General features: G+C 36.9%; 1 protein-coding gene across 1 annotated transcript; it reads right to left on the reverse strand.

The window, feature by feature from the left end:
- Nucleotides 1–1764: 1764 nt before the first annotated feature.
- Nucleotides 1765–102165, reverse strand: SNX7 (sorting nexin 7). Its single transcript, XM_003260099.3, has 9 exons — nt 101918–102165; nt 76789–76971; nt 70666–70776; nt 70155–70319; nt 66410–66608; nt 63218–63417; nt 60219–60305; nt 23743–23895; nt 1765–2210 (listed from the first exon to the last, which is right to left on the reverse strand). The coding sequence occupies exons 1-9, from the start codon at nt 102161–102163 to the stop codon at nt 2133–2135; spliced, it is 1422 nt and encodes a 473-aa protein (XP_003260147.3). The 5' UTR covers nt 102164–102165; the 3' UTR covers nt 1765–2132.
- Between the last annotated feature and the right edge of the window lie 42014 nt (nt 102166–144179).

A 144179-nucleotide genomic window follows, 5' to 3' on the forward strand; every position in this document is an offset into this window, starting at 1 on the left:
ATTCATTTCATGATATACTGTGCAGTCACGTAAAGAGCAGAGCTATTTTTGACTTTGATGGCTTTCCAGAAGATATTGTTAAGTGAGGAAAGAGGCAAAATAGCATGTATAGGATGATGTCATTTTTAGATCAAAGATAAAAGCTACGTGTGTATAAGCATGTACAGTATATTATGAGAATGGAAAAGTGTAAGGAAGGGTACATGCTAGTTAACATGGGTTACCTGTGCGAATACGCATGGTATGTATTTGGGATAGCAGTCACATGGATGGAAAAGGAGGAGAGGGATGAGGAAAGGCATACAGTACACTAAAGCAGTGGGGTGGGGGTGGAAGGTATTGCACTTAAAAACAAAGCACATTTCATATTATCCCATTGAATCATTTAATGATGATTAACTATCATTTCTCTGCCAGGTTTTCTAAGTTTACTGTATCATTTAACAACCTGTGGGTTAGAGATTACTATCTCCATTACCTCCAGATGGGGAAACTGAGGTTCAGAAGGCTTAAAGAGCTTGCAAAACAATATTGTTGGGGCAATTTTGATAAACAGGGAGGACTCCCACCTAAAATCTGTTTTGGATGTCAACACTCATGATGCCACAAACACACCAAGAGGATATGACAAGGTTTATCGCTTACATCGTGAGGCTTTCGGGGCAGAGCCAGGCTGGCCTCTTGGACTGATTCAAAACTGGTTGGAGAAATTTGGAAAAGGAGACCAGCTAAGGTTTTTACGGTGGTTGGCAGGTAGATTCCCATCTGTAGGGAGGGGCTTGCATGGTTTGAACTTTATTCTGGTCAGTGCCAAAGGAGGGAGCACTTGGGCTCTCCAGGCAGCTTGCCCAGAAGATGTGGGGCAGAAGAGGAAGACAGAGGGAGTGGGACTTATAAGCTGTCAGCAGCCAAAGGTCAAAAAATGGAGGAAGATTTATTACAAATGGTTTAAAATTATATTTGCCAATATTTAAGAAAAGTGTTTAGCTTTATATTTATAGTTGTGTGTGTATAAGTGAATCTCTTGTCTTTGTTAAAACAATTTCAATGTCTAGTTTTGTGACACTTAGTTTTTAATACCCAAAATATAAAGTCGTATGTGTAAGACAGCATGCATGACCAAATTCCTCAAATTTTACATGGTCCTGAGAAATATCTATTTCCAAAAATCAGCAAAAATTAAATAATCAACACATTTAGCTTTTGTATATGGTTATAAAATTAATAGAAAAAATCTGTATGATCAATATTACTAGAAGGTAAGCTCTGAAAGTATCTTTTTCATCACTACAGAACATAAGCACCTACAACTGTGCCTTGCATGGGGTAGACAATAAATGAATGGGAAAATGAACTTGATAAACACTGTATATCTTAACAATTAAAAGCTAGGTATGAGTTGTAAAGAATATGCACAAATTTTACAAAGCCCAGATATATCTACTAGTGGGAATATAATTATATAAGGATTTCTAACTAATAACTCAAATAATACTTTAAATCTTGGATGGAAACTTTTTAATTGTGGAAAACAATTACTTAACTTTTAACAAATCAATTTTCGAACAGTTATGAATTTTAATAATGCCAAATAATTTTTGGATATTACTTTGAATTCCTAATATTAAACTGAATAGTATTTCAGAGGAAATGATAATGAAATAAAAATGAATGTGCAGTATACTTAACACATGCTGAACTCATTTTAGAATGTTTAAGAGGCTTGAGCTACTAGGAGGAAAAAAATACACTGCAGCCAGCCACTTCATACTAAACGTTTTATTAAAACAGTCCTTACAATATATTTAAAATGGCATGTTCCACAGTCAAATATTTAAGAAAAAAAACTATATGCAATTATTGGCACACAAATTTAAGAACATAATTAAAACCAAGCCAGATCTCTCTCTGTATTTATATATCTATATACATATAGATATATATCCATACAGATAGATCTATCTTCAAATTCATGTCAGTGACCTGGAATACCTGAGATTTCAAGTTGTTGGTTTTCCAGATGGGTACAAAATATTTTTCATCCACTTTATAAGGACAGGGCATATCCAGAAAGAATAACTTTGGTTAATAAATGCTGTCTCCCAAAGATCAAACAGAAGTCCTCAGTGGGATTAAGGTTTATCTTCAGAGGCTTCTTCCAAGTGGAGGTTGGTCTGTGATGTAAGGAATGATTCCCACGTAGCAAGGCACTGAATAATGGAAACACACCATGAGGCAATCAACAATAGTTTACTTTCAGTGTTAAAGGATTAATAAATTCTAACACATCTGTTCCTTCTTCAATCTGCTCTATTCTTCTCTCCCATCAGCTTGTCAGAATCCTTGTCATTTTCTACATATTTTAATTCTTAATGAGGGATGCTACTGCTAAGTAAGGGGAAAACATATTAAAGGTTAAAAAGATTAGCAAGGATTAGTTTGCTGAAATAATCTACTATTACCCCACATCAAGAGAAAAATAAAAGCTCCACGTTATAGAGGAAAAGATGGACCCAGCTGGAGCTGAAGAGTGATGATACAAATACTTCAGTTCGATGTGAATCCCATTACGTCAACTGTGAGTTTCAGAAAGTTGATTAACCTTTATTAGAGTTTCTTCAGCTATAAATTAGGTTAACAATAGTACTTACCACTAGCACAACTGTGGGAATTAAATGTATATAATCTGTATAAATCTCTATGCAGAATGCCTTTTTATGCAGAATGCCTATCTGAAGGCGTTGGGAACACATAAACACATAAAATGTGGCCTATTTGATTTTGCCTGGGGATGATCCTCTTAATAGACTAGTCTCAAGCATCTGTATGAAGTTTATCTACAGCATAATTTTAATAGTCTGTACACATTTAGGATTCTTCTAAATCATACCTACTCTAATGTATATTCAACCTGAGCTGTAATGAATTTGGAAAGAAATTATGTTTCTTTTTTTTCAAACGTGGATAGACTGCCATAGACGTGTATGTTTCTACATAATACGCTCCAAAGCTGGACTGATTAACACTGGTCCACCTGGCTCAACTACCTCCACGTCACTTCTTCTGTCTCTAATCCTTTCACAGCTTTAAAGTGTCCATATCGGACAACCGGTGCTAATAACAGACTAGAGATTTCTCAAACACTGTAAAAACTCAAACGTTTAAAGCTCTCAAATTATAAGTGTGTTGCATTTCAAAAAGTATGTATGTATATAATTATGTATGTGTTTATGTGTGTGTATGTATGCACAAACACTTTTTTTCAAACTGAAGATTTAGAATATGGGAAATACTATGTCAAATCAGATTTTCACAAAGATTACATACTATGATTTAATTCAGAGATGGGCTAATAACTTAGGAAGCTAATAATAAAGCTAAAAGATTTGTATAATTACAAGAGAACAGTAAAACACTGAAAGACCTAATTGTCAAATAAAAATGATACTGGGTAAAATTTACCCAATAAATTACTGGGTTAAATAGTGGGTATTTATTTTGTCATATATTTTGAAGGACAGGCTTGGGGTAATGTAGGCCTCATTAGAATAATCAAGTTTATCAAGACTGTAAGGGATACTTTTTGCTTTAAATAGCTTTAGAAGGTACTGAAAGCCAAGTACAATCCAAGAAGCACAGTCACTGTAATGAATTGATTCTGGGATTTGCTTTTATCCTCCAGTAAGTTACTAACTTTATGATATTGTAGCTCCTCAGATATATAATATTAATAGCCTCCCTCATAGGGATGGAGAAATAACAACATAAAACAGGAAGAGGAGGGGAGGGGAGGGGAGTAGAGGAGTCAGGGTCAGGCAGTTACTACAGGAGCCAACTAGTAAGAGTGGCCTCCTCTTAGACGGTACAGGAGAAGAATTTAGATATCTTTAAGTGTATCCAAATGTCTATACTCATGAAAAGGCATAAAAGATGAATACTTCACATTTGGTATATTTTTCAAATTTTGGACTGTAAGTAATTTATAATTGTCCAAACTATGCATGATTTGGGGGGCATGGAGGGTAGACATACAAAAATCTCTTCACTCAACAAATATTTTGAAGTTCTTACTATATGCCAAGCACTGTGATGATGCTAGCACACAGCCCACAAACTAACAGAAATTATGATTTAGCATGAAACCCAAGTGAGCAAATATAATCAAGTATAGGGTCTGTGATGTTACAGGACATGATGGGAGTAACAGTAATAGGATCTAAATCAGATTGGAGTGTCCTAATGTTTCCTAGTGGAAGTAATCACTGAATGCAGACTAAAAGATGAGCAAAAGGTAGATCCCATAAATCTCTGCATGTTTGTGAAAGGTCAATGTGAGGAAATATAGTGTAGTGATCAAGAACTCAGGCTCAGGACTTCTGTTGCTGACCCAGAGGGTGTAACAGGGACTGGAAAGGCTCTTTTGCCTAAATCAGTCAATCAATCAATCAATCAGGTAGATACTATATATATAAAGCAATGGTTTTCAACACCCTGAAAATCAGGCAACAAAGGATAGTGGTCCCTGGGCGGGGGGGAGGAAATCCAGAGTAAGCTCCATGATTACCCCAGTGTTATGGGCTGAAGCTCTAATTCTAGTACCTCAGAAAGTGACTATATTTGGAGATAAGGCCTTTAAAGAGGTAATTAAGGTAAAATAAGGTCACATGGGTGAGCCCTAATCCAATATGACTGATGTCCTTATAAGAAGAGGAAATCTGGACACAGAGAGGAAACCAGAAATGTGAGCAAGGAGGAAAAATCATCTGAGGACACAGCAGGAAGGTGGGCATCTGCAAGCCAAGGAGAGGGACCTTAGAAGAAAGCAGCCTGCTGACACCTTGATCTTAAGACTTCTAGCCTCTAGAATTGTGAGGGAACAAATTTCTGTTTTTTAAGCCACCTAGTCTTTGGAATTTTGTTATGGCATCTGTATTGGGCTGTTCTTGCATTGCTATAAATAAATACCTGAGACTGGGTAATTTATAAAGAAAAGGCTTAATTGCCTCACAGTTCTGCAGGCTGTATAGGAAGCTGGTGCCAGCATCTGCTCAGATTCTGGGGAGGCCTCAGGAAGTTTACAATCATGGCGGAAGGTGGGGTGGCAGCAGGCATGCATGCCACATGGCGAATACAGGAGTGGTGGAGGCGGTGCTACACACTTCTAAACAACCAGATCTCGTGTGAACTCAGAGCAAGGGCTCACTTATCACTAAGGGGATGGCCCAAGCCATACATAAGGGATCCACTGCTATGATCCAAACACCTTCCACCAGCCCCAACTCCAACACTGTGGATGACATTTCAACATGAGATTTGGGTGGGGACGAATATCTAAACTATATTAGCATCCCTCTAATATACCAGCTTATTGCCTTAAGAGAATTTCGAGGCCATGATGAAGGGAGACATTACCTGGCTGACACACTGAGTTAAAAGGATAGAGCTAAGAGTTAGAGAAAATGCAGCTAGAGTTCATAGACCAGAGTATCAGAGAAGAGAGTGGTGCATGGGAAGCTCTGGAGATATGCGGAGGGTGCCCCACACCAAGCTGAGTACTGACTGGCGCATGTACATGAGAAGACTACCAGAGACAGGGGAAAAAGCCATCGGGAAGCATTAAACAGTATCCAGCATTCTCATAGGGCCTACAATAGTACAGGATCCCATCAAGCAGACTGGAAAATCACTTAATTCATTATCTACAAAATTTATCACCAGCAGAACACACTACAAGAAATATTTAAAAAACAAAAAAAATCTCATCTGGCAGAAAAAGAGACCAGATAGAAATATGGATCTATAAACCAATGACATAGTAACTACATGAGTACATATGATACATACTTTTCTTATTATTTAAATGTATTTAAAATCTAATGAATTAAAAATAGCAAAATCTTACAGGGCTTATAATACATGTATAGGTAAAATGTATGACAAAAACAGCATAAAAGCCAGATGAAAGGGAATGAAAAAACACATTTGTAGGTTCTTACATATGCAGTATATACTACCTGAAGGTAGACTATGATAAATTGAAGACACATACAGTAACCTAAAAATAACCACTAAAATAATAAAAGTTATACCTAATACAAAAGAGTTATATCTAATACACCACAAAGAGATGTAAAACGAAATTATGTAAAATTGTCTATCAATTCAAAAGAATGCAAAAGCAGAAAATGGGAACAATGTACAGATAGGACAAATAAAAAACAGCAAGATAAAAGACTCAAATATATCAATAATCTACTCAAATGTCTATATGCTAAACACACCATTAAAAGATGCAGATTGCCAACTGAATAAAAAAACAAGACCTACCTATACTTTGTTTAAATTTCTTATAAATATTTTAAATATAAGGACAAATATAGTTAAAATTAAAAGGATTAAAAAATATATATATGGCCAGGCACGGTGGCTCATGCCTGTAATCCCAGCAGTTTGGGTGGTCGAGGTGGGAGGATCGCTTGAGCCCAGGAGTTTGAGATAAGTCTGGGCAATACAGTGAGATCCTGGGTTTATTTTTTTAATTAAAAAAAAAAATATATATATATGTTTTATTGTAACACATGTCAAAAGAAAAGCTAGCATGGCTACATTAGTATTAGAAATGTAGATCTCAGAGCAAAGATCATTATCAGAGATAAAGATGATCATTTCATAATGATAAAAGGGCCAATTCATCTAGAGGACGTAATTTAAAATGTTTACGCACATAAAAGAGTTTCATAAAAACTGACAGAAATACAAGGAGAAAGACAAATCTACAATTATAATTGATTTTGATACCCCTCTCAAGAACTGACAGAATGTGTGGACAGAAAATCAGCACTCATATAGAAGATCTGAACCACGCTATCAATCAAGTTGACCTAATTGAGATCTACAGGACAAAAGCAGAATACATATTTTCTTTCACATGCCCATAAAACATTTACCAATATAGATCACATTCTGGGCCATACAAGAAGTCTTGATAAATTTTAAAAGATTCAAGTCATATAAAGTATGTTCTCTGAACATAATGGAATTAAAATAGAAATCAGTAACAGAAAGATATCTTTAAAATCACCAAATATTTGAAATCTAAACAGGGCAATTATAAAAAGCCTCCAGTGTCAAAGGACAAATCAAAGGAGAAATTAGAAAGAGTTTTGAACTGAATGAATATGAAAACACAACACATCAAAAATTTTGGTATGCCATTAAAGTAGAACATAGAGATTTTTTAGCACTAAATGCCTACATATGAAAAGAGGAAAGATTTCAAATCAATGACTTTCGTCTCTACCTTGAAAACCAAAAAAAGAACAACTAAATGCAGAAGAAAAAAAACAAAAACAAAACAGAAAAGAGCAAAGTAGGACTCAATGAAAGAAAAAAAAATAAAGAAAAATCAATGAAACTGATGCTAGATCCTTGAGAAAATTAATAAAATTGTTAAACTTTTAGCCATGTTGATCATTAAAAAAAAGAGATGACATAAATTGCCAAGGGTCAGGAATGAGAGGGTTAATGTTAGTTCAGATTCTACTAAAGGAAAAAAGAAAATTATGAAGATCTTTATGTCTATACATTTGACAATGTAGATGAAATGGACCAATTCCTTGAAAGACATAAACTACCAAAATTCACCACAGAAGAAACCAATAACCCAAATGAATTTGAATTTGTAGTTAAATATCTTCATCCACATACACAAATTTCCAGGCCCAGAATTCTTCACTAGTGAATTACAGCAAACATTTAAGGAAGAAATCATACTAATTCCATATAATCTCTTCCAGAAAACTGAAGACATGGGGATGCTGTCCAAAATACCAGAGCCAAAGATATTCCAAGAAAAGAAAACTACAGACCATTATTCCTCCTAAACATAGATGCAAAAATTCTAAAGGAAATTTTGGTAAATCAAACACAGTAATTTCTATAAAGAATTACGCATCATAACCAAATGGAGTTTATCCCATGAATGCAAGATCGAATTAACATTCAAGTATTTATCAAATGACAATATTAAATGCAATATTATCTCAATAGAGAAAAAAATTTATCAAATTCCAATGTCCATTGCTTATTAAAAAAAATTTCTCAGCGAATTAGGAATAAAGAAGTTCCACAACCTGAGGAACAACATCTACAAAAAGCTACAATTAACATCATATGCAGATATGCAATAAATATTAGCTGTTATTAGTATTTTATTGATTTTCAATACCAAGAAAAAAAAGAAATTAAAACTCAGTTTCATAAACCACTCACAAATCTCCTTCACCAAATGTCAAGTATAAAAAAGAAGGAAATACAAAAATGCCAAAGTATATCTTTAAAAAATCTACCCACAATATTTATAAAACAGAAAACTATTAACTGGGTTGAGAGGGCTCACAGGAACAGCACCACACTTTATATTTAGAGAAAAGCCCTCAGTTTCCTTTGCAAACCATCTTTCTACTAGAGCTTTCTGGTTTGCTCTCTGCAAACCCATACACAATCTCATATCCAGTAGCCCTGCAGGGCAGCCCCAAAGCAATTACTACTTTCAGAATATATTATATATTTTTAATAACTGCAAAACTATCATTTAAATAAACTTCTGAACATTCTCCAGGTAAAATTCAAAATGAAATTCTAAATTCTGCTCTATTTAGAATTCCTGTCAAATAAGTGATTCAAATTGCACCAAAGATGGCATTAGTCCTCGAGTGAACAAACTCATATCATTTTCATATTCTGCATTAACGATACTAGTTTAATAAAGATCTAAGATATTCAGTAGTCGTCCATGCTAATTAGTGTGTTAATTAACATTTTCCTTTCTAAATTAAGTACTAAAAGGGACAGTAAGACATGGTAAGACAGACAAATTAGCTATTTCACGATTTCCTTATCTTCCACACCAGAGGCAGAAAAAGTATGTGTTTTGAAATACAGAACATTACAGAACAATTGACATAGGATAGCAACAGAAATAACATTAACAACTGCCATATAGATGATTGCTTTATATATCACCTTCTTTAAGCCTCACAATGACTACTGTGAATCCTATTTTACAGGTGAGAAAGCTGAGGCTCAAATGGTCTAAGTGTGTTTATATGATAAATCTCATAAATTGTATGCCAGTATTTATCCATTAACAAATGGATAGTCAATCTCCTGAACCATCACCAGGGTACATTTAATAAGTCACTGGGCCAAGAGAATGAGATGCCTTTCTTTCACATAGTAGAAGGATGATTTTGGAAGGAGAAGTAGGTAAGAAACCCTGATTGCAGGGGCATCAGGCTGATCACATTTTAGGAAAGAGTATTTACAAAAGGTGAGGTTATGGAAATTAATTCCCTTTATATATCTTGGAAATTCTGTATATATTTCTAGGAACAGATCTATACTTTGAAGAAGACTGAATTAATACATGCCAGGAATATGGTAAGTGCTCAGTAAATGCAGATGACTCTATAGAGAAGGAATATATTGAACAACTGATGTTAAGATGCTGGCCATCAGAAAACTGCACTTTTCTATTTGAACACTAACCAACTGATATCTTGGTTTCTATTGCACTCCAAACATGTAAATATTAAGTTTTGCCCTAAGAACCCGATCCCCACTTACGTTGCTGACCAATATGGTTTTTTTCTAGGCCTGTAAAGCTGAGAATCTGACCTTGAACTATGCAGCTCCTGACGCTACCAGATCACTTTGGGATTCTTGATAGCTGATTTTTAATTAAATAAATGTAATTGCCTGTTTCCACCAATGTTTAATATTCACCTGTGTTATATGATATCCTGCACATATATCAAATTAATGTACACAAATCTTTATAAACAACAAAAAGATGATCTCTAAGGCTCCTTAAATTTCTTTGCTCTTGAGTATGAAACCTAAGGAAAAACTCAAGAAATGTATTGTTTATACCATATAGTTAGGTAATTTATTACAGTGAGTATTTACTGTCCTCAGGATTATAATTAGAGGATATAAAGAATCATTAATAAAACCAAACAAATCTCAAAACCTAGTGTGAGACTTGCTTATAAGTTAATATTTTTAAAAGATGTTTCTGTTATTTGGCTTTGCATCGTCATCAATTTTTTTCCACTTTTAAATCATTACAGTGAGAGAAGAAAGTTAGTATCTGTCAAAATCAGAGTACTAATAAAAAATATCCAGCATCACTGCTGGCCTGACATTGAATAGTTATGGTTAGCTCATTCTAGCTTTGGATTCTCATACTATCATGGGAGAACCAAGAACAACAGGAGTTCCACTTCCATTTGAATAAGATGTCATCATTTTCCATACATACTGTTTTATTTCATGCAATAATCTTCTGACGAAATCAGGTAATTTCATTTTACAGTTAAGAAAACTGACTCTCATAGTGCAGTACTGTGTTTTTTTCCAGTGCTCTACATGAAACCATGGTGAACAGCTCCTTCTCACTGCAGAAAAAATAAGCTGATAAATATGCTATACATGCAATTAGCCAGGATGTGGGGTGACCAGAAAAAAAGCTTATCACAAATCCTTGTTAATTGAGAATCCAGTACACGTTTCCCCCAGGTGGCTGCAGTTGTAGCCAAAGTCAAGTGCAATTTCTCTTTGAGGAGAGAACTCAGAGAAAGAGAGCCACCACAAGAAGGTGAGCCAGAGGTGGGGAAAACAGACCCAACAGGTAAACAAACCCTTTTTGTTTCTACACACAGGCTGAAAACCTTCTTAAACGCAGTACACACAGATGGAATACGTAGAAAATTAAGTTTTAATTCCAAAACGAACTTTCAGTTTTGAAAATAAATCTCTTGCTACTTCAGTAAAGGTGGTGACATTTTGCATTAGAAGGGGTAAATGTCTCTTCGGCTCTCATAAGTGGGTAGTAATCCCACAAGCAGATGTGATCAAGTTCTCTAAAGAGTAAATGGTGACAATAATGGTATTTCTACAGATATGATACAGCTCTCAATGGAAGCTTCCACATTTGAGGATCACTATTTTCTCAAGCTTGTGGGATATGAAGATGTTCTGTCCTACGATGTGATTTCAGGCAAATTTCTTTATTGCTCTGGGCCTGTTTACCTATTCATAGTAAGGGGTTTGAACTATGTGTGTCCATTAAGCTTCATCCCAGAACTAAAACTGAAGATTTCCAGAGGCTAACCGTGGCTGACAAGAAGTTGGCAAATGAAATCACATGTAATGTATAAATATGCCTCGCTCTGCTTTGCTTGACCCAGTGTGGAATACAGCAAACATAAAATTTTACTTCTCCTCCTAGCATTTGGTATTTATAAGATAACTGTCATTATAATTTCCAAAGATACGATTCATAAATGTATGAGAAATATTTTCAGTACCACTACAGCTGCTAGTACTACTAGTAGCCAACATTTACTGAATCCTTATTAGACACTGAGTTAACTGCTTTTCTTTCATTCATGCATCCATTCATTCCTTTAGCAGCTTTAAAACCTATTTTCTATGGTGGCAATTTTGGGCTCAAGTAAAATTAGTGGCTTAAGGCATATGCTGGTTAAGACTCCTGGAAATACCTGATGAGCATAAAATCTTATAAACTATTTTTAGTGACTCACTGGGAATGTTAAACTTTGCTTCAAAGACTTTTCTTTCATCTTTACGTATTTCTTTCCATACATACATATATGTATATGCATGTACATTTATATTTTAACACCTAAACAAATCTATGGCATTTTCAGCACTTCATCGATGAGGATACTGAGGCTCACTAAAATAAAAAAACGTCCTCAAGATCACTCAGCTGAAAGTCAGAAGTCATGCCTGTCCAAAGCCCATGCCCTTAGCCACCATGTGATGCCTACATAACAGGTGATATCTCCATAGGTAATGACACCACACTGTTGATAGAAACAGCTAATAGAAAATTTACTTTCATCCAAATTATTACATAAGTCAAAATAAAATATAATTATGTATTTCTGTGGTAATAAAGTAAAATAACTAGATATTTACCTAATAATAATAATGATACTTATTATTGTAGAATATGTAAAAGACACACCTTCCCATATATTTATTTTAAAACTGGAAATTCCCATATTAAGCCATTCACCTCTAATCAAAAAGCACCTTTTAGAGACAGTACCATGATAATTACATCTTTCTCAATAAGCTACCAATTGGATATATGACTGAGTTTCTTCTAAGTATTTTAACGTTGTCTCAAACGATCCTGGACACAGATGATATCACCTATATTTGGGAAACATTGAAGCTCAAATTCACAATCATTTCTATACTAGGCCAATAGCATCATGAAATTATTTATCATCTATAAAAATTGTTAGGTTATGCCTAAAATGAGGGCAATAGGGTGTGTAACATTTTAGTAACTTTTTAAATCTCCTAAACCTAAAATTGAAACACTAATTAAAACTTTCAGGAGCTACATATTTTCAAATTCTGAAATGTAATCAATCTGGAAATTAGAGTTGATATTGCCAGAGAAAAACAACTTCTATTATTTTGCAATAGCTCAAAATTATTCATTATATTTCATTTTTGGAAAAGTCTAAATTCAGCTTCTGAGAATCATCTGCCAAACTTATAATTTTAGAAACACCGATAACTTAAAAATAACAGGATTTGCACATTATTTTTCTAAAAATTACTTTTACATATCTCTCAAGAATGTAAGTGATAAGTGTGCACTTGTAATTATTGCAAATATTTAAATGATTCCAACACAGATAGTTAATGCAAAAGGACTCATTAGCTACAAACGCCATCTTGTGGTCCATTTTTTTATTATTCTGTAGCATTATTCTGTAGATGTCAAGATTGATAAAGACAGATGGAGCCCTAGATAAAATTTATTCCATTTCTCTCAATTTTATAAATGTGGAAATTGGGGTTCTGAAAGGTCTAATATATTGGAAATCTTTATAGGAGAAATTAACGTAAGAGCCAAAACTTAAATTCATATCCTTACAAACTCATACTTTTTCTATACCACAACATCATTGTTGTTTACTTATAGCTAAGCCAATTACATGAAGTTTATCCAGTTTAATGCTAGACACTTCAGACATCAAGCTTATCTGTTTTTGTGTAAGCATACGCTGAAAGTACAACAAACTATACAGATAAGCACATTTACCTTTGGATTATTAGAAAATTATTAAGGTGCAACTATGATGTTTAAGCACATTATTTCATAGCATGTTATATATGTGTTCCAGTTTTATTCTCCTAAAGACTTGTAAGGGGTGTATGTGAATGGGATGTGGGGTGGGGGAAGGGAAGAATACTTCTATTTGGCAGTTTAGCAAACTGGGTATATAGAGAAGACATGATTAGGACTTTATAATTAGCTAATGCAGGCATCATGGTACCCAACTTTAATTTTTTCCATTAGAAGACCCACCTTTCTTATTTTTGATAAAATGCAGTGTGTGTGTGTCTGTGTGTGTGTGTATGTGTATGTTTAAATCATTTCTTCCTTTTCTATACAGAAACTATATTGGGCCATAGTATGCAGTCTGTCATTTACAAAGCAAAATAAGCAGAATGTCCTTGATTCAGAAACTAGACATTTTTAGAAATTATTTCATTATTATGTGTAATCTCCTTCTATGCAAATCCCTGATTAACTACATAAAAACTTATGTAGCCCAAAGGATGGGAAGAAGCACAGACTATGCCGTGATATAACCGTCTATTTCATACCTAAGCTCACTTTATTTGCATAGATAATTGAGAACAAATCACATTACAGAATATAGGGGACTGATGAGAATATTTTTCAATTGAAGTTTTTAAGACTGCAGAAACCAGGCTGGGTGCAGTGGCCCACACCTATAATACACGCACTCTGGGAGGCCAAGGCAGGCAGATCACTTGAGGTCAGGAGTTTGAGACCAGCCTGGCCAACATGGTGAAACCTCGTCTCTACAAAAATATAAAAAATTGGCCAGGCCTGGTGGCAGGTGCCTGTAATCCAAGCTACTTGGGTACTCGGGAGGCTGAGGCAGGAGAATCGCTTGAACCTGGGAGGCAGAGGTTGCAGTGAGCTGAGATTGGAGCACTGCATTCCAGCCTGGGCGACAGAGCAAGACTCCATCTCAAAAAAAAAAGAAAAAAAAAAGTAAAAACCTGTAAAACAAAAATATTTAAGACTTATATGACACATAATAAAAGGTTCAAAACTAGATGGAAACATGAGCTATAGCTATGGATTTTGAAAATTTCAGAGCAGAAATCACACTTAATCAAACAACAAAATAAGTACATAATACTTACGAATTCTAAAAATGACAACTAGTTGATTCTAAAGTTTCCTTAGAAATAAATAAAAATAAAATCCTGCTGCATTTAAACTTAATTCTACCATTGATTGTGTTTTATATGCTTTATATGATGCTTCAATATTAAATTGACTATAAACTTTTAAATGAGAAAGGACATTATATTAAGTGTAAGAGATCAACAGACTTGTAAAAACCAGAAGGAACTTCAGAGCAATGCTTCTTAAACTACCTGTGGTGAAGAACAATTGTTTCGTTTTTTCTTCTTTCAGTCATCTAAGGACCATTAAATGGTCTTACTGGCCATGACAAGTCTGTAATTCATGCTACATGCAAATCACCACAAAAGCTGGACGATATTTGAATTTTTCCATAGAATTCAACAAGTCAAACAACCTAATCACCTACTTGGTTGTCTTGGCAATGTCTAATTGCTATCGAAGATTCCAATTGATTACTTTCAACTTCTAAATTGAATCTGTAATAACTTATGGAATGAATATCAGTCCACACTTAAAGTGGCATTAGAGATCAACACTATTACCCAAGATTTCCTAAACTATGTTCTGTAGAACACTCATCCTGCAAGAAGAAACACTGATCTAGTCAAGAAAATTATTATGTCTTCAGATTCACAACCATACAAGCACATAAAGTACTCTGAGAACTTCTTTAGTAAATAAACCTGCTTAACTACTTAATAATTACTTTTTTTTAAGTCAGAAGTGTCTTCTAATACAACAGGACCTTAATATGACTCACAAAACTTAACTTTTGAAAAAAATTAAGTTTTTTTAAATTAATTGAGGTCACCAAAACAAATACCCAGAAAATTAAATAAATTGACCTCTAAAAAGCATATTATCATTCTCCATGCTAAAGATTATCTTATTCAAAATAACTTTGGCTTGAATATAAAGATTCCTGCAGAAAGAAACTAGTTAGATTTTAGATTTACCTCCTGGAATGTGAAAGCACGACCTTACCAATAACATAGAAGATAATATTTACCTTCTTATTTGCTATGGTAGGGGAATATTCATCTATACATCAGTGAAAAGTTGCATCAAATTATGCAAACGTAAGTTCAAAGGCAGTTGGCTATAACAGAGCAGTGTTTTAAGCCATGCTGAATTAAAATCTACTCTGTCAAGACCTCATGGTTACCTAAGCTCGTTCAAGTGGTGTTAAAATGAACACTCTAATGAGCATTAGAAATCTTATATCTCTATCATGTGTTTTCCCTCTGTTTTCTAGAGAACATTTCAGACAATTACTCCATAGATGGCTTCTGTGAGCAAACAAATTCAGTATGTGAGAGGATAAAGAAGGGTGAGTAGGTTTCTTTCCTAAGAATTTCTTAGAAACTTAAAACATGCTAAGATGCATTGCCAACCTTCTCCAACAAAATGAAACAGTATAACCTAAATGGGAGTAATCTGGCTATCAAGTTGCTATCCTCAATCAGTGGAAGTAAAGGATTGTGGGATCATGTATACCACAAACACACAATAATTCGAGACCCAAAGAACTATGCCCAGGGACTTCCTCTAATAGTCAATTTTTAAAAAGTTATTTGTGAAATACCTTAAATGTAGATTTCCCTGAGTTTAGCTTACAATTCTTGCTTCTTCACTTATCCAAATTTCCTGGTAATAATGTGTCAAACTGAGACGGCAGTTTCTTGGAGTCTATATGGTGGCTTGCCTCCAAAGATGTCCTAGAATCACAGAAGGCTATTCCATTTCTGTATCTTTTGCTCTGATCATTTCTATGTTTGAAAAAAGAACTGATTGCTCAACAAAAAAGTGATATATTTGGTTAAAAGGACAAGGTTAATCATTAAATAATCAATAACAATGTTGGTCTCTCGAAACACAAGGAGAAAACTCTATTCAATGTGTTGCCATTTAATGGCATTAAAAAGATGAAAAGTTGTTGTTTTCCTTTTGATGATCATCCCTAAATAAATTAGATGATCCACAGAAAAGTAGCAATGATGCAACCTGAATTTCTTAATGCATTCAGGCTTCCAATGAGTACTTCCCAATGAATAAGACAGTAGGATAATGCAGGTACAAGGATGTAACGAATTGGAAAAGTTAACTGGTATAAAAATGGCTAGACTGAGTAAACTTCTAAGCTTCTTATCCTCTCAAGCTGGTGTGTTTGCTTTGCCAGAAATAGGGCCTACACGTAACTGGAGTCTATTCAATTTTAGGGTGTATAATATAGTTCTGAGATATTCTCCACATAGTTCCAAAGATATAGACTGCTCTTTTCTGAAGGCCTATTTTAGCACCATCAGGGCATCTGTCTCCTGAGGTCTAGGGTTTAGGTCAGGCTTTAGTAACTATTAGGAGGCATGACTGTAAAAAGAAATGCACCTTGTTATGGATTCAAAATTCCCTGTCCTGGATAACTCTGGATTATTTCAGCTCTAGTCAACTTCTTTGTTTCATAATAAGGAAAGAGAATTTAACTTTAAAGAATGTGCCTCTTGACAGAGATTCAGCCTAGGAGCCTTTTTTATGGCCAACATAAAAAAAAAAAAGATTCAATACAGACCATCTATTACACCTCTGTTCCAACAATTTAAAAGAAAACTCAAACACTACCTGCCATTTCTTAGGCTCAAAACTATGCTGAACAACTCTATCTGGGTAACTCTCCTACCATATCCATCCTTCTCTCTCTAAGACAGGCTATTGACAAAGGGTTGAGCAAGTATTAGGTGACTGTGCATGGTGTGCATCAGAAATTACAGAGGAGGTTACTTTGGAAACATTGTTCCAGTATTGTTGAAAACCTTCTCTGGGGGTAATTTTAGGCTTCACCTAGGAAAGTAACAGGGCCTGCATTTCTCCTGGGTAAGTAAAGGTCTGTCAATCTTCCTTCTATGAGTAAATTTAGAATTAAGAGCTTCAACTGGGGCTTTGTAAGTACTGCTCTCAGGTTGGTAAAGGGTGGGCTTTTGCACCACTCACTGAAAAACAGAAGACACCCAGCCATCTCTTTTTGCGGCAACGGATATTTTTGTTTTATTACCTCTTCAAATGTATTGGATTTTAGTTAACTTTTATTTGTATTTGCCTAATCCTTTCATCTTATACTTTCATTCTCCTTCATGGAGAAAACAGCAGTGAAATAGAAATGAGTTAGTTCTGTTTTCTTAGTTTACATTACACAGTTTCCACTAGGAATTCATTTTTATTAATTTTTTGATAACATATTAATTCCTAATTTTCTTGCTTCCAAAGATGCTCCTCATACCTACGCTCATTTGACTCTGGTGCTGTTTGGAAGCTCTTCACATTTTTTCCCCCAAAACTCTCTTCTTCCTGACATATGCTTTCACTGACATTGCCCATTTTTTTCTGTATTCCTCCTTGACTGTATCCTCCTCTATCATCTTTGTTTCCATGACCCATGGTCCACAGGTATAACTGTGTCAGATTCTTTACCTGCTTCATTCTTTTCACTTTTTAGAATTGTCCACTCCTCTCAAGCCATATTCTCATTTAGAGTGTATGATTTTGAGAAAGTATAACTAACTTTTCTCTAATTTTTTAAGCTACTTTACTAAATTCTAGGAAATATGACTGAGAATGGCCAAGTTTTCCTTCCTTTGCTTTCACCTCCCAGATTCTGAAAATAGTACTGTCTCCTGATGGAACTGTCATGTTAAGATAACAGTTCTCTGTTAAATCAGAATTAAGTCTAGGGAGACTATTCCCCTCGTTGCTCCTTTCAACTCACAGATGAGCACAAATCAATACTTTTCCTGACTTTCAGCTTTGAATAGAATGAAATTTCTGACAGGAATCTAAATGCCATCCATCCAAATCTTGCTTAGGTAGCAGTTTTATCATCATTATCAATATAGTTTAACCTCTTAAGGTCAGAATACTTGGAAACTGTCCTAATTTGGACCAGGATGTTTTCAAGTAAATATTTACAAAATCTACAAAATGTTCTGAAGTCTGTGGTGTAGTATTAAGTTTAAAACAAACAACCATGTCACTAGAATTTATTTCACCATTTTCCCGACACAACAAGAAATAAATCCCTAAATAAGTAAAACTACACTTGAAGAACCTTCTGGACACTCAGTGCTTATTCATACTTAGTTTTTAAAGGACTGCTGTGAGATCTATTTTTACAAAATTTCTGTAATTTTTAAATGAGCCATAAATAATTAGACTTGGATTTTAAGAAAACATTAGTAGTACTGTTCATCTGGCTAGACAGATACCCTTGCAACGATTTTTTTCTTTTCCTCAAAATCTTTCAGAAATTCTCCTTTGCTAGAATTGTTTTTCTGCTTGCTAGATGTCCATATAAATATATTTCTGTTATCTGCTAAGAATAGAACCTTTTATTCAGTCTATCCATTACGATCAAGCAAAAAAACTAATTTAAATACTTCACCATTAGAAAAAAATAACTTTAGGGCTGTATTAATCAAATAAATGAATAAATATTTTTATATATTATTTTTCCCTAATCAACTTTAGCCTCCTAACAGCAAGACTTAAGTGTGAATTTGGATCACCTCTCCCCATGCCACGCCACCCCTGTGTTTAGCACAGGGCTTTGATGATAACAGAATCTCACATAAATGAGTTTACATAAGGGAACTGACATTCCTAAATAAGACTGATAGAATAAGAAATGCAGTAATCATAGACCTGCTTATTTCTTGAAATTCTTACCAAGTAAGTTTTCAAAAAGCTAATATTTATAATTATTTTTAATCGTAATGATAGAAGAAAAAAACAAATGTTTAACTATTATTATCTAAGCTAATAAATATACATCAGTATGATGTATCATAAGAAAATCATGACACTATGTGGAAACATATGTAAAATAAATGAAAAATATGGAACTCAAAATACTATTCATTTTAATCACTGTGACACAAAATAAGTAAACGTGTTTTTATGCTGACACATTCCAAAGACCCATGCAGAAAATCTAACAATAATTTAATCTTAAAATAGCAAATTATTTTCTGTAATTATATTTAAATGAACCACTCGCTAGGAGAAAGGATTATATGGGTATTCTTTATCCTCGTCATACATTTGTGTACTGAGCTTTTGTTGCTGTAATTGTTTTCAGTGAGCCTGTATTAATTTTATAACCAGAAAAATAAGATAATAAAACAAGCATTTCTATATATTTACTAATAATTTTAAAATAAACTATTCAAAGGAATGAACTATATTATAAAATAAGCTATGCAAAGGAATAAACTATATTCCTTTATCATATTCACTTAACTACAAACTGCATAATTTGGCAAAAATTAACATTAGTAGAAACTTGGGCCAGCAAGACTGCAGAGAGAGGAGAGTGCTATCTCCAAGAGTTACAGAGAAGGTCATGTGAGATGCCACATGTGAGATACAGAGCAGGGCCGGATCATAGCAGGTACTCAGAAATGTTAATTTAGCAGGCACATATTAAGAATTTGCTATGTGCCATAGACACCTTTGAACATAGCTCCCTTTACTAGCCCTACCCTTATCATTGGGAATATTTGTGAATTCCCTACCCTTTCTTACTATCAGCCTTGTCCTTGATGTGTTAGAGACAAAGAAAACAAAGACATTAAATGACCAAAAGGACATCAGAGTTGTCTGTCACCTCCTTAATAACAAAGGTAATTTCACTGGACTGGGTAAATGGTTCCCCATTTTTTGTGCTCATCCTGCCAAAAGGTAATTGTTCTCTTTTATATTAATAGTTCTTGCCAAGTCCAGAGCTATTCTAAAGCAGCTCCTAAATAGCTGCACTTTCCTGCCAGAATTTCCAAATAAGCCCTCAAAGTCTAATTGTAAGAGGACATTGGATAGCCAAGTGAATTCAATGATATTAAAATAAAGCTTTGAGAAGAATGCACTCTTCCACTTCATAAGATCAGCCAGGAATCACTTGCTCTCAAGCCTTCATCATTAGCATCATCAGCATTGACAGCAACAAAGCAGATATTCTTTTGCACCTTCAAGAAAAAAGTTAGGAAACATCCATGCCCTGTATTTAGGGCATGGATGTTTTACTGTTTTAGAATCCCTTCACATTAGCAGGAAGTCATTTTCTTTCGTTATTTGGGTATCAATATACTTTGAAATCATTCACCCTGCTCAAATGGATTTTTAATTTTATTGTTTTGTTATTCATTTGTTTAAAAAGACTCAACACATTTATCCTTAATTATTGGTCATATAGAACAAAATGGGAACAACATCATTTTACCTAGTAAAAGTTTCAATTGAGACACCTGTTCTGGATTTAGAATCAACTCTCTCCCAATAAATTCATACATCTAAGTACAACATGACACTGATTATTACATGTTCTTAGATGTAATAGATGCCTCTAAGTATAACATGACACAATTATTGCACAATATGATAATAACCGGAGTTGGATACAGACCCATACTACATATTTATAATATAATTTCCCTCTGCCATTTTGATATTTAAGTTTTAATTTCTAAACAATCTGTGACCAGAACTTAATAGAGGTAAATCCAAAGGCAAATGTATATATACCCTATTTCATCCATCACACTAGGAACAGACCCTTTTGGGAATACTGATGAAAAAAGAAGTATTTCCATTAGAATGTGATGAAATTAAACAGGAAATGAATGACCTCTGGAACATTTCACTTCCCTGTATATCTGAGATTTTCTGATGTTAATAGTTAGTGACAGATTGTTGCTGTTTAGGCCTTAATCTTTCTGCTAAGAATCCTTGATCATTTAAGGGCTCCAACTTCTTGATTTTGTTTTACTGGACTGATGTGCCAAATCTCTTAAAAGTTTTTCACTCAGGAAAAATTCAACAAATAATTGGAGATATAACGATCTCTGGAAGTTATACAAAAGAGAAACAATGATCCCTCCAAATTGATACATTTAAGGTGGAGGACACTTGATATATTTTTGTAACATTTAGAAATGTAGTACACTTGGGGAAAGATTAAAAACATCACACACTGATAGAAACTGCTGTGAAAAACAAAATTTGCAATATGGCACAGCGATGCTCATTTAGCTGTTTCTAAGAAGGGAACGTTTTGTATAAACTGAATTCAATCAATGAGACTGAAAATAAATACGTTTTTATGTGAGAAGTACGGTCAAAACCCAAACATTTTAGTTGAAATTCTGTGGAATTGTTATGAACACTTTAAAAAAAAATCCAAATTCAGAAAAATTGGCAGATCTTAACATTTAAAGGAAAATATATTAAATGCATTTGTCATGTGATTTTTATACCCTAATATACTTAGGTTTTGTAATCATTTATAGAAAACTGCATGTTTTAATTTAAGGCATTTTCTTATAAATTATCTCAATTAAAATTTTGGTTGTATTGTTTTGTTATTCATCACAAGTTGACTGTCTTAACAATTCTGTAATGTAAGTGTAGACAAGTTCTACTATAAAGGAGAGGTAAGGTTAGTTCTGTGGATTTAAACAGTTAAATGGTAATAAAGCCTTATGTTGACGAATGTGCTTTATTAAAAAGAAATATTTTATGTCATTCAAAATCTGAGATTTATGGGAAATTCATTTTAGATACTTGAATTTACTCACGGTTGTTACCAGAATAAAAAATTAAGGAGAGACAGAAAATGATCTTTCCAGTTCTACCCAGTTAAAAAACAAAACAAAACAAAACCACGGATCTGTTCGATAATCTCTAGCTCACTAACGTGAAACTCCTAGGTCACTTCACATCTCTGCCTTTCCTGCCTCCTAACTAGTCTCATCATGTCCAGTGTTTCCTAACTCCGACCCATGTACAGTCAGAGCGATCTTTCCAAAAGGCAAGTCTGATCCGGTCAGTTTCCTCCTGAAAACTACTCAATGGCTCCCATTTCCCTTAAAGATAAAAGACTAAATTTATAAAGCACTGTTTAGCTTAATCTTTCAATTCAAAACTACCTTCACTCCTTCTTCCTCCAAAATAGAACCTCAGTTATCTGAACATGTTCTCTCTCCCTTCTACGCTTTTGTGCATGTGTTTTCTCTGCTCCAACTCCATTTCTCACACTCTTATCTGGCAACTCCTTATTCATCATTCAGGTCTCTGCATAAACATATCCTTATTTTTTCTAGATTAGGTTTTATGCCCCTGCAATGTCTTTATATACCGAACCTTATACCATTTTATTATGCTCTCTTTGTGATTGTTTCCTCCATTGGCTGTAACTATATGAGAAACGGATTGTGTTTGTCTTGCACACTGTGGTCTCTCCAGGGCCAGGCACAATGTCTGGTGATAGAAGGGGCTTAATTAACTCTTGGTGAATAAAAACATCAATATCAGTTAATCTTTCAAGATATATAATATTTCAGTTTAAAGTTCTTTTAAACTGATAAGCACTATATACTATAAATCACAGGGGTCTTCAACCCCTGGGCCACGGACTGGTACTGGTCATTGGCCTGTTAGGAACCCAGCCGCACAGCAGGAGGTGAGCAGCGGGTGGGCATTACTGCCTGAGCTCTACTCCCTATCAGATCAGAGGCAGCATTAGATTCTCACAGGGGTGCAAATGCTATTGTGAACTGAGCAATAAGGGATGCGCAGGGATCTAAGTTGCGTGCTCCTTGTGACAATTTAACTAATGTAAGGGGTCTAAGTTGTGTGCTCCTTACGACAATTTAACTAATGGCTGATGATCTGAGGCAGAGCAGTTTCATCCTGAAACTAACCCCGCCCCCCACCTAGGTTCATGGAAAACTTGTCTTCCATGAAACCTGTCCCTGGTACAAAAAAGGTTGGGGACCACTGCTGTAAGACATAATTTTTTTAATGTAATAATTTCATATATTTATTAATTCAGCCAGAGATAAGGTTAAAGATGTTATTTTAAAATATACTTTCTAGAAAAAGCATGTTTACAATAAAAAAAAACTTCTCTGAGGAAAAGTCAGTTGTAAAAAAAATGAAATACAATCATTTGAAAAACAAAATGAACTTAAAGATGTTGTTACTCTTTTGCTGATGGAATGGTGTGCTCCTTTGTTGATGGTTTCAGAATAGCTACAGAAGACAGGGCTAGCAAGGACATAGAGAACAGGCCCTGAAACGATTTTCTGCTCATTCAAATCTCTGCTCCTTTCCTTCCTTTGCAAACTCTTCATAAACGGAGAAGAGAGAGAAAAGAGGAGTAGTTAGGAAAATCATTAGAAAGCATTATCAAATGCTTTTAAAGAATTCAAATCCAAAACAACAAACTGAGGATAAACAAAACCAAATGGTAACTGACAACTTCATCGAAACTAAGCTACCAGAGAGGCATTAGAATGTCACACTTGTTCTTTAATACACTCTTTCAACATTGGACAGACCAAAAGTAAATGAGAATATAACTTTAAAATGAAGCAATATCAAATAACACTAATTACCTGTTCATAATAATGGATATTCTCCTCAGCCATATCTGTAAATGCTAACTTGATATCATTTTGCATATTTTGTTTCCATCTTTCCCAATCTGCTTTCAGGGCATTATTAGCGCATTCCACTTTATCTTCAAGTTTTCCAATCTCCTCTGGAAGCTGAATTAAGTCACAAAGAGAGATAAATTGATCTATGAATTCTTTCCATCAGGTGAATTCATCAAATTTAAGTTGAACAAAATACCAAAACAGCCTAAATATAACTCTTTTTTGTTTTTAATCACTAGTATTTACTCTGTGTACTAATTAAAGTAAAAAGAACATGGGGTTCAGTCAGGTTGAGTCAGGGTTGTTGAGTACAGTTCTATGGTTGGCCACCAATTAGCACCTGACCTTGGCTAAGTCTCTCAAATCCTGGGCTTCAGTTTCACTATTTATAGAACAAAGGCAACTGAACCAAAAATTAACTCCAAAGTCTTTTGTATTAAGACACTCCTTACAACTACCATTTCTGGTGATAATATTTATATTAAAAGATATGGTTTCTTTCACTTCAGATTCCCAGTTCTGGTCCTCATTTTTCAATGGTTTTTAGCTGAAGCCTCAACTAACTGAGAGGTTATAACATCTATACTCTGTAGTCCCACCTGGAGGCCCAGGGGATTAACCTGCAAACTCTACTCAGATAGCTAGTAACAGAGGCAAGTTTATGACTCAAGATGCCCAAATCCTAGACCATGAGCCACTGGACAGGCTTAGTGTAATATTTACCCTCTTCCCCACCTTATCAACCTTTGAGCATGTAATCCATTGATTCTTTTATATTTGGCATATTCATATATATATATTTTTATATTTATATTATAGCTATTCATATGTTCAGTATATATTTACTAAGTGTCTTGTCTGTAGCAGGCATTTGTCTAAGACCTGGAGATTCAGTAGTGAAGAAAATACACAAAAATCCCTGTTTTTACCACAGCTTATACTGTACTGGGGAGAGACAAACTACAAGCAAGGTAAATAAAAAATGCGAACCGTCAGCTGGTAATAAATGCTAAAGAGAAAAATGAAGCAGAACGGTAGACAGGGAATGTTAGGATGCTGCAATTTTAGATAAGGTGGCCAGAGAAAGCCTAAATAAGTATGACTTGAATAAATATCTGAAGTAGATGTGAGAATGAACCACGGGATTCTCAGTGGAAACACATTCCCAGCAGAGGAAACACCAAGGGCAATGACCTGGAGGTAGAAGTATGCCTAGGTGATTTAAGAACGGAAAGACCAGCACGGTTGCAACAAAAAGAGAAAAAAACGAGGGGGGGAAAGTCCTGGGAAATGAGGTTAGAGAAGCAGTGAGTGGCCAGATCATATTGAGCCATGTAGTCTATGGTAAAGGTTCTTGGATTTTATGGAGATTCAAAGCCAGGAAGATCTGAGCAAAAATGACATCATCTCTCTTATGTTTTAAAAGGGGCCTTATATGTTACCACCATTTCATGACAAAGTATTTGTAAGAGGCCATCTTTTAAAAAGAATTCCTATTTCAAGATGCTAAAATGTAAAAATGTCTTACAACCAATAAAATGTGTTACTTCTGATGCTTGTTTGAATTAGCTCCTTTTTAAATATGAAATTTCACTTCTGTTATTTCACAGCAGCCATGTGTGCTTTCATTTCTGAAATAATAGATATTTGGTATTACATAAATCTTGCATGACCAATGTAAGATGTATTTCAGTAGAAAGGCTGACTTTCATGTTTGTGCCTGTGTTTTATTTTTTCACTCTCCAGTTTGTAGGGTCAAACTATATCAGTGAGAACACTTTATGGGAATCTGTAGTCTTCTGGGTATTTTGCTAAATCTTAAAGAACATGTCTAATGGGATGTTATTGAATAACTAATAATGATAGGCTGTGGGTGTTTGGAAATAGGCACCCACAGCCATAATAAAATTGTTGAAAGGCCAAACTCAAACAGGATCTGGGTCTGCTAGGAGACCTCAGGGACGTTAGAGAGCCTCCTCTGGATTGTTGGATGGAATCCTGCCATTTGCAGAGCCAGGTGGGGATTATTAACAGAATGCCTCCATCTAGGATCAAGGGGTATGTACACCAATTGTAACCACACTGTTAACTCTCCTCTGCTTAGGCTTTGCAGTTTAAATTTCCATGCAATGGCATGGAATGCCAACAGAGTGGTTCTACCGAAATCGGCTTTCAGGAAACATAGTATCTAAATCACATAGTCTATCTTCCTCTTCTTCCTGATGGAGCTTATAATGGTGTCATTGCCATAAAGGATTTACTACAAAGAGTTTTTCCATGTCAATCTGTAAATCCCCCTCATTAAAGCCTTTGAAGTGGTGGTCTGGTTAGTTGGTGGCTCTGCTCTAACCAACAGCTACTGTGTTCCTAGAGAAGAACTTAAGAACTCACTCTCAGAACTTTGCCCTCACTGTCACCTACAGAAAGAAGGACTGTATGTAGCCTTATCAGTACAGCATTGGGATTAAGAGGACTGACAGTAGGTTAGCCTGGTCTCAGTTTAAGTCCCACTTCTTTTACAAGTTATGTGACATTGGGTAAGACTATCTGTTGAAGCCCTAGTATTTTTATCTGTAAAATAAAGGTAAAAATAATAACATGCATTTCATAGGGATTCTTATAAAAACTGTAGCATGAAACGATGACCATTAATTGACTTACACAGGGCCTGAAAATTTGCCTACTAAATGTTCTCACCACCATCATAACCATCATCATCAGTTGGTGAAACTGACATTAATTCACTGTCTTCTTCCAGTATTTTAGTCTCTGGTAATATGTCATTCTTCTACCAGTGTCTAGGTCTTAAGTCAATTTCTAGTGCTATTTCCTCAATCTATTTTCACCAGTGTAGAAAATGACACATATGCTTTAAATATGTATGATCAATTCTTGTCATTTTTTGGTGACTATATTGGAGTTTTCTTCTTTCTTTGATGAGTTATTCATAATTTTAGTTGGAAAAAAGGAAGGTAAAAAAATTAGGTATTTCCTCACAGTGAATCATCTTCCCATAATTTCAATTCTAAGAAACACTAACATAATAAGCACAAAACACCTAATTCAAATTAAGAATAATCTGCACTATATCTTTCCTAACAATTTACAAAAGCATAATATAATTAGATGTCCTTCCCCTTAGTTGACTTCAATTTTACTAAGTTATTTGGTACAAAGACTATGCATTCTGACTGTGCCATCCATCTAAGTTCTAATAGAACATATATACTCAACAAAAGTTAATCTGAGGGGGAGAATAGCCCACTGGCAGGCTAAAGAAGTCCTTCTGGTATTTTATTGCTCCTTCCAACACCATATGTCGGGTTTCAATAACTCTGACCATAGGAAATTCAATCCATATGCTGCAAAATAGCATGGAAAAGACTGGGCTATATAGGATTTAAGGCTTGGTATTCTTCTTCTTTTCACAAGTACTGACAGCAGTTTAGCCCTCTCGTTATTGGAAAAATTGAAGCAAGCAACCCTTGTTGCCAGCAAAATGTTGTAATGCCAAAATAAGTCATAATAAAAGACTGTGTAAGATAGTGAAAAAATGCTTTATATTTAATGGTAAGCCTAATAGGTAATTTCTAGCTTCAGTTATATTCAGCTAGAAATTAGCCACACAATTAAAGTCATTAATTCTAAAAGCTCAAACAAAACAATATGTTTCTACGATGGTGACTACATATCTATAGTAACAGTAACAGCAGTAATCATGACTATTTTTTGCATTCTGTCATGGGCTATATGCTTTCCATACATTATTTCACTTAATCTGCATAAGCATGTTACAAATTTGGTATTATCATCTTCCTATTACAAGCTGGGAAACTAGAAGAAGGAAGAGGCAGAGATTATATAGCTATTTGTGGCATATTAGGGATTCAATCTGATGTTTGCCAGTCAAGGCACATGCTCTATTCATACTGACTGAATAGCACCAGCCATTGATTGGACAAGCTTGTCCGTGGCTTTCAAGCTTAAACTGATATAGCTGTTATCTCAAGGATAATTTATTAGGTACAGATACACAAAAGTAAAGCAAAAACCAAAGGCTATAATAAAAAGTAGAATGGGATACATACCATAATGGAAGGAAAAATGTAGAAGTGGTATTTACAGATACAGAATGGAAGATTGATTCTGATTGTGGGGTAGGGGACATTTTGACTTTTAATTCACTAGGCAGTGACTGGGACAATGAAACACCTATCTGAGGGTATGATATGAACACAACCACAGAAATAGTATGCTGCAGAGTGTGACAGAAGAATGGAAAAGAGGCTGGTCTGGAGTTGGCAAGGAGAAGCATGGGAAATACAGCTGCAAATGCATATTAGAGACTGACCAGTAAAGGCTGGAAATGATATTGAGCATGAAAAGGATTTTGCAAGAGATGACAATCCACTGAAGGTTTTGATCAAGGCAGAGCTGTACTTCAGACAGACTGAGTCAGAGGTATGTGGAAATTGTTAAGAGAGAAACAAAGGAGGAGGAGAAGAAAGGAAACCAGTTCATCTGAAATGGGACTAAGGAATCAACCATAAAAAGCAATAGGGAGGATCTGGTTGGTTCTCACTCATTCATCCAGCAGCTTCCACTCAGCATCCATCTAGTCTGCGTTAGGAACGAAAATGGAGGGGGAAGAAATGGACCTTGCCCTCACAGACTCATGCTAATGGGGAGAAATAAATAAGTAATTAGGAAAAGGAAACTTGAAAGGCATTCATGCAAAGCAAACTGCAGACGTTAGTTTACAGAAGCATGTTTACCTTGGAGTTTCTGAAGAACTACAGATGGTTCTTTAAGGTTGATACCTAGAGTATGAGTAGATGAAGGGCTAAGGAAAAGGACAGAGAGGCAGGCAATGCCAGGTCCTAAAGGGATTTCTCCTGCAGGTTGTTCGTCTTTTCACAGAAGACAAGTGGAGGAGGCGCTGAAGGAGTTTAAGAAAGAGGACTAGAGAACAGTGGTAAAGATCAGACTCCTGATGCCACAGAAACTGAAAAGCAGCAACTGAAATGCTGGGAGGCAGAGTCAGGAGGGTCTAGCCCTGACCTAGATGGTGGGCACTGAGAGAAAAGTCTGCATTGCTGATAAGGTTAACTGGAAGAACAGGTACCGTAGGGTGTGATAGGAGATGACGGCCTGAAGGCTAACAGTGGTAATACATTCACTGTCCCAAATAGTATTGCAAAGTGAGGGACACTGTTATATAAACACTCAAAACATTCAGTTGCATACAGAGCAAAGAATTTTTGGAGGCTAGTAGGAATCAAGATTAAAGTTAAGCTTTGAAGCTACACTAATTTGGGTGGTTTGGGCAGACTGGGAGATAGTATGGATACACCGATTGACATACCAATTGCACCAAAGCAGACCTGACATTTTAAATAAAAAATTACAGGTATATGCCTAAGGAAATAAGTAAAACTGATGTGCAGCTCTGCTCTTTTGCGAGAGACCTCTCTCCATTATCAAGGTTTTTTATTTGATGTTTCAATGATGCTTAAACTGCTTTGGAGTCTGTTCATTTGGAAACTATTAAAACATTTGGTCCTCTAAAACGAATGACTAATCCTCCTCAAACACATAAATATACAAATCTGTTTTTATTTGTTGACCCTGACCTCTTTGATACCTCTTTGGATACAATCAATTATGGATGCTCCTGACTTACCTATGTGAAAGAAAACAAAAACTCCAATCTGAACCCCAATTCACTATGCCAAAAGAAAAAAATTAAGCTGAAAGCTGAGTCATGCAAGAAGCTGCCTTTCCTTTTGTTCCTAAGCAGATACCTACAGATAAAAAGATTTAATATCTCCACAGGTAGCTACTCTATGTTCACCTTATCTTATGTAAAGTGCCCATTCACTGAGGCTGAGAGGAATACATAATTGACTACTCCCCTACCTGCTCCTTTTCTCTTGCAACAAGTGGATAACACGCTCTCAGCCCACTTTTCCCCTTTAAATACTGAAGCCTTCAAAATCATTTTGGAGAAAGCTACAGGCCATAGACTGTTTCTGTGATTCCATGTTTATTTCCTCCATGCATGTCCCTAACCTCGACAAAATAAGCTAAACGGATTAAGACTCGTCTCAGATACCTTTTGGGCTACACCTACATCCCAATAAACCCACTGTTAGTTGAAAATATTGTAAGTCAAAAATGTATTTAATGCTGGCAACACAGCAGATGGTCTCCAAATTACAATCATTCAACTTAGGATTTTTTGACTTTAGGATAGTGAGAAAGCCAAACACATTCCATAGAAACTGTAACCCCATCTTAAAGTTGAATAACCCTAAATGGAACCATCAGAACTCAGGAACCATCAGAATTCAGGGACCACCTGCATTTTGAAGTGCTAAGCTTTCAGGGCTATCTGAAAACTGTAAATCATTTTACTGGTTATAAGTAATTCAAATGTCATTCACATTTAATTATATAAAAGCTTTAAGTTTGGTGTACCTATAGCAGAATCAAGTTAGCAAGAAATGCAAACAAATTCAGGAAACTTTGTAGAGTCATGTGCCACATAACAACATTTCAGCCAATGACAATCTGCATATATGACAGCGATTCCATAAGATAATCATATGGTATTTTTACTGTACTTTTTCTATGTCTAGATACAAAAATATTTACCACTGTGTTTCAGTGGACTGAAATAACATGCTGTACAGGTTTTTAGCTCGGGAACAACGGGCTACACCACAGAGCCTTGGTGTGCAGTCGAGTATGACATCTCAAGGTTGTGTAAGTATACTCTACAATATGCACACAATGATGAGAATGCCTAAAAACACATTTTTTTCAGAACATATCCCAATCATTTAATAACATATGACTGTATAGTAATTGAGTTATGGAAAGTTTGACATGAAAAATAACTGAAAATTTTTCTACTGAAGTCCACAGAGAAAGACGGCAACATGAGGGAATTCTGAAGCAGCTCATGTTCACCAAGACAACTACTTTGTGAGAATTATGAACTAAAACTATGAAGTTCACTCACTTAGTTAATATTCTTCCTGTCTACTATGGGCCAGTCACATGGTAGATGTTATGAGAGATACAATCTAATAAGCACATAGTTCCTCGAGGCACTTGAAGCTAAATAAAACAGTATTCTTATACTTTTTAAAAAATTTTTATTCTTATAAAAAACAGTATTCCTATACTTTGGAGTTTTCTTTTGTTCATTCTTAAAAAAAAAAAAAAAAAAAAAAAAAGAGGCAGGAATAAATTCTGAATTTTTTTTAGTTAAAACTATTTTTCCTGAGAGGGGAATATGTTACACAAGTAAATGTGTGCCATGGTGGTTTGCTGCACCTATCAACCCATCACCCAGGTATTTTTTTTTTTATTATTATACTTTAGGTTTTAGGGTACATGTGCACAATGTGCAGGTTTGTTACATATGTATCCATGTGCCATGTTGATTTCCTGCACCCATTAACTCGTCATTTAGCATTAGGTATATCTCCTAATGCTGTCCCTCCCCCCTCCCCCAACCCCACAACAGTCCCCAGAGTGTGATGTTCCCCTTCCTGTGTCCATGAGTTCTCATTGTTCAATTCCCACCTATAAGTGAGAACATGCGGTGTTTGGTTTTTTGTCCTTGCGATAGTTTACTGAGAATGATGGTTTCCAGTTTCATCCATGTCCCTACAAAGGACATGAACTCATCATTTTTTATGACTGCCTAGTATTCCATGGTGTATATGTGCCACATTTTCTTAATCCAGTCTATCGTTGTTGGACATTTGGGTTGGTTCCAACTCTTTGCTATTGTGAATAGTGCCGCAATAAACATACATGTGCATGTGTCTTTATAGCAGCATGATTTATAGTCCTTTGGGTATATACCCAGTAATGGGATGGCTGGGTCAAATGGTATTTCTAGTTCTAGATCCCTGAGGAATTGCCACACTGACTTCCACAATGGCTGAACTAGTTTACAGTCCCACCAACAGTGTAAAAGTGTTCCTATTTCTCCACATCCTCTCCAGCACCTGTTGTTTCCTGATTTTTTAATGATAGCCATTCTAACTGGTGTGAGATGATATCTCACTGTGGTTTTGATTTGCATTTCTCTGATGGCCAGTGATGATGAGCATGTCTTCATGTGTTTTTTAGAAAAAAACAAACAACCCCATCAAAAAGTGGGCAAAGGACATGAACAGACACTTCTCAAAAGAAGACAGTTATCACCCAGGTATTAAGCCTAGTATGCATTAGCTAGTTTTCCTGATGTTCTCCCTCCCCACCTCCCCTGCCAATAGGGCCCAGTGTGTGTTGTTCCACTCCCTGTGTCCACGTGTTCTCACTGTTCAGCTCCCATTTATAAGTGGGAACATGTGGTGTTTGGTTTTCTGTTCCTGTGTTAGTTTGCTGAGGATAATGGCTTCCAGCTCAATTTAACGGGAATAGCATTGAATCTATAAATTACTTTGGGTAGTATGGCCATTTTCACAATACTGATTCTTTCTACCCATGAGTATGGAATGTGTTTTGCATTTGTTTGTGTCCTCTGATTTCCTTCAGCAATGGTTTGTAATTCTCCTTAAAGAGGTCCTTCACTTCTTTTGTTAGCTGTATTCCTAGGTATTTTATTCTTTTTGTGAAACTGTGAATGGGAATTCATTCATGATTTGTCTCTCTGCTTGTCTACTGTCAGTGAACAGGAATGCTTGTGATTTCTGCACATTTATTTGTATCCTGAGACTTTGCTGAAGTTGTTTATCAGCTTAAGAAGCTTTTCAGCTGAGACAATGAGGTTTTCTAGATATAGGCTCCTGTCATCTGGAAACAGAGACAGTTTGATTTCCTCTCTTCCTATCTGAATATTCTTTATTTCCTTCTCTTGCCTGACTGCCCTGGCCAGAACTTCCAATACTAAGCTGAATAGGAGTGGTGAGAGACAGCATCCTTGTCTTGTGCTGGTTTTCAAGGGGACTGTTTCCAGATTTTGCCCATTCAGTATGATATGGCTGTGGGTTTGTCATAAACAGCTCCTATTATTTTGAGTTATGTTCCATTCATATCTAGTTTATTGAGAGTTTTTAACATGAAGGGATGTTGAATTTTATCAAAGGCCTTTTCCGCATCTATTGAGATAATCATGTGGTTTTTGTCTTTGGTTCTGTTCATGTGATAGATTACATTTATTGATTTGCATACATTGAACCAGCCTTGCATCCCAGGGATGACGCCTACTTGATCATGCTGGATAAGCTTTTTGATGTGCTGCTGGATTTGGTTTGCCAGTATGTTACTGAGGATTTTCACACTGATGTTCATCAGGGATACTGGTCTGAAGTTTTCTTTTTTTATTGTATTTCTGCCAGGTTTTGGTATCAGAGTGATGTTGGCCTCACAAAATGAGTTAGGGAGGAATCCCTCCTTTTCAGTTGTTTAGAATAGTTTCAGTAAAAATGGTAACAGCCTCTCTTTGTTCCCCTTGTAGAATTCAGCTGTAAATCTGTCTGATCCTGGGCTTTTTTGGTTGGTAGGCTATTTATTACTGCCTCAATTTCAGAACTTATTATCAGCCTATTCAAGGATTCAACTTCTTCCTGGTTCAGTCTTTAAAGTGTGTAGGTATCCAGGAATTTATCAGTTTCTTCTAGATTTCTTAGTTTATTTGCATAGACGTGTTTATAGTATTCTCTGATGGTTGTTTATGTTTCTGTGGGGTCAGTGATGATATCTCCTTCATCATTTTTTATTGTATCTATTTGATTCTTCTCTCTTTTCTTCGTTACTAATAGTCTATTAATTTAAAAAAAAAAAAACAGCTCCTGGATTCATTGATTTTTTGAAGGGTTTTTCATGTCTCTATCTCCTTAGTTCCACTCTGATCTTGGCTATTTCTTGTTTTCTGCTACCTCTGCAGTTTGTTTGCTCTTTCTTCTCTGGTTCTTTTAGTTGAGATGTTAGGTTTTTTTTTTTGTTTTTTTTTTTTTTTGAGATGGAGTCTCGCTCTGTCGCCCAGGCTGGAGTGCAGTGGCGCAATCTCGGCTCACTGCAAGCTCCACCTCCCAGGTTCACGCCATTCTCCTGCCTCAGCCTCCCGAGTAGCTGGGACTACAGGCGCCCGCCATCACACCCGACTAATTTTTTTTTTGTATTTTTAGTAGAGACGGGGTTTCACCGTGGTCTCGATCTCCTGACCTCGTGATCCGCCCGCCTCGGCCTCCCAAAGTGCTGGGATTACAAGCATGAGCCACCGCGCCTGGCCTAGAGATGTTAGGTTTTTGACTTGAGGTCTTTCTAGCTTTATGAAGTGGGCATTTAGTGCTATAAACTTCCCTCTTAACACTGCTTTAGCTATGTCCTAGAGATTCTGGTACAGTTTCTTTGTTCAAAGAACTTCTTGATTTCTGACTTAATTTCATTATTTATCCAGGAGTCATTCAGAAGCACGTTATTCAATTTCCATATAGTTGTGTGGTTTTGAGTGAGCTTCTTAGTCTTGAGTTCTAATTTGATTGTGCTGTGGTCTGAGAGACTGTTATGATTTCAGTTCTTTTGCATTTGTTGAGGGGTGTTTTACTTCCAATTATGTGATCGATTTTAGAGTTAAGTGCGACGTGGCACTAGAAGAATGCATATTCTGTCGTTTTGAGGTGGGGGATTCTGTATACATCTATCAGGTCCACTCGATCCCTAGCTGAGTTTAAGTACTGAATATCTTTGTTAATTTTCAGTCTTGATGATCTGTGTAATATTGAAAGTGGTATGTTAAAGTATCCTACTATTATTGTGTGGGAATCTAAGCCTTTTTGTAGGTCTCTAAGATCTTGTTTTATGAGTCTGGATGCTCCTGTATTGGGTGCATACGTATCTAGATTAGTTAGCTCTTCTTGCTGAATTGAACCCTTTACCATTATCTAATACCCTTCTTTGTCTTTTTTGATCTTTGTTGGTTTAAAGTCTGTTTTGTCAGAAACTACGATTGCAACCCCTGCTTGTTCCTGCTTTCCATTTGCTTGGTACATTTTCCTCCATCCCTTTATGTTAAGCCTACGTGTGTCTCTGCCTGTGAGATGAGTCTCTTGAATATAGCACACTAATGGATCTTGACTCTTTATCCAGCTTGACATTGTGTCTTTTAATTGGAGCATTTAGCCCATTTACATTTAAGGTCAATGCTGCTATGTGTGAATTTGATGCTGTAATCATGATGCTAGCTGGTTATTTTATAGACTTTAGTGCTTCCTTCAGTAGCTCTTGCAAGGCAGGCCTGGTGGTGATGAATTCCCTCAGCATTTGCTTGTCTGAAAAGGGTTTTATTTCTCCTTCGTTTATGAAGCTTAGTTTGGCCAGATATGAGATTCTGGGTTGGAAATTATTTTCTTTAAGAATGTTGAATATTGGCCACCAAACACTTCTGGCTTGCAGGGTTTCTGCTAAGAGGTCCATTGTTATTCTGATGGGCTTCATTTGTATGTGACCTGGGCTTTCTCTCTGGCTGCTTTTAACATTTTTTCCTTCATTTTGACCTTGGAGAATCTGAAGATTATGTGTCTTGGGATTGATCTTCTCATGCAGTATCTTACTGGGATTCTCTGGATTTCCTGAATTTGAATGTTGGCCAGTCCTGCTAGGTTAGAGAAGTTCTCCTGGATGATATTCTGAAGTTTCTTTTCCAACATGATTCCATTCTCCCCATCTTTTCCAGGTACCACAAACAGTCATAGGTTTAGTCTTTTTACATAATCTCATAGTTCTCGGAGGTTTTGTTCATTCCTTTTCATTCTTTTTGCTCTAATACTGTCTGCCTGTCTTATTTCAGCAAGATAGTCTTCAATCTCTGGAATTCTTTCCTCTGCTTGGTCTATTCGGTTATTGATACTATGGTTGCATTGTGAAATTCTCATGTTGCATTTTTCAGCTACATCAGGTCATTTATGTTCCTCTCTAAACTGGTTACTCTGTTTAACAGCTCCTGTAATGCCTGTAATGTTTTATCATGGTTCTTAGCTTCTTTGTAATGGGTTAGAACATGCTCCTTTAGCTCAGTGAAGTTCATTATTACCCACCTTCTGAAACCTCTACTTCAGTCAGTTCATCCGTCTCAGCCTCAGCCCAGTTCTGTGCCCTTGCTGGAGAGATGCTGTGATCATTTGGAGGAGAAGAGGCACTCTGGCTTTTTTAGTTTTCAGCGGGTTTTTTTGGTTGATTCTTTCTCATCTTCCTGAGTTTATCTACCTTTAATCTCTGAGGCTGCTGAGCTTTGGATGGGGTTTTTGTGGGGGTGGGGACACTTGTATTGATGCTATTGTTGCCGCTGTTTGTTTTTCTTTTAACAGTCGGGCCTCTCTTTTACAGGGCTGCTGTGGTTTGCGAAATAAATTTGGTAGAAAAGTAAACAATCATTTTTTAAAAACTTTGAGACAGAGTCTCGCTGTGTCACCTAGGCTGGAGTACAGTGGCGCAATCTCAGCTCGCTGCAAGCTCTGCCTCCCGGGTTCACGCCATTCTCCTGCCTTGGCTTGCCAAGTAGCTGGGACTACAGGTGCCCGCCACCATACCCAGCTAATTTTTTGTATTTTTAGTAGAGATGGGGTTTCACCATGTTAGCCAGGATGGTCTCGATCTTCTGACCTCACGATCCACCCGCCTCAGCCTCCCGAAGTGCTGGGATTACAGGCATGAGCCACCACACCCAGCCAAAAAAACTTTATTTTTAAGTGCCTATTATGTGCCAGGCATTGGCCTAGACACATGACCGAGGGCATAGGATGAATATGAGAGGGAAGGTCCTGCCTCTGGGAGCTCACAGTCTAGCAGGGACTGAAGATTCACATAGCACTGGGCATTCCCTGGCATTCTACCTTAACAGTCACCTTAGAGTTTCTCAATGAGCTTTCTTTTTAAAATAAAATAAGTACCCTCCAAACTAAATCTTAAGAAATCCAGACAATCTAGATCCAAAAAAATCCCCTTAAAAACGAAATATATCTCTATATTCAATGGATATTCCTTACTGGACTAAATATTCACTTGATGAAATTAAGGTACATACTAATATAGACAAGTAAACAATCAGACATAATCAAGCTCAGTTGAATGACGTCTTTATTTCCAGGACATTTTTACATGTCCAGTGCTCTGCTACACGTGGGGAGAAAGACATGTACCTGTTACGAAGAGGATGCAACACCTGCCTCAACAATAAGTTTCCTGTCTCCTAATAACAAATGCTTCTGGCTTTAGGTCAAGACAGATTATACTGGCCACTCAGGCAGCTCCACTTTGAAGAAATAACATTTCATCTTTCTCAGTTGCCTTAGGGTATTAACAACTTGGTGTTACCTGCTTCTCTTGCTCCTTTCTTACTGAACTTTAAAAATTTACAATCACACACATTTATCAGTCAGTGATTTGAAGTCTGGGCTCTGAAGTCCTATGGGTTCAAGCCCTAACTGTGTGAATGCAGACAAGGTCATTTCCTTCAGAGGGTGTAGTTTCCCCCTCTGTAAAATGCGGCATCCTGGTGTGATTATGAGAAGATTTTTATTAAGGTATCAGAACTGTCCTAAATGAATCTGCCCTCTCACTTATCCTGTGTTAAGGAATTGAGGACCTGTAAGAAAAGAAAACCACAGGAGAAACAAAGAGCTATGATATTAATAACTCAGTACGCTCCTCAATAGCCCTGACGAAGCCTGAGAGTGTTGGTGGGTGAACTGAACAATGAAATGTTTCAGGTCAAATAGTCTTCTATTATAGTAAGACCCTTCTCCAAATCAGATAGTTGAAGCCAAAGAGCCCAGAAATTACCTCTATTTTAGAAACTTAGGTTGCCACGCCACCTCAATAAATCATTCCTCTCAAATCCAAGAAATTTTAGTGTCTTGCAAATTACAGAATGTAAATACCCTAAGACAAAAATATGCAAATGGATGTTTTCCCCCTGACTCTGAAAGCACTTTAGAATATACTTCCTGGTAACTAAAAAAAGCTGTCTAGCAATCTAAGAAGAATAAAAGCCAAGACCATCCCTTTCGACTTCCAAACATCTTTTTAGGCCTTTAGTTTTTTATTAGAGATCAGTTTTTTTTAAGTATATTAACTCAGCCAACAACTATTTCTTCAGCACTTACTTCATGCCAAGTACCATACCAGGCACAGTGCCCCCTTGTGAAATGCTTTTCTTCCTTTCTCATTCGTTTTTGGAACACTTCTTTCATAGAGGCAAATCTTTGCCTAATCTCACAAAGTCCTTCCAATCCGGATATAGTCTCACGATGAGACCACTAAGGAATGCTTTAACATGTTTTTCTCAAATTGGGATTCCTATATCTACATCAACACTCAGCAATGGCCTAAGGATCGCCAAAGTCATGAATAAACATGGAATAATTTTCATAGATATTTTACAGAGATTAAACCATTTTTAAATTAACAAATATAAATATATCATGGAGTAGTGATATTCACACGAGATTTAAAACAGGAGATCTTAAAGAAATTTTGAGTTTGCATTGCCCATGGGGGGTACCTCTCAGACTTACTGAAGCATATATTCCAACTTTCCTATACCATAGAAAGTAAACTCTTTCGGTAAAAATGTTTGAACTGTACACCATATTAAAATATGTGTTAAAAGAAACTCTGCTTGACTGTTAAACTATACATTTAATAAATAATATACTTTAGCATGATGATTCTAGAGGACTTAATTTTCATAATCACTAACAGTTTTATCAAAGTATCAATTATAAAAATTATGGATTGAGAAATCAGCTTCCCTACAGTCTGTTTCTCTAGGAATAGCTGCCAGAATGGCAGAAGAAAATATCCAGTCAAAACCTTTTTAAATCACTGCAATTTATCATTGCTAAAAAGCAATCTAGGGAGAAATTTCACTTCTCTCTCTAAGAAAGAGCCACCCATGTTGACTATTCAATTAATAATCTTCCATCACTAATCCCTGATTTTGTAATCTAGAACTAAAGCAAATAAGCATCCTTTATCTTTATCCCATGATTGTCTCTATACATACAATAGTAAGGTCATATAATAGCACAATTAAAATTTAGAATCTTTCCAATATTATTACTAAGCCCCTAATGTCTAAACATCTTATGAGGTCTGCTCCTAATACATTATGAAAAGAGTTATTTCTTCATTAACAAATAATAGCATTCTCATACAAATTAATCTAGTATGTAAAAATTTATGAGGCTAGCATAACTTTGATACAAAAAGTGGCATTTCTGGCAGAAGCAACTATAATTACAAATCATTCTTATTCAGAAATGTGGATACAAAAGTCCTAAAAAAGAAAGTGAGCAAGCCAAACCCAGCAATGGCCAGAGTGGGTTTATCCCAGGGACCCAAGCATGGTTAACATGAGAAAATCTCTAGTGTAAGTTGCCACAAGAAAATAATAAAAAGTGCACAATTATCTGAGTAGACACAGAAAATCATTCTGAAAGTTTGATACTAACTTATGAATCAACCTCTCATCAAATAGGAGTATGAACTGCCCCAGCCTGATTAAAAATATATAGGATAAAAAAACTATAGCAAACATTATTACTTATGACAAAAATCTTAGAAGCATTTACTTTACAATCAGGAAAAATACAAGAATGTTCTATCACTAAGAACATTATAATGTTTTTTTGCCAGCTAACAATGAAAAAGGAAGTATGAAGTATAATTATTGAATAAATAAGATAAAACTGCCAATATTCACCCGTAATAGAATTTCTTTTTTTTTTGAGTCAAAGTCTTGCTCCCATCGCCCAGGCTGGAGTGCAGTCATGCAATCTCACTTCACTGCAACCTCTGCCTCCTGGGATCAATCAAGCAATTCTCCTGCCCCAGCCTCCCGAGTAGCTGGGACTACAGGCATGCACCACTGCGCCCAGCTACTTTTTTTTTGTATTTTTAGTAGGGATGGGGTTTTGCCATGTTGGCCAGGCTGCTATTGAACTCCTGACCTCAGGTGATCTGCCCACCTCGGCCTCCCAAAACAGGTGTGAGCCACCGCACCCGGCCTAGAATTTTCTATGTAGAAAACCCATCTATAAATTATTAAAATTAAAAATAACTTAAGTCATTAAATATAGAATAGATACGCAAAAGTGAATTACTTTTCTCTAATTCTGGCCAAAAAAAAGGCCATAAAATGTTTTAAAATACAAAATTTATGATAAATACAAGCCAAAAAAATAAGATACTTAGTAATAAATTTAACAAAAAGTGTACACGGCCTTTTTGGGGAAAAAAACGTTTAAAACTTTATTGAGAGATACTGAAGGAGTTTCAAATAGTGAAGTATCTAAAAAAAAAATCATCTAATCTCTTGCTGGTTATCTTTCATCTCAGCTTAAATAACAGTTACCAGATAATGCTTCCCAAAACATTTATGTACAAAGCAGGGTTGTTGTTCTTTTTGTTTTTTGTCTTTGTTTTTTGCTATTTCCTATCTCAGTCCATTCATTTCCTTAGCATTCATTAGATCTCGCAATTATTTTATTTATTTGTCTTGTACTTTTCTGTTGGGATGTAAGGTCTACCATGAGGGGTTTGGGGTCTATCCATCTTTTCATTGTTATCCCCAGTGTTTACACTAGGTGGGAATCTGGTAAATATCTGTAGATTGAATGAGTGATTTTAAGAAAGTGAAAAGTTAGTAATTAATCCAGGCTTATTTCTCCTCTGGCTTTATGAGTATTATTTCTTTACATAGATGTGTATCTATGTAAAGATATATCACCAACATTTTTGAGCAAAATAATAAAATTTGAGGATGATAGTTATTCTTACTTAAAAATATCATCAGTTTTCCTTTTTAAATGGCTTATCTATTATTTCCTTTTATGGAAAAAAATCAACCATTCAATCTATTTATTCAAATGCTAAAAATTTCTCTTCATAATCAGAAAAGCTGGGAAATTATCATTTTGAAAAGTTCTTGAAAATAATATACCTAAATAAAAGGATTAAGATTGCCACTCCATCAGAAGACAATAGAAAATTCTGAAATTCATTTCTAATCTGACAGCTACCTCTTCTTAACAAGTATTAATTAAATTGCAGGGGAAAGATAAGAGGGCTCTTAACAATAAAATTGTATTATTTTCTGATTCGTGAGAGAGGTGAGATGTGTCTGAAGAAATTAGATGCTTGATTATACAATGCTGCTTAAGCATACACGTGATTACTAAGTAGTACCTTTTTTACACACTTTACAATACATACTTTTCTTAAAAAGTGGAAACCTCTCTCACTGAAACCACTGCAGATTTTGTTATCCAAATGTAACTTGTTCAGTAAAACACAATGCATTTTCTAAAAATGACAAATTGAGTCATAAAACACCCACAAATGCAGTTAATGCATCACCTTTCAAGCCAGCACCTTCAACACCATTAACATCCCTCAAATAATGATTATAATTTTTTGTGACATTGCAGGAAACAGAAAGCCAATTATTTAAAGGGCCACATTTTAGGACAGGTAGAGATCTCCTCAGAATCTTCTATACAACAAAAGCCACTAAATATACATCAGAATATAAAGGATTCATTTCTTTCTAGGTGCTTCCGTCAGTCATTAATATATTTCTATTAAAAAGAAATGGTATGTCTCCTTAAAAATAAAACAAAAAAATTCACAGTCCTTCACCTCTTTAGATATAACCCCTGTACTTTTCTGCAAAATATAACCTAAGCCTAGAAAAGCAATATGTTCAATTACCACTAGGCTTTCCAAAGTTAAAAATTATTTCAAAGCCAAAAATCAAAATTTATTTATTTCACAGAACTTCACAGGCCAAACAATTTTCTGTTATTAAATATTTTTATTTTACTCACTACTTAACTAAACAATATCTCATATATTATCTCATTTAGTTCTCAATATACCCTGTAAGGTAAATATTATTTTTCCCAGTTTACTTACAAGAAAAAATAAGGCTTATTGAAGTATAAAAGTGACTTATTTTGAAACTTCAATCTAGAACCTAGGTTCTCTATAGCTTGTGATGCAAACCTTAACATACTACAAAACTCCAAAATTGGGTAGATGAGGTTTAAGGCATATACAAGACAGCTCACAGTACTACATAAAGGAACTTCCATTTATATTTAACTGGTATGCATTGTCTTTAATGTCTACTTACATGCACAGTTTATAACACGACTAAAACATGAGTATAGGCTGGGCGCGGTGGCTCACGCTTGTAATCCCAGCACTTTGGGAGGCCGAGGTGGGCGGATCACGAGGTCAGGAGATCGAGACCACGGTGAAACCCCATCTCTACTAAAAATACAAAAAAAAAAATTAGCCGGGCGTGGTGGCGGGCGCCTGTAGTCCCAGCTACTCAGAGAGGCTGAGGCAGGAGAATGGCGTGAACCCAGGAGGCGGAGCTTGCAGTGAGCCGAGATTGCGCCACTGCACTCCAGCCTGGGCGACAGAGCGAGACTCCGACTCAAAAACAAAAACAAAAAAAACGTGAGTATAGTACAGGTTAAGTATCCCTTATCCAAAATGCTTAGGATCAGAAGTGTTTCAGATTTTGGAATATCTGCACTACACCTACGGGTTCAGCATTCCTAATCTGAAAATCCAAAACCCAAAATGCTCCAAAGAGCATTCCTGTGAGCATCATGTCAGTACTCAAAAAGTACCAGATTTTGGAGCATTTTGGGTTTCAGAGAAATGCGTTGGGAATACTCAACTTGAGGTGCAAGTAAATAATCTGTAAATTAAAAATGAACATCTATTGGGAGGTGTGCTTAAAAAATATTTATTTGATGGAGTATGTGATCAAAAGAGTCTGGTGACTACCATATTATTTTTGCTCTAGTATGGTGTACACTATAGTTTTAATCAGGTGAATTCCCCTGATGTTTCCTTCAGACATTCATCTGTTTTCTGTCTGAATCTCTACCAAAGCTAAAACTTCCATGAGAAATGATCTCCCTTCTTTGATTCAATCAACCAAACTACCATATATAAAAAACAGCTCCTAATGCTGCAACATACTGTAAAACAAATCCAGCCAAATAGAACATTCTGTGATGATAGAAATATTCCATTCTGGGCCATCCAAAATGGTACCAATAGCCACATGTGACTACTGAAATTCAGCTATTGTGACTGAGAAACTGAATTTTTAGTTGTCTTTAATTTTAATTAATTCAAATGTAAGAGTAAATAGCACATGTGGCTAGTGGGTACCATGATGTATAGCATGGCTCTAGAAAGTTGTGATCATGTAACTAGAATAGTGTCATATGTATAGCTCAGGTAAAAAAATTAGGAGTTCACTCAAAAAAGTATCCTTTAATAAGGATAAAATTGCTTTCATGTGTTTTCCTAGAAACACTCTAATATTACTGAATATTTTCTCAATCACTTCATTTTGAAAAATGAGGTAATATTTTATAAGAAATATTAGCCTGAGGCAAATTCAATTAATGGTAGTTTTGGATATACATAGTAGTCTACTAACAGAGTTATTTTTTAAAGAAAGGAGGCAAAGATTAACAACAGAGTTATTTCTAGGAAATCTCTCATGATTCAGGTATTTGATTATTATTATATGTATTTTATAGTTTACTTTTAAAAGCTCTGTAAATAGACAAGCAAGAGGAACAAAGAGTGGGGGCAGACAAGTCCTGCCATTTATCAAACATATTACAAAACCTCCATTATTGACACAGTATGGTCTTGGAGCATTAACAGACCAAGTGAACATATAGAAAGTCTTAACATCATTGCATATGAAAACAAATTAAGTATATTTCAAAGGCAGCATCAAATCACTAGGGAAAACATGATTATTCAATAGATAACTTCAGTACAACTGGGACAGTTATTAAACTATATACAGTTGAATAATATATATAATATACATAGTTGAAATATATGCCGGGCACGGTGGCTCACGCCTGTAATCCCAGCACTTTGGGAGGCCGAGGCAGGTGGATCACGAGGTCAGGAGGTCGAGACCATCCTGGCTAACATGGTGAAACCCCGTCTCTACTAAAAATACAAAAAATTAGCCGGGCGAGGTGGCAGGCACCTGTAGTCCCAGCTATGCGGGAGGCTGAGGCAGGAGAATGGCATGAACCCTGGGGGGCGGAGTGTGCAGTGAGCCAAGATCGCGCCACCGCACTCCAGCCTGGGTGAAAGAGCGAGACTCCTTCTCAAAAAAAAAAAAGGAAAAAGAAAAAGAAATATATATATAATATATAGTTGATATATACCATTGAAAATATACATTATATATATAGTTGACTCAAAAACCTCCTATTTATAAGAATCAATTTCAAATGACTCAAATATTCTACTGTAAAAAAGGAAACTCAAAAATTAATGGAAGAAACCACAAGACATTTTTTTCTGTCACCTGAAGTAGAACACTTTCTAACTCATCCTTAAATGTGAAATCTTTAAGAAAAAGATAGATAAACCTGACTTTATAAAAACTAGAAACTTCTGCTAGTAAAAATCAGTACAAAAAATTACAATATAAATGAAAATTAAAGACTAATTTCCCGAATAAGAAGTTCCTATAAATCAGAAAGACAGAGATCAAGAATAGAGAAAATATAATGAACAAAAACCAGACACTGACAGATAAAAGCAATACAAATTTCACTTAAATATATAAAGCAATGCTTAACCCTACTCATCAGATGAGAAATGCAAATTATTTTTTATTATTATTATACTTTAAGTTTTAGGGTACATGTGCACAATGTGCAGGTTTGTTACATATGTATACATGTGCCATGTTGGTGTGTTGCACCCATTAACTCGTCATTTAGCATTAGGTATATCTCCTAATGCTATCCCTCCCCCCTCCCCCCACCCCACAACAGTCTCCGGAGTGTGATGTTCCCCTTCCTGTGTCCATGTGTTCTCATTGTTCAATTCCCACCTATGAGTGAGAACATGTGGTGTTTGGTTTTTTGTCCTTGCGATAGTTTACTGAGAATGATGATTTCCAGTTTCATCCATGTCCCTACAAAGGACATGAACTCATCATTTTTTATGACTGCCTAGTATTCCATGGTGTATGTGTGCCACATTTTCTTAATCCAGTCTATCATTGTTGGATCTTTGGGTTGGTTCCAAGTCTTTGCTCTTGTGAATAGCGCCACAATAAATATATGTGTGCATGTGTCTTTATAGCAGCATGATTTATAGTCCTTTGGGTATATACCCAGTAATGGGATGGCTGGGTCAAGTGGTATTTCTAGTTCTAGATCCCTGAGGAATCACCAAACTGACTTCCACAATGGTTGAACTAGTTTACAGTCCCACCAACAGTGTAAAAGTGTTCCTATTTCTCCACATCCTCTCCAGCACCTGTTGTTTCCTGACTTCTTAATGATTGCCATTCTAACTGGTGTGAGCTGGTATCTCATTGTGGTTTTGATTTGCATTTCTCTGATGGCCAGTGATGAGCATTTCTTCATGTGTTTTTTAGGCTGCATAAATGTCTTCTTTTGAGAAGTGTCTGTTCATGTCCTTCACCCACTTTTTGATGGAGTTGTTTTTTTCTTGTAAATTTGTTTGAGTTCATTGTAGATTCTGGATATTAGCCCTTTGTCAGATGAGTAGGTTGCAAAAATTTTCTCCCATTTTGTAGGTTGCCTGTTCACTATGATGGTAGTTTCTTTTGCTGTGCAGAAGCTCTTTAGTTTAATTAGATCCCATTTGTCAATTTTGGCTTTTGTTGCCATTGCTTTTGGTGTTTTAGACATGAAGTCCTTGCCCATCCCTATGTCCTGAATGGTAATGCCTAGGTTTTCTTCTAGGGTTTTTATGGTTTCAGGTCTAACATGTAAGTCTTTAATCCATCTTGAATTAATTTTTGTATAAGGTATAAGGAAGAGATCCAGTTTCAGCTTTCTACATATGGCTAACCAGTTTTCCCAGCACCATTTATTAAATAGGGAATCCTTTCCCCATTGCTTGTTTTTGTCAGGTTTGTCAAAGATCAGAAAGTTGTAGATATGTGGCGTTATTTCTGAGGACTCTGTTCTGTTCCATTGATCTATATCTCTGTTTTGGTACCAGTACCGTGCTGTTTTGGTTACTGTAGCCTTGTAGTATAGTTTGAAGTCAGGTAGTGTGATGCCTCCAGCTTTGTTCTTTTGGCTTAGGATTGACTTGGTGATGCGGACTCTTTTTTGGTTCCATATGAACTTTAAAGTAGTTTTTTCCAATTCTGTGAAGAAAGTCATTGGTAGCTTGATGGGGATGGCATTGAATCTATAAATTACCTAGGGCAGTATGGCCATTTTCACGATATTGATTCTTCCAACCCATGAGCATGGAATGTTCTTCCATTTGTTTGTATCCTCTTTTATTTCATTGAGCAGTGGTTTGTAGTTCTCCTTGAAGAGGTCCTTCACGTCCCTTGTAAGTTGCATTCCTAGGTATTTTACTCTCTTTGAAGCAATTGTGAATGGGAGTTCACTCATGATTTGGCTCTCTGTTTGTCTGTTATTGGTGTACAAGAATGCCTGTGATTTTTGTACATTGATTTTGTATCCTGAGACTTTGCTGAAGTTGCTTATCAGCTTAAGGAGATCTGGGGCTGAGACAATGGGGTTTTCTGGACATACAATCATGTCATCTGCAAACAGGGACAATTTGACTTCCTCTTCTCCTAATTGAATACCCTTTATTTCCTTCTCCTGCCTGATTGCCCTGGCCAGAACTTCCAGCACTATGTTGAATAGGAGTGGTGAGAGAGGGCATCCCTGTCTTGTGCCAGTTTTCAAAGGGAATGCTTCCAGTTTTTGCCCATTCAGTATGATATTGGCTGTGGGTTTGTCATAGATAGCTCTTATTATATTTTGAGATACGTCCCATCAATACCTAATTTATTGAGCGTTTTTAGCATGAACGTTGCTGAATTTTGTCAAAGGCCTTTTCTGCATCTATTGAGATAATTATGTGGTTTTTGTCTTTGGTTCTGTTTATATGCTGGATTATATTTATTGATTTGCGTATGTTGAACCAGCCTTGCATCCCAGGGATGAAGCCCATTTGATCATGGTGGATAAGCTTTTTGATGTGCTGCTGGATTCAGTTTGCCAGTATTTTATTGAGGATTTTTGCATCAATGTTCATCAAGGATATTGGTCTGAAATTCTCTTTTTTGGTTGTGTCTCTGCCTGGCTTTGGTATCAGGATGATGCTGGCCTCATAAAAGGAGTTAGGGAGGATTCCCTCTTTTTCTATTGATTGGAATAGTTGAAATGCAAAATTAAGCCTACAAGGGGATATCATTTTTCACTTTTGAGGTGGCAACAATTCTACAGTTTGATATCTCCCCTTAACAAGACTGGGGGTGGAAGGTACAGGAATAAGCCAGCTGGTGAGAATGTAAAGTAGCTTTTCTGTGGACAGCAGCTGGGTGGTAACAAGAACAGCAGCGGCAGAAGAGCTAATTCTTTTATCCCTTCCTATGGGCCAGGCAATATTCTAACCATCCTACATGGGTTAATACAGTTAGCACTATGAGCTAGGTACTATTATTATCCCTAATCCACGAAGTAAGAAACTGAGGCATGGAGAAGTTAGCTAATTTGCTCAAGATCACTCATCTAGTAAAGGGTTATCAAAACTAAATATCCTCCGATTTAGCAATTTCACTTCTAAGTATTCTAAAGATCTACTGGTATACTTACAAATAACATGTATAAAATTCTTCAGCAAAGCATTATTTACAGTCACAAAATATCAGAAATAAATATTTACCAGCAGGGGTCAGGTTAAATAAATTCTGCAAAGCCATACAACGGGATATCATGTAGCTGTAAAACACCAATAAATGGAATGATCTCCAAGATATCTTATTACATTAAAAAAGCAAAGTGCAGAAATCTTTAGAGTGTATTAACACATGCATTAAAAAGTCAGAATGTATAATGGTATTTATTGTATATCCTTAAAGAAAGTGGAAGGCTACAGAAGTAACTAACAATAGGACGTGCTTATATTAATAACATGGGTAGTGGGACTTGGGAGAATAGGATATTGGGATGAGCACACTTTTCACTGGGTGTGTTTTCTAAATTTATGAATTTTGAGCCATGTGAATATGTTATCTTTTCAAATAAATAATAATTTGGGGTTATTTTATAAGCAATGCACTAATTAGTTATGTTAGAGATGAAGACTATATATTTTATGGGATGAATGAAATGTTGAACTACCTAATGTTATATAAATGAGTAGTGGTGGTTGGGAAGTAATATTTGTAGGGACACATTACATCTGGATTCAGAAAATAAGGCATAAAAATGGAGACTCTGAGTTCCTTTTTCCTGACGTGTGTATATATTTCCTCTTCCAATAAAAGTGTCAGATGATAAAAGAAGTATTGAAAATGCATGTGAAAGTGGAAAAGGTGTTATTTGTATATTAATGTATTATTTAATATATACTAAAAATCACACATTCATGTGGGATCTTGACTCAAAGTTAATCTAAATATTGTAACTAAAAATTTGACATTGGACAAAAACTATGTTTTTTGGTGAGGGACCTTCTTCAGGAAGTGTGTTAGGGAAGCCTTACATTTGCACTTCTATGTGCAATAAGTAATTAGCACATCCGGTACTTCTCTCACCATCTGATCTATGTGCATGCCCCTTTCATTTCCTCATTTATGGAGTGCCCATTATATGTCTTGCATTTTCCTGGTACAAGGGTCTGCAACAGCTCTTTAAATGCATTAAGGTTTATTTTGAATGCATTTCACGGATATCTGTCTTTTTTTCTTACTAAGTTTACATTAAAAGCTTCTAAATAAGAAGGTCTCAGAAGCAACAAAATCTGCCTCCTGGTAAGGACACTATCTTTGTAATTTTGTGTATTTTGAAAATGCCTCTTACCCTCTCCCTACCGACACTGCTTATGAGAACCACTGACATACATTAAGGAAAGAAACTGTACCTCCTTAACTCATTTCATACCCTCTTTGTGACTGAGAGATAAACAAGGCAGGTCAATTTAACCTAAAATAAACACTATTAAGACTGCCAGTTCACTGTAATAAAATATTTCAAGTCACCAATGATGTTCTGGCAAAGAGAATTTATCACATGCGAACTCTGATTGGTATTAATTATTTGAAGCATGTTGGTAAGTATTTTCTGAGGATTGTTCTGGGATTAGATATAGCGGTTTCTGCAATGGGTAAAGCAGTAGTAGGCTATTTACAAGTATTGTCTTGGAATATAGTTTTCAAGTCCTGGAATATAGTTAATAGCACAATTTCTGAAGTTCTGCTTCAAAAATTCCTGCATGTGCAATGTTGTTCAAGTAATTCTATTTCTCTTTTCCTCAACTGTGACATTTATAAAACATACAAAACTTATAAAATGAGGAAAATAATAGTACCTACACCCCATTGTATTGTGTGAGACTTAATACACATAGAACATTTAGGACTCTGCCTGGCACGTCGTGCGTGCTTAAGAAATGTTAGCTATTACTATTATTATCATCAATTAGTTTTAGTATGACTTGTTCATCTAGTTAACACATAATTCTATATAATAATTCCTTGAAAGAAAAAAAGACTTTCAACTCTCTGAGATAATTATAACTCTATGTATTTCAAAGCATTTCCTAGTGGCAATTTACAATTTATTATGAAATCCAAGTATATTTTTTTAAAGAAGATAAAAGAAGAAAATACCAAACTTTTATTCCTTTTTGCTTTTAGTAGTAGATAATTGTTACTTGCCTTAAAATTTTCTCATCTTCCTATGTATTTCAAAGCATTTCCAAGTTGCAATTTATAATTTATTATGAAATCTAAGTATATTTTTTAAAGAGGATAAAAGAAGAAAACACCAAACTTTTATTCCTTTTTGCTTTGATTTTAGTAGCAGATAATTGTTACTTGCCTTAAAATTTTCTCATCTCCATGGACTTCAGACCCACCCGTTGGGAAAAAAAAATTGTAGTTATGATACAATGAGTCATTTAGACTTTCGAGTCTTATTATTTAAGAAATACATTTTGTAAGGCTGTAGCTGCCATAGATAGTGATTCCCTTGATGGAACTGAGTAAACTGAAAATCTTCTGGAAAGAATACACCATTCTAGGTTCCATGAAAAATATATGGGATCCATGGGAACAGATCAAAATATTAACATTTATAGGAATTTGGAAGAAGCTGATTCTAGCTCTTATAGATGACTTTGAGCAAAGGGTTCAAGACTTCAGTGGAGGAAGTAACTGCAGGTGTGGCAGAAATAGTAGAGAACTATAATTCGAAGTAGAGCCTCATGAGATGACTGAATTGCTACAATCTCATGACAGAATTTGAACAGATGAGAAGTTGCTTCCTTATGGATGAGCAAAGAAAGTGATTACTTGAGGCGGGATCTACTCCTGGTGAAGATGCTGTGAGTATTCTTAAAATGACAACAAAGAACTCAGAATACTATGAAAACTTAGTTGATACAGCAGTGGCAAGTTTTGAAAGGATTGGCTCCAATTTCAAAAGCAGTTCTGTGTGTAAAATGCTATCCAACAACATTGCATGCTACGGGAATTCACTGGTGAAAGGAAAATCAATCTCTGCAGCAAACTTCCTTGTTCTCATATTTTAAGAAATTGCCATAGCTACCCCAATCTTCATCAACCACCACGTGATCAGTCAGCAGCCATCAACATAAAGGAAAGACACTCTACCAGCAAAAAGATTACAGCTCTCTGAAGGCTCATATGATCATTAGCATTTTTAACAATGACATCTTTTTTAACTAAATTATGTACATTTTTTACACATAATGCTATTGCATATCTAATAGGCTACAGTATAGTGCAAACATAACTTTTATATCCACTAGGAAACCAAAAATTTCTTGTGACTTGCTTTATTGTGGCAGTCTGAAACTGAACACAGTATCTCCAAGGTATGCCTGTAATAAATCAAAATGCATTTAATTTATTGATATCCAAATGTGCTAGAGGAAAACTACTGGTTCTCTATTTGGTGAGAATACAATTTTTGATTTTTAGTACTAAACTATTTATACTTTAGGCCAGTCCTGTAACCCCAGCACTTTGGGAGGTCAAGGCAGGCGATCACTTGAGGTCAGTTCGAGATCCAGCCTGGCCAACATGGCGAAACCCTGTCTCTACTAAAAAAATACAAAAATTAGCTGGGCGTGGTGGGGTGTACCTGTAATCCCCACTACTTGGGAGGCGGAGGCAGGAGAATCACTTGAACCCAGGAGACAGAGGTTGCAGGGAGCCAAGATCGCACCACTGCCCTCCAGCCTGGGTGACAGAGCTAGATTCTGTCTCAAAATAATAACTAAATAATGTTTTATAACACCATGATGAATTATCTAACATTTTACATATTCATACTATAACTTACCAAAATTTTTACTAACACAAGTCCTAGATTTATAAACGTTAATTCATCTTCAAAAAAATTCTTTAAGCGTAATTTCTGCATAGTAATGGATAAAGAATAATGTCTGATTAAGGTCACAAGTTAAATAAAAGTGAATCAAAGCCTTCTCCTGGCTTCTAATTCCCAGTGTGTTACTGCTCTAAGCATTATGAAATATTTATTAAGTGCCCAGGCAGGGCCAGGAGTGAAAGAGATATGTAAGACAGATCCTTAGGACATATTTCTTATTAACAAAAAGTCTAAATTAAAAAGAAATTGAATCTGGTTTGAGTTTCTATATAGGAAAGCTATTTAAACTTTCTATCTATGGGAGGCAAACCCCATAAAACACACCACAAATCCAGAGGACACCATAAGTAGAATTTCTTAAAACCCTGAGAAGAAATGACTGGAATTTTAAACTACCCCTTTTACTTGTCCATCTGTTACTTTTTCGGTTGCAGTTAAGGCAACAGAAAAAAAAAAAAAATCTTCCTAGAGAAAGACACAGAGCTTAGTCTTTCTTTAGAAATTATCTGCAACATTGTTACACTGCCTCTCTTTTTCCACAGTCTTTGTCTTCTTCCTTCTTCTCCCCTTTCACCCTCACCCACCACAAACATACACAGGCCTTATTCATCAAGACTGTACATTTATATGTTCTACTTTCAAATTAGCAAACCTTAATATGCAGTTACTTCCCTAAGCAAATTTCATTGGTAAAATTTTGAAAATAGTACAGTATTTTTCACCTCACCCTCTAATATCTCTTGACAAGTTTTCTGGGTGATGGTTACATGACTCATTTCGTGTTCAGGTTTGTGTTCATAACAGACATGCTGCTGTTTATGAATTTCAAAAGAAATGACTAAAAACACACTTGGGCAGGGTGGGTCACAATATGTTGTAAGAAATGTGTGGTCTTTAAAATGATTAGGAATACTTTACCTCTAGTTCTTATTGTTTCTAATTTATTCCCTATTAGATTCCATATTCTATATAAGAGAGCTTCCACAATTGTACTCTACAAGTTTAAAGACAGAAAGTAAAGACATTAGTGCAATGAGAACATGAGAGTAAGGAAAAAAACAAGGTAAGGCCAAGGGTGAGTTTGACACACAAAGGACACACTTGCCAGACAGAAGTGGATCAGAACTGGGGCTCTCAATAGTCTAGTAACTACTGTAAAAAGTGAGATAAATGGGATAAGATCAGGTATAAAACCCAAGATGTGTATAAGCTGAAAATACACTAGCTACTCAGGAGAAATGAAACCATATTGCTGGTGCTGAGATGTAAATGAAAGCTTTTTCATGAGGTCTCAAAAAGAAAAATATAAAATAGTGCTGTTGATGTTTATCATAAATAGATTTATGGTTCTCCTTAAAATGTCCTTCTGATGCATCAATGGTACAACATCGAGTGAGTTGAGTTAAAATAATTCCACAGGAGTCCAAAGCACAACCTCTGAATAGTCTTCATAAATTCAGATACAATTTAAAGTATCTATGCAACTGCCTAGAGCGACCAGGTAGGGCAAATGGGAGTAGTCACTACACAGCTAAAGCTAATTGCTGCCTCGCTTTTTCTTTTTTCTTATTTTAACACTGTGGAGGTCTCACAAGCAGGACTGCAGTTAACACTTTCCAAACTTTGATCTAGAAGAACGAAACTAATATATACTTCAAAGAAAGTTCCTTTAATATTGTTTATAGAAATATTTACAATCTAAATCTGGTTAGGCACCGGGCTAAGGTTTCAATATGCTCATTTAACAACACTCTACGGAAGGTATTACCCACATCTCTCACAGTTGAGTAAACTAAAGTATGGAGAATGTTAAGTAACTTGGCCCAGAACTACAAAGGCAGGAAGTGGCCTCTGCCACAAAATGCTGTGCTTTAAATTACACACAACTCTGCAACTGGGATTAAGACCTTATATTAAAAACTTTACAGAGACTGCTCTGTTGGGAAGTGCCAGGGGCACAAAAATAAATGACAGAGAGAAAAATCCAATATGGTAAAATTCCAACTAGAGATCTCAGGCTCAACAGACTCCTATTCATAAGGTAGATATGGTGATTTTTGCAAATTAATCAAATATTCATTATTATCCTTTACAAGTTTATATAAATAGGAGAACACAGTTTTGCTTTTGTACCTACCACTCAAGCCAATGAAGCCTTGAATGAGACAGGGCTGCCCGAGAAGACATAGAGGGAGAGGAACTCTAGGCACTCCCTGGTACTTTCTTCTGGGAGGAGCTGGCTGCTGAGGGCCTTCTTGATTACGGCATCACTCATGCACCATTCCAAATTCCCGGCCAGCTGTGTGTGTGCAAACCCACTACCCTGCTGCACTGTCTGTGGCCAGCATGTATTAGTGTTTTACCCAGAATCCATCCTCTACTCTCCACGTTACGTTCTGCAAAGGCCCCAGTTTTTTCAGATATCTGTAACAGGGTGTGTGTTGTAGCTTTTAAGTAAATTCTGATGGCCACATTCCCACTCCATGTGACTGGTTTGATCCTGACTTTTCACAATTCTGACCAATAAGTTTTGAGGAAATGTCAGCCAGGTGCCTTTTAGGATAAACTGATGAAAGGAAATATGCAAGAAAAAAAGCCTCTTCTCATCCCACTGGACACTGTCATGTTCTTTACTGCTGTGTATGTGTGTGTATATGAATACATGTGTGGATGCATGTGTATCTGTGCATGACAGACAGACACATAGCTGTAAACAGACAAAAAGAAGCAGAGTAGAAAACAGATTATATTAGGAAATGAGGCATATAGAAAGGAATAATTTGTAAAAAGTTCAGGAGAGAAGTGAGCCAGAAAATACTTAAGAAAAGGAAGATGCAACCTTCACCCCTGATCACAAGCAAGGCTCACTATGTCAAAATTGTTTCTTTAAAGCTTCCTAGAATTAGAGAGAAGGCAATCTTGCTCTGTGCACCATTTATACACTACCAAGATCATCTGAAAATTAATAACCTCTATTTAAGGATGAGAGTAAAACACCAGCCAAAAATAGCATGTCATACTGAATAAGGACCAGCTTGAATAATCTGGTATCTGTTTGTATCTACTGAATGTGGCTGTGCAAAATTCCAGACTATGATGATCTTATGAAAATGCATTTCTTTGCTCACATAAATATACTGCTAAACAGCTATGGCATTATATCTAGATCCAACTTTCCAATTCTATGCACATATTGCTAAATGTCAAATGTATTCATATTCATTTATATTTGAATGCTGCTTTGAGTGGAAAACTATAAATCATCCATTCAGAAATAAAAATAAAATAGATATGCAGTATTATTTAGCACCACAGATGAACCTTATTTATTTTACAGTTAAGCAGTGAAGTGAATAAGCATTTTCAAACTGAAGCTCTGACTCTGAAAACTTATAACAAAATGGCAAAACCCACAAGTTTCTCCAAATATCTGAGTTTCCTCATAATCTCAGTTATCATTATACCTTTATCATCCCAGTCAAAAATGATGACTTTCATAGGATGGTATTTATTACATTGAGTATCTTCTTTACTGGTGCACATAATGCAACTCAATTACTCTTGAAATATTTTAATTATCATATATCAAATTGTTTTTTGAAATGCCTCATAAATGGAGAAATGGTTTAAAAAGTTGGATGACCCTAATCAGATCTGTTTAGTTAATCTTACTGGTGCAATGATCTATCACCAGACAAAGCTACATCAAATTCTTTTCCCTTCTCCTCATCAGCCAAAACTTCTGATTCTTCCATTATCACTAATCTCTTAATGTTGAAATATGCCAAGGCTCTAACCAGATTTCTTCCTTCTCTCTTTTCTCATACTTCAATGATCTTGACAAATCATATAGCTTTAAATACCATCTATTTGCTAATAATTTCCAAATATATATCTTCAGCTGAACCTATGAATTTTTACATGTAACTCCCTACTCAATAGCTCCATTGGGTGACTAATAGGCAAATCAAACTTTCCCTTTCCAAATCTGAGAAAATTATCTTCCCCATTAAACCTGTTGTTTCCAATGTCTCCTCATCTCAATTAATGCCAACTATTACCTTCCAGTTGCTCTGTCTAAAACCTCAGAATCATCCTTGCCTCTCCTTATTGGCTCACGATCCACAGCCCACCAAATAGCAAACAGCTCTTCCTATGAAATATACTCAGCTTCTGACCCCTTAACATCACTTCTGCTCTGGTCCAAGCTATTACGTCTCACTGGGAATATTTAAGAGCTACTCTCCAGCTCTGGCTTTCCTCCATCCCATGCACACACCACATGCACATCATCTTGTGCTTTCTCTAAGCACAATAATCATCTTGTAACTTAAATGTGATTATGTTACTCCTCTGTTCAACTATTTGCCTATCTCACTGAGACCAAAACCTTACAAAGCTCTATATGGTCTAACCCCTGGTTAGACCTGACTTCATTTCCCACAACTCTTCTACTTGCTCATTTCATTTCTGCAACACTGGTCTTCTTGCTTCTTCTGGAATGTACAAGCATACTTTCATTGTGCATGTACTGTCCCCTCTGTCTGAAAGGCTCTTCCCCCAGGTACACATATTACTTAAACATTACCGCCTTGGTGAATATTTACTGACCGCTAATCCTAAATTGCACTGCTCCTCAACACTCTGTCTCCTCCACACTTACCACTATATGACAATATATTATAAATTTTAATAATTTACTCTTTTTTTTTAACACACTAAAACATAAGCCTCATGAACACCTGGTTTCTTTCCCCAGTGCTGGGAACAGTGATGTTCATATGGTAAACAGTCAACTAACTGCTGGAAATATTTTGTTGAATACCTCTACCTTAAATATCATCTTATCATTATGTAAAGTTGCACACCTCCAAATTTCTTCTTCACTTTTTATTCTGTAGCTCAGTGTAGAGAGTCACGATCTGCCCTGCTGCAAGTTAGAAATGTTAGTTATTGACAACTGGAAACATTGGCTGCCCTTCATTCTTTAAGTGATGTGGATTCTACCCTCTGCCTACCTCTTTCTCATATTAACTCTTCTCTGCAACTCCACTGCCACCTCTTCAGTTCAGGTTCCCACTGGATCCATACTGAGCAAAGGATAAAGTACATATTTCTCAACCTGACAGATAAGGCCTCCTTTCCACCTGACTATAGTCCATCTTTAAGTCACATCCCCTCTTCCTTACTGTACCCTCCTCTCCACACACCAATCTGGTTTAATCAATTTAGCATGCTTTTTGAGCTTCTAAAGCTTTTCATAATATCCATTCTACCTGAAATATTCCTTGTGCTTTGCAATAAATAATTCCATAGTCATTTTATAGGACCAATCTCAAATTATTACCTCTATACTGTCATCAAAATGCAACAGCTAAAAGCTACTGAGTGCTTACTATGATCCAAGCAATTTATTTGCATTATATAATTTAATCCTTAAGCCTATTAGAAAGGTACGAATAATTTCCTCAACCTATACATGATAAAATGAGGCTGAAAGAAGTTAGAAAACTTGTCCTGGGTCACAAAACTAATAAACAGGTGAGCTAGGATTTGATCTCTGATTTATCAAATTCCAAAGCTTAGATGACAAAACTACATGAACAGCTGAACTGACCTTCAAATGAATATTCCGAATGTCTTTACTGACTTAGGTAATTTTGAAACCATTAATTTTATTGCTGTGAGATAAGAACTACAAACCACAAACTCTAAGAAGGAGCCACTTTGCAACTAACCATGTAATGTATCAAGGACTCACTGTCAGATATTATTTTAGTTTGCAGAAAAACACATACCTTTTGCGGGTGTAACTGTGCGATAAGAAAAAGTAACTGTAATGCCATTATTGTTCAAATGCAGGATTATAGGCAAGGTAAAAAGACCAGAGCCCTTGTATTTGCCTATCACAAAACCCACACAAAGGTCACCTGACATAGTCAAATGTCCGCTGGAATGTTACATAACTGCTATCTTTCTACCCAATAACTATAACTCCTCTAATCTTTGCCTTTCTTACTAGAGCTTCATTTCACTGACCTTTTCATTATCGGTTGCTTTGCTGGGTTTGCACGTAGCATCCCACCCAAAGGTGACTTTGATGGAGTCTCTGAAGGCTGCCCCAATGTCTCCATAGAAATGGCCCCAGGGTTGTCTCCAAAATGGCCCTGTCTGAGTTGCCATGGTAAACAACCAGGCAGATTGCTATATTCAGTTCTCTGCCAGGGTCGCCATGGTGACTGCAAAGGACGGCTCCTTAGAAGGACCTCACATGGGCACGTTGCCATGGTGACCCTATCCTGCATATTTCTAAGCAACTTCCTTTCAGTCTTTCTGTGACCAATCAAGGCCGGTTCATTTTTAGAGTAACTCTGGTAGATTCCTCCCGAAGATACCATCATAAGGCATAGGGATTTTAAAAGTGAAAAGGCCTATAAACAAATTAATTATTTGAAAATATAAACAGTTCCATTAACAAATCATTAACTCAGTCCCCATAAATTTTAGGAAAAATTTGTTTTGATGATAAACAAAAAAATACCTGCAATATCTCTGTTAAATGTGTCTGTTTTGAAACTTAATCAATCAAAAGTATCTTACAGAATATAATGCAGATAATTAAAGTTTCAAATTTTTTCAATCTTACAATGTAGCAGCTACGTGGGTATTAAACACTTTATAGTAGACATGACACACACACCCAAGTGAAATCATAAATATATACTGATCAAGTTATAACAAAATATCAAAAAAATCTTATACAGAAGAAGACAAAATATTTGCAAGCCCAGTGGAAAAATAATGTTGTTTTTTTTTTTAACTGAGTCGGGAAATCCCAGCCATATTTGGACCCAAGCTATTTTTTTCCTTGTGCTTTTGTGTTTGGAACAATCCCGATTAATCTTCTTTTCATTTTAAAACATGAATATAGGCCATTCTTAACATATGCTTGGTTTTTCAGCCATGCTATTATTCTCCTGAAACTTTAGAATATTCTACTGTTTCTAGTATTTCATCAAGAGCAAAATTTTGTCTAACCACTAATTTCGATATCCTTAGTTACTTAACACCTAAAAACAAATTCTAAAATTCAAAAGATGCAATTACAATTTCTATACACATGTGCAGCCTTTCACAGTCAACTCTAATTGACTCTTAACTCTCTATATATAGTTAAGAAATATGTGTATATGTACATATATGTATATATATACACACATATGTATATATATGTTTCTTAACTATATATATTGAGAGTGTTAGGGGTCAATTGTTTTTTATTAAATAGAAAAGGTTAATCTGGGATTCTCTCTAAATCATAAAGATGATTTTTCCCCTCAGCACTAGTTCCTCTAGTTCTACATTTTCTGTTATTCTCTCTACAGATTCCTTTCTCCTAATCTGTCCACAGCAGCCCACCACTCCCCACTCACATTACACTGGAGAGAATAGAATTTCAATTAATATACATAGTCAAGAAACGTGAGAATAATTCATAGTATAATAATTCTAAGTTGCATAGAGACATGCAAGTTAGACTTTGTAGACACAAGGACTCTTTGTATTTGTACTCATCTTTTCTGGTTTTCACAATATTAATTAAATAATGAAATAATTGCACAGTCTGATTTTGTAGAGACTTCATGCTTCAGGCCTTCAATATGCTTGCACAAATCAGAGTAGTCACTGTGGCTTCCACTCATTCCTTCACTACATATTTATTGAGTGACTACCATGTGCCAGGCAGTGCACAAGGGTCTGGGAACACTCCAGTGAACAAATAAAAAAAATCTGCCTTTAAGGAGTTTCAATTATGGAGAGGGAAAGAGAGAGAAAAATACGTAAAGAAAACTAATTAGGAAGTCATATGTTAGTAAGTGATTAAAGTTAGGGAGAAAATTAAAGCAGGGAGGGGGGATGCAGAGTCCTTGGCCAGGTCAGGGCTGAGGAGGCTGCGATACTACAGATTTACAGGGAAGTTTCAAGGACTCCCCCACTCACCTGATGTAAGTGCACTCAATATTGTACTCAGTAACAACCTAAATCCTTAAATTTAAAGCAAAATATAAAAAATATTTCATAATGCACTCAGCAGAAGTTCATTAGATTAAAAGTCCACTTTTCCCACTTCTATACCTGCTTTCTGATAGGCAGCACTGTCTGAGGCAGGCAAGAGACATCATCACCTCCAGTCCTATTCTGCATTTCAAGACCTATATATAAACTTAGGCAAATTACTCTACCTTTCAAGTGTCTTCTCACTTTTAAAATGAGAATAATTATTCCAACCTGATAGTATTACTCTGAAAATGCAAAGATACTAAAATATAAATATAAAAATACCATGGGTAAAACAATCTGTATCTAGAATTTGCTTTAGAATACTTCAGTAAAACTGTAAAAATGAGGAGAGACAATAAAAAAGTTGAGCTAAATGTTGAGAATTAATGAAGCCCAGTTATGAGTATATGAGAGCTCATTATATTATTAGATCTCATTTTGTTTGAAAATTTCCACAATAAAATATCTTCAGGGAAAGATTAAACTTGCAAACACAAAGATATTCCCTTTCATAAAGATTTTAACAATACTTAGAAAAAAGTATACAGGAACATTAATGTATATAAATATCTCAAAAAACTAGAAAAAAGTAGATTTACTTACTGAGTACTTACTAGCCTGGAATAAGGCTAGCATTGCCTTGCATACTTTCTTCCAACATATTATCTCCTTTTTACAAAACAATACTTTCCTAATAGTATGAGACATAAGTCAGAAAGGCAGAAAACCATCATTGTGAAGCTTGCAGACTCACATGGTATCCAATGTATAACAGATTTTAGAAAGAAATTTTATGATAATTTGCTGAATGCTTAGAAACAGTCACGTAAGGAAAATCATGTAAGGACATTGCTAATAAAAATTGTAGACAATGAATTCTGTATGATTGTATCAAGAAACTTAAAAACTTACCAGATCAGTATCTGCCTTTTTATACGTCAAAGCTTCAACTTTGGAATCCAGTTCTGCTTGTATTTGGTCTCTTCTTTTCATAACACCCTTTACATTAAAACACACAGATAAAATAGGCTGTACTTAGTTTTAATAATCTTTCCTATAGCAAAAATATATATTTCAGAATATAAATAGCATCTCTTCCCCAAGCCATCAGTCATTTGGGGATATAACACACTTAAAAAATTGTGTTTTGTTGTTGTTAATCTCTAAAAACTAAATTGAAAGCAAGTATTTAAGAGGGCTTTTTTCCTATAAATGTTTTATTAGTTTTCCTAACGCACATTTTACCCATTTAAGCATTGTACATATATACTACATTTGATGGAATACGCATGTACAATTCTTCAAAAATAGTAAAGAGCAAAACAAACAAAAAATAGTAGAAGCACTGGAGACATGCACTATGGCATAAACTAGTTACGGGTGGGATGTCACATGGACCATATCTACACTCTGTGGCAACCTTCTTACCTGACTCCAAAGGATCAGATAATGAAACAGGAAATTATGGTAGGAAATCAGAAAATTGAAGTATGCATTCATATCCTAAGCATTTTATTTTAGCTCAAAATATAAACTATTCATCAGTTAGCCAAGCTTTTGATGAGAGATCATAGCCTCCTCTTTGATAGGCATTTCATCTTGTTTTCTTGATTTCATGTTTCAGAGTTCTTAAACTTAAAGCACCCACATGAAGAAATTTGAGTGCAGAATTAATCTACATCTTTCATTTTTGCCGAACTTTTACAGTATCTTTAAGTGATTCACATTTCTTCCGAGACACGTAACTTAGACTTTATGGACACAAGGACTCCTTTTATTTGTACTCATCTTTTACTGGTTTTCACAATATTAAATAATGAAATTCTAATAAGAAGCACAAATGGCCTAAACAGGTTAAGGAAAAAATAAAACTAAGTTTGGACAAGCAAACAATTCAACCAGCTAGAGAAGTACAGGACATAAAAGAGAAGGGCCTTCTGGTGTTTTAAAGAAGAAGGAAAGAAACGACACAAATCAGTTACATGGAGGTCAAACAAGATGGCTCTACACTATTTAAATGATAACCAAAAAGCATTAAGGATTGAGAATCACCTAGTACAGTTTTGCACCTGGTGGACTGACTCTTAAGACATTCAAAGCAGGCCAGGCACAGTAGTTCACACCTATATTACATCTCAGCACTTTGGAAGAAAGAAGTGGGAGGACCACTTGAGCTCAGGAGTTCGAGGCTCTAGTGAGCTATGATTATGCCTCTACACTCCAGCCTGTGCAACAAAGTGAGACCACGTCTCTTAAAAAAAAAAAAAAAAAAAAAAAAAAATTCAAAGGAAGCTAACATTTTTCCTAGTTGCAAAGAAGTCCATAGAAAATTCAACTAATATCACAAATTCCTTCATATTTACCTCAATGTTTAAATGCCATCAATGTCAAGAAAGCCCTTCCTTTCTTTGACCAAAATGACTCACTCTCTAATTCAGTCCTATTTATTTAAGGTCCGTTTCAAAAAGGATGAAGCACTGGTTTTCATATGCACAAATACATTTTAAGTAAAAGGTTGCTTCAGAGGACAACTGGTGAAAATTGTATGAAATTAATCATTTTTATGGAAGGATTATTTTTCATTATTTTAGCTGAAATTGAAGAGAATGTTCCAATATCAAACAGAACAAGAAATGCAATACAAGTACTACTTATTATACCCTAGGTGTCTAAAAATTAATTCAATCAAACGAGGACCTATAAAATAATTCTAATTTTTCCATACCCTTAATACTGTAATACTTCAATTACATAATTTCCATCTTGATATAATATAGGAGAAAACACAGAACATACAAATCTGATCTTCTTGAAGATTTACACAAGGGGGTGACCCCAATAATGAAGTGAAACCAAAGGATGTAGCCAAGGAAATGGATAGAGAGAGGAAAGAGAATCATCAACAGTGAAACATCGAAGGCCTTTGGGAAGCAAGAAGCTCTGTTTACAGGACGACTCCAATAAAGTTAAGTACAGCCGAAGCCTGAAATGTCCGTACAATATTTAATGACTCTGTCAAAGGAAACCCAAACATGATCAACAGGAGAGAGGCAGATCTCATGCTGAAACACAAGTGAGCTTTTCAGACAAAAACAAGGAAAAGTTTTTAAAAAAGAAAAAAATTGAAAGAAATCCCTAGAAATCAAGGGTACATGTCCAAAGAAACCATGGTTCCAATTATAAAGAACAGAAAAAAGGAGCTATATCTGAATGCAAGCTGACTCCTTTCCCCATCACCACCCTAAAACACTGAGGGTGCCAATTTGCCTGTGCAAAGTATGGTAGGCACAGAAAAATACTGGATGAAAAATATTAGCTTTGCAGATAGCATTGCTAAATTCCAAATATCTGGAAACCTTAACTTGAATTGAGGAAGTAAAATGCAAAACTTTGATATACGAGGAATAAAAGCCTTTTCAAGTAGTGAAAGAAAAACATTTTAACTTGAAAGATTTCTTTTAAAAGCAACCAGAAGGCAGAACATCAAGATCCGACTCAAGTACTTTCTACATAATGGTACTAAATATATTGCTAAATCAAATGTACCTAGAGCAGGAGAGCAGTTCTTTCATGAAAAGAAATCCCCAAAGCACTAAAAAATTTTAAAGTAAAATTTCACAAGGTTTGGAAAAACTAATCATATTCCCTATGTAAATTTTGATTGAGGATGCTTCAAGTCTATGTATAATCTGATAAATTGTTGGTGTTGCTATTGAGTATTCCTGCTTTTTAACAACGGATTCTTTCCTTCATCTATTTAGGCACACAGTGAACAAATATTTATTGAACATCTACATGCAAAACAAAAAGGACAAAAAGATAGCGGTTTTAAAGAAAAGAAATATAGTTGCCTTTATAGAGCTTATAATCAGGTAAGGGACTGAGGTAAAATTAGAATTAGGTGTTCTTACCATTAACATTTCACTATAAAGCACGTACTCATGTACAACAGGAAGCAGGGCCTCTGAGAGTCCAGACATCCGCTTTTCAGTGGCCTTACAGCATCTGTCAATGCAGCTGGCAACATCCTTTAGAGTATCAACCAGATCCTCTTCTGACGCTGACCACAGAATATGAATTGGGCCATATTCTTTCATTTCATCAAAATATTCTAAAAAAAAAAAAAAGACTTAATAAGCTCTTCAATAAACAGAAGTTTTCAAAATACCTGTATCCTAGATAGTAAGAAAGGGTCTTATTTCTCTCACAGTGCACGTGATCTTACACAAGAACATAAGAAAACGGATACCATTCTTCATTAAATCAATCGGCCATCACAGTTTGCCCAGGTCCGTCTTTGAATGACTACTGTCCAAGTGTAACCAATAATAACATACCTTTTCATTGTCAAAAATGTCTTGGCTTGAAAAATAAATTACATGACCGTCATATCTATTATAGACTTCTGCCTACCACACAACTGTATCTGAGTGCCTCATAGGCAACATGCCCTGAAAAAAAACTTAGCATCTTCTTTCTCTCCTTCTTCTGACTACATATTCTACTTAGTGGTAATTACTATCCATAAATCTAAGCAAAAAATTGGGAGATTATCCTAGAATCATAACTTACACAGAGCCAGTCAATCACCCATTCCAAAACTTCTAGATCTTAAACTATCCATCTGCCTATGTACTTATCTTCACTTCCACCACCATCAGCATCCCTAATCTGTACTGCTTCAACGGTCTCCTAACTATTCTCCCTCTATCTTTATCACAGTATAGAAACATTGACTCTTTGTAGCTAAATTAGAATTAGTTAAATTAAACCTTTATCATTAGTCCTCTCCGTCTGCTTCTCCAGGTCCAATGTGAAATTCTCTGCCAAAGATTTTATCTCGAGCCAAATTGCTTGTTCATTCACGAATATCCCATGATTTCTCTTTACAAAAAACATTTCCACATGTCCCTCTGCCTTGTCCTCCATTCCTATCACCTGACAAACTACTTCGAATCCTTTAAATTCCAGTTCAAATAAATCTCCTCTGATTCTGTTCCAAAGGATTCATAGATGCTTTGGCCCTCAATGAGCTTATCATAATTTTATACTTCTATTAAAGCATTATCCCACTGCATTATAGATGTCCTATAACTCAAATGCTCTTGGCCACATACTCCTTAAAACAGGGACTGAGTCTTATTATTTTTCTATCTCAAACCCTTACATGTAATCAGTTCAATAAATATTTTCATATCAATGAAAGAAGGCATACATGAGTAACCAAAGACCATTCAGTGTTTGATACGCTATGTATTCAAAAATTTTTGATTTTAAAACGTGACTGTCTTTACAATTTTACATTTTTACTTTCACACCTAATTTTCAATGATGTATAGCTTTTTGTGGTAGAAAATTTATAAGCAGTGAGCATTTTTTGTTCACTATCCATATAAGTACAATTATCTATATTTAACCATTTTACAACTCATTAGGATTTGCTGATATCTGTCATATTTCTCTAAACTCTTAAACTATTAAAACTTTAAAAGTTTGTATTAAAAAGTTTAAAAATATGAAATTGAAAATCAATGGAGATACTAGTTGTTACCTAATGAACATTTAATCACCTCTATAGTCCTTCCAAACTCCACCTTCCTGATCCTAGGCCTGTCTTTATGTTAAATAATGACCATACTCAACTAATTTCTAGAGAAGAAAATTTTCCACTTTCTTTTCTCAATTGAGTCAATTGAGAAATCTCAAACTTCTCATCTTCTCAATATATGTCACTGTCAGTCATTAAACCTGAATAATATTTATGTTTACATGCAAAGCTGCCCTAAAATTCTAAACTGCGCTTACATACCACTCAAATCACATCTGTATGCAAACATTTAGTTAGCTGCACTGTAATTTGTCTGTTAATATACATATTTCCCAACTAGACTGTGAGCTTAACAGGTACCATCTTAATTACTCTTTGATACTCATTGATAGTTTATAAAGCTCTTAACTACCAATAGTTTCCAGAGATCTCTTTGAATTGCCATACCACCTAACTATGCATCCAGAATCTACTTAATAGAACTGGAATCACAGAACCTAGTTAAAATAATTCACTTATTTAGGTTAAAAAGACAAATAATAAATGTAAGGGCAAACCAAGGAGGTTTAAAACAAATTATTATACTACATTCAGCCACTACAGTAATCTCATCAGGGGTCAATGCAAGAAAAAAAGGTAAAAAAGGGGCAAAGTACATGCAGTTATAATTTTTTTCTATATCTCTTTTTAAAACCAATCAATTCTTAATAAAGCACATTTTCCTACACCATTCCAAATCTTATGTTCATTCGTTTTTTTTTTTCAATCACTGAATATATTTTAATTGAGTACTTATTATGTTTAAACACTGCCCGGATACTAGAAATAAAATATTTCCCAGCTTATCCTGATGGGCAGTATAGTTAAGTAGAGGCCAATTAACAAATAAGCCATCAACTTGGGAACTTTTGTTTGTCTTTATGTACTTCCTCATCTCTAATAACAAATTATATTAGGAAATTATTTGCTGACTCAGTTATCTATTTTTTAATGTAAGTAAATGCAATTAGAAAATTAGGGGAAAAAATCATCATGTGATTAGAATTAGAATTAGAAAAAATTCACCAACAATTCTGATTTATAAACTAGAAAGAAAAAGAAAATAGGAAAAGAGGCAGATTTCCCAATACGTAAATCTCTCTGCCATACTTTGACAGGTTTAATAGAGTATCTGTTCCCTCCAGAAAAAAATAATTACCAGAAAATGTGAAAACCCTATTTCCTGAAACATCACTTCTTTGATTCTGAGCTCTGTTCCATGTTGAATACAAACTTCATACAACCACATCCACAATTTTAAACTCGGGGCTTACTTTACCACTATTACCTATGAATGGGAAGTAGAGCAGCTAGTGATTCATAAAAGTGAAAATGGAGACTGGCCATAACTACCTTCGAAATCATTTAGGAATCAGAAATGTCCATAAGATGGCTAGGAATAAGCCACACTTTGAAGCTGACATTCTAACTGAATGTTGCTATACTACACCAACAAATGTGAAGATTCATCAGAAACTGAACAACTTTGAAATCACATTTCAGTAATTCTACTTACCCCTTTCTTCCTTATAAATTCTCTGAGATATTTTATCTATCAAATTTATTTTCTGGCTAAATAGTTCAATAAAGTTATTCATTTCCATGAACTCCTCTGGGCGGTTTTTAACTCCTCTCATTGAGGATGCAACAGCTCTGACTGTTTGCCCCATCCTGCTTAGCAAGCCAGGACCTTGCTTCTTGTGAGAAGAGAGTTCCTAGAAACAAAAAATAAAGTATTTCTAGTGAAACAAGTCTCAACATTTCAAGACTCAATACAAAAATAAACCTAATTAGGAGAATAAAATTAAGATAAAATGGTTTCATAGGCATCAATCTTTTTAATGTTAGCTTGAAGCAAATGAGCTTTATTAAGGTACAGTGTTTCCTCTAAGTGGCAGCCTCATCAATAATATTCCCTTTCACAGTACTCATGTAAAACAGGTATATAGTCTTTCCTCAGACCGTAAATCTTTAAAAGAACAGGGTTTAACAGACAGAATAGTGCTCAATGAGATACTAGAGAAGATAAGGATAATATGACATACCACCTATATTTTATAACAGGAATTTAATGGAAAATGATTGAGAGAAGATTTCTCAGGGCCTAAGTTATACTCCGAAAAATAAAATCGGAAAACTTCATTAATTCTTTAGATGTAATAGTAGCTAACATTTATTTAGAGCTTAATACATTCTGGGCACTATATTGACATTTTAATATACGTAATTCACCATAAATCTATGAGGTAGGTTTTATTATTTTCCTCATTTTACAGAAGAAAATAGAGGCACAAGAAAGTTAACTAACTTGCTCAAGATCCTAGAGCAGGCCGGGCGCGGTGACTCACGTCCATAATCCCAGCACTTTGGGAGGCCGAGGCAGGCGGATCACGAGGTCAGGAGATCGAGACCACCCTGGCTAACACAGTGAAACCCCGTCTCGACTAAAAATACAAAAAAATTAGCCTGGCGTGGTGGCGGGTGCCTATAGTCCCAGCTACTTGGGAGGCTGAGGCAGGAGAATGGCATGAACCCAGGAGGCAGAGCTTGCAGTGGGCTGAGATCATGCCACTGCACTCCAGCCTGAGCGACAGAGCGAGACTCTGTCTCAAAAAAAAAAAAAAAAAAAAAATCCCAGAGCAATTAAGTGGTAGAGCAAGAACTGGAATCCTGGAAGTCTGATTCCAGAGGCTTCATTATTAAGCACCAACTTGCTCTGCCCACTTAAAGTCATTAGGATAGTTTATAAATAGATACTACCTGAACATAGCACTTCAACCAAATGAAGTGGGTAAACTGTGACACCACCTTCACCGGCTGGCTGTCTACAGAGAAAACTTTTAATAAGATATGAAACTAGTTATTTCATACTTAACCTAGGAGGGACAACTATACACTTGCAAAATAGATAGAAAAAATCATATAAAAGAATATACTACACACAAACATATCCCTTGAGAAGTATGGCATAAGTTAAAAGAACAAATAAAAACAAAAAAGGACAAGGGATTCTAATAATGGTTGTGGCCCTTGTTGAAACACAAGCTTGGGATCAAATAAAATATTTGATCAAATAAAATACTGCTGACTACCTGATCTACAGATAAAAATATTATATATTAGTTACCCAAATATTAAATAACACATTGTCTATCTTCCTCCAGGTTTTCGTTCCTGAATATCTTACAGAAAATAATACATACAAAGTAAACTTGTTTATTTCCAATTCGGTGTGATTTTTTTTTTGTGCCAATAATAATAGATGCCATCCTTGACCAGGCAACACATCCATCCGAGAGTGCTACAGCCTCATTTGATAGAGTAAACATTATCAGAGACAGCTCACATCACAACTGGCAAGCTGTTACTGAAACTGTTGACTGTAGAGAATATTTCTAACAGCTTCTAAGGTTCTGAAGTCAGGCCACATATTCATTTCACATAAGTCACAAAGGGCTTCCATAGAGCAGGACTATCTGTCAAGATTGAAATGAACCACTTTTTAGCTTCTACCACTGGCAACAACTGAGAGATATAAAACTCAACATTTGCCAGTAACTGTTTAATATTGACCCTTTGTCCTGTCTGGTATCTTTCTTGCTGAGTAATAGCTTTACAGAATAAAAGAAAAAACAAGTAGAATGGATAAGGTTTCTGTATTAGAAACTGGAGACTCCCCCACTTAGATAATTAAAGGAAAAGTAAGGAGATCATATTATCTATCCGTCCATCCATCCATCCATCCATCCATCTGTCTCCATTCATCCATCTACCCATTTAATAAGGACTTTTATCCATCCATCTCCATTCATCCATCTACCCATTTAATAAGGACTTTTATCCTAACTTAAAAAGCCCTGACCCATTATTACTCAAAATAAAGTAGACCCTTGAACAACACAGGTGTGAGCTGAGCAGGTCCACACATGTGGACTTCTTTCAATAAATATATTGGAAAAATTTTTGGAGATTTGCGACAATTAAAAAAAACTCACAAACCACATAGTCCAGAAATGTAGAAAAAACTGAGAGAAAGGTATGTCATGAATGGACAAAATATATGCGGATACTAGCCTATCATTTACTACCCTAAAATGTATATAAATCTATTATAAAAAGTTAAAATTTATCAAAACGTATGCACATATTTTGACTCACATGCCACCATATGCAGTTGAGAGAAATGTAAACAAACATACAGATGCAGTATTAAATCAAAACTGCTTAAAATTAACTACAGTACACACTGTACTATTGTACTGTTTTTGTAGCCCTCCTGTTACTATTTGTGGCGAGCTCAAGTGTTGTGAATATCTGCTTCAAACTCCATGTGACGCTGATCATCTCCGAGTGAGTAGTTCATCTCTCCAGTAAATTGGGTATAGCAGTAAAAAGTGATCTCTTGTGGTTCCCATGTATTTTTTTTATTGTGTTCAGTGCAATGCTATAAACCTGAAATAATACCATGGGACCCATATGAAGTGCCACTAGTGATGCTAGAAATGTTCCCAAGAAGCAGAGAAAAGTCATGGCATTACCAAAAAAGTTGAATTGCATGCTAAGTACCATAGATTGAGGTCTGCCACTGTTATTGCCCTCCATTTCAGACCGACAATTCATCTTGTAAACAGACAACATAAACTTATGGTTATCGATAAATACAGTAGAATACTGGTAGTGTATTTTCTCTTCCTTGGGATTTTCTTAAATAACATTTTCTTTTCTCTAGGTTACCTTATTGCAAAAAATACAGTATATAATACACAAAAGATATAAATATGTGTTAACCAACAGTTTATGTTACAGTTAAGGCTTCCAATCAACAGGCTGCTACTAGTAGTTAAGTTTCTGGGGAATTAAAAGTTACACATGGATTTTCAATTTCATAAGAGGTTGGCTTCCCTAACCGCCATGTAGTTCAAGGGTCAACTATAGTGTCAATAAAAGAAATATATTTATAGCTGTTCAGTATTTGCTATTTATGCAAGAAGCACCCTGATATTAAAACATGAGAGAGAGAGAGAGAGAGAGTGTGTGTGTGTATATATACATATGAAGAAGATACAAGATTTCTGTAATATTTATATGTAGATTTGACACAGGGTTATACCTGAAGGATAACTCTCCAGTGTTTCTGAAAAATTCCATCTCAATTCAAGTACACCACTGCGTGATTTTTAATGGTAAACAAGAGGAAGAATACAATCTACTATAGATACAGACACCCAAAGATTATATGAGTATAAATAAAAATCATTTACCCAAGCTTGTGCGGTGAGAAAAATTTTGAAGTCTTCATTAAATGTTAAAGTTGGATGATCAGCGATTCGGTTCAAAAATTTATGTAAAGCCTTCCTGCGTGTCTCAATGAAGTCATCGTTAAAGCGTTCCACCATTCCTTTTACTATAAACTTTTCTGGCAATGGCTAAGGCAAAAAAAATTAAAAAGGTATTCAAGTATTATTAGCCACAGGTTTATAAGCAATTCTACGCTTTCCCTTTTTGAAAGTCTAGTTGAACATCTGATCATTTCTTATAAAAATAATTTTTAAAAATTCACAATGTTAGAACCAAAAATGAGAAATCACAACACATTATGAAGAGTTTTTTTTTAAAAAAGTGTACATCGATTGAAACATTTAGAAATAAATATTATTCCTAAGATAAATGAATTACAGTGAACCTAAGGTCTGAAATTGGGTTTTAGGCATTCAAAAAAACTCACTAGAAAACTGGTAGCTATTCTATGAAAAAAAAATTTTGCAAACTTACTGGAATAATCAGAGTGGGGTGTGCTTCTTCCAGTTTTCCCTTCAACCAAAGGAAATCTTGATACCGTCTCCTAACTTCAAATTCACTGGAGTCAAATTCCCCACGAGATGTCTGAAGAAAGTAGGAGAAAATAACAGCACATGCAATATAAGATAGAAGATATGTGCCTAATGCTATTTTAGACATTGTGAAGTAAATGGGTCTCAAAGAAAAATTAACAAATCCTAATTATTCAGTGTTTGTCAGCCTGTAATTTTTTTTTGTCATCTATTCATGTAGCAGATGAAACAAAGCAAACTTTCTGGTATTTCCAGAAAGAAAGCAAATATCATACTTAAATTTAAAATCCAAACTGAAAAATCTGTCTTACAACAACCATCTGCCTTCCACAAGATTTTAACTACTATTATCTTTGGCATGACTTTCTCGCTAACAAGCAAGCGTGTTCTGAATTTAGGTTTCAAATATATTTCTTTTCTCAAGATGATTAGAATTCAGAATTTGAGGAAAGTCCTATTTTTGCAATTTGGAAAATAACCTGAATGTAACTGAGAAAAATGTTTTCTTGGAATTTGCTCAAATGAATTGCTGTGCTAGGATTTGCTTTCGGTATATGAAAATTCTAACATTTTAGAGTGATTTTTACCACTGTTTTAAAAGAAGTAATTAATAGACATTTGATGTGAAAAGCAAATCTTCCTGTCATTTCTCAAAGAATTTTATTTTGGGTTATATGCCTAAACTCCTGAAAATTAAGCAAATACATTAAAATATCTGTTCTCAACAAACCAAAAATCCATGCCAACACATATGACAAGAAGAACATGGGTACAATATCAACCTCATTTCTATTGCCTGAGTCCCAAGCCAAAGACAAAAACATGAGTTACCTAATGCATACTCACCTCTCATAAGAAAACAGTCACTCACACCAATACCTTATTTAACTGAATTTTTGCATATTAAAAATTGCATGCAGTAATATTTAGGTTGAAATTTTCCTGCAGAAGTAAACATGGCATAACACATTGCATATATATTTCACACTCACCAGAAATATCAATCACCCACACAGATGTACACACAATTGTAAATTAAACAGTCCAAGTCATAAGATGCAATCTTCATTGTCATAAAATAAGGTCTATGAAAGCTATACTTTCCAAAGTTTATTCTCTTAAAATGAATGTTCAGAATATCATACAATGTATCTTTGTACAACATTCCCTTTATAATGGGAAAAAGTGGGAGCAAATGAAATGCAGAAATCTAAGAAACTAAATGTTCACAAAACACTACAAAATCTTAACTATTATGCAACATGGTACACGATACGGAAATGGTAAAAAGTGGAAAACTAAATGAAGTACCAGCACAGTTTAATAATATAGACTGGTTGGTGTGTGTATGTCCGTGGGCAAATAGATGCATGCACACATACATATGCACCCAAAACATGGTTTAGAATAACTCATTAAAAAATATTACTGAGCACCTCCTTGTACTGGGTACATATGTACAGGTCCACTACCAATTTCTAAGAATATAAATTGCCATAACGAACAATGAAGCACTTAAAAGAAAAAAACCAGCAGTTAAAATAAGATTGAGCTGTATATGTCAAGAATATCCAACATTTTAAGTAAGCATAAAACAATCTAGTATAAATTCCAGTAAGAAGATATAAAATCAAGTCAAATAATTGGTTCAGTCTATCCTCATCACTCTGTCACTGACTCAAAAGAATTCTCTAATGTAGTGCAACAGAAGAAGAAAACAGAGGATAAGTGCAAGTAACAAGAAGAATATGTTATTTCTTCCTACTGTAAGATTTCGTTCTTCTCTTGAAGGGTTGTAAGAGACACATATGTAGGAATATGATGAGGAAAACAGTCATTATCAGCGGGGTTTGGAACAAGACTAATTTCCCTACAGCAAGGATGAGAATCATTGTCCCTTCTAAAGTGGACAAATTTGATCATTATAAGATGCCACAGTGGCTCACGCCTGTAATCCCAGCATTTTGGGAGGCCGACACGGGCAGATCACAAGGTCAGGAGTTCGAGACCAGCCTGACCAACATGGTAAAACCCCGTCTTTACTAAAAATACAAAAATTAGCCAGACGTGGTGGCGTGCACCTGTAATCTCAGCTACTCAGGAGGCTGAGGCAGGAGAATCACTTGCACCTAGGAGGCGGAGGTTGCAGTGAGCCAAGATCACACCACTGTACTCTACCCTGGGTGACAGAGCAAGACTCTGTCTCGAAAAAAGAAAAAAAGAAAAAAGATGCACAAAAGCTTCCAAACTGTAGAAATAACTGGGTTTGATAACATATATCCAACTTAGAAATATCATGTATTTCATAAAATGCATTTGGAGTACAAATAATGCTTCTAACATAGAATACAGTTTTCTATGGAAGCAACATTGAAAATGCTGGCCAATTTTCCATGTTTGACCATAAAAGTTTGGGTACTTGAAGTTTAGTACTAATGAACTCATGTGATCTCTACCCCCAAATGCATTTATCCCAAAAATACCAACCTTCAGTCAAGTGTGAACAGTTATTCTAAACTCATTATTTAGAAACCTTTTTTTGAGGGAAAATGAAACCTAATAGTCAGTTCAGCCAATCAAGAATATAGCTTAACTCCTAACTATACAACGACAGGCATTTATAGGTTTGTTTTCAGAAAGAGGAAGTGGAAGCAAAGTACCTTGTTAAATCTCTTCATTCTTACTCTTATATGTACTAAGAGAACATACATCTCTAGATCTCCAAAAGGGAAAATACTTCTTTAGAACAGTCACTTAAAATATGCTAACCTAGACAACAAAGGGTAATTTCCCATAAAAAGAACAGATGCCACAAATGTGGTCTTCCCGATACAATCATTTACAGTTGGATCATTCTTAAGTATTCCTAAATAGGTGATTTTCCGTGTACATATGTATATATTCATTTATCCTTATAATCCTTAGTGTCCATGAATATAAATATTTATAAAACTAAGATTTTCCCAGGAAAGCCATCTTTCAACCTCCAAATTAGATGGTGTATCCCATGCTCATAATATCCAATATGTTTCCTTCAAAATATTTATAACTATAAAGAAATAACTTAGCATATGATATGGTTTGGCTGTGACCCCATCCAAATCTCATCTTGAATTATAATAATCCCCATGTGTCAAGGGTGTGGCCAGGTGAAGATAATTGAATCATAGGGGCAGTTCCCCCATACTGTTTTCATGGTAGTGAATAAGTCTCATGATATCTGATGGTTTTATAAATGGGGGTTTCCCTGCACAAGCTGTCTCTTGCCTGCTGCCGTGTAAGACATGTCTTGCTTCCCCCTTGCTTTCTGCCATGATTGTGAGCCCCCTACTCCAGCCATATGGAACTGTGAGTCAATTAAATGTCCCTCCTTTATAAATTACCCAGTACTGGGTATGTCTTTATTACCAACATAAGAACAAATTAACACAGTATAAAATTAATTATTTAATATCATCATATGCAAACACCCCTTCCTCAGAGTGAAAACACCAGGAAAGCAGAAAGTTCCTTTTGTCAGACCTATCCTGATCACTGATATATTCTTAATATATAAGCACAATACTTGGGACAAGCGGGGTACTCAATAAAAGCTTGTGGAATAAATAAGTAAATGATAATAAGAAAAGACTATTTGATAACATGATCTACCTGTACTATTTATATATTTGTATCTGTAATATATATTTCTGTATATATAGATATAGTCTATATACTATGAAATAGTAAAAGTAGTGAGAAGTAGAACAAAGGAAGTCAGTTTATAATAGTTAAACTGAAAGTTTACCACATCCATACCTAAATGCACAAAAATATAATAGAAAAAATGTATACTATGAAAGTAAACTGTTTGGATTTAAATCTCAGCTCAGCTAATTACAATGTTTTGTAACCTTTAACAAGCTACTAAGTTTCAGTGTCCTCATGCATGAAATGGGGGTAAATCATAGTATTTATGTTTGAGGATTACTGTGAGCCTAAATGAGTTAACATGTAGAAACTGGTTAGAATATTACCTGGCACAAAGCAGTCACTCAGTAAATGTTTGCTAGTTTATACACTTTAATATTATTATTACTAATACTATTACTACTTCTATAAGACCAGTCCATTTAAAGTATGTGTAAATAGGAAAACTCAGAAGAACAGTATGTCTATGATCAGAATGAAACTCATAAGGTGGCTTTAGAAAGAATGTCTTTCTGAGAGAATGTCTTTCTGAGAGACGCAAATGATGGAAAAATAATTCAGCTTCACAAATTATTTGCCAGAATGGATAATGACAATAGATAATTACAACAGTAGTAATAGAAGAAATTTGGCTCTACTCTAGCAGTATGACTGTATTAACATATTCAATTTTCATAAAGACCTTATGAGGTTAGTACTGTTATCCTATTTACAAACAAGAAAACTAATATAGAGAGGTTAATTAAATTGTCCAAGTCATATAGCAAGGAAGGAGAGAAATCAAGATTCAACTCCATGTTGTCTTGCTCTACCACATCTTGATATAGCTAAGATAATTCCTTCACTCATTCATCAACAAAGTAAATAGTTTACTTATTATGTCCTAAGATTTGTGTTTGGAATTATGGATAACTTAAAATATAGTTACCTTCCTTGAGAAACTCACAAACTCACTGGGAATAAATACAAATAAACGTCTATTCACATACAGGTAGATGGCAATTACTGAACACTTATTGTGTGCTAGACACTTTACTAAGTGGGGTGTGCATTGATTACTTATTCTACTGCAACCCTACAGAAGTGAGTTCTATTACCTGTTTTATCGATTTAAAAAAAACAGCTTAGTTGGATTAAATATACGCTTTTGATGTTTTGCTATATTGACTCTAATGTTTTACATTCCTTAAGAGTTCAATAGAACAGTATGAGAAAACAAAGAAAGAATAACTATTTCGGCCAGGGGACAGAAACAACTAGAGAAGCCTTCACAGGCATCTAACATTTTGAGTTGTATATTGAAAACTAAGCATGACTTCTTCTGTCTAAGAAGGGGACTGACACAGCAAACAGAAGGAAAACTATATGCAGTTATGAGAGCAAGAGATCTCCTAAATATTCAGAAAACAGAAGCAGCTCTACATGAGTGGAGAGCAAGGGTACTGAATGTGAGGTGTAACAAATAAGTCTTATATGGTAAGTGGGCACCAGACTGAGAAGCCTGTTTGTATGTCATACAAGAAAGTCTGCACTTTGCTCTGCCTGAAATAAGGGGCCAGGAAAGGATTTTAAGAATTCGAGTGAAGAAATAAGATATATATATATATTCAGGAAACATAACTAATAGCAGTGTGGCAGTTTCATTGGAAGAAGTGATTATAGGAACATAGTTCAGAACTTTTTCAGCTAAAAAAAGAGATGTACTTTTACATTTATTAAATAAAGTCTAGGGTGAGGCTTCATAAACAAAATATTATAAAGAGAATTATTTAAAAATGCTATTAAATAAAGGACTTAAAATAAAGATTATACTAGGTGGTTGCTTAATTGTGTCTGAGGTAAACTGTCTTTGTAGCGCTTTGCCCTACGATTAAAGAGATCTGTGTTCTAGATCTACTTTGCCCTTGAATTATTGCACACATAACAGTATCTCATACATGAGACAAAGTGGCCACCTGCCCCACTTTGAAAAACAAATGGTACCATATTTTATAATCTTCCAAAGAAATCTGAATACATAATATTGCAAACTGTTTAAACATTTTATTTTTTTATTAACAACTTGAGGCCCATCTTTTCCAAAGGTATTACTTAATACTTGTTTTAAACTAAAAACCTAGATATTCTTATTCTAAGACGTATAGCTGCTATAAAATAAGTGACTATTTCTCAAGTCAAGTTGAATTTCACTGACTTAATACAGAACAAGTGAAGGGCAGATAAGAAGCAATGTGTTAGCCAAAAGGTTTGAAAAAGTAAAAGTCAATTCAGCTAAGATCCTGGAATGTTGGGAATTATAATAAACAAGAGGTACTTACTTCCAAAGCTTCAAAAAAAGCAGCTATATTCAAGAAAATATTTATCCAATGTTTACCTTAGTAATGATCCTATACGTAATGAAAGTTTCTATTGTAGTAACGTGACTTTCAGGTTCATCAACTGTGATGAAGAGATCCTTTAAATCTGGTTCATCCTCAAACTTGATTTGGTTTATCATTGATAAAGGGGATGTTGGCATCATAGGGCTGAAGGAGTTCATGTCCATCAATGAGGCATCCTAAGAAATAAAACATTCAAAAATTAGTATCAACAGAAAAATTAAACTCTTCTATTTCTAGATGCTATCAATATTAATGAAATATATCAAGAACAAAAGGGATTATTGGACTTTTAGTTAAATGTGGTATATTGACCATGTATTTTTACCTGTTTCCTCTTGAAAATCCCACCCAAAAGATGACAGTAAAGAAAGAAACAAACAAATGAAAAGTATAAACCCTCAAGGATTGCTATGGTTTGAATGTTTCTGTTCCCTCCAAATGTCATGTTGAAACTTAATCCCCAATGCAATAATATTAAGAGGTGGAGCCTTTAAAGGTGAGTAAGTCATAAGGGTAGAGCCCTCATGAATGGTACTAGCCACCTTATAAGAGGGCTGTAGGGAACAACCTAGTGCCTCTCCTGCCCTTTCACCTTCTGCCATGTGGGGACACAACAAAAAGACACCATCTTGGAAGCCAAAACTGCCAGCATATTGATCTTGAACTTCCCAGCCTCCAGAACAGTGAGAAATCAATTTCTATTATTTATAAATTACCCAGTCTCAGATATTTTGTCACAGTAGCACTAACGGACTCAGGCAAGAATAAGAAGAAAAAAACTATAGTAAACGAAATGTGCCAACTACTTTTTGGAAACTGGAGATGTGATTGTCAAGTGGTAACTAAAATAGCAGTGCAGAGTAAACTGAAAAGTAATCTAGAAGAGAACAGTAAACCAGGAAGAAGCAAGGATATTTATGATGTAGAATGCCAGAAAGGTTCAAGAATTGGAGGCACCAAGAACCTCTGGACATAAAGGTTGTGGCAGAGCAAAAACCAGATGATTAGTTATTAAGAAGATCTAATAAAACAAAAAAGAGTTAGAACCTCAGATTCCCTCACCTACTCTAGGCAATCAGGTAACTTTCCCACCCACTTTGGCAGAACACTGGAAGTCTACTTTCTGAAAGGTCTGAACTCAAGGGCATCCAGCAGAATAGGGAAGAGGTCCTGTGAAAATACAGGTATCAAGTGAAGGTCCTGCATACCAGACCAAAAGGCATGCAACCCTGTTCACCTGGTCCCAAGAACGTTGGCAGGAAGGTACAACCCCCACCCCATCATAGTCCATTCAGTCTGTTATTAAAGAAAAATACAATAAACTAGGTAGCTTACAAACAACAGAAATTTATTTCTCACAGTTCTAAACTAGGAAGTCCAAGATCAAGATGTCAGCAGATTCAGCGTCTGGTGAGGGCCCACTTTACAGAACAGCTTCCTTTCACTATAATCTCACATGGTAAAAGGGAGGACGGTCTCTCTGGGGTCTTTTATAAGGGCGCCAACCCTAATCATGAGAGCTCCACCCTCATGACCTAATCACCTCCCAAAGGCTCCACCTCCTACTATCATCAGCTTGGCAGTAGCATTTCTATGTATGAATTCTGGGTGGACACAAATATTCATACCACAGCACCCACCATAGTTGGAAGTTTCCTCTCTTAGCTGATCTTGGAGAAAAACTGACAGTTGTAGTCCCCTAATGAATTAGCCAGGTCTCTGCATAACCACCCTACATCAAAGCCCCTACCATGCATGCAGAATGTCTACTCTGCTTTTTATTATTTTTTGTAGGAACTACCAAACATCTAAACATGAGGAAGGGCTCTGACGTGAAATAAAGTCACAAACAAACCAAATCAGAAGATTAGAGGAAGCAGATAGAACAGAGCATAAACACTTTTAAAAAACCATGAAATCACCAGAAAGATAAGAGAAAATATTAAATCCATGAATGAAAGCATGCTGTTTTTAAAAAGAAAATTCAGAGAACAGCAACAACACCAACCAAAAAAGACACTCATGAACATTAAAATATGATAGCAATATAAAAATGCAACAGAAGGTTTGAAAATCAGAGCTCAAGAACTGTCCTACTATGTGAACCAAAAGAACAAGAGATGGAAAATGAGAAGATTTTTTAAAATGAAAGGATCCAGGCAGGCAGTGCCTCAATAAAAGGAATTCCAGAAAATGAGAAAGAAAAATATCCTTGACATAAAGTGTTTCCAGGTTGATAGGGCCTGTGAGGTCTCCCCAAAATGAACAGGACACTGGTTGGGTAGGTAGTACTCCTACAAGCATCCATCACCATGACATTTCATCATACTAGAGATTTTTACATTCCTGAAAGATTTAAGAAACAATATAATAAAGGAGGAATCTTGGGAATCACAATGGCATCAGAGTTCTTAAATGATGATGCTGGAAACTACATGATAATAAACTAATGTCTTCAAAATTTTGAGAGAAAAGTATTTTCCACCTAGAATTATACATATCCAGGCAATTGTCATTCAAATATATAGGGAGAATAAAGCCATTTCAGACACACAAGATTTCAAATACTTACTTCCCATGTACCTATTCTTTGGAAGCTTCTTTACTTCTCCAAAATAAGAGAATATGCCAAGAAAGAACAAATAGAATCTAAAAACAAGCGATACATCAGAAGATTAAAGTAAAGGAAATTCCCTGGAAAATAATGTTCTATGTTGACAGTTTTGCAGCAAACCTAGAGAACAGCCCATATACACTGGACCAGGAAAATAAATATCCAGGGTGTCAAGGAGACGACATGGAGAAAGAATAAAGGAAGTGAGGGATGAAGGAAAAGGGGATGGTGGAAAACAGAGTAAGAAAGGGGAGTAAGCAAAGGAGGAAAGGAAAAAGAGAAGGTGAGAGAGAAAAACAAGGAAGAAAGGGAACTTAAAAAGGAAGTGAAAGGACAAAAAAAGGAAGAAAACTGACAGAATAATGACATAAATGTGATAGGAAGCATGCCTATGTTAGATCTGTAGATAAATTATAATTGGTACAAGAAAGTTAAGGAGAGAGAAAGCAAAAGAGAGAAAAGGAGGGATGAGAAAACTTTTACTTATTGAGAGTAAGCTAGAAACATGTTGCCCCATTATTCCTAAATAGGTCTGTGTGTATTTTCAGAAAACAAGAACACTCTCCTGCCTAACCATAGTACCGACATAGGTATTTGAATTGGGAAATTAGCACTGATGCAATACAACAGTCTAATCCACAGACCCTTTTGAATTTCTCTGTCCCAAAAATATCCTAAAAAGAAAATGTTCTTCCCCTCTGGTACAGAACTAAATCCAGGTTCATCTGTTACATTTAACTGTTATATCTCTGGCCCCTTCAATCTGGAACCATTTCTCATCTTTCACTTTCTATTATGGTATAGACCTATTCGAAGCTATTTTATTGGCAATGTTTCCTTTTCTCAAATATATACATATGTTTTTCTCTCTCCCATCATCTTAATTTATCACCATTTTAAGGTAGATAGAGGTTTAAGAAAAAAATTATTTTTATTCACAGCCAAGCCATATAGTTAATTATGATTACATTTTCATTCTTCTACTGCTTTAAAAAATATCTTATAGTGATAACGTCATGCTGTGTTGCCCTGGCTGGTCTCAAACTCCTGGCTTCAAACAATCCTCCTGCCTTGGCCTGTGACAAGGTTTGGTTGTGTCCCCACCCAAATCTTATCTTGAATTGTAACTCAATTGTAACACAATTCCCATGTGTCATGGGAGGAAACTGGTGGGAGATAATTGAATCATAGGGGCGGGTCTTTCCCGTGCTATTCTCCTGATAGTGAATAAGTCTCATGAGATCTGATGGTTTTAAAAATGGGAGTTTCCCTTCACAAGTTCTTTTGGCCTGCTGCCATCCATGTAAGATGTGACTTACTCCTCCTTGCTTTTCACCATGATTGTGATGCTTCCCCAGCCACGTGGAATTGTAAGTCATTAAACCCTTTTCCTATACAAATTGCCCAGTCTCAGGTATGTCTTTATCAGCAGCATGAAAATGGACTAACACAGTAAATTGGTACTGAGAGTGGGGCACTGCTGAAAAGATACCTGAAAATGTGGAAGCAACTTTGGACAACAAGTAGAGGCTGGAACAGTTTGGAGGGCTCAAATGAAGACAGGAAAACGTGGGAGAGTTTGGAACTTCCTAGAGACTTGTTCGATGACTTTGACTAAAATGCTGATAATGACATGGACAATGAAACCCAGGCTGAGGTGATCACAGATGGAGATGAGGAACTTGTTGGGAATGGGAGCAAAGGTGACTCTTGCTATGTTTTAGCAAAGAGACTGGTGGCATTTTGCCCCTGCCCTAGAGATTTATGGGGCATACTTTGTATTTTACTGACATTACGCACAAACGTGCTTTGGCATTCTTTTTGCTCATCCTCCCAACTCAACCACAGCCTACTTCTTTTACCTACTACATAATTTAGGATTCTATTTCTTCTGCTTGAAATGCAGCCTTTTGTAGAGTGGGAAAGATCTGCATGAATGTACAGAATTTACTTTAAACTTGAGAGAGATGATTTAGGGTATCTAGTGGATGAAATTTCTGAGCAGCAAAGCATTCAAGAGGTGACTTGGGTGCTGTTTAAGGCATTTAGTTTTACAAGGGAAGCGGAGCATAAAAGTCCAGAACACTTGCAGCTTGACAATGTGATAGAAAATAAAATCCCATTTTCTGAGGAGAAATTCAAGCCAGCTGCAGAAATTTGCATAAGTAACAAGGAACTGAATGTTAATCCCCAAGACAGTGGGGAAAATCTCTCCAGGGCATGCCAGAGGTCTTCATGGCAGCCCCTCCCATCATAGGCCCAGAGGCCTAGGAGGAAAAAGTGGTTCTGTGGGCTGGGCTCAGGGTCCCCACACTGTGTGCTGCCTAGGGACTTGGTGTCATGTGTCCCAGCCACTCCAGCTGCTTCAGCTATGGCTGAAAGGGGCCAACATAGAGCTCAGGTCACGGCTTCAGAGGGTGCAAGCCTCAAGCCTTGGCAGCTTCCATAGTGTTGGGACAGACAATGCACGGAAGTCAAGAATTAGGGTTTAGGAACCTCCACCTAGATTTCAGAGGATGTATGGAAATGCCTGTATGTCCAGGCAGAAGTTTGCTGTAGGGATGGAGCTCCCATGGAGAACCTCTGCTAGGGCAGTACAAAAGGGAAATGTGGGGTTGGAGCCCCCACACAGAGTCCCTACTGGGGCACCACCTAGTGGAGCTGTGAGAAGAGGGCCATCATCCTCCAGGCCCCAGAATAGTAGATCCACTGACAGCTCGTACTGTGCCCCTGGAAAAGCCACAGACACTCAATGCCAGCCCACGAAAGCAGACAGATGGGAGGCTATACCCTACAAAGCCACAGAGGCAGAGCTGCCCAAGACCATGGGAACCCACCTCTTGCATCGGCGTGACCTGTATGTGAGACATGGAGTCAAAGGAGATCATTTTGGAGTTTTAAGATTTGACTACCCACTGGATTTCAGAATTGCATAGGCCTGTAGCCCCTTTGTTTTGGCCAATTTCTTCCATTTGGAATGGGTGTATTTACCCAATGTCTGTACCCCCATTGTATCTAGGAAGTGACTAACCTTTCGATATTCGAAGCTCATAGGTGGAAGGGACTTGCCTTGTCTCACATGAGACTTTGGACTGCAGACTTTGGAGTTAATACTGAAATGAGATGAGACTTTGGGGACTGTTGGGAGGGCATGGTTGTTTTTGAAATGTGAGGACATGAGATTTGGGAGGCACCAGGGGTGGAGTGATATGGTTTGGCTGTGTCCCCACTCAAATCTCATCTTGAATTGTAACTCCCACAATTCTCATGTGTTGTGGGAGGAACCTGGTGGAAGGTAATTGAATCCTGGAGACAGGTCTTCACATGCTGTTCTCATGACAATGAGTAAGTTTCATGAGATCTGATGCTTTTAAAAATGGGAGTTTCCTTGCACAAGCTCTTTTGCCCTGCTGCCGTCCATGTAAGATGAGACTTGCTCCTCCTTGCCTTCCACCATGATTGAGGCTCCCCCCAGCCATGCAGAATTGTAAGTCCATTAAACCTTTTTTCTATATAAATTGCCCAGTCTCGGTTATGTCTTTATCAGCAGTGTGAAAACAGATTAATAGTGTGAAAACAGATTAATACATCCTGCCAGAGTGCTGGAATTGCAGGTGTGAGCCACTGTACCAGCCCAGTTTTTGTTTTCCTGAGTGTTCATTATTCATTTATTCATTCCCTCTCACTCCAAACTATATCAGTGTATATATGTATACTGCTATTTTTTATTTTTCAATGTTGATATCATCGATAGGTTTTCCACTAAGGAGAGTAAAGAGTATAATATTTTGTTTAAATTAATTATACAACTATAGACTCAAATTAATTATATGACTACAGACTCACAGATTCCTATTTTATTCAGTGGATATAATTCATTAACATCATAATTTATTTTGATGTCTAACAGTCCCAAGTTTAACAACTGGGAGCCCCTTAAAGCTGCACCAGTATGTTTTTGCTATGTCTTCATTATTCTTTGAGCACTTTACTTTTTAGAACAAGATGTTTCAAGTTTATAATATTTTGTTCTTTCCCTGCCCAAGCTCTGGAATGAGACATTTTCTCCGAGGAGCTCTGGTTCCTTTTAGAGAAGATTGGTATTTACAAAACCAAGATATTAATGCTAGGAAATAAATGTATGAGACATACACATACATATATACACTGATATAGTTTGGATGTTGGCCCTCTCCAAATCGCATGTTGAAATGTGACCCCCAATGTTGGCAGTGAGGCCTAGTGGGAGGTGTCTGGATCATTGGGGTGAATCCCTCATGAATGGCTTGGAGCCATCCTCATGTTAATGAGTAAGTTCTCAGTCTATGAGTTCAGGCAATATCTGGTTTATTAAAAGACCCTGGATCTTCCTCTTTCTCTTGCTCCCTCTCTGGCCACATGACATGCTGGCCGCCCTTCACCTTTCACTACAATCGTAAACTGCCTAAAGCCCTCACCAGAGGTAGATGCCAGCACCATGCTTCCTGTTTAGCATGCAGAACTGTGAGCCAAAATGAAACTCTTTTCTTTATAAATGACCCAGCCTTAGGTATTTCTTTATAGCAATGCAAGAACAAACTAACACACACACACACACACACATACACACAGACTCATACAGCTCTAGATCTATGGCTAGATACACAAATTAGAATTATATACCTCTATTTCTTTTTTTTTTTTTTTTTTTTTTTGAGATGGCGTCTCACTCTGTCACCCACGCTGGAGTGCAGTGGTATGATCTCGGCTCACTGTAACCTCCACCTCCCGGGTTCAAGCAATTCTCCTTTGTCAGCCTCCTGAGTAGCTGGGATTACAGGCGCCTGCCACCACACCTGGCTAATTTTTGTATTTTTAGTAGAGGGGGGGGGTTTCACCATCTTGGCCAGGCTGGTCTTGAACTCCTGACCTCGTGATCCACCCACCTCGGCCTACCAAAGTGCTGGGATTACAGGCGTGAGTCACTGCGCCTGGCCTATATACCTCTATTTCTAATTTGACATGTCATGGCTTGTCTAGCCTTTCCCTTTTCCATAGTTACAACTCTTATCGCCAGCAGTGAGAAGCCTGGCTCCTATTATCCCAAATATGTTTACTTATTGGCTCAATTCCCCTGTATGTAACCAAACTCCCAACCACACCGGCTTCCTCCTCTGCTCTGACCATATAAGCCAAGGCAGCCTTATTCTCAACCCCAACCATGCAGGATGCCTCCTCAGCTTCAATTTCAATTGGCAACACTGGTCATCTGCTCCGTCACCTTCAATAGTTTTGTCTAAATAAAAGGAAGAAAAAGATGGGAAAGGAAGGGCTACATGTTATTCTTTATAAATAAAATTAATTGAAACATAAGGATAATTACAGTAAACCTTAAATTCAAATAATGGTTCTTTCACATGCAAAGAAAAAACTAACACTCTCAATAGAATATTTGAGTTATCTCTGCAGTGGTAGTAAGAACTTGCTCTCCAACTCTATACTTTTTCTTTTAGATACGTTTGTTCCCCTAAAGTAGTGATACAGATGTTGGAATCAGAAGTTTTGTCTGTTGTTATGTATAAGATTATAAAGTTAACTGATGTATTTGAATATTAAATTTGCAACAAAGCCCATTTTAGCTTAGCAACAAAGTTGGCCAGTACTGAGTAAAAAAAAATCATAAAGGAGGCCAAAAACGGCTTCTGGTCCTATCTCTGCCATTGACTAAGCAGGCATTGAACCACTAATACAGCCTTTCTATGTTAAATTACAAAGTTGGACCTGATGATTTCCAAAATATCTCAGATCCAAATGCATTAATATAGTACAATGTAATAAATTCTGATGTTTTAAGAAGAGACACTTTTTTGTGAAACTATGAATGGGAAAAAAAGATGAAATCATAATATGGACTTGTTTTCTCCTCAAACCAAATCAATAAAAATGCTTTTGAAGCGTCAATAATACTCAGAGCACTGCTCTAAAGGCTCTTCCCACAAAAAGTTTAGCTCTGTGAACTACAATGCAACATTTAGGTCATCCTTCAATGTAATAATAGAAGAGATATTATCACAGGACATGCTAACTGAAGAAAGAAGAATAACAATAGTCATAAAGATTACGAAGGTTCAGCCTATTATCACAAAAAGATTTGTGATCATTTAAGCACTACACAAGGAGTAGAAGACAAATTTCAGTTGGATTAATCAGACACAGAAAATTTAGAAGCAATAAATGTCTTGCAAAAAAAATTTAGTGAAATAAATCATTTTATATCTCTATGGGAGGATATAATGAATTCTATCCATATGATAGAATACAACATAGTGACTTAAAGATGATTTAGAAGAACATGCAATAACTTGGAAAAAGTTTCACAGTATGTTATTCGGAAAAAAAATGGCAAAATATAAAATTTGTGTAAAATCAGATTCCAATGTGTGTGTATGTGTATGACTGGGGGGATGGGCAGCGAGGGAGAGAGGGAATTTAGCAGCTATTTAAAAAAAAAGTTAACAGGAATTATTCCAGATGTTGGGATTGCTGTTGGGTTTAATATTTTTCTATGTGATTTTCTTTATTTTCCAAATATTCTAAAACATATGTTATATTTTGTAACCAAAAAAATGTTAAAATTGTTAGAGTCAACATTGTACATGAGGTGCTCAGAGACAGTAAGAACTGTAGTGATAAAACAGTTGCCTAGGGCTGTTTTGGCAGAATACCTTGGATTATATTTGATTTTTTTCTTCACAAGGTTGCATAGTTAAATAATAAGTTATGGGATGCTAACACAATGAAATACTAAGCAGCCATTAAAACCAGAATTTAGAGCTTCCAAATAAATATGTAATCAGCATGTACAAAAATCTCTCTCAAAAGCCATTTCATATAAATAGCAACTTTGTAAGCCGACAAATTTTAATTTGGTGGGCAAACGTAACATACTTTGTATTTTACTGACATTACGTACAAACGTGCTTTGGCATTCTTTTTGCTCATCCTCCCAACTCAACCACAGCCTACTTCTTTTACCTACTACATAATTTAGGATTCTATTTCTTCCGCTTGAAATGCATCCTTTTGTAGAGTGGGAAAGATCTGCATGAATTTACAAAAGCTCACAATTCCAATGAGTACAGTGTGGTGTCATAAAAATATGCTTCGATATCTAGCAAAGGCAGAAAATTACAGGCTGAAATTTAGCAACATCCAAGATTTCAGTAGAAGGATTTAAATTACTATGAATCACTCAAAAGCATTCTTAAAACCTCAATAAAACTGACTATCTAAAGTGTTTTATATTCACTTCAAAAAAAGGAAAGAAAATATACTGACAATACTTAAAAGACTTAACATTTGGACATGAATAACTGAAGAAAACAAGTGTTTGGGAAGATCCAAAGAAGCAATTAACCAAAAAGACCTCCATTTAACCTTTTGTGGTTGACGCATTTCAGGAGAAATGGATCATTAAAATTTGTTCTTTCCAAACAAAGGTCTCACCTCCACAATAATGGATGTGTGTCTCTCTGTCTCTATTTGGATATAAGACCATTATCTTAGGGTCATTTAAATGATGAAAATATATCTTTTTACTTTTTCCTTCAACAGATTACAGCAGAATAAAAATTATCTGTGTGACAAATCTCTACTTCTTAAATAACGTTTACTCCTATAGCTAGAACAGTGAAAATGCACACACACAAGAAAATCCTGGGATGGTTTCAGGCTGAGACTTGAGTATGTTTCACAGAGAAGAAAGCCAGTGTTGCAAGAATTCATGGTCTTTTATCCTTACTCCAAAACATACATCCACTGTCAGAAAAACCACTTAAATAACTTAACTGAAATAAATGGATTAGATTGGTGTTAGCATGATAATAGAATTTATTGCAAAAATAATAAATTAAGTGCAAGTTTTTCTGTTGTTACTCAGGGCTTATTATAAGCATTTGTTATGGGTCGAATTGTTCCCTCACCCAAATTCATATGCTGAAGCCCAAATCCCCAGTACCTCAGAGTGTGACCTTATTTGGACATGGGGTCCCTACAGATCCGATGAAGTTAAAATGAGGTCATTAGGATAGGCCCTAATCCAATTATGACTGGTATCTTTATATAAACAGGGTAAATGTGGACACAGAAACATGGATGGAGGGAAGAGGATGTGCGGAGACACTGGGAGAACACGGATCTACAAGCCATGTTGGGAAGTCTGGAACAGATCCCTCTCTCACAGCCCTCAGAAGGAACCAACTCTGCTGACTTCTTGATTTCAGACTTCTGGCCTCCAGAACTGTGAGTCAATACATTTCTGTTATTTAAGACACCCAGTCTGTGGTACTTTGTTACAGCAACCCTGGCAAACTCACACAGCATTTCTGTACTTAAAATGGTACACAATAAAAATCTGAGGATGCAAGCAAAGCTAAAAGGAAGAAATCACGATTAAAATATTTCAACTTTGCTCCATTCTTTTTAATAGGTTAGTAGTCAACTCCAGGAATTTCTGGGAATGTTTTTTTCCACCCTCCTTTAACGCAATTAGATGATTCCAACATTCTACCACTGAAATAAATAAAATAGATAGCTGAAATTTAAAATAAATGATGGTTTGTCAATTTTGAGTGCTCAGGTGATAAACACCAATAGAAACAGGTTAAAAGGTGAGATATGACCTCTTTCAGAGGGGTCCTTCCTTAACATCCCTCGCTGAAATGCTACTCAGGAATGTCTCATAAATATAACATGAATTACTCTGATAATACTAAATCACACCCACCATCTGTGCACAAACAGCTATTTTCTTTTCACAAGTCACAGGGAAAAAAATCCATGTAAGAAGTGTAATAAATCAGAATACTGGCATGAAAAGGCCATGCAAATAAAATTGCTGATGCACAAGAAACACACACACCCAACAGACATCTGGTAAAAAAGCAACTTACGGTGGAAGGAGTTTGAGAAACCATGTTGTTAAGAAGGACACTCATCTTGATAGGCCTAAATTTAGACTTGCCAGCTGTGTTTTGGTTTACAAATCCTTCCAATCTGCCTGCTTATAATAATAATAAAAATGAGAAAGGCTTTCTGTGGAACACTGTTGAAAATGTGACTGGGGGAAAAGTCAGCCTCTGTCATATTCTATAAAGGGGCCTACAACACTCTAATCTTGTTTGACATGATTTCCATCACTACATAGTATATACACCCTTGCATACATATATCACAATTTATTTATCCATTCTTCTGTCTCTAGTTTTTCTACTTTCTAATGGGGCTGCCTTGAATATGCTTGTACTTCCTCAAGTTTTATACACTACAGAGCTATAGACTGACCTTAGAAATTTTTCACATAATTTTATTTAACATAATTTTCCCTTCCGGCAGAAAAAAAGAGTGGTATAATAAAAGAAAAAGTCTCTGTACATAGGCAGTGCTAAAGTTAATCCAAGTTTACACATGTACCAGCTGAGTGAACTTGGTCAAGTAACTTTTCTGAGGTTCAGTTTTCTTTTACTTGCAACTTCTTAGAGAGGTCATAGCTCACCTTAGATCACAGAGCACTAAGAGGACAAAAAAAGATAATAAATGTGTGGTACACAATGTCTGCTTGAAGGGTTTATATGAATTATCTTATGTAAACCTTACCACACTCCTGCAGAGTATATTTTCCCCCCTTGTTAGAAAGACAGAAATACTGTTGGTAAGTGCCCTTTCCCCTCTTATTTTCAGATTAAATTACTTGTTCAAACAGTAACTACTATTAAGTGAAAGAATCAGGATTTGAGCTAATGGCCAATAAGCTCAAGTATGACAGGGGTCAAAATCTTACATCAAAATATGACAGGTGTCCCTGGGACTCATCACTGAATTCACTTTTTTCAGTTTCCCATGAAGTTAAATAGAAATCTAAAGCAAAAATAAATGTACATGGTCAGTATACAGCTCTGTAACATACAGAACCTGAGGAAGTACAAGTGTATTCAACGAAGCATTGCTGGAAATTAGGAAAATACTAGAAACAGAAAAATGAATAAATAGTGAAATATGCATATAAGGGTGTGCATACTACAGAGCAATGAAAATAAACTACAACTTCATACAGCAATATGGCCAATTCTCATAAACTAAGTATTAGGAGAAAAAAAGCAAATTAGAGGAGAATTTGCACAGGATGGTATCACTTTTTGAAGTCCTAAAACATTCAAGGCCCCAAAATCAGTAAATCTTTAAAATATATTACTTCAAGATACCTATATAAACTTCTATAAAAACCAAACAAATGACAAACATAAAATTCAGATTATTAGTTTCTTTTTCATATGAGAAGGATAATCTATTGAGGGGAACACAGGGATGTCAAAATTTTTGAATGTTTTATTTCTTAAGCTGAGGAATGGGGCATGGATACAAATTTTACCATTCTATTACCAAGAATCTGCAAAAATTTTCTGTAAAGGGCCAGATGGTAAATATTTCGGGCTTTATAGGCCATCTGGTTTCTGTCACAACTTCTCATCTTGGCCACTGTAGTGTAAAAGCTGTCATAGACAATACATAAATAATTAGGTGTAACTGTGTCCCAATAAAACTTTATTTATAAAAGGTCAACCAGATTTGGCCCACAAGCTGTTGCTTGTTCCTACTTTACACTATAGATACTATATAGACAGCTATATAATATAGACAGATATTTTATAAACATGTATAGTGTTTCATATGTATGAAAATATTACATAATGAAAGTCATTTTGAAAGTTTTCAAAAGGTATGTTTGAGTAGGTTAAGTATATAGTGTCTTTCCACAGTTTTGTTTTGATTTTTGTCTTTTGTTTTAGAGACAGGGTCTTGCTCTTTTGTCCAAGCTAGAGTGTAGTGGCGCAATCACAGTTTACTGTAACCTCAAATTTCTGGGCTCAAGAGATCCTCCTTCTTCAGCCTTCCAATTACCTAGGACTATAGGCAGGAGCCACCATACCTGACTATTTCTTTAAATTTTTTTGTAGAGACAGGGTCTCACCATGTTGTCCAGGCTTGTCTCAAACTCCTGGCATCAAGTAGTGCTCCTACCTCAGCCTCCCAAAGTGCTGGGATTATAGGAGTTAGCCACCACACCCAGCCTCTTTTCAGTTTTCTAACGAAACTTAGAAATAAAAATAAAGTCCTCTTCACAAGTGGTAGGTAGGCAAAGTTCCAGATTTGTAGCATTTCCCTTTCTGCTAGGGACATTTTTTACACTCAGACAGATACACTCACAAATCAATGTTTTTAATCACCACAATAAAGACAACTCCATATATAAGCAAAAACAAGTCAACAACAAATAAAATACTAAGGCTGAAAGGTAGGAAAGCCTCCCTGACTAAGCACATCCTTCAGCACACTGATGCAGTTCGCACGTGTGCCTCAGCGATATGTCATATTATTGCATGTCAAAAATATTTTAAAGCCATGAATGCTAAATCTACAAATGATAGAAGGTCAACTGAAATTGCCTTAAAACAAGTTTGGGGTAATGGATACGCACATAAAACACAGTATCAGCCAACTACCCAACTGTGTTTCAATGATGACTAACTGGAAGCAAAACAAGCCAGGGAAAATAATTTCTCTAACCAGAACTTATCAAAAAAAAGCCTGTCCTACAGACAGAGATCGCTGCAGACCCAACTCAGGAATGTAATCAGAAGTGGTTTTAAGGAGCACAACCAGCTGACTGTGCCCTTACTAGGCATGTCTAAAATGGATCCTGTCTTATCGTAAACTACAACTATTCCCCTAAACCAAAGTGTTGTCTTTATAGATATTCTCCAGAGAAAGGGCCTAGATATCTAACTCCACCAACCAATTGACAGAGCATTTCTCAAGAGACAATATATGCTTATACATATATCGGGAAAACCAGTCGGTAATTAAAACAGATTCACCAAACATTCTAATCTCCCAGGAATTCTAAATTGCCTGGCAGATATTACATGAAAGGACTCACTCAAAGAGGGAATTATGCACATACTGTATCACTTAAGAAACAATACTGTTGAAAGTGATATCAAAATTCTGGTAATTTAAAAACATGTGCTCTAATTATTTCAAATTAAAAGTACCCTACCCTCCTATGTTTTATCTCCATGGAGCCTTTATATCCACAGAAAATTTTTCCAAACTTTCTATACTTAACTAAATAGATGTACATATAGCCCTATCTAGATTATCAATTTATTGCCACAATATTTTCCCTTAAATAAGTATAGGTTCCTCAAAGATAGAAACCAGTATATTTTTGTGATCCTCTGAAGAGCTCACTACAAATTCAAAGTGGCTGCTTACACAAGTCAAAAACAAAATATTAATCTTATATACCATAATAGGAAATACTGAGAGTTTTCTAAGTGCCAGAGACTATGTGCCTTAGCAACATATACATGCATTATTTCATTTAATCCTCTCAACAATCTGATGGAAGTATAATTGTCTATATTTTACAGTTGAATAAATGTGTGGTATAGGGATGATAATCATTCTCCCCAAATCATTTATCTCTTAATTGATAGCAAGATTCAACCACCCTCACCATCCATGTGCACACGAAAAGCACTCAGTATAGTACTTCGATTTCATTTAACAAATGTTCACCGGATGTCACCCATGTGTCAGGCACTGGGCTGGGGATACGATAGTGGCCAAGACTGGTAGAGTTCCTGCTCTCATGAAGCTTATACTTTAGTTGAGAGGGAAGAGGAGGGTACATATAATGAGCAAATCTATAGATAAGTAAGATAATTTCAGGTAAGAAGAATAAGTGTTAGGAAAAAATGGAGCAGGTTGCTGAATAAAGGGGCTGCAGGGAGCAGGAAGAATGCTTTCCATATAGTTGTCAGGGAAATTGAGGAGGTAACGTGAGAAGGTAACGTGAGGAGGAGTCAGCTATACAAAACACTTGGAGAGCAGGATTCCAGTCGGACGGACCAATGAGGTCCAAGGCAGGAAGAAAATTTGAGGAACAGAAAGAAGATATGTGGCTGGAACATAGACTATGATGAAGGAATGACCAGCAAAGCTCATTTTCACATTTGCTGTATCAGAATTCAAGTATTCATATATTTTATCTAATAGTTTTTTAAAAAGGGAGGAGCACTCTGTGATAAATGAATGTTACACCTGAAAATCCCAAAGTAAAGCACTTGTTACACAGCTAGAGATTGTTAAGTATCTGTATGGTCTTATTCAGACTCTTCATGAGCATTAGCCAATCGGAGGTGATTAATCATATCAAATGCAGCTCCATTTATCTTGATTACACTTGAATAATTTCTTAGTAGAAAATGTTATTTCTTGTATTTAATACTCTATTTAAAAAAATTGGTTTTATTCATTCAGAAAGGTCTAAGATGCCATTTGCCTATAACTTTGCCACAAAACCATTGTTAGGGGTGGTCTGATTGTTCCTAATGATCCCTCTTCTTCCTTTGAGAGGATTACATCTCCTGGCCAGTTGCCAGGTGATTTTCAGTGCCTCCCAATTGGTTTGACCAGTTACTTGCTTTGGACAATGGCAGTATCTGGGTAGAAGATCTGGAGCCACTGTCTATTTCCACCAGTGCTCATATTATTTTCCGTCTGTCACAGGAGTGGCATGTCCCAGTTAGGGGTTACTGCTTCAGTCTTGATCCCAAAATGAAGAAGATATGTGGAACAGAGTCAAAGCCGAGAGCAGAATCACAGTTTAGCCACAGCTGACAGATACACGAGCAAGAAAGAAAACTTAATTGTAAGCAAGCCACTGAAATCTCGAGGTTGTACTGCAGCATAACCTAGTGAAAGCTGATGAAGACAGCATTCAGTGTTCAATTAGATTACAAAATACACATGCACATTTTTCTCAGAACAAATTAGGGATTAATTTTTTCTAATTTTCAAGATTCATATACCAAGAATTTGCCATTTGTTTCTGGTTACACATAAGGCTTTCATTTTCATTCTAAACAGACTTTTTTTCTTAATATTTCAAGTTAAATGATTCAGCTTGTTTATTTTAAAACAAAAACTTATCTAAAAACTATGATATAAAATCATTTTTATAATAGAAATGAACCTAAAAACATGACAAATGAAAAAATCTCAAAATTGTGATAAAGCATATATGATTCTATTTATTTGAAATTACCTAAAAAGACAAATTTATATAAACAGAAAATTTAGATGAGTGGTTTTTGTCTATGACAGAGAGAAAACAGAGATTAACTGTAAACAGGCATAATGGATCATACTGGGGAGATGAAAATGTTCTAAAACTGGTTTATAGTGATAGTTGTACAATCTGGTTAATTATCTTTAAAAAAATCATTCACCCAAAATGGGTGAATTTCATGGTATGTAAATTATACTCAATAAAATTGAATTTAAAAAGAAAAAAGAGCATGTGATATAAAAGCATTTCTCAAAGTCAAAAAATAATAAAATTTTTCTATTTCAATGTTAAAACTGTTGGTTTAACCCTATGTTTTAACATTAGCAGATTTTTATGTCAGTAGTTGCTAATAATTTTGTCTTTTTTATTAATACTAGAGGTAACACACTATTATCCAGCTTGATTGATATATGCAATCCAAAGTTAATCAAATATTCTGTCTAAAACAAGCAAAATCTTTTAAGCATATAACTCTTTACCTGTTCATTGAGAAAACTGTAAAGTATATACTTAAGGTGATTCCAATGAAAATGTTTAACTTTTAGTCTCATATCTTCTTTGGAAAGTGTGGGACACAAATAAACAAACATGAATAAAATAAATTTTGAACACCGTAACCACATAGCTATTGAATCTGTGTTTCCTTTTGATCACACTAGCTACTTGTAAAACTACAGCAGGCTATGAGGACCCTCAAGGATACAAACATAAAACTTTTATCTTTAAAACTCACAGAAATAAAGTATTCTTTTTAGAGTACACTAAGTTTAAATCTAGAGCCTTTTAACATCATTTTCTCAAAATATTTGTAATAACTTTCCTCATTGCTCCTGACCAATAAATAAATAAATAAATAAAACTCACTGTCTCTACATAAAAGAGCTGTAGCTCTCTTTCCTATAGGTCCTCATAATTTTTTTTTCTTTGTTTATACAACATCCAATCCCCTTTCCGAATACAGGCATGTGTTGTTTAACGATGGGGATGGGTTCTGAGAAATGCATCCTTAGGAAATTTTGTCATTGTGTGAACATCATAGAGTTCACTTACACAAACCTAGATGGTATACCCTACTTCACACATAGGGTAGATGGTATAGCCTATTGATCCTAGGCTACAAACCTGTACATGTTACTGTTCTGAAAACTGTAGGCAGCTGTTAACGCATGATTAGAAAAGGTACAGTAAAAACACAGTATTACAATCTTAGGCAGTCCATCATTGACCAAAACGTTCTTACACAGCACATGACTCTATAATTGGCTATAGTTTCTGCTAGCGCCTGTCCCTTTCTGCACCTGCATTTCCAGCCTTTACATCTACTCTGTGAGCAATCTAATATTCAAGACTGCACTTCTTTCCTGCCAGAGTTGGCTTCCACTACTTGTAACCAAGCTCCCTGAGACAGGTGCTATTATAGTATTAATAGCTTAATATGTTTTTTTTCAAGTAAAAGAAGGTTTCTAAATTATTATCTTGGGTTGTTTATGCTTTGTGTTTATTTCTTCTAATAAAATCTAAATGGGAGATTTTGTTCAGGATTGAGGCTCAACATAGCTCTCTGTATCATCAAACAATAACATTACTCACCATTAATTAAGACTAATTTAATTCTATGTAGTTTAGTATCCTGACAGGAAAGACCAGTATGATACAAACTGAATTCACTAAAAACAGATCACCAGCAAATTGCTGTTAATAACTGTCTCTATGAAAAAGTCAGAGGCTCTGTCATTCATTAATGTATTTATTCTGTAAATAGAGTTCCTACTCTCCTACCTTCGAGGAGCTTAATCTATTGAAAATAGGTGAGCAATCAAGATCTTGGAAAAGAGAAATAATATCTATTTATAAGGCAGAATGTATTAAGCATTAGATGATTCAAAACACTAGTATGGAGAGCACAGACTGGAGCACTAGTATGGAGAGCACAAATTAATTCCAGCTGAGGATTGAAGAAGGTTCTTAGGGATGATGAGTAACAGAAAAGGTTTTGTTTCACTGCCCTAACAATAACTACACAAAAGTAGAAAAATACACAGTAAGTTCACATAGTGGCAAGTGGACCAACCTAGATCAGTGCTTCTCAAATTGTACGGTGGAAACAAATCACCACAAATCCTGTTTAGATCAGATTCCAATTCACTGGGTCTGAGACTGCATTTGTAACCAGCCCCCAGGTGATGTAACAGTCATGGAACTGAACAGTGAGGCTCTCCAGGAAAGAGAGTGGTGGTGAAGGAGAAGGCTGACAGCCTAATCATCAACAGCTGTGAATGGCAAATGGCGACAATATGATCAGAGCTATGTGCTCTGGAAACACTGATTTGCTGGGAACATATAGAATGGGGGCAGAATATTAGGAGAATGAAGACCTTATGAAGCTATTTTAATAGTTCTCAGAGGTAACTACATAATCACTCCAAACACAGGAGAGGAAACTGAAAGAAGGCACTAATTCCAGAGATATCAAAAAGGTAAAAATGATGGAGACATTCAGATATATGAACAGACATGGAGAGTGCATGAGAGGGATGATTAGAAGGTAAACACTGAGGATCTTATCCTGGACACCTAAGGAATTATTACATCACTAGGAGAAAATTAAATGGAAAAGACAACGGGTTTCGGAAGAGAAATTAAGAATTGGAGAATGGCAGAACATAGTCCAGTTGGAACTAAACTGAAGGGATGAATAGGCCCATCTAATTAAGACTTTCCACTGCTCTTACAGCTAAATTTAGTAAGTTAAAATTCCATTGGAACAGCCTCTTAATCGTAAAAAAGGACAGTTCAACTGTCCCACCCTCCTCTCCTCTGGGACAGTTAGTCATCCAGCTTGTACCAGAACATTTTTAGTGACAGAATTCATGATCCTGTTGGGTAATCCCTTTCATTTTAGAAACTTTAATTAGAAATCTATTTTCTGAATTAACCTGAAACTTCTCTATATTTTTTGACCCAGTGGTCCTAGTTTCGCCCTTCAAAACTGTAAACATTTAATCCACCTAGATCATAGTAAGTCTTCATAAGGAGTTATCAAAAGAATTAACCCCTCTCTTCCAAGCTAAATCACTTTTTGTTTTTCACCAGACTTTCTTCACAGGCCATGGTTACCAGAACATATCATCGGTGAAATCCCTTAGTTGATTCTCTCTCATGGATAGCAAATATGTGACAAGACTGTTGCTACTTCCTGTGCCAAAGGAAGACAGTGTTAATGGATCTAAGCCCTCTTTCTAAGCCCAGACCAGATTTCAGCACCATCTTAACACAGTATTCCAAAGAATCCATAACAAGGTGCTGGCATCTGAAGATGAGACCATATTCCTCTGCCATTTTTTGACATCAACTGTTAACTCTCCTTTTAAAACGCTGAGAGTGGAATGGATCTCCTGAAGTGGCACGGACAGTTCAAATTTACATTAAAATTAATACCCTATATGACCTTGAAAATATGGTGTTTAAATTCAATATCATGTCATTTGTGTATACTAGTTTTTCAGTCACTGAAAACCACTGGGAATGTTTCCACCATATCCTATAGATCAAGGCAGTCATAATCCCACCGAAGTTCAAGGAAAGCAGCACTTATTCCATCTCTCCATAGGAGAGTGGCAGGTCACATCATAGAAGAGCATATAGAATGAGAGATACTGACACAGCCACCTTTATTGGAAGTAACTCTCCACATTGTTGTACTATGTCCTATGACCCCACCCATCTATTTTCTGTGCCCTAGGAGGCTGGCACCTATAGATGACATCACCTTAGCAAGATCACTCAAAGAGGAGTGCAAGCAGGAGATTCAAGGGCAGGAGGAGAGGAATTCAGGGAACATACCCCTTATTTCCTCCTGCTTTGGCACGTTTCCGGCAGTAGCTACCTCTCTCTGTAAATGCATTTCCTGAAGAAGTGTCCCCATCTCCACAGCTCCAGGTCTGACTGGTTTCCAGCAATGCTATTTCCATTTCTTGTCCTTTTAAAGCTAGGGATGCTAATAGCTTTTTCCCACTACAACTCTCTAAATGCCTCAGTATTCCTTGTTTGTTCACTAACTCTGCCAATAATTCCATAAATAGTCCCCACATTCAACGCTCATTTAAATCATTGGAAAGAATTTTGGTTTTTATCAGAGTGATGACTGATATAGGTACACAACAGAAACCAAATAGAGACTGTGCAGAGAATATATGTGAGAAATTAGTAAGCAGGACTTTCTAATCTTTTTCTAATTATTTGATAGACTAGATGAATAGTATAATTATGCCGCTCCATCACTATACTGAATTTCCAAATTGACAAAGAAAACATATATATATATAAAGATATGTATACATGTGTATGTTAGACGTCTCAACTTTATTCTTTCAAAAATAACCTTTTCAGCTGGGCACAGTGGCTCCCGCCTGCAATCCCTGCATTTTGGGAGGTCGAGACAGGTGTATCACCTGAGGTCAGGAGTTTGAGACCAGCCTGGCCAACATGGTGAAACCTGTCTCTACTAAAAATACAAAAAATTAGCGGGGCATGGTGGCTTATGCCTGTAATCCCAGCTACTCAGGAGGCTGAGGCAGGAGAATCGCTTGAACCCGGGAGGCAGAGGTTGCAGTGAGCCAAGATTGTGCCACTGCACTCCAACCTAGGTAATAAGAGCAAAACTCCATCTCAAAAAATAAATAACCTTTTCTGAAGAAATGAGTGATTTTTTTCAACAGCCTTGCTCAAACAATCATGTTATTATAACTCTGATTTACCATAAACACAATCTTAAGTCTTTCATTATTCTTATGAAACATGTAGCTTCTATTGATCATGTTTTTTTCAAAGTGTTTATAAACAACATACTAAATAATTCACTTCATGGCTTTTTTGGAGATTGAAATGAAACCTACTGTTTGGTACCTTCCAGAACTTCCTTTTTGCCCATTATTTTTAAAAACAATATTTACGTTTCTCTAGTTTCGGGGAACCATTATTGCATTTCACGATTTCTCAGATGACTAGTGGTGATGAGGATGATTACATCTGTAAGTTCCCTGATTATCCTAGATGATATATATCTCACTTTATGATCCCGAATATCTTTAAAGAGGCCAATTAGAGCTATCACTTACTGAGTACCAGATAAGCATCTCAGTGCTTCATTGTGGCCTAATCACGTACCCTGTATCCACAGCTGTTTCTTCTATACAGTATTCAATAAAAATAAAGGCAATTTATTTTAATTTATTGTTTTTCCCCCAAAGAGGAGGATTTTTTCCTTTAAACATGAAGAAATTGGCCCTTTTTCTCCAGTTAAATTTTTTGGAAGCCTCATCTCATTGTGACCTAGTTCTAAAATAATTCTTAGGCTCTTGTTACCATTTGTATCTTTTTTTTTTTTATTTTACTGTTTTTGTATGATTGGTTCTGTTCTCTTCCTTCTAACATCTATCCTCGTTCTTTTAAATCAATGTCCTCTGCATTCTCTTGAGGTCTGGCATCACTTTCTTCTCACTGGATTATATGAAAATTCAGAACAACTTTGTTTTACTTTCCATCCCTCTTGATTTATATTGCCATTTAGAGTTTGTCACATCTTCCTACCTGGACTATAAGATTGTGATAGCAAGGACTAAATCTTGTATTTCTTTTTTTTAAAGCATACTTAACACAAAATGTATATTTGCCATGTACTTGTAATATGTTGTGGAAAAAAAATAATAATTTCTTTTTCTTTTGAGACAGTCTCACTCCGTCACTCAGGCAGGAATGCAGTGGTGTGATCTCAGCCCACTGCAACCTCCACCTCTCCGGTTCAAGCGATTCTCCTGCCTCAGCTTCCCAGGTAGCTAGAATTAAAGGCTCCCACCACCACACCCGGCTAATTTTTATATTTTTACTAAAGATGGGGTTTCACCATGTTGGCCAGGCTGGTTGTGAACTCCTGACTTCAAGCGATCCGCCAGCCTCAGCCTCCCAAAGTGCTGGGGAAATTCATACTCTTTAAAAAGCTTCTGGAAGAGGGCACCAGGCAAATATTCACAAATAATCTAAGGGAATAAGGGGACTATAAAGGTGAATGTAAATTGAATATGCAGTTTGCCAACCTCAAAGTACTGAAAAGGGAAGGACAGTCTGCTTCATAAGTAATTGTGAGATTCCATCCTAGGGTAGGCTGAACAGCAGTGGTGTTTATTTTGTAGAGGAGCAGGCAAGGAAGGCAGTGGAAAGGGAAGGCCACGTGGAGCAGGATTTCTTAAATTTGCTTGCTTAACTACAGATAACAGTTGAGAAATTAAACTTACTGAAATGGATGAAAGTGGCTAATTTTAAACTTTTCCAACTATTCTTTTTGGATTTTCACTAATATTATATCTTTGCCTTAATCTATGTGGGCAGTTTCTACAGAAGTTGTTCTTAACTTTTTCTAAGCATCCAACACGCACAGTTAACACTAACAAGCAGGGTGGACCCAGGTGTACGGGCTTATAGAGTTTGGAAGGTCCACTTTTAAAAGAATACAAAATCAGGTGGAAAAACAAATTATTCAGAATGAGAAAAGAAATCTCAATAAATGATTACAGCCATGGAGATCTAGATTCCTTAGTCTGAGAGAGCTTTAGGCAATTCACCAGAAATGCTTATTTAGAAATGCTTCTGGTTGGGACCTATAATTTCCTTCCCACCTAGAACATCTGCAACTCCAGCAACCCCCAACACGCCCAGAGGTCTAAGAAAACCAATAGCACTGAAGTTTCAATTTCATTAGCTTCACCCTGGATCTGCCTCTGACAAGAGGACCTCATTTAAACATTGATTCTTAAGAGCCAGCTAGGACACTTAGAATCTGGGGAAAGAGAAACCACTTGACAAGTTTAAAACAATCCGAGGCACTGTGGCTCAAGCCTGTAATCCCAAGCCCTTTGGGTGCTGGAGGTGGTAGAATCCCTTGAGGCCGGAAGTTTGAGTCCAGCCCCGACAAAAAAAAAAAAAAAAAAAAGAAAAACAGAAAGAAACCCCGATGATTCTGATACACTATTGCTATTTCCAACATCCCATCCCAAAGTTTCACAATGCATAACCATAGACTAATATTCCTTATCTAAACAGCACTGTAAAGAAGGAAAGAAAGTAACCAACTGGCCAATTGTCGTTGATCTGAACATAATGTGTGGAATATAAAAAGGCAGAGTTTACCTTTAACAACTAAACATAAAATAATTCCATTGTTTTACTACTTAATAGAAAAGTCAAGAGCACAAAACTGTGATAGTCTGTTTAAATATTCGGAATACAAACCTGGGCCTATCATTCCATTTAAACCGAAGTAGAAATAAGTTTTATGTACTCCTCTTTGGAGTCAGAGTATGCATGTTCACTTCCTAACTTTGGTTTGCTCTCCCAGAATAAATGCAGTGGTTAAGTAGGTCGTTTGCTTTACCTAATATCTCCAGGTAACATTAAAATGAACAGGCTTCTTAGTAATGAATACAGCGTTGTGATCTGAATTCAAGTCTTCTCTCAGCAGCAACTTGAGAAACTGGAGTGACATTCAACCTCCCTGCAAGAAAGGTATTTTTCTTTTCTAAAACCCTTTAATTACAACCACCAGTCTACACGTACCAAAAGTCTACCACTAGCCCCCACAAGTCAATTTCCCTCCAACTGTAAAATAAGCAAAGAAGAGCCTTTGGTCCTAAATTTCCCTGGGGCAAGGAAAAACGAAAGCGCTGGCTGTGGGTTGGGTGGCAGTAGCTGACCACCCTTCTGAAAAATCCTTCGCTCCTCAGCGGAGGAGCTTCCTGTTAGAAACAACCGTTTTCTCCTGTTCAGGGAGATTTCCTAGAACCTATTCCCACAGGACCTGAGACTCACCCAAGCCTCAAATCCACAACTAACAACACTAAATTAAGAATAATTTCTCTCAACTTGGCTGATCTCTCTCCCAGAGTTCAGGGCTGGCCTCGCCCGAAAAGCAGCTGGCGGGAGCGATTTCGAGCCACCAGCCTCCCAGGTTCGGGAGCTGCCGCGAGGAAGATGTCTGTGTCAGAGAAGCAGAAAGGGAAAACAAATCACAACTTTGCAGACTCCACTAAGCCACAGCCCCGCCGAACGGAAGGTCAAAGTGCGGAGGAGGGAGCGGCTGCGGTTTGAGGCCCCGAGGCGACGCGGCCCCGGGTGCGGCCAGAGCTGGCAGGCGGAGTCCAGCAGCCCGGGGGACTTCACCCGTCCCCAGCTCAGAGCCGCCGCCCCGGGAGGGCGAGCGCGCCAGAGGCAGCCGTCGGCGCAATGCTGGCAACTCCCGGAGTTGCCTTGGAAGTTTCCCGGGACTCGCCGCCGCCGCCCTCACCTTGCTGAACACCTCCAGGTCGTCCTCGTCCTCGTCCAGATCCAGCACCTCCGCCTGCAGCAGGACGGAAGAGCCGCTGCTGTCCGGGAAGGGGGCGCCGCCCCCCGGGCTCTCCCCGTCGGCGCCCCCGGCCGGGAGGCCCGAGGAGCGCGCCTGCGATGCCGGGCGCTCGCTCTCCATCCTGAGAGTGCGCGCCCGGCCGGCCGCCACCGCCGCCGCCAGCCCGGCTCCCCCGAGCGTGCCCATTGGCTCCCGCGTCTCCTGCACCTCCCCGGCCGGCCCCGCTCCAGCCCCTCGCCCGCTGCGCAGACGCGGAACTGCAGGGACCAGCGCTGGCCGGGGCCGGGCGCATCCCCACCTGGCCTGGGGCGGGTTGGAGGGGCGGGACTGGGACTCTCGGACTCCGGCTAGGTTGGAGAAAGGGTTGGCTGTACCCTGGAGAAGCGGAGAGACTCAAAGGTAGGAAGTGGGCGTCCTCGCATTGACCCAGTCGGGGGCCACCGAGTGACGGTTTCCGCAGTGGCGGGGTCCGGGAAGAAGCCACGGAGCGAACCGTCCACTTCGCGGGATCCACAGCGAGGCTAGAAGGCACCCGACCCAGCCTGCGAAGAGAAAAAAAAAAAAAAACAGCAATAACAATACTGTATTTCCTGTATTCAGTGGTTGCTTTTCTTCTTGGTTGTGATTTTCGAGCTAATGTAAAAATAAAGACATGAAAACTTCCCCTGTTTTCGTTAATTGATTTTTGACCCAGTGACCGGCCTGTGCGGTCATTTCACGTGGAGCCCGGAAAGCTGAGCTTTACAAACTATTTTCAGCCACTTTCAAATGCATCTTTACTCCTGGACGTCTTCCTGAAGTTAATGAGCAGAATGTTACCAAGACCCAAGGACAACTAGCAAGTCTGGAAAATTGCCAGCGAGAAATAATCTTCAGTCCTTGCACTGCCAAGGCAAAGCTTTAATTATTTAACTGCTTATTATTCAAAAACAAACCTAAGTTCCAAAACTAATGGAAAATTATGCCCACGTTGATATATTTTTTAATTTATCTTCAGGTTTTATTTACTTCCGTCAGCCCCACCTCTTTTCTGTAGGCCCATTTAAAAATTTTTAAATACATTAAGCTCTATGTAAGAATTCCTTATTTGGGGAAATAGAGAATATCTTTATTTCTGATTAGAGGCAAGGCCTTAATAATGTATTCTCTCCTAATCATTCAAATGTATTCCCATTGATTTCAGACGTGCACCCACTCTTCAGTCAGGTTGGTCACCGCCCCATGAATATCCACATTTGTTCCTGTGCTTGGTGATTTCTGTACTTTAAATGCCATCTCCTGCCCATCCTTCAGAAATTAAATATAGTCCCATCTCTTTCAGAAAGACTTTCTAAATGACAGTCTGTTCTCAATTTAGCGTTTAATTTTATTCCATCTTGCAGATTGTATTTGTTTCATGTACAAGTTTTCCATTCCTTAGTAAATGATAAGATTTTCAGGTTGGGGATCCTGGTATATATTAACCACAGTATCAGATGTACTCTCAAAATGCTCTCTGCTAATTTCTGTAAAGATTATAAGTTATTAAAAGACTTTATTTTTCCTTGATAAGCTTATTCTGACTAGTAAGGAAGATTCAAGGTTTTCTAATTGCAATCTGAACCAGGAAATTCTTAATAATGCTGTAACTCACAGAATTGCCAGAAAACATAGAGAATGGGCTCAGAAAATGGGCAGAATAAAGCAAGGCTGCACAGCTTGGATTATAGCCAAAAGCCAGGCCACAGAACCAGTGTTACAGATATCAGTGCTACCATTGCCGGGTACTGGATGCCACACCATCTTCACCAGTGTCAATATTGTCATTAACACTGATGTTACTGGACTCCAGTTGCTGTCCCTGGCAGCAGTACCACAGCTGCCTCTGAGAACTTCCGTGCTATTACTGCCACAAGAATGTCTCTATCGCCCTGTTTCTCTGTGTTGATTTTTCTAGTATTAAAACCCTGGAGAGTATGTGTGCTTGGCCAATCTGGCCAAGTTTCATGGAAATTCCTAAGGCAGAGAATTTTCTAAACATAGAAAGGCCGTATTGATGCTTGTCAACCATAAAAGAACAATAGGAAGAGGGGAAGGATGAGGAAGAGGAGTAGGGAAAACCCAATTATAATTTGCCCCTTTGGCTGTCCGATTAATATTGCCTTTCTTCACATACTCCCCCTACCTCCATGCTTTGAGCACCTGAGCATGCAGTTCACAGCCCCTCAAAGGGAGGAAATCCCAAACCTACTCCTTATTAGTACAACTCCAAAGCAATATGTCTATTCCTCCTGTAGTCTCAGCTTCTCATTAAGTGGGACTATCACTGGGTTTTTTTGTTTGCTTTGAGACAGAGTCTCACTCCGTCACCCAGGCTAGAGTGCAGCGGCACGATCTCTGCTCACCGCAACCTCCGCCTCCCGGGTTCAAGCGATTCTCCTGCCTCAGCCTCCTGAGTAGGTGGGACTACAGGTGTGCGCCACCACACCCAGCTAATTTTTTGTATTTTTAGTAGAGACAGGGTTTCACCATGTTGGCCAGAATGGTCTCGATCTCTTGACTTCATGATCCACCCGCCTCGGCCTCCCAAAGTGCTGGGATTACAGGCTTGAGCCACCGTGCCCAGCCTATCACTAGGTTTTTTAATGGAAGAATTTTTATTTGGGTACTAAAGCCTTTAAACCAGCATAGTCCAAAACTTTGAGTACAAGTATAATATTAAGAGGAGCCTTACCCACTCCTGTCCTGTTTAAGAGAAATAATATCATACATTAATTTATGGTTTCATGAATATACATCTTGTCAAAAAGCCTTCTCTCCCTTATACTTTCCAGATGGGATCTCTTCAGACCATAACTGGGTCTTTAATATTCCATTCCACCATCTATGAAGTCTGCTGTTTCTAGTAATGGGTTTTGTGATGAGACAAGCTACCCCATGGGCATTGCCGAAAGGCCTTACTTCTTTTGCTAGAAAGTGATTTAACTAGTTAGAAAAAAATATAATATGCAAAATCTGATGAGGAATAGACCAGTCAATAAGTTCATGGATGAGCATGTTGAGGGAAATCTGATGAGCAGAAAAAGCAAAGCCAATTTGACTTTTCCACTAAAGACAAATCATGGCATCCTCCAGTGTGGCAGGGTAAGGGTCCTGCATAGTTGCTGCTGTGGCCAGCTGAGTGCTGAGCAATGAAAGTAGCCAATTATCCTTTAGTGAGAGGAAATCCTTATTTTTGAGCCAATGCATAGCATAAATCCCTGCCACCATGGCCACTTGGTATGTGAAGCCATAGAACAAGCACTAGAGTTTCTAGAAAAGCAGCAGGATTAACATCCACAGGAGAATAAGCATTATTGTCATACTTATTTTTGATGACATAAATTCATCAAATGAAAAGGCTTTTTTGGAGAGTATTGTTGTGGGCTACATACAAATATGCTTTTATTCTGGGGCTATTCCAGGAAACTCACTCATATACATTTTCTGAAACCTTGTTGACCCCGAGATCCTACCTTGTTTCTTCTAAGTCTCATCAAGTCAAACCTCTAGCCTTTGTCCTGGAAAGAGCATAGAATCCTCATTCTAACTCCCCTTGGAAGCATAGTGGGCACTGTTGTATACCAAAGGGAGGATTTCCCTTGTCCACTGCCCTTTTGCACCGCAATAACTACTAACTGATTCCCGCAAATGATAAAGATCCATCTGTAAACCAGATTTGGAGTTTTTATCCCTTAGTTAACTGTTCAGATAAAACTCCCTATGAGATCATAGGGGTAGACCTGCTTAGAGCAAGAGCCAAATGCTCATGCAATGTATGCTTATAGGACCACTTTCAAATATAACATTTCCACACGAACATGGCTTGCTGAAGGAAGGCTGGTTCAGTTTTAGGATTTTTTTCATTATAGCACCCATTTCATGAGGAGCTGCTTGGATCACATGGTCACCTGATATCACATGCTTATGTATCTAGTTGATATTGTTTGGCTACTTGTCCCCTCCTAAAGTTATGTTGAAGTGTGATCCCAAATGTTGGAGGTGGGGCCTAGTGGGAGACGTATGGATCACGGGGGAGGATCTCTCATGAATGGCTTGGTGCCCTCCCCGTGATAGTGAGTGAGTTCTTGCTCTATTAGTTCACACAAGAAATGATTGTTTAAAAAAAAGAGCATAGCATTTATCTCTCTCTCACTCTGACTCTTTTTCTGAATCTCTCTCTCTTGCTCACTCTGTCTCTTGCCCTATGACATGCCTGTCTGTGCCCCTTTCCCTTCTGCCATGAGTGTAAGCTTCCTGAGGCCTCACCAGAAGCCAAGAAAATGCTGATGCCATGCTTGTACAGGCTTCAGAACTAAGAGCTAAATTAATCTCTCTTCTTTATAAATTACCCAGCCTCAGGTATTCCTTCATAGCAACACAAAACAGACTAACGCACTCGTCTTTGCCAAAACCTGGTAACAAGCCAATGGCTGGTTACCTAAATCTATCAGAGAGAGCACATTTTGCTCTAAAACGTTAGTCTTTTTGATTTTCTTTCAGAACTTGTCACAGGCCCCACAGAGTATCCTTATTCTCTACAGGCTTATCAGTAATATTAACAGTGAAAGGTAGGTCAGGCGTGGTGGCTCATGCCTGTAATCCCAGCACTTTGGGAGGCCGAGGCTGGCAGATCACAAGGTCAGGAGATCGAGACCATCCTGGCTAACACAGTGAAACCCTGTCTCTACTAAAAATACAAAAAAAAAAAATTAGCCAGGCATGGTGGCGGATGCCTGTAGTCCCAGCTACTCGGGAGGCTGAGGCAGGAGAATGGCGTGAACCCGGGAGGCGGAGCTTGCAGTGAGCCAAGATCACGCCACTGCACTCCAGCCTGGGAAACAGAGTGAGACTATCTCATAAAAACAAAAAAACAAAAAACAAAACAAAACAAAACAGTGAAAGGTAGTGAATGTCTACTTGAGTCAGACACTCTTATAAGTGCTTTATGCATGGTCACTCATTTAATCTTCACAAACACCTTAGGATGTAGATGCTATTATTACCATCCCCATTTTACAGATGAGGAGACTGATGAACAGAGAAGTTTAGTAATTTACCCAAGGTAAGTAATAAGTGGGAAATAATTCACTCCTCACTGAAAAGAGTGTTACGTATGTTGTCTTTAAAAATAGAAAAGAAGCCAAATATGGTGGCTCATGCCGGTAATTCTAGCATTTTGGGAGGTTGAAGCAGAAGGATAACTTGGGGCCAGGAATTCGAGACCAGCCTGGGCAACATAAGGAGACCCCATTGCTTAAAAAAAAAAAAAAAAAAAACTTTTTTTTTTTTTTTTAATTAGCTGTTGTTGGTGGTGCATGCCTGTAGTCTCAGCTACTAGGGAGGCTGGGGTGTGAGAATCTTTTGAGCTCAGGAGTTTGAGGCTGCCCTGAACTATGATTGTGTTACTGCACTCCAGACCGGTGACAGAGTAAGACTCTAAAGAAAAATAAAATAGAAAGGAGGATTTATAAGGATATTCAGGGATTCTCAGCTCTTGGAATTTAGCAGAACAGGTAATTCTAAAATTCTTCCACTACCAATCCTGAAGAACTGGAACAAGAATCTAAATTCATGGTTGAATTTGCAAAAAAAGTAATTAACTTTAAGGAGACAAGAAACAAAGTACTCTTATGCGAGAGAATGAAATTGGTAAATATTTGGGCCGCTAGTCTGCCTGTCCCCAGGGTGGAATGTGTAGGATTGGTCTCAATAATCTAAAGGTTTGCATTTGAACTATCATAGGAATAAGGGAACTATAAACTTATAAGATATTCAGTCAATAACAATACTCTTTTGGATCAGCCTGGACTCCACATAGGAAAGATACCTCCCCGAAAATCTTACTCATGGTTTGGGAAGTCACAATTAAAAATATTAAAAGTGTTCTTGAGTTAGTGATATAACTGGGGTCTCTGGCATAATCAAATAAAAAGATCTCTTTCTCAACTCACTCTTGACAGTTTCAACAGATAAAACTATACTGCAGATGAGATCATAATACATAATTTAAAGCATTCAAGGAAACTATCATGGATCAGAAGCATCATATAAAACTTTTAGGAGTAGAGCCTCAAAGAACTTTAAATAATCAAACAATATACAAAATATAAATTATTAAATAAATAAAAGAATAACTACAACAGACTATAAAAAGAACCAAAAAGTCTAAAAATGAAAAATATAGTCAGTGTGCTGGTTGTTAATTCTTTGCCTCTCTGCTCCAAATGGACTCTCATTGCCTGCTCTGTGATAATGGAGATGAGCCTTATAGATATTTCTCCTTTACCACCTGTCAAGATGTTAAACATTGTCAGTAGAGGATCTGGAGAGATACTGCAGAAGGAAAGGCTTTCCTCTTCCTGTTTCTGGTGTGCTCTCTTACCAGTGTCCTACAGAGAACTCTTTTTCTCCACTGTTCAATGTGAGGTTCCTGTAGGGCAAAACTTTTTATGGTATTTGACTCACTATCAAACTCACACAGCTGTGTTGGCATAGTCCCAGATATTCTGGGCCTGCCCCCAGCCCAGGTTGCTGCACCCCCTTCCCTCTTCTTAGTCGCAGGCATGGACACACACCAAGGACACTGGAGTCCACCCATTCCCTGACGTCTGTCAAGCACAGCAGCCCAGAGCTGACCCAGTGCACTGGACTCCTGAATAGGAGGACTTTGTGAGGCTCCTGAGTCTGATAGTTTCCATCAGGCAGCAGCTTCTTCTGGCATCTAACAAGTTCTGAGGCTCAACACCTACCAGAGGGTAGATTTCCATTAAGTCCTACCATGAGATACTTCATTGACTTCTCCAACATTCAGGAAGCTAAGGTGGAGCTAAGGTGGTGACATCCGGATCTCACTCCTAGCAAGAGAGGGCTTGTCCATGGGTACTTATCTCAGCACTATGGGTAGCAGTCACATTTTATATTATATTTGTGTACTTTTAGAATTATTTGGACTCTCATTAGCCAATTCTTCACTCCAATTCCCTGTTAATAATGCTTTATATTAAATTTTGCCTCCTCAAATGACTGTGTGATGTTTATTGCCTGACTGGACCTGGAACAATACAGAATTGCTACCAGGAATGGTCCCAGAAGATAGATCTGCAAAAATGGCATTGTGGGAATCTACTTACAACCAGGTGACTGAGGAAGAAAAATCTTGAGCCTGGCATAGAGATAGGTCTTCACAATATGCTAGCACCATCTGAAAAGAGCAGCTGCAGCACTGCAGCCCCACTCAAGGGTAAACCTGAAGAACAGTGGTAGAGGAACATTCTCCCAGTGACCAGAACTTCAAGTGTGACATTTGGTCATCTATATGTCTGGAGAGAGAGATGGCTAGAAATACAGGTTCATATAATGCATGGGTAGTTGCAAATAGTTTAGATGGATTGTCAAGGACTTGGAAGGAACCGTTTTAGATGATTAGTCAAAAGAGAGCTTACAGAAGAAATATGTGGGTTGACTTTTCAGAATGGCCACAGATTAAAATATTTGTGAATGTGAAATGCCCACCAGAGGGCCACTACTGCAGAGGTGGCTTTAAGTGGATAGAATTATGCACTCCAGGATGTCAGTCAACCTTTCTCTCTAGCCATTCTATTCTTTGTTTAATGGGTCCATGAACTAAGTGGCTATAGTGGCAGGGATGGACACTACGCATGGACTCAATAACATGAACATCCCTTTACCAAAGCTGATGTGGCTAATGTAACCATTGAATACCTAATCTGCCAGCAGCACAAACCAACACTTAGCCCTCAATATGGCACCATTCCTGGGATATAGGGGCCAAGCCAGCCAACTGGCAGCGGGTTGATTATGTTGGATCTCTGCCCTCATGAAGTAGGTAGAGATTCATCCTCACTGAAATGAACACAATCTGGATATAAATATACCTTCCCTGCCATTAGTGTTTCTTCCAGCACCACTATTTATGGATTCACAGATATCTTATTCATCACCATGTCATTCCATAGAGCATCACATCTGATCAAAGAACTCATTTCGTGGTGAAAGAAGTCATCATGGGCTCATGCACATAAAATCAACTGTTCTTACTATATATTTCATAGGTTGGAAGTAGCTGGCTTGACTGAAAGCTGGATTGGCTTACTGTAGACTCAGTTATGCTGCCATTTTGGAGACAACATCCTGAAATAATGGGGTTCTATCTTAGAAGATGCAATGTACACTTTGCATCAGAGTCCGTTATATGGTGCAGTCACTCCCATAGGTAGAACACATGGGACCAAGAATCAAGGAGTGGAAGTAGGAGTGACTCTTCTTGCTGTTACACCTAATAATCCACTTGCAGAATTTTTGCTTTCCATCCTACCCCTTCTGGCCCAGAAGTAACTCATGTTTCTTTTGCTCATGACTCATTGGCCAGAAATGATTGTGCAGCTCCACTCAACCTAAAGGGGGTCATGAAGTACAATCATACCCTGTGCTCAGTAGTCAGAGGTCAAAAATACTTGAATAGCACAAATGACAGTTACAACCTAAAAGCACTTATTTCTAGGTGATTAAAATGAGGTATAGCTAATCTGATGGAGAGGCTATAACCCTAAGCCTGTGATTAACACCCAATTATTCTGCAAATGGACAGATCTTTGCATGAAACTCCTTACTGGCTTAGAGAACTCAGGCATGTATTTTAAATTATTAGCTTCAATTTTCCCATCAACAAAGTAGAGATAATTGATGATATATATTCAAAGGTTATGAGAATCAAAGAAACTAATATATGTGAAATAATTTGTGAACTAAAAACCTATATCAATTTTAATTGTGTTATTACTATTACTGTTAATATTATTAATTTCAGTAGTAGCATATGGTTGCCAAATTTGACCCATAATTTAATTTGGACTCTCTAGCAATAATATTTGGGTTAGTTCTTGTAATGTAACATAATGCTTTGTAGCTTTGACTAGAATATGTGTTTTGTAAAAAGGTTTTCCTTACTATTATGGGAAACGCAATTTCCAGTCTTCTTTCATTTGCTGTAACAAATAAATAAATGTGTTAGAATAATAAGGTAACATGATTTTAAACATCTTTAGACTAGCAAAACCCAAAGCATATGGAATATGCATGTAATTCCATGACCTATTATGGCCTGCTTTTCTCTTAAACTGGATACAATAATCCTACTACCAAAGAAAGGAATCTAGGAATTATTTTCTTTAAAAACAAAAAGCAAATTCATTATCTAACAAAACTGAAAATACAGAGGAGGGCAAACTCTAAGCACAGTGAGATAATTGTTCAGTACATATTACCTAATTAATGAACAAATTTAAATATAGCTTAATATTGCCAAGCTTTTTTCTAAAGTGTTGATGTTTTTAACTTAAAAAGAACATTTAGCTGTTTTTGAAAGCTTCTCAGAGTCGCTGTACTCAGCTTCCATGGACAGACTCGCAGGACAGATCATTGGTATCACAGAATTTCATTTAAGTGGTACCAGTATAATGACAATTTATCTGCAGTTCATTTCATTACTATAACAAGAGTTCCTTTGATTGTATTTCCTTTAACAAAACTTTAGAAAAAAAATTGCTTTAATAAATCATATACATTTGTTGATGGCCTTAAGTGAAGGTGTTTTAGAATATAGAAGAACCATATCTTAAAAGCAAGACTCTAACATTTATTTTCTTTTTCTTTTTTAAAAATAAGACTTATTTGTATATAATTCACATAGCATACAATTCACTTAGTTAAAGCATACAAGTCAATGGATTTGAATATATCCACAGAGTTGTACAATCATCACCAAAGTCAATTTTAAAACATTTTCATCACCCCCAAAAAGAAGCTCTACACCCACTAGTAGTCACTCCTATTTGTCCCCAGTCCCAGCCCCTGGAACTGCAAGCCTACTTTTTATCTCTATACATTTGTCTATTCTTCACATTTCGTATCAATGGAATCATATAATTGTTGGCTTTTGTGGCTGGTTTCTTTTATTTAGCATAATGTTTTCAAGGTTCATCCATGCTGTAGCACATATTAGTACTTCATCCTTTTTATCACGAAATAATATCTTGTTGTATGGATATACCATATTTGATTTATGTTTTGGTCAGTTAATAGACATTTACGTTGTTTCCACTTTTTGGCTATTATTAATAATGTTGCTATGAATAATTCATGCAAGTTTTTGTATGGATAGCTATTTTCATTTCCCATGGGTACATTAGGAGTAGAATTGCTAGGTCATATTGATGACAGCAACGACCCATCTGGAGCAGTTGCAGCAAAGACACTGGCTGCAGCTGGAAGGCGCTACTGCGGATGTGCACTCCACAGGCCAGCCCGAGCCAAGAACAGGCAGAAGATCCGCCCCTTTCTGAATTGGAGGGGTGGGAGCCCCGCCTCCCTGGGCAAGCTGGAAGTCCTCCTGCCCTGGCTGACTCAGAAATGCCTGCTCCCACTGCCCAGCCTCTCCCCCGTCCCAGTGCCGCTCCAATTTTGGAACAAAGTTGATGCCAAGCCTGGGCCCTGTTCTGGCCCAGCTGGGTGTGCGTGCACTCAGGGCGGTGCTGACGTGCCAGGCCCCTGCTGCCTTGGCCCCCTCTCTGGACTTTGGGCACCGATGAGCACTGGTGGGAGGCTGAGGGGGAGCTGAGAGTGGCTCAGTGTGGGCCTGCAGGTGCCCCTCAGCACGAACATCCTGGGTGCCAGGGACATTAGGTTGATGGCAGTGGGAGGCAGACAGGCTCCTGGGTAGAAAAGGGGGGGTCCCTGGTAATGCCCCACCTTCAGGCCTGGGACAGCCTGAAGCCTGGGGGCCAGGCTGCCAGTTCCATGGACCAATGTGAGAACTCATGGTGCTTTTTCCCAGCCACACATGGCTGCCCACAGAGCAATCAGCATGTACTTCCTCCCACCTGAAGCCCACAAAAACCCCTGACTCAGCCAGACTCGGGAAGACGTCAGGATGAACTGCCTGCAGAGAGGAGCTACCCACTGCTGAGTTTCCTGTAGCTGAGAGCTGAGCAGACATTGAGACGACCTGCCTGTGGATAGGAGCTACCCACTCCAGGTACCTTCTCCACTGAGAGCTGGACACTGGACGGGACAATCTGCCTGACGATAGGAGCTACCCACTCTTGTTCTCCTCTCCACAGAGAGCTGCACTCGTCAGGATGACCCACCTGCGGAAAGAAGCTACCCACTTCAGGTCTCCTAAGAGCTGTACTGTTGCTCAATAAAGCACCTCATCACCTTACTGACCCTCCAGTTATCTGTGTACCTCATTCTTCCTGGATGTGGGACAAGAACATAGGACCCACCAAACGGCAGGACTGAAAGAGTTGTAACACAAACAGGGCTGAAATTTGCCCCTTGCTTGCCACATTGCAGGTGACAAGAAAGAGAGAAGGGCTGCAGCCCTTTGGGGGCCCAGATCTAGGAGCTCCCTGAGCCAGGTCTCTGACACCCTCTTTGAGGCTCTGCAGTTTCTAGTGTCTCCAAGCTTCCATGCACCACCACGTTCCCTGGTGCCAGCAATGGAACCCACTTGCAGTACACCTGGTCCAGCCTCAGGCTCACAGGGAGCTGACACCTGTGCCTGTACCTGGAGCTGCTTGCCCCCCCACAGCCAGTGTGTCTGGACCCCACACTCACTCACTCATGCACCCCTCACCACTCCACACTTGGTTCATCCTTGACAGGCATGAGATTCGGGCTGGTAGTGCAAGCTGAGTGCAGCCTGCCAGGCTGAATGGGAAGAACGAGCCCAGTGATCCCCAGCAAAACTCTGGCAAAGGCCACCATTAGCCACCAAGGTTTCCAGCTGGCAAAGCAACACCCCAAGGAGCCTGTCACAATGTCATAACTCTGTGTTTAACCTTTAGAGGAACTATCTGACTGTTTTTTCAAGCAGCCATACCATTTTACATTCCCACCAACAGTGTATGAGGATTCCAATTTCCTCACACTTTTGATATTACTTGGTATTTTCCTTTTGGTTACAGCCATTCTGGTGGATGTGAAGTGATATGTCATTGTGATTTTAATTTGCGTTCTCTGATGTGTAATGATATTGAGCGTCTTTTCATATGACTATTGGCCATTTGTTAATCTTCTCAGTAACATATCTATTCATATCCTTTCTCCAATTTGGCCATTTGTCTCCATTTGGCTAATAAATTTGGCCATTTGTCTTTATTATAGTGATATGAGTTCCTTAGAATTATAGACGAAGTCTCTTATGACTTATATTTTATAGATTTTCTCACGTTTCTTATATTTTCTCACATCCTATGCTTGTCTTTTCACTTTCTTGTTGATATCCTTTAAAGTAAAAAAGGTTTTAATTTTGATGATGTTCAATTTATTTATTTTTTCTCTTGTTCGTTCAGTGTCATGTGTAAGAAAGTTTTGCCTTAATTCTAGATCATTGCTATGGTCTTAATGTTAGTGCCTCCCAAAGTTGATACATTGAAATCCTGACTCCCAGGGTGATGATATTAGAAGGTGGGGTGGTCTTTGGGAGGTGATGAGATAATTAAAGCAGAGTCCTCAAGAATGTAATTAGTGTGTTTATAAAAGAGAAAAGAGACCCCAGAAAGCTGGCTTGTCTCTTCTGACATATGATGTTATAATAAAAGGATAACAGTCCATGAACCTACCTCACCAGACATTGAGTTTGCCAGCACCTTAATCTTGGATTTTCCAGGCTCCAAAAGGAAATCATTAAATTTTCTGGAAACTTTAAAATAACTTTCTGTTTATTTGTAATTACCCCATTGTGGTATTTTGGTATAGCAGTTCAAATGGACTAAAACAGAAAATTGGTACTGAGAAGTGGGGGTGCTCCTGTAACAAATACCTAAAAATATGGAAGCAGCTTTGGAACTGGGTAATGAGTATAGGTTTGAAGCATTTTGAGGTACATTCTAGAAAAAGACTGCATTGTGGTGAACAGAACATTAAAGAAAATTTTGATGAAGAAATAGAAGAAGAAGAGAGGTGCAGAGAGAACCTCATCTTCTTAGAGAACATCTAAGTGGTCATGAACATAATGTTTACAGAAATATAGATGGCAAAGGCCATTCTGATGAGGTCTCAGACAGGAATACAATATTGGACAATTGGGAAAGGTCATCCTTATTATAAAGTGACGAAGAACTTGGCTTAAGTATGTTTATGTCCTAATCATGTTTGGAAGATAGAACTTTGAGCAATAAAATTGGATATTTGGCTGTGATAATTTCTAAGCAAAGCATATAAGGAGCAGCATGGTTGGATTTTTTAATTGAGTGCTTATAGTAAAACGCAAGAAGGGAGATGACTTAACGAAATAGTTAATCAAAACGGAAGCGAAATGTAAAAATTTGGAAAATTATCAGCCTATCCATACTGGAGAAAGTGAGAAAGGTTTTTGGGAAAGAACACAAATGATGTGACCAAACTTAATGAGTTTAGTATGGATCAACCATCCCAACAAAAGCTATGTGATATTCTTGTAGACAATGGGGAGATATGTCAATCATCTAAACAGAAGCCAGGACATAATTATCCAAGACAATGGAAGAATGACCCTAAAGCCATTTTGGAGGCAATCAAGGCTGTCCCTCTTATTACAGTCCCAGAGTGCAAGGGCATGGGAGGCAAAACTATTTCAAAGAAGGGGCCACCACTGCTGGTGCCACCTCACATTGCAGACTTGCTCCCCACATTCTGTCACAGCACTCTGCAGCCACCCCAGATGCAGCTCCAGTAAGCCAGATGCAGTGTGCACTGTGCTTAGCAAAGCTTTGAGGGTATAGCCACCTCTGTCTAGATTTCCAAGGATGCTCCGAGCACTGCTGTTGGGAAGAGCCACCACAGAGACTCCCCACTAGGACAATGCAGATCCATGTGAGTAGTGCCAACTCCACAGTCCCATACAGACAGAGCCAAGAGCCTGTGATTACAGCTTGGGAGCACTGCAGGCATCTAACTTCAACCAGTGACAGCTGCAGTATGGGTAGCACCCAGCAAAGCCATGCAGTCAAGGCTGCCCACATCTGCAGGGTGAGATTTCTACACCAGTGGACCCAGAGGGCAGAGCATCAAAGAAGATTATTCTTGAGCCTTAAGTTTTAATGTTGTTTGCTTTCTTGGAATTTGGACTTAAGACCAGTGACTTCCTTTTGGACTTCCCAGCCTTCAGAACTGTGAGAAATAAATTTCTGTTGTTTATAAGTCATCCAGTCTATGTTATTTTAGCAGTTTGAACAGACCAAAACACTCATGAAGATACAAGATACACCCCTGTATTTTCTCCTAAGAGTTTCATGGCTTTACCTCTGCATTTGGGTTGATGATCCATTTTGGTTGATGAGTTTATATTTTCTATATGGTGTGAGGAAGCTTCATTCTTTTGCATGTAGATACTCAGTGGTCCCAGAACCACTTATTGAGAAGATGATTCTTTTTTATTTTATTTTATTTTATTTTATTATTATTATTATTATACTTTAAGTTTTAGGGTACATGTGCACCACGTGCAGGTTTGTTACATATGTATACGTGTGCCATGTTGGTGTGCTGCATCCATTAACTCGTCATTTAGCATTAGGTATATCTCCTAATGCTATCCCTCCCCCCTCCCTCCACCCCGCAACAGTCCCCAGTGTGTGATGTTCCCCTTCCTGTGTCCATATGTTCTCATTGTTCAATTCCCACCTATGAGTGAGAACATGCAGTGTTTGGTTTTTTGTCCTTGCAATAGTTTGCTGAGAATGATGATTCTTTTCTCACTGAATTTTCTTAACATCTCTGTTGAAAATCAATTAACTGTAATTGTGAAGGTTTATTTCTGGACTTTCAATTTTGATCCATATGTTTATCCATTGATCCATATGTTTATCCTCCTGACAATATTACACTAATGCAACTTTATAATAAATTTTGAAATTGTGAAGTGTCAGTCCTCCAACCATGTTATTTTTAAGGATTGTTTTGGCTAGTCTGGGTCCTTTGTGCTTACATATTAAGTGTAGGAACAGCTTGGCAAATTCCTTAAAAAGACACCTGCAAATTTTGCTAGGGATGGCATTGATTCTTTTGATCAATTTGTGGAGCATTGCCATCTTAACAATTTTGAGACTCTTATTCATGAAGGGGTTTTTCCATTTATTTGATCTTCTTTGATATCTTTTGACAATGTTTAGCCACTGTCAGCATATACATTTAGAATTTGCTTTGTTAAATTTATTCCTAGATATTTATTCTTTATAATGCTACTGAAATGGAATTGTATTATTAACTTGATTTTCAAGTTGCTCATTGTTATTTTATGGCATATAATTGAATTTTTAATACTGATATTTTAAAAAACTTTTTATTTTTAATTTTTGTGGCTACATAGTCAGTGTATGTATTTATGGGGTACAGGAGATATTTTGATGAAATATAATGTGTAATAATCACATCAGGGTAATGAGGTATCCATCACCTCAAGTACTTATTCTTCATGTTACAAACAATCCAACTATACTCTTTTAGTTATTTTAAAATGCACAATTAAATTATTATTGCCTTTAGTTACTCTGTTGTGCTATCAAATACTAGGTCTTATTCATTCTTTCTAACTAATTTTATGCCCATTAATCATCCCCACTTCCATAATCCCCCTCTCCACTATACTTCCTAGCCTTAGCAAACATTCTACACTATCACTATTAGTTCAATTGTTTTAACTTCCTTTTTTTTTTTGAGATGGAGTCTCGCTCTGTTGCCCAGGCTGGAGTGCAGTGGCGCTATCTCAGCTCACTGCAAGCTCTGCCTCCCAGGTTCACACCATTCTCCTGCCTCAGCCACCTGAGTAACTGGGACTACAGGCACCCACCACCACACCTGGCTAATTTTTTGTATTTGTTCAGTAGAGACGAGGTTTCAACGTGTTAGCCAGAATGTTCTCGATTTCCTGATCTCATGATCCACCCACTTTGGCATCCCAAAGTGCTGGGGTTACAGGTGTGAGCCACTGGGCCTGGCCCAGTTGTTTTCACTTTTAACTCCCACAAATAAGTGAAGAACATGGGAAGTTTGTCTTTCTGTGCCTGGCTTATTTCACTTAAAATAATGTTCTCCAGTTCTATCCATGTTGTTGCAAATGACAGAATCTCATTCTCTTTTATGTCGGAATAGTACTCCATTGTGTACCAATACATTTTACTTTTCCATCCCTTGATGGACACTTAGGTTGTTTCCAAATCTTGGCTATTGTGAATGGTGCTGCAATAAACATGAGAGTGCAGATATCTCTTCGATATCTTAATTTCCTTTATTTTTGGTATATACCTAGAAATGGGATAGCTGGATTATATCATAGCTTTTAGTTTTTCTTCAAGGACCTTCAAACTGTTCTGCATAGTGGTTGTACTAATTTACGTTCCCACCAATAGTGCACAAGAGTTCCTTTTCTCCACATCCTTTCCAGCATTTGTTATTGCTTGTTTTTTGGATAAAAGCCATTTTAACTGGAGTGAGATATCTCATTGTAGTTTTGATTTGCATTTCTCTGATGATCAATGATGTTGAGCATTTTGCATATATCCATTTGCCATTTGTATATCTTCTTTTGAGAAATGTCTATTCAGATTTTTTACCCATTTTGAATTGGGTTATTATTTTCTTATAGAGTTGTTTGAGCTCTGTATACATTCTGGTTATTAATCCCTTGTCAGATGAGTAGTTTGGAAATATTTTCTCCTATTCTGTGGGCTGTCTCTTCACTTTGTTTATTGTTTCCCTTGCTGGGCAGAAGCTTTTTAACTTGATGTGATCTCATTTGTCATTTTTGCTTTGGTTGCCTGTGCTTGTGGGGTAATATTCATCATTTATCCTATAACCTTGCTTAACTTGGTTATTACTTCTCATGGTTTTTAAATGGATTCTTTAGGATTTCAATAAACAAAACCAAGTAATCTATAAGTAGAGATAGTTTCACATCTTCTTTTCCAATATAGATTACTTTAATTTTATTTTTTAGTTGTATTTGTCAGTTTTCTAGAGAAACAAAAATAATATAGGATATTAGTCTGTCTATCTATCTATTCTGTCATCTTATAGTTATAAATAAAGAGGTATATTATAAGTCATTGGCTTATGTGATTATGGAGACAGACAGGTCCTAAGATCTACAGTTGGCAAGATGGAGACACAGGGGAGTCACTTGCAAAATTGCAGTCTGACTTTGAAGGCCTGAGAACCAGGACTGCTTATGGTATAGTCCATTCCAAAGGCCAGCAGCCTCCAAACCCAGAAAGAAGCTGATGTTTCAGTCTTGAGTCCAAAGGCAGCAAAAAAGCAATGTTCCATCTTGTAGGCAGTTATGCAAGAAGAGTTCCCTCTTACTCAGACTTTTTATTTGATTTGGGCCTTCAGCTGATTGGATGAGACCTACCCACATTAAGGAGGGAAATCTGCTTTATTTGGCCTACAAATTTAAATGTTAATCTATTTGGTCTACTCATCTCCTCAGTCTACTTTATTCAGTCGACTAATTTAAATGTTAATCTTTTTAAACAATCTCACAGACACACCCAGAATAATATTTGATCAAATAACTGGGCACCCCATGGCCCAGTCAAGTGGATACATAAAACTAACCATCATAAACTACCCTTTGTCAATTGCACCTGTGATACTGTGCTATAATAAGAAGTTAATAGTTGCTTTTTATCCCTGATTCCTGAGTAGTTCTCCTAAACCCCTTGTAATTTCTAAAGGGATTTTCCTGGTTGCCTGGAGAATCAAATATGTGATAAGAAGATTGAAATTTTTAGCCCTACCCTCTAACCTCTAAGGAGGAGAGAGAAGCTGCAAGTTGACTTAATCACAAATGGCCAATGATTTAATAAATCATGGCTATGTAATGAATTTCTCATAAAATCCCAAAGGCTGGAGTTCAGAGAGCTTCCTGGTTGGTGAACATGTGGAGGTGCTTGGAGAGTGGTGTTGCTAGAAACAGTGTGGAAGCTCCACACTCTGCCCCCATACCTCACCCTAATTGTTTCTTCTATCTGACTGTTTCTGAGTTTTATCCTTTTATAATAAACTGGTAACTTAGTAAGTAAACTTTTCCCCCAAATTCTGTATTTCTAGAAAATTATTAAAACTGAATATGGGGTATGGGAACCCCTGTTCTATAGCCAAGTTTTACAGATGTTGTGGGTAACCTGAGGAGACACTACTTGCAATTGGCATCTGAGATGATAGGAAGTAGTATAGTGGAACTGAGCCCTTAACCCAGGGATATGATGCTAACTACAAGTAGATAGCTGCAGAATTGCATTTAATCAGATGACATCCAGTTGGTGTTTGTCAGATAATTAAATTGATTTGTTGTGGAAAATAAAACCACACACACACACACACACACACACACACATCCCATGTCAGGAGTGAAGTATTGAGAGTGTTGGGAATGTACAGAAGAAAACCAGAGTTTTTTCTTTTCCACACTCATATGCATCACCTCACTTTAAACATGCTTAATCTCCAAATAAAGATAATAACAAGGTCATAATTCCATCTAACATGATACCACTGTCCTGCATACAACTGTACATTCACTAACCCCTTTTCCAGAGGAGAAGGCAAAGTCCTTGAGTGATATTACTCTTCTTTATATCCTGTAATTTTACTATGATGTAAAGTTAACAATATCTGAATACTATGATATAAACTCAGTGTATCTTATGTTACATGATAAAGGAATAAGAAAGGAAAGAAAGCAAAGACATTTGTTTTATACTCATGGCAATTATGCCCTCATTTTTATAATTGGTCTTGTGGTTGTAGCTGAAGTTTATAACTACCTTCTTCCGTACCCATTCTGCATTCCCTTTGCCTTTCAGCAAGCACCTCAACTGGTCATAGTTCTTTCCCTGGTGGGATTACCCAAATCTTCATTCCTGAAGGGTCTGGACCATTAGTAATACTATCTCATTTGGATTGTTGTAGTTTCCCATTGACTTTAATCATAGGGCATGGTTATAATAAGATATGCCCTAATGAATCTCCTATATTCTGGACACACTCTTTCTTACCTCCATTGTGGAGTAGTCATCCAGTTTCTTCTTGGTAGTTAGGATCAATCACCCCCGCCAGCAAGGTAACTCCCTTTTTTGCCTGTTGGTTTAGAGGTATGAGGAGCCCCAAGTGGCTGGGCAGCAGTCTTAACATCCAGCTTCACTGGTCTATGTCTGTTTTTAGGCCAGTACCATGCTGTTTCGGTGACTATAGCTTTGTAGTATAATTTGAATTCAGGCAATGTGATTCCTCCAGTTTTGTTCTTTTTGCTTTGTATGGCTTTGGCTATTCTGGGTCTTTTGTCATTCTATATACATTTTAGGATTGTTTTTTTTCTGTTTCTGTGAAGAAGGTCATTCCTATTTTGATAGTGATTACATTGAATCTATAGAGTGCTTTGGATAATATGGGCTTTTTAACAATATTGAGTCTTTGAATCCAGGAACATGGAATTTTTTTTTGTGCCCTCTTCAATTTCCTTCATCAGTGTTTCATTCTTTTCATTTTGGAGATCTTTCATTTCTTCAGTTAAGTGAATTCATAGGTATTTAATTTTTTGTGTGGCTATTATAAATAGATTTACTTTTTTATTTCTTTTTCACATTGTTCAACATTGGCATATAGAACTGCTACTGACTTATGTTGATTTTGTATCCTGGAACTTTACTGATTTGTTTATCAGTTATAATAGTTTTCTTATGGAGTCTAGGTTTTTCCAAATATAAGATCATATCATCAGCAAACAAGGATAATTTGATTTCTTTCTTTCCAGTTTAGATGCCCTTCATATATTTTTCTTGTCTGATTGCTCTAGCTAGGACTTTTAGTACTATGTTAAATAACAGTGGTGACAGTGAGCATCTTGTTATGTTCCAGTCCTTAGAGAAAAGGCTTTCAGTTTTTCCTCATTCAGTATGATACCAGCTGTGAGTCTGTCATAAATGGCTTTTATTATGTTATGTTCCTTTTATACTAAATTTTTTGAGGGCTATTTTTTTAATTATGAAGGGATGTTTTGAATTTTACCAAATGCTTTTTCAACATCAATTGAAATGACATATGGTTTTCAATCATGCATTCTGTTGATATAATGTGTCATGTTGATTGATTTGCATATGTTGAATCATTCTTACATCAAAGGGATAAATCCCACTTGGTCATGACGAATGACATTTCTAAAGTATTGTTCAATCTGGTTTGTTAGTAGTTTGTTTAGGATTATTGCATCAATATTCATCAGTGATATTGGCCTGTAGTTTTCTTTTTTTGTGTCTTTGTCTGGTTTTTGTGTCAGGGTAACACCGGCTCATAGAATGAGTTTGAAAGTGGTCCCTACTCCTCTATTTTCTGGAATAGTTTGAGTAGAATTGGAAAATTAGTTCTTCTTTAAATGTCTGGTAGAATTCAGAAGTGCAGCCATTGGGTCTCAGGCTTTTCTTTACTGGAAGCCTTTTTACTATGTCTTCAATCTCATTATTTGTTATTGGTCTGTTCAGGTTTTGGAAATCCTGATTCGATCTTGGTAGGTTGTATGTATCTAGGAATTTGTTAATTTCTTCTTGATTTTCCAATTCATTGGCATGTAGTTGCTCATAGTAACCACTAATAATCCTTTGAATTTTTGCAGTATCAGTTGTAATGTCTCCTTTTTCATTTCTGACTTTATTTGGATTTTCTCTCTTTTTTTCTCAGTCTGGCTAAAGGTTTGTCAATTTTGTTTAACTTTTCAAAAAACAAACTTTTTATTTTATTGATCTTTTGTTTTTTTTAATTCCAATTTCATTTATTTCTGCTTTGATCTTCATTATTTCTTTTCTTTTACTAATTTGGGGTTTGGTTTGCTCTTGCTTTTCTAGTTCTTTAAGATGTATTGTTAGATTTTTTATTTGAATTTATTTTTCTTTTTTGATATAGGCCCTTACAGCTATAAACTTCCTTCTGAGTGTTACTTTTTCTGTAGCACATAGGTTGTGGTATGTTGGGTTTCATTATCATTTGTTTCATGAAATTTTCCAATTTTCCTCTTAATTTCTTCATTGACCCACTGGTCATTCAGGAGCATACTGTTTAATTTCCATATATTTGTATAGTTACCAAACTTTTTCTTGTTATTAATTTCTAGTTTCATTTCATTGTGGTCAGAAAAGATGCTTGATATTATTTCATTTTTTCATAATGTTTTAAGACTTGTGACCTAACATATATGGTCTACCATTGAGAATAATCCATGTGCTGAGAAAAAGAATGTGTATTCTGCAGCTCTTGGATGAAATGTTCTGTAAATATCTACTAGATCCATTTGGTCTATAGTGCAGATTAAGTCTGATGTTTCTTGTTGATTTTCTGTCTGGAAGATCTGTCCAATGCTGAAAGTGGAGTGTTGAAGTTCCCAGCTATTATTGTATGAGGGCCTATCTGTCTCTTTAGCTGTAATAATATTTCCTTTATATATCAAAGTACTCCAGTGTTGGGTGCATATATATTTAAAATTGTTATTTCCTCCTGCTGAATTGACCCCTTATCCTTATCTAATGACCTTCTTTGTCTCTTCTTATAGTTTTTGCCTGGAAATCTATTTTTTTCTGATATAAGCATAGTAACTCCTGCTCTTTTTTTTGGTTTCCAATGGCATGGAATATCTTTTTCTATCCTTTTATTTTCAGTGTATATGTGTCTTTCTAGACGAAGTGTGTTTCTTTTAGGCAACAGATCAATGGGTCTTGTTTTTTCACCCATTCGGCCAGTCTATGTCTTTCTATTGGAGAGTATAGTCTATTTATATTCAACGTTATTATTGATGAGTAAAAACTTACTCCTGATATTTTGTTATTTGTTCTCTGTTGTTTTATAATCTTTTTCCTTTTTTTTTCTTTCCTGTCTTCCTCTAATAAAGGTAATTTTTATTTGGTGATATGATTTAGTTTCTTACTTTTTATTTTTTGTGTATCCATTGTATGTTTTTTGGTTTGAGGTTACCATGAGGCTTGCAAATACTATGTAAAATACCCATCATTTTAACCTGATAACAACTTAACACTACTTGCATAAACAAGCAAAAAGAAAACTAAAAAAAACCTCTATGCCTTAACTTTATTTCCTCACTTTTTAAATTGTAGTTGTTTCTATTTACATCCTATTGTACTGACTTTGTCTTGAAATGTTGTTGTAGTTATTATTTTTTAATGGATCACTTTTCAGTCTTTCCACTTAGGATAAGAATAGTTTACACACCACAGTTACACTGTTAGAATATACTGTGTTCTTCTGTGTACTTACTGTTACCAGTGAGTTTTCTACCTTCAGGTGATTATTTATTACTCATTAATGTCCTTTTCTTTCCGATTGAAGTGCTCCCTTTAGCATTTCTTGTAGAACAGGTCTGGTATTGATGAAATCCCTCTGCTCTTACTTGGCTGGGAAAGTCTTTATTTCTCCTTTATGTTTGAAGCATAATTTCACTGGGCATACTTTTCTACAGTAAAAGTTTTCTTCCTTCAACACTTTGAACATGTCATGCCACTCTCCTGTTCTGTAAGGTTTCCACTGAAAAATCTGCTGCCAGGCATACTGGAGCTCCATTGTATGTTATTTGTTTCTTTTCTCTTGCTGCTTCTAGAATCCTTTCTTTATCTTTGACCTTTGGGAGTTTGATTATTAAATTCCTTCAGGTCATTTTCTTTCAGTTAAATCTGCTTGGTGTCCTATATCCTTTTGTACTTAGATATTTATATCTTTCTCTAGATTTGGAAAGTGCTGTTATTAACCCTTTCAATAAACTTTCTAGCCCTATCTCTTTCCCTTTCTTCTCTTTAAGGTGAATAACTCTTAGATTTGCCCTTTTGAGACTATTTTCTAGATCCTATAGGCATGTTTCATTTTTTTTAATTCTTTTTTTCTTTTGTTTCCTCTGACTGGGTCTTTTCAATTAGCCTGTCTTCAGGCTCACTAATTCTTTCTTCTGCTTGATCAGTTCTGCTATAAAAGGACTCTGATGCATTCTTCAGTACGTCAATTTCATTTTTTAGCTCTAGAATTTCTGATTACTTCTTTTAAATTATTTTAATCTCTTGTTAATTTCATCTGATAGAATTCTGAATTCCTTCTCTGTGTTATCCTGAATTTATTTGAGTTTCCTCAACACAGTTATTTTGAACTCTCTGACTGAAAGGTCATATATCTCTGTTTCTCCAGGATTGGTCCCTGATGGCTTATTTAGTTTATTTGATGATATCATATTTTCCTGGATGGTGTTGATGCTAGTAGATGTTCTTCAGTGACTGGCATTGCAGGGTTAGGTATTTATTGTACTCTTGACTGTCTGGGATTATTTGTAGCCATCATTATTGAGAAGCCTTTTAAGATATTTGAAGGAACTTTGGTGTTGTAATCTAAGCTGTTTCTTCTTTAGGGGCACCCCAGTAGCACTGTGGTTCTTACAGACTCATAGAAGTACTGCCTGGAAGGTCTTGGACAAAATCCATGAGAATTCTCTAGTTTACCAAATAAAGACTATTGTTCCCTTCCCTTACTTTCTCCCAAACATAAAGAATCTCTCTCTGAGCCACCTAAGGCTGGGGGTGGAATGACACAAACACCCCTGTGACCACCACCACTATGACTGCATTGGGACAGACTTGAAGCCAGCACAGTGCTGGGCCTTGCCCAAGGCATGCTGTAATCACTCCCTGGCTACTGCCTATGTTGATTCAAGGCCCTGGGGCTATGAAATCAGAAGGTGACAAAGCTAGCCAGACCTGTGTCTTTCAATTCAGGGTGGCAAGGTCCCCCAAGACCCAGGTGGGTCCAGAAGTGTTGTCCAGGAGTCAAACTAGAGTCAAAACCTGGTATTCTGGTATGGTATTGTACCAGCTGTATTGTACTGTGGCTTAGATGGCACTCAAACCACACAACACAGTCCTTTTCACTCTTCTTTCCCCTTTCCAAAGGCAGAAGAGCCTCACCCTGTAGCCGCCCCCTCCACCCCAGGCCATAAAGAGTATTGCTGGACTACTACTGATTTTCCCTTAAGGCCCAAGATCTCTTAAGTCAGCCTGTCATGAATGCTGCCTGGCCTGAGACTCACCCTTCAGGACAGTGGGCTCCCCTATGGCCCAGGACAGGTCCAGAAATGCCATCCAAGAGTCAAGTTCTGGAATCAGAGATCCCAAGAGCCCACTTGGTGCTCTACCCCACTGTGACCAAGCTAGTATCTGAAGCCAGCAAGTCTCAGAGGTTTACCCAAGACCCTTGATGTGGTACCTAGGTATTGCTGCTGGTTTTTCAGGGCCTAAGAGCTCTTCAGTTAGCAGGTGATGAATGCTGCCAGCACTTGTTCCTTTCCTTCAAGACAGCAGGCTCTCTTCTGGTCCAGGGTGTGCCTGGGAGCTAGGGCTCGGAACAGGGACCTCTTGACTCTGTTCAGTGTCCTATCCTGCCATGGCTGGGCTGGTATCCAAGAAGTAGGACAAAGCTCTCCCCACTCTCCCTTCTCCTCTCCTCAAGTGGAAGGAAGTTGTCTCTTTTGAAGCTTCAAGCTGTACAGTTTGGGGCTAGGGGAGGGGTGATGCCAGCACTCCCTTGGCTTCCCCAGCTGGTATCTCAGTATGTCGTGTGCCGCACCCCAACCACCCCTACAGTACACTGCGTCTGGGCCTAACTCAGCTTGAGGACTCGCCTGTGAGTGCAGTCCTTATGGCCTAGACTGCCTTTCAAGTTTACTTGCAGACACAGAGTGCTGTAGCCCATTATGGTGAGGTTTGAGGGAACTCAATTTCAGACCACTGTGATCATCAATTCCCCTCTGACTAGGGCTGGTTTAAATGCTCCCTCTGTGGGTTAGCATCAGCTGAATTTGATCCAGTTTTCCTTCCTGCTCTAACAGGACAGCACTGAGTTCAATGCCTCACAATTGCTGTGCTCTCCCTCCCCCAGCACCCAGAGATGCTCACCGCACCACATCACTGCTGCCAGGGATGGGAGAGGGTAGGCATCAGCAAATCAAGGCTGGCTTTTTTTTTTTTTTTTTTTTTTTTATCTCTTCAGTGCTTCTTTCAGCAACATGAAGTTAAAACCAGGTACTGTGAGTGATTTTTAGTTTGTACGAAGATTCTTTTTTCTGAGTATATAGTTGTTAACTTGGTGTCCTTATGGCAGAGGTTGATCAGTGGAGCTTTCTATTCTGCCATCTTGCTCCACCTTCCAAGCTCTTTTTTAAAATCATGGTTTGCCTTTGCAGAGAGGGAGGGGGATCTGAGTGGCCAAAGGCAACTTTAGCTTTTATTCATAAGATGCATCAAAAAACTATCTCTAAAATTAGTATAAAAGGAGAATACATTCATGTTTTCCTGGTTTATAAAGAATTTAAAATTTTTAAAGTTTCTTCTGTCAAATTCACCAATTGAAGCATTGTGTTTCTTAAGTACAATACTTAATTGTTCTAGCTTACTCTTTCAAAGATTTATAAAGAATTTAAAATTTTTAAAGTTTCTTCTGTCAAATTCACCAATTGAAGCATTGTGTTTCTTAAGTACAATACTTAATTGTTCTAGCTTACTCTTTCAACCATTGTCTCTATAAACATTCTAGTATCTCTCGAGGCACTTAACTTCTCCCTAATACTTCTCTGTGTAGCTTAGATTTCCCAGTTCTTCATTTCAAGTATTCTAATACTCAAACCCCTTCTTCCTCTTTTCTTCTTTTGCTTGTGCCTCTAATGCCTCCAATCTTACAACTATTCCTTTCCCAGTATTCACACCTGAGTAGCTGAGTGCTCATGGAAGAGAGAATCACTGAACATGACAAGTCATTACCAGTATAACTTTATAGTCACCTACCTCGACTGGATCCTCACTGATGCTCAGTTATTCTACTGTATTTCTTTGTTCAACTCTTGTTATTACTCCCTGCAATGACTATTTCAAATGTCTTCTGAAACTTGCTTGCCCAGCCTCCCTTCTTACTCTCAGCAGGTGACTTTATCTTCTACTTTATAAAGAAAATAGAAGCTCCAGTTTTCAAACACAAAGACCCAGTAACGTCTGCCTACATGCAATCCTCTTTTCTTCTTTTTTTAATGGAATCCTTGTCCCACTTTTGAAAACCTGGACTTTGTCAATTCTGCATATGACATCTGGAAATTTGAGCCTATTTTGGGACTGCAGGAAGATTTATCCTGAAAACAAAACCAGCACGATGAATGTAGCAGACCAGAAATGGGAAAATATCTGAATTTTCAATGACAGTATTAAGTATTTTACCAAGTATATTTGGAGGTGACTTTATCAGACATGTCACAGTTTTGTATGAAGAATGAAATGATAAATATCTTTGTTATTTAAGTTATTTGAATTATCCCTTTTTCTTGGTGTTTACATACCAAAGAACTCTGCATTCTGAAAAATAAATACTAAATTCAAAGAGATTTGAAAGTGGCTACATGAGAGATCCACTCCCAGTATACTCCTACACAGATGTGTAGCCCTTTGGGAAGCCAGCTTATTGTGACAGGTGACATGAGGTGCTCCTATTAGACCCTCACATTATACAGGACATGGACTCTTTTGTCTACTTCGATGAGACTGAAAACTCTAAAATTCTATACTTCTGGGTTGCCAATACCTTCAAAACAAAAGTACATTTCATATATTTTGAATACTGAATTCAACTTTTTTCTGATACAGAGGTTGATCTGAAATACCTAATCTATTACTGGAAATAGATGCAATTATAGCTTTTAAAATTATAATAAGCTTTACTGGGCTGTAGATTACGTTCAATATATTTCCCCAACTTTATTATTACCATTATTGTTTGAAATAGAGTCTTGCTCTGTCATCCAGGCTGGAGTGCAGTGTCATGATCTCAGCTCACTGCAACCTCTACCTGCCATGCAAAAGCGTTCCTCCCACCTCAGCCTCCAGAGTAGCTAAGATTACAGGCGTGCACCACCATGCCTGGCTAATTTTTTTTGAATTTTAATAGAGATCGGGTTTCACCATGTTGGCCAGGCTGGTCTTGAACTCCTGACCTCAGGTAATCGCCTGCCCCGGCCTCCCAAAGTGCTGGGATTACAGCCATGAGCCACCACACCTGGCCGTATTTCACTAACTTTAAATGTATAATTTGATGAGTTTTAACAATTTTATACAATTATGTAACCATGACCAAAATTATGAAATAGAATATTTCCATCAGTCAAAAAGTTTATTGGTAGTGTTTGTCATATAAAAATTCTGAATTCACTAAGTTTAAATTAAAACCATAATACGTTTCATATATACATATTCTTTATGTTTACTATATTTATAGATAATCTCTAAATAAATATTTCCTTTTACCCTCTTCTATATTATGTAAAAATTGTATATTTTTGATTATATAAGCAAGGAAAGGAAAAGGACTTGTGTAAAGCAGAGCATTTTGAGACAACTGATAAAGTTAAGTCCCTTAAATGAAGGCATGAGCAGATGGTTGTGTTAACTTTAAAAGAAGGTGCATTTTGAGAGAGGAAGAGGACCAACATTACTGCAAGCTGACTATGGTAGGCACTTACATATATCATCCCATTTTGTACTCACAAATAACTCATCACATTGATTTTTTTTAAAGTCATTATACCAATTAGTATATAGGAGCTCAAAAGGAATATGAAAATTCTCCCAGCTCACAGGGTTAGTAAGCAGTAAAACTGAGGTATGAATACAGATTTACTTACAAAGTGCTTTCTTTCTATTTCACATGATCATCCTGTGTATTGGAAGTAAAATAGACAATAAGTTCTTCGAAGATAGAAACTCTGCCCAAGGCACCATTGGGTTTGTATGTGTGTTTGTATGTATGTGTCTGTGTGTGTGTGTGTGTGTGTGTGTATGTGTGTATGTGTTATGTAGGGGGCATCCATGTGAGATCTGATAGGATTTCTTACAGGAGGTAACATCTAAGCTGAAACTTATGGGGAAAATACGGACAATCTCTGTGAGATAAGTGAGGGGTAAAGGTGTGAAGTGAGTTCTGCGAAGAAGGAATTAGATGTGTAAAGGCACAGAAATAAAGAGAAGCATTCTTCAGGAATTTAGCAGGAAGGGAATGGTGGGAGAAGAATTTAGAAAGGCGGATAACACGTTGGCCATTTAACAACAGATATCCCGCCCAGAAGTATGTCTTGGATAGGATGGATCTGTTAGAATTGCATGTGGGTGCATATTGACTATAGTGGTTGCATAATGTCTGGAGTAACTTTAAGAAGTAAGGAGTTATTATTATTGTTGTTGTTATTTTAGACAACGAGAAGTCAGGCATTCCAAATATTAGGTAGCTGGTCAAGGTTAGATGATTCTTCTAGCTACATGCTTGGCCATGCTTACTTAACATGTGGATTCTGTTCTTCAGGTTTTATAATGACTGCTTTATCTTTATATATTGAATCTGCATTTTAGTTAGGAAGAAGTAGGAAAGACAAATAGCAAAATGTAAATATCATCAATCTGTCCTTTCTTTTCAAAATCAGGGAAAGACATAGTGTTTTTGGAAGCATGAATGAGTAGTCACCCACTTATATCTTATTAACTACATCTGTGTCATAAGGTCATCCCTAGCTGCAGAGGAGTTTGGAAAACTCAGTTGTTTTTTTGGTTTTCTTTTCTTTTTTTTTATTTAGGCAGTCTGGATTTGTTAGTAAGATCTTGAATAAACATCCAGTAATGTTCACAGTACCCAACATAGGAACTCTTTAATAAATAATTGTTAAAAATTCTTCAGAGAATACCACCTAAATGTTACCTTCAGGAAAATATGGAAAAGGTGAAATCCATAATAGGAAAGTAGACCTTCTTCAAGGTCACTTTTGGGTGTTTGGGGTGCCCTCAGCATAAACCATGAGGTATCATAGCAAACTCACCCCATGATAATTTGTGTCAGTGGATAGTAAGAAATAATACTCCATAACAAGAAATTCAAACAGAAAGATGGATTTTCTACTTTAATTGAGTTTCGAATTCCTGATAGCAAGTGTCTGATCTGTTATGTGTCACAACTTGCAGGTAGTATAGGGGATCTATACTGGCAACTACAGCGATAGGCAATAGGGATAGGCACAACTCATTCATTAGTTAATTAAGCATTTTCCAAGTGGATGCCTTTTGGTATGCTGGATCATGGCTGGGGCAATAGTGTACTATTTTCTACAGTTACTCTCCCCTCTCCCCTGTGGTCATATTTTTTGACTACTCCTTTTAATTTTTCTTTAAAAAAGTTTAGTCCATTTCATTAGTATGCATGACCTGTATTGCCATGTTATTCAACCTTCTTATTCCACAAGTTCCTATCTCTCTTTCCTTCATGACAGTCTATTCGATTGGATTTTGTGGACTCTGTGCTCCTGATTATTCTCTTACCTCTCTGGGTGCTCCTCTTTACTCTTTGTAAGGCTTTTCTTCCTCAACCTGTCCTTAAATGCCAATGCTATTCAGAATTTTGTCTTTTACCTCCTTCTCTCTGCACAAACTTTCCCTCAGTTATATCATCCACTCAAAGGGTTTCAATGGTTTCTATAAGTCAACAACTTTTAAATGTATACTTTGATTTTTTGTTCTTTTAAGCTTCAGATTAACACACCTAACTCTCTGCAGGTCACCTCCTTTTTCAGAATCATTGATCTTAACATTTTCTAAGTTAAATTCAGAGATACTTGCAGATCTATGGTCATATGGATCCGACAGTTCCTATGCAACAATCCTTTCCCCTTATTGCTGTAGTCCCTTCCCCCGCTTTCTGCAATGATCCTTTTGAATAAAGCTTCTATTTACTAAATCAGAATTTATCTTTTATTTTATAATTAATGGTTCTGTGCCTTCAAGGAAGTGCTGACCACCCCTTGGGTCCCACTGCCTTCATCCAAGTATCCATGCTGGCTCTGGAAGCCCTGGTGTCCTTTCTTGGTGGGAGAAATCAGGATCCATGGTGATGCATCACAACTCCTCATCTAATCTAGTGCTCAGGACACTTGTCTGTTGTAGCATGATAGTAAGAAGTTACTTTTCTTCTTTGTGGCAAAGAGATTTTCCTTCACCCACTTCTATGAAGCCTCTTCTGTGTCCTGAGGGATTCCTGATCTGGCGATTACAGATGAGAATTTCCTCAGCTTCCAGAACCTCAGAGACTGTGTGTGTGGTTCCCTTTTCCCTTGGCTCTCTGACTTTGTCTTAACTGTAGGATAATCCAATGAGTAACTCTCATTATGACTCCTTCTTTCCTCTTCTTCTCTGTTGACTACATGTGACAACATGCTTCACCCTATGGCACTGACTCGGTTTAATATCCTCAGAAATAGTCACATTTTACAAAAAGCAATTTAGAACATAATGGCCTCTTTGTGAAACTTAAGAACTCCCTAAATTGGCTCATTTGACATCTTGAGCTCTCTCCCTTTCCATTATTCCTGTTACTCTTTCTTCCTTTTCACCACATCGGACCTAGATTATTTCTAATATTCCCAGAAATTTATGAAAGTAAACTTATTTTGCCAAAACTTTATTTCAACAATAGTTATGTATGTATGTAATACATCACATCGAAGTTTCTAAGGTCTTTCATGAATTTAAAACCTTAGGCTTATGTAAATTAATTATGCAAGGTAGCAGGTCGTGTTTTTGTTAAGAAACAAGAAGAGTAATTTTGATCTAAAGTAAAATGACTAGTCATTCCAGGATGAGAAAGAGGGAAGTACAGAACAAAATGTGAATGGATATGAAAAGTTGTGGGAGGTTTGCAAAAAAAATTAGGAATTTTATTTCTTGTTCAGAGCTAAAATTTGATAGGTTTATTTATAGGATTTCTTAAAGAAGATTTAGTATTAACTTTTTACTGATAGAAAACTACAATTTAGTTTTCTCTTCACTTAAAAATGACAACAATTTTTCTTCAATTAGTGTTCTGCTCTTTATAAGAGATTGTAAATAGTTTTTATTTACTTGCTGAGTAAGAAAAGATTCTGCATCCTATCAGAATAATTTCCTGAGCTTATGTTGACTTTAATTCATTATTTCCCTCCCCAATCATGATTTTCCTCTTGTTTCCCTATTACAGCAAATGGCATGACTATTAAACTAATCAGCCAAGTAAGAAACCTAGATGTAAATCCTCCCTCTCCCTTCTCATCCCCACCATCTAATATACCAAAAGATTCAATTGATTCTCTCCTTAAAAGTATTTTGAGACTGTCCAAAAATACACATTTCAGTATAATCAGCACATTCTCTCCCTGCAGTGAAGCAACAGAGGAACGGAAGAACCCAAGTCATAAGATGCAACTGCATTGGTTTGTCTTAAGACATCACTCTCACAGGGATGGAAGATGGCAGTGTATACTTGTTCATGTTGGCAGACCAACGTGGGTATCAGAAAGTGATTTTTTACATTGAATAAAGGAAGTTAGAGGAATAATTTGTTCAATAGTATTAGGCTAAGTAAGAAACTGGGACATAATACAGCTATGATAAAGTGAGAGTGGTCTTTTGATGCAAATGGAAAGATTTGAAGTAATTGACTATAATTTCACACATTTATGTCAACAATAGGGATGGCATGCCAATGAAATGTAAAATACTTGGAGTTCAGGGGCTGAGACTCTCCATTCCCTAGAAGTTACTTAGATGGTCATAGATAATGCTTGCTTCTCTGACTCTGATTTTTCAAAAAATCTATCTGACCCATCTTCTCTGACCAATATATAACACTCCTGACAGGGAGGACATTTCTGATGCTTTCAGTTGACAGTAAATGGTGAAACTTACAGTTCAATTCTGTTTATCTCATTTCTGAATAATTAACTTTTTTAGTTAAAAAAATTTAAGTTCAAAAAGTAATGTTCAATTCTCACATTATATTTATCTAGGTACCAACACATAATAAATTTGAATTACTCATGAGAAATTAATTTTTTCCTTTTTCCATGTTTTTTTAAATTTAAAACTCAAAAAGTGCTATATTATATAAGAACTAAAGTGAGACATTTTTATTTTCCAAAGATAAGTATTAAGGCAAAATTACGTGTCAAGTGATGATCCTTCCTTTCCCACTCACCAAAGCTATTATTTCATGCCTTTGATTTTCTTCTTAAATTTCTAATGCTGACAGCCTATCCTTCTCCTTGCCTAAAAAAATCTGTAATTGCTATCACATTTCAAGAAAAAATTTTGAAACTATCTCATGGGAACTTAATCATCTTCCACCAGCAGATGTGTTGATGCCAACCTTCTTCCCTTGTTAAAAGGAAATAAATTTCCTTCCTCTTACGAAAGACTAGTCTCTTGTACCATGCTCCCGCTCCCAAGCCCTCTCATTGTCTTGCTAGCTTCATCATGGCATAAATTTGCAAGGTTTGACATAAATATCACAGACTAGGTTACTGAAACAATGAAAATTTATTTCCTCACAGTTCTGGAGGGTAGAAATCGGAAATCAATGTGTTGGCAGGGTTGATTTTATTCTGAGGCTTCTCCCCTTTGCTTGTAGATGGCCATCTTTATCTTCTCCCTTTGTTTTCACATAGTCTTTCCTCTGAGGCTGTGTTTGAATTTCCTCTTCTTATGAGGACACCAATCATCTTGATTAGGCACCACCCTAAAGATCTCATTTTAATTTAATTACCTCTTTAAAAACTTCATCTTCAAATATGATATATTCTGAGGGTTAAGACTGGGGGTTAAAACTTCAATTTATAGGCTGGGCATGGTGGCTCATGCCTGTAATCCCAGCACTTTAAGAGACAGAGGCAAGCATATCACTTGAGGTCAGGAGTTCGAGACCAGCCTGGCCAACATGGTAAAACCCTGCCTCTACTAACGATACAAAAATTAGCCGGGCATGGTTGAGGGCAGCCTGTAATCCCAGATACTTGGGAGTCTGAGGCTGGAGAATCACTTGAACCCAGGAGGCAGAGGTTGCAGTGAGCCAAGATCTCACTATTGCACTTTAGCCTGGGCAACAAGAGCGAAATTCCATCTCGAAAAAACAAGAAACAAAAAACCTTCGACTTACGCATTTGGAGAGGACACAATCCAGCCCGGAACAATCACTTAGGGCCTTTTATCTCTACATTATCAAGTTTATTTTTTCTTTATCTCTCACAACTGCATCATTACCCAAAGCATAAAGCACGCTGTAGAAGTTCCTATTCTAAAAAAATCACCCTTTGACTCCACAACCCACTCCAGCTATTACTTTTTTCCTTTGCTCTCATTTAAGCCATGTTAGTGGCATCTCTTATACATGCTGTGCACATCTTCTCACCACACATTCATATCTCCACCTTCTCCAATGTGGCTTCTGCCAATTTGATTTTATAAAATTAAACATAGTTGATGGCTCCTTCAGTCTTGATACAGTTACCCACCTTGACATCCATGACATCTACAAAGACATTTTGGTTATTCAGCATCCATGCCTTCTTTCCCCCATCAAGTAGCAGATTTGAGTTGGGGAAGGATTGAGCCCACCCTAGTTTTAGCATTGGGTCTTTACTGGACACCTTGCCCTTGCCCATAGTGATTGGTTCAATACCAAGTACGGATCTGAGATTTATGTCAGTCAGCTCATAGCATTCACCTGATCACACTGGTGGGACATTTTTTTTCATTGATTTGTTGTTGTTGTTGTTGTTGAAAGGGCTCTTCTTTCTCCTTAGGAAGGAAATGAGGAAGCAAGTAGTTATGTGTTTTGCTGACGTCCATCTTATGATAAAAATAACACTATCCTGGGGAAAAGCTACCACTTGGAAGAAAACAATGATGAAAGAATTTCAGAGAGACAGAAACAGAATCCTGAGGGACTCATGCCTGAAGCTTTTAAAATCTCTGGACTTTTCACTGAAGGCAGCCAGTAATCCCTTTTATTGTTGGTTAGATTGAGTTACGTTTTCCATTTCTTGGAACTGAAAGCATGTTAAATGAGTCAACATCTACTTGGCTGGTCTTCCTCCCATCTATCTCTCTCTTCATGTCTCTTTGTCTGTCACAGTATTATTCTTCTCACCTGAATATTTTAGTTTCGCTTTTCCAGGACATGGTTTTGGGCCTTATATCTTTCTTTCCAAACACTGAGGTGATATGTAATAGGGCACAGGGTCCACATTGACAGAGAGATTATGTATGGAGCAGGATGCAGGAGACAGTCAGGAAAGACCACAAGATGAGAGGAAGGGCTTCAGGAAAACTTCTTCTCTCAAGGACACACTATCTCACAGCAATCAATATATTTTTGGCTTGTCTGTGTGAGAGGAATACAAATGAAAAGACAGCTAAAAAAATTAAATTCTTGCCATATTTTATATGTCATGGTACAACTTCATTTTGTTCTGAATTTTTAACAAAGAAACAACATGATAAAATATATAAAAGTAAAAAATAAAAATAAATTTAAAAAAATAGAACTTGCTCTGTGAAGACAAAACAAAACAAACAAAAAACAAGCAAGCAAGCAAACAAACAAAAATACTCTCATAGCTATGGTGAGAATAGCTCATTGAAGAGGCAAGAGAGTGAGAGAGGGTCTCAAGTAGGGAGGATAGCCCAGGAAGAGATAATGGTGACACTGTTGAGGGGATAGACATGTCCAGCAAAATTCACACCATTGGCCACGGCCTACAACTTCCTGAATGATAAGAACCCTGACAACCCTTCCAATTTAACCCTGTTCCCCTTCCCCTTGCTCGTTGTGTCCTAGCCACATTGCTCTTCTTTCAGTTTCTAACAATTACAGAGCTCTATCATCAGCTTAAAATATTGTTTTCTAAGTGAAATCAATCCTGAACATCTTGTCTGAGTTAACCATTCCTCTATCCATTATCCTCTATCACTTTATCCTATTTGTTTTCTACATAGTTGTTATCACAACTGTGTAATTATTTAATTCAGCATTTGTTTACTTATTTATTGTCTATTTCCTACTACTGAATTTGGAGAGGAGGAATCCATGAGGAAACAGACACATCTCCTTTGCTTACCACTATATATGCAATATCTAGTAAAATGCCTGGCAAATAGGAAATGCTCATTCGATAACATGAATGATTGATTGAGTATAGTTATCTAAAGGAGTTTCTTTAATATCATTATACTGTCTTTTCAGTAGTGAATCAAAAGCAATTTCCAATGAAAGTTTGAATCCCAAATCTGTGGCTGAACAACCAAAAGTTTCAAATTTTGGCTTACAACTTAAAATTTTAAAAAAAATTCTCTCTCTCTATCTATCTATCTATTGAGAGAGAGAGAAAGAGAAAGAGAGACAGGGTTTTGCTATGTTGTCCAGGTTGGTCTTGAACTCCTAGCCTCAAGCAATCTTCCTACTTCAGCCTCCTGAATAAGATTTTGCTTAATTCGGTTTCTGGTGAATTCATGAGATACCTTAGAAGTACATAATTTAATTAAAAATACTTAATTTAATTATTAACAGAGTCTTGATGGTCTAATGTCAAAAACTTCTCAAATTAAAATTTGGAAAGTTATATAGGCTTTGATTTTTCGTTGTTAAGACTGCAAATTCAAGACCTAGAGATACTATTTTAGGTTTTATTCAAGTTGGTATGAAGGAGAGAAAACATTTCAAAATATCTACATGGTAGCACTTAGCATGTTTTCCGTTGAAAGTAAAAGAAAACCCAATGAACACATAAATAATAAAGGGGAGTTAGCTCTGTTAACTCAAAAATGTAGTAGTTCTCATTATAAAAAAAAAAAGATCACTTGCGTGTTGAAGTGAAAATTGATTGAAGGTGGGGCAAAGCTAGAGGCAGAGAAGCCAGTTAGGAGGTAGCTGCTATATTTTGGTGAGAAATTATAATGACTTTAGCTGAGAAAAGGTAAAATATTAGGGATATAGTCTACATTTTTTTTTTGAGACAGAAGTTCGCTCTTGTTGCCCAGGCTGGAGTGCAACAGCTCTATCTCGGCTCACTATGACCTCTGCCTCCCGAGTTTAAGCAATTCTTCTGCAGTGGATCTCCCTGCACAGCGTTCGAGCTCTGATAAGGAACAGACTGCCTCCTGAAGTGGGTCCCGGACACCCATGTATCCTGACTGGTAGACAACTCCCAGTAGGGGCCAACAGACACCTTATACAGGACAGCTCTGGCTGGCATCTGGCGGTGCCCCTCTGGGATGAAGCTTCCAGAGGAAGGAACAGGCAGCAATCTTTGCTGGTCTGCAGCCTCCACTGGTGATACCCAGGCAAACAGGGTCTGGAGTGGACCTCCAGCAAACTCCAGTAGACCTGCAGCAGAGGCCCCGACTGTTAGAAGGAAAACTGACAAACAGAAAGGAATAGCATTAACATCAACAAAAAGGACGTCCACTCAGAGACCCCATCCCAAGGTCACCGGCTTCAAAGACCAAAGGTAGATAAATCCATGAAGATGGGGAGAAACCAGCACAAAAAGGTTGAAAATTCTAAAAACCAGAACATCTCTTCTCTTCCAAAGGAACGCAACTCCTGACCAGAAAGGGAATAAAACTGGATGGGAATGAGTTTGATGAATTGACAGAAGTAGGCTTCAGAAGGTGGGTAACAACAAACTCCTCCAAGCTAAAGGAGCATGTTCTAATCCACTGCAAGGAAGCTAAGAATCTTGAAAAAAGGTTAGACGAATTGCTAACTAGAAAATCAGTTTAGAGAAGAAAATAAATGACCTGATGGAGCTGAAAAACGTGGCGTGAGAACATCGTGAAGTACACAAGTATCAATAGCCGAATTGATCAAGCAGAAGAAAGGATATCAGAGATTGAAGATTAACTCAATGAAATAAAGTGAGAAGACAAGATTAGAGAAAAAAGAATGAAAATAAACTAACAAAGCCTCCAAGAAATATGGGACTATGTGAAAAGACCAAATCTATGTTTGTTTGGTGTACCTGAAAGTGATGGGGAGAATGGAACCAAGTTGGAAAACACTCTTCAGGATGTTATCCAGGAGAATTTTCCTAATCTAGAAAAGCAGGCCAACATTCAAATTCAGGGAGTACAAAGCACACCACAAAGATACTCCTCAAGAAGAGCAACCCCAAAGACACATGATCATCAGATTCACCAAGGCTGAAATGAAGGAAAAAATGTTAATGGAAGCCAGAGAGGAAGGTCAGGTTACCCACAAAGGGAAGCCCATCAGATTAACAGGAGATCTCTTGGCAGAAACCCTACAAGCCAGAAGAGAGTGGGGGCCTATATTCGACATTCTTAAAGAAAGGAATTTTCAACCCAGAATTTCATATCCAGTCAAACTGAGCTTCGTAAGCAAAGAGGAAATAAAATTCTTCACAGACAAGGAAATGCCAGGAAATTTTGTAACCACCAGGCCTGCCCTACAAGAGCTCTTGAAGGAAGCACTAAACATGGAAAGGAACAACCAGTAACAGCCACTGCAAAAACATACCAAATTGTAAAGACCATTGACACTATGAAGAAACTGCATCAACAATTGGGCAAAATAACCAGCAAGTATCATAATGGCAGGATCAAATTAACACATAACAATATTGACCTTAAATGTAAATGGGCTAAATGCCCAATTAAAGGACACAGACTGGCAAATTGGATAAAGAGTCAAGACCCATTGGTGTGCTGTATTCAGGAGACTCATCTCAAGTGCAAAGACACACATAGGCTCAAAATAAAGGGATGAAGGACTATTTACCAAGAAAATGGAAAGCAAAAAAAACCAGGGGTTGCAATCCTAGTCTCTGATAAAACAGACTTTAAATCAACAAAGATCAAGAGACAAAGAAGGGCATTACATAATGGTAAAGGGATCAGTGCAACAAGAAGAGCTAACTATCATAAATATATATGCAGCCAATACAGGAGCAACCAGATTCACACAGCAAGTTCTTAGAAGTCTACAAAGAGACTTAGACTCCCACACAATAATAATGGGAAACTTTTACACCCCACTGTCAATATTAGACAGATCAATGAGACAGAAATTTAACAAGGATATCCCGGACTTGAACTCAGCTTTGGACCAAGTGGACCTAATAGACATCTGCAGAACTCTCTACCCCAAATCAACAGAATATACATTCTTCTCAGCACCACATCACACTTATTCTAAAATTGACCACGTAATTGGAAGTAAAACACTCCTCAGCAAATTCAAAAGAGTGGAAATCATAGCAAACAGTCTCTCAGACCACAGTGCAAACAAATTAGAACTCAGAATTAAGAAACTCATGCAAAACCACACAGCTACATGGCAACTGAACAACCTGCTCCTGAATAACTACTGGGTAAACAAGGAAATGAAGGCAGAAATAAAGATGTCCTTTGAAAACAATGAGAACAGACACAATGTACCAGAATCTCTGGGACACATTTAAAGCAGTGTGTAGTGGGAAGTTTATAGCACTAAATGCCCACAAGAGAAAGCAGGAAAGCTCTAAAACCAATACCCTAACATCACAATTAAAAGAACTAGAGAAGCAAGAGCAAACAAATTCAAAAGCTAGCAGAAGGCAAGAAATAACTAAGATCAGAGCAGAACTGAAGGAGATAGAGACACGAAAAACCCTTCAAAAAATCAGTGAACCCAGGAGGTGGTTTTCTAAAAAGATCAACAAAATAGATAGACCACTAGCCAGACTAATAAAGAAGAAAAGAGAGAAGAATCAAATAGATGCAATAAAAAAAGGAAAAAGGGGATATCACCACCAATCCTACAGAAATACAAACTACTATCAGAAAATAGTATAAACACCTCTACTCAAATAAACTAGAAAATCTAGAAGAAATGGATAAACTCCTGGACACATACACCCTCCCAAGACTAAACCAAGAAGAAGTCGAATCCCTGAATACACCAATAATAAGTTCTGAAATTGAGGCAGCAATTAATAGCCTACCAATCAAAAAAAGTCCAGGACCAGACAGATTCACAGCTGAATTCTGCCAGAGGTACAAAGAGGGGCTGTTACCATTCCTTCTGAAAGTATTCCAAACAATAGAAAAAGAGAGATTCCCCACTAATTCTTTTTATGAGGCCAGCATCATCCTGATAGCAAAACCTGACAGAGAAACAACAAAAAAGAAAATTTTAGGCCAGTATCCCTGATGAACATTAGTGCAAAAATTCTCAATAAAATACTGGCAAACTGAATCCAGTAGCACATCAAAAATCTTATCCAACACGATCAAGTCGACTTCATCCCTGGGATGCGTGGCTGGTTCAACATGCACTAATTAATAAATGTAATCCATCACATAAACAGAACCAATGACAAAAACCACATGATTATCTCAATAGATGCAGAAAAGGCCTTCGACAAAATTCAACAATGCTTCATGCTAAAAACTCTCAATAAACTAAGCATTGACAGAATGTATCTCAAAATAATAAGAGCTATTTATGTCAAACCCACAGCCAATATCATACTGAATGGACAAAAGCTGGAAGCACTCCCTTTGAAAACCAGCACAAGACAAGGATGCCCTCTCTCACCATTCCTATACCACATAGTATTGGAATTTCTCACCAGGAGAATCAGGCAAGAGAAGGAAATAAAGGGTATTCAATTAGGAAAAGAGTAAGTCAAATTGTCTCTGCTTGCAAACGACATGATTGTATATTTAGAAAACCCCATTGTCTCAGCCCAAAATCTCCTTAAGCTGATAAGCAACTTCTCAGGATACAAAATCAATGTGCAAAAATCACAAGCATTCCTATACACCAATAATGGACAAACAGACAGCCAAATCATGAGTGAACTCCCATTCACAATTGCTACAAAGGGAATAAAATACCTAGGAATACGGCTAACAAGGGAGGTGAAGGACCTTTTTAAGGAGAACTACAAACCACTGCTCAAGAAAATAAGCGAGGATACAAACAAATGGAAAAACATTCCATGCTTATTGATAGAAAGAATCAATATCATGAAAATGGCCATACTGCCTGAAGTAATTTATAGATTCAATGCTATCCCCATCAAACTACCACTGACTTTTTTCACATAATTGGAAAACAAAACTACTTTAAATTTCATAAGGAATCAAAAAAGAGCCTGCATAGCCAAGACAATCCTAGGCAAAAAGAACAAAGCTGGAGGCATCACACTATCTTACTTCAGACTATGCTACCAGGCTACAGTAACCAAAACAGCATGGTACTGGTACCAAAATAGATATCTAGACCAATGGAACAGAACAGAGGCCTGAGAAATAATGCCACACATCTACAACCATCTTATTTTTGACAAACCTGATAAAAACAAGCAATAGGGAAAGGATTCTCTATTTAATAATGGTGCTGGGAAAACTGGTTAGCCATATGCAGAAAGCTGAAACTGAAACCCTTCCTTACACCTTATACAAAAATTAACTCAAGATGGCTTAAAGACCTAAAATCATAAAAATCCTAGAAGAAAACCTAGGCAATACCATTTAGGACATAGGCATGGGCAAAGACTTCATGACTAAAACACCAAAAGCAATGGCAAAAAGAGCCAAAATTGACAAATGGGATCTGATTAAACTAAAGAGCTTCTGCACAGTGAAAAAAACTACCATCAGAGTGAACAGGCAACCTACAGAATTGGAGAAAATTTTTTAATCTATCCATCTGACTAAGGGCTAATATCCAGAATCTACAGAGAAACAAATTTACAAGAAAAAAACAACCCCATTAAAAGTGGGTAAAGGATATGAACAGACACTTCTCAAAAGAAGACATGTATGTAGCCAACAAACATGAAAAAAGCTCATCATCACTGGTCATTAGAGAGATGCAAATCAAAACCGCAATGAGACACCATCTCACATCAGTTTGAATGGTGATCATTAAAAAGTCAGGAAAAAACAGATGCTGGAGAGGATGTGGAGAAATAGGAATATTTTTACGCTGTTGGTGGGAGTGTAAATTAGTTCAACCATTGTGGAAGATAGTGTGGCAATTCCTCAAGTATCTAGAACTAGAAATACCATTTGACCCAGCAATCCTGTTACTGGGTATATACCCAAAGTATTATAAATTATTCTAGTATAAAGATACTTGCACACCTATGTTTATTGAGGCACTGTTCACAAGAGCAAAAACTTGGAACTAACCCAGATGCCTATCAATGATAGACTGGATAAAGAAAATGTGGCACATATACACCACAGAATACTATGCAGCCACAAAAATGGATGAGTTTGTTTCCTTTGAAGGGACATGGATGACCCTAGAAACCTTCATTCTCAGCATAACAACACAAGAACAGAAAACCAAACACCACATGTTCTCACTCATAAGTGGGAGTTGATCAATGAGAACACATGGACACATGGAGGGGAACATCACACACCAGGACCTGTCGGGGTGTGAGGGGCTAGGGGACGGATAGCATTAGAAGAAATAGCTAATGTAGATGATGGGTTAGTGGGTGCAGCAAAGCACCATGGCACGTGTATACCTATGTAACAAACTTGCACATTCTGTACATGTACCCCAGTGCTTAAAGTATAATAATAATTTTAAGGCATTATTTCTTAACATAGAGAAAAGAACAAAGAGATGGAAAGTGTGAGATAAATAATCATATATATGAATCTGAGTGGTTTTGAAATCCTATAAGTAAGATTTCTAGAATAAGAGAGAGAAAAAAGAGGGAAGAAATTATCAAAGAGCTAATAGAAGAAAAGTTGCTTGTGTTGATAAGAGACACTGGCCTTCACATTGAAATGTTCACTGTGAATAGAATAAATGTAGATGTATCCTAAAATAGATATATCATCATGACATTTCAAAATACCAAGGATGAAGAAAACGTCCTAGAAGTTTAAATTGTGAGGAAAAAAAATCATTTATAAACTAATATTATTTATGCTGTTATCTGATACCTCATCACCAAAATTAAATTCTAGAAGACAAAAAAGAAAACCTCCTAACTTCTAATTAAAATTATTTTCAATCTGGAATTTTATACCCAAACCATGAATCAAATATGTGTGCAAATTATGCCTTCTCTGAAATGCAAGTGTTCTAATCATTTACTCACTAGAGGATTACACTGAGCAATAGGAAGAATAAAAATAAGAAAGAAAGATATATACCAAAATAAGTGATGAAAATAACCCAAAAATCTAGTAAAAACCATCCCTCAGATGGCAGTTTTACAAGAGTA

The sequence above is a fragment of the Nomascus leucogenys genome, chromosome 12 (assembly GCF_006542625.1).
Source record: "Nomascus leucogenys isolate Asia chromosome 12, Asia_NLE_v1, whole genome shotgun sequence".
Lineage (NCBI taxonomy): Eukaryota > Metazoa > Chordata > Mammalia > Primates > Hylobatidae > Nomascus > Nomascus leucogenys.

Bases quoted from the DNA above. Each gene is read 5' to 3' on its own strand.
- SNX7 (XM_003260099.3), bottom strand. From the start codon at position 102,163: ATGGGCACGCTCGGGGGAGCCGGGCTGGCGGCGGCGGTGGCGGCCGGC. The intron at 76,972-101,917 runs GTGAGGGCGGCG...TTTATTTCTTAG, and splicing joins ACCTGGAGGTGTTCAGCAAG to GATGCCTCATTGATGGACAT. The intron at 70,320-70,665 runs GTAAGTTTGCAA...TTTTTGCCTTAG, and splicing joins ACCCCACTCTGATTATTCCA to CCATTGCCAGAAAAGTTTAT.